Source organism: Neopelma chrysocephalum, unplaced genomic scaffold, assembly GCF_003984885.1.
Source record: "Neopelma chrysocephalum unplaced genomic scaffold, ASM398488v2 Primary Assembly neopelma1_45, whole genome shotgun sequence".
NCBI lineage: Eukaryota > Metazoa > Chordata > Aves > Passeriformes > Pipridae > Neopelma > Neopelma chrysocephalum.
Window position 1 is genome coordinate 13,714,127 of NW_020897704.1, and position 144,179 is coordinate 13,858,305.

General features: G+C 37.7%; 1 protein-coding gene across 4 annotated transcripts; it reads right to left on the reverse strand.

Moving 5' to 3' along the window:
* Positions 1–1,619: 1,619 nt before the first annotated feature.
* SEMA3C (semaphorin 3C) lies at positions 1,620–116,056 on the reverse strand. Of its 4 annotated transcripts, XM_027679452.1 has the most exons (19): positions 115,941–116,052; positions 115,672–115,765; positions 112,468–112,608; positions 49,666–49,826; positions 47,460–47,522; positions 45,981–46,100; positions 42,181–42,271; positions 38,279–38,398; positions 36,229–36,371; positions 34,168–34,282; positions 31,948–32,017; positions 29,128–29,272; positions 24,178–24,400; positions 15,615–15,703; positions 13,437–13,478; positions 12,009–12,166; positions 8,644–8,711; positions 5,902–6,032; positions 1,620–4,185 (listed from the first exon to the last, which is right to left on the reverse strand). In XM_027679452.1, the coding sequence occupies exons 3-19, from the start codon at positions 112,568–112,570 to the stop codon at positions 3,772–3,774; spliced, it is 2,256 nt and encodes a 751-aa protein (XP_027535253.1). In that variant the 5' UTR covers positions 112,571–112,608; positions 115,672–115,765; positions 115,941–116,052; the 3' UTR covers positions 1,620–3,771. The 4 variants fall into 4 exon arrangements, with proteins under 4 accessions (XP_027535253.1, XP_027535254.1, XP_027535252.1 ...); XM_027679453.1 differs by lacking the exon at positions 115,672–115,765 and having other exon boundaries at positions 115,941–116,056; XM_027679451.1 differs by having other exon boundaries at positions 115,672–116,056.
* Positions 116,057–144,179: the final 28,123 nt, after the last annotated feature.

The window sequence follows — 144,179 nt, forward strand, 5'->3', positions numbered from 1 at the left end:
GCTGAAAGCAGGAGGATTTCATAGAATGTGCTTGGGTTTTGTTGGGTTTTTTGGGGGGTTGTTTTTTTTTGGGGGGGGGGGGGGGCTGGTGTTTTGCTTTTTGGTTTTTTTGGGATTTTTTTTGTGTGTGCTTTTTTCTTTCTTTTTCTTTTTTTTAGTGTAATAAAAGTAGAAAGCATTTACACTTAACTCCCCTTTTTTTGTCAGACATTTCTGACTGACTTTATACCAATTTTTTCTTCTCTTTTTTTTTTCAATGAATAAAAGTTAATCTGCTTATACGCAAGGTGTTTATAAGGATAATTTCGGAAAGAATTAACTTCTGACTCCTCATGAGTTCCTTGATATCTCTGTGACTGAGTATTCAGCCCACAACAGGGCTCAAAACTGATCAATACCTGATGCTACAAGTATTTTCTTGTTTAGAAAGTCTAAGGGATTGCTTTTCAGTTGTTTTTTTCCTAAGCTTCCTTATTTTTAACACACATCCATAAGGGGGAAGACAAAAAATTTTTAAGATGTTGCAACACACTTTATTTTGTCAGGCAAATAGCACTTTAGATATTCAATTAAATAGCACTATGTTAAACTACATTTTGTTCTTTCTTACACACTATATGATGCATATTCACTGTAATGACAGTTTCATCATGCTAGGAACTTATACACATACCTACACTTTTAAAAACCAGATTTTCTTAATAAAACACACATATCTACAGTAACAACAATTGCAAAGAACACACTGTTAGGTCAAGATTTCAGCAAACTTTACAAACTACACCAAATAAAAATAGCAAAAAAATATCAGTACACGGTGAAGTTCTTAGCAGAGAACATATCTTTACATTTGGTGAAGTTATGCCTAGAAGTCATTTTTGCTTTCGTATTTTTTTAAGGAATAAAATTATATACATTATTTAGTAATTCTCAAAATAGGAAGTATTAAATAGCACAAATAATATTACAGTCTTAAGTTTTGGTGTTACCTACAGTAGAGGGGCTACTTTAAACAAATAAAAATTGCAGGTTGTCTATTCTGTACATTTAAGGGCAAACCCTCAGCTGGTATCAACCACAGTAGCTAAATGGACAGCAAGGAAGTTACATTAGTTTATACCAGCTGAGCATCTGGCTCCTGACTACTCTATACATGGGGAAGGTTCCTAAAGCATGGGAGCTTGGACCAGTTATGCACTGACAGAAGCTTATTATATATATATACTGACGTTCTCATGCAGCAGGAAAAAATGTTAGCTTAAGTATAATCCCTTAAACAGTCATACCAAAATAATGGTATATGAAGCAGCTTTAAAAATATTATTTTATAATAATATGAAACTCTGAGCTATGCTGATTGTTTTAATGGAATCCCTTATTGCCAATATTCTATTAGAAAACAGTGTAACTGTAATTTCTGAGGCCTAATGGGGGCCTATTAAACTATCACTGTACCTAACCACTTACAGGGCAAATTGTACCCTTAAATACCTATTAATCACTGTATTCCATCTGGAAGCAATTATGAGCCTCACAATAGACATTAGTATCACACTAACTCTGCAGTGAATCTGCTGGGAAAATAGGAAGGGCATGGCAGCACACGGAGAATATGCACTAGTGTCATTCCAGGAGGTAGTTCTATTTCATGGCACTCGATTTTTGGTTTGTCACTTACACACTTCAGAAGTCAGTCATCCTCAGGAAAAAAAAAAAGAAAGCAGTGTGCTGCACTGAAAGTCAGCTGGCAAAAAAACCCAAACCCAACCGAACCCTTATTTTTCCTTACCCATTTCAGGTTTTTTTATTTTTGTTTTTGTTGATTTTTTTTCTCCAGAGTCTGCTTTGCCAGGTCTTGGAGCCAAATCCAAGCTCGCTGAAGTCAAAGTTTCCTGACAATTTCCATAAGAAGGTCCTTAAGTTACCAGCAGCTAAATATTGCTGAAATATGCATTTAGGCCTTGATTAAGGAAAGCACTTAACTAGACAGCAATATATGAGCAGGCTGGCACTGCCATGCTTTTTGATGCAAGCAATAATAACAAATTAAATTCAAAGGGCTCCCACCAGCATCAAAGGGATTTAGAGACAATGTTTAAGTGGTTAGATCAGGGCCCATTTCCCAGCTATTCTGCATCAGGTGGTGATAAAGTGACACATCTAAGTGATACCAGGTAAATACCAGTGTTACTTCCATTACCAGATCTTTGTCACAAATCCCAGGCCTTGTAGAGTTACTCCTAGAGTATTCTAATAGAATTAGAATTTTAACTTAACATAGCTCAGTCTTGAGCCAAACATCAGTTTGTATTTTTGAATAGTATCATAAATAATCATAATTTTTCTAAGGTACTCACACATTTTTAATGCTTCAAATAGACACAGTGGCTTCCAGAACACTCTTACATAGTAAAATGATTGATGATTTGTCCCTGTTTTTTGGCATTAGTGTTGCTCAAAAAAAAAAGTGATTGTTTTTCTTAGGATGGCTTGATGCACATTCACCCATGTTTTAACAAAACTTACTTCATTAGACCTGACAGCTGCTTCTTAAGCAAAAGATTTCTTTTGGTTTTTGACCCAAACCCATTTTTCAGTTTTATTTTTCCCTCATTCTTTTTTTTTCTTTTCTTTTCCTGATCTGTTTTTCAGCAGAGAACTGAAAGCAGGGAGAAATTGGGAAAATCAAATGGAAAAGAAATAGGGTACAAAGACTGGAAAATGGGAATGGTTTAATTAAAAAATTCTAGTTAAAATATTTGCAACTTTGAGAAAACAGTTGAAAAAAATAATGTTTTAAATTTTTCTAAGATACTTATGACTTGTTTCCACATTGCAGAACCAGCTCCAATTTAATCATGGAACAGAATAATCTATGATTTTTATTTCTGAGTAAACACTAGACAGTATACCTACATTCTGTCCTTTGCAAAAAAATTGGAGTGTAATCTGTTTGAAAAATAGCTAAAATACCTAAGTCACTTAGGTGTTTTTCAAAATTCTGTGTATAATGAACATTCTCTTGGTACCTTTGTGCTGCTTATAAAGCTATGTAGTGTTATAGGACACCCTATAAATCAATAAAAATCAATATGAGCAGAGATATTTTAAGTTACATTCCAGAACTCACTAATTTATTACAACTCATACTATGCACAATAATCAGTGCTTCCTTTGATAAAGTATAAATTCTTTGTTTTTCTTCTATTTGCTCCTTCATTTGACCTCTGAATGAATGAAACATTTCTACTATACTTTAGTTGCTTCCTATCAGCATGCATTCACATGATTTGGACAATGAGTGAAAGCTGTAAACCCAATATTGAGCAGTAAACAAGAAGAAACTCATGTTCTTAAATGCAGTGCAAGAAATCCTAGTACCATCCTACTTTGAGCATACATCTTACCCCAGATTCTTTCACCACCATTCTAGTTGGTACAGTTCCAGAGGTGCAAGTTAATTTTGTAAAAATTTCTACTCAGCTGTAATTAAATACTGAGATGTTAAAGATGAATCTGGTTTAAGATGAATACCCATTTCTGCGTCTAGGACAGAGCCCAGCCTAGTGTCAATAAGCATCTTGGAAAGAAAATGCTCTAAGTTATTTTCTTTAGATAAGTTACACTGCATTTCATTGGGAGAGAGATCTTTTCCAAGGCTTGTTGGCTTTTCATTTAATTTTTTTATCATATTTGCTCAAATTTGTTCTCAACAGACAAATATAAGCCCCCTACAGTGAGGAGAAAGATACCTATTACTACAAAATAAAATTAAGATCCAGGTAATTGATTCCTTCTATTTCTACTTTTCCTGCTGTTGATGAGGGCCTTCAGTTTGCTGTAGTCACCTCTCATCTTCTGGGATTCTTCCCTCTGCTGACTTGGCTGTCTGCTGTCTTTGCAGTACTGGTTAATCATCTGCATCTCGGAGTGGCTGAAAGCTCCCACAAAGTCCTTTGGGTGGAACTGCAACGCTCGCACTGAGCTGGCCCAGGTCCAAGGGGACCACTTGTCAGTCATGACGGCCACCATCTCTGAATCCAACACCTTGAAGTTGATCTTCGCCAAGGTCTGCTTGAAGCTGTTCTCCGTCGCGATGCAGTGGTAAAGCCCCCGGTCACTGTCCTGCACAGAGCGAATGAGGAGTCCTTGCTCAGTAGCTATGATCCTCTCATTCAGCTTGACCTGAAGAGCAGAAAGGCAGAAGGAATTTTTAGGAAATGTTATGGAACAACATAATATTGGACCTTTTCGTAAGTTGCACTTCAAACATGACTTCCTTTCTTAAAGTTGCTATATTTTTATATATATATGTTTTCATAATGTTCAAATAGCAGAGTTGAAGAAATGAACTTTTATTTGCCAGAATTACACCCTTGAGAATGTCTCTTCCAGCATCAGAGATTGCTGCTGAGACTCAGCTGAAGAAAGGTGCATAACTGGAGGGGTTCATTTGGCATTGAGCACAAAGTGGCTTCTCATTAAATATTTTGACTTTGAGCAGGTTCCTGGGGCTAACTCCTGAAGAACTCTTATTTGCTCTTCAGAGGCTACAGCCTGGTATAAAAATTATCATCGCAGTGGCCCCAGCTTGGACTTGGCTCATTGGAAACCCAAAGCAATTCTACTCTCCTGTTTTCTTTCTGGACAGTCCCAGGAGACGGTCACATCAGCTGAAAGAAGCAAGTTACCATAGCTTGTTGAGTTATCATCCAAAATAAATGACTGTGCAGATGTCCTTTTGCATATCAGCTGTGAAGTAAAAATGTCTAGTTCAACCCATTATGAAAGAAAACCGGTGCTGGTATTTTTGTGAATGATTTTTCTATTTAGCTACTGCACTTTGCGTTATACATAATACTCTTGCTTCACTTATTATAGTATTCTTCTATTGTAAAATTTTGTAGGCATTGCGGAGGATTTCCAGAAATCTGAGGGCTTGAAATGTAATTAACCCTTTGACTGCTTTAGTTTACCTGTTGCTATTTGAAACTGCATTGATTCTAAGTCAGTTATTGAACATAAGAACAAAAAAGGGAGATGTTCTGTTGAAGCAAAGGGTTAAAGAACTGCACCTATTGCCAGCACATGGCTTGAGTCTTCAAAGAGTAAGTGAGAAAACTCACTGAGAGGCTTCTAAGTCTCCTCTGTTTTTGCAAAATGGCCTGATAGCAGAATAATGCTTTTCACTATTTATAACCTATCAACAGACACAACATTACTTAATGGTTCCTTTTGAAAGATGTTTCTTTTTATTCATATAGTAACTGCCTTGGATTTGAAATGGATTTTTTCCCCTTTAAATTACTTAAGGAAGGTACATTCCCCATAAACAATAATACTGTATATTGCAGTGCTGAAACTCGAGAGCCTTAGAGACTGCGGTAATGGAAAATGTGATTGCACCATGGTGAGGAAATGCTTTTGTCAATACGTGTTCTTACCCTGGACTAGTTTCTTGCTAAAGAAACCTTTCACATTTCTCCCACTTTTGCCTTTTATCTCTTCAATAGCACAGAGGGGCTGCTACATGCTGACTTCTTCCTGAACTTTATGCCAGTTATTGCTTTTGTGCCTATTTCCTTAGATCAAGAAGAAGTTCTGAGTGCTGCAAACCTTCAGTTTGCAATTAGTAAGGTGTGAGGGAAAAATTCTTTAATTTTCTGATAGCTGTTTTGATCTGATAGAAACCACTGGGGCTGAGGATGAAGTCCCAGCTATACTGAAGAGTCTGCTCTTATACGAGTCAATGCTGGTCACTGTCCTGCATCCACACAAGTTCTCCAGCTTCACTGTAGCCACACTGCCTGGTGAAAACACAAACTGTCCCCTGCCTTTGTCTGGGGAGGGAATGTGATGCTGACTGAGGATCCTCCCAGAGCTACTGCTCACATTACTCACCTCTTTCCTCCTGTCATTGTCTTTCTGTAGCAGCCACTTAATAGAAGCCTGAGGAGATTTAGGTGTGCATTCCAGAAAGGTGGTGTTGTTTTTCACTCCATACTGAACTATTTCTGCAGCATTTCTGTATGCTAGAAAAAAAAAATAAAATGGGTCAGGATATTGTGAATGGTGATTTAATGTAGAAAACAGGTAGCTGTTTGCAATACAGACAAAACAAAGTATGTCTGATTCCGATATTGGCCAATAATAAGTAATTTAAGAGAAAAAAATTTCAAAGAAAATAAATGAAATGTGAAGAAGCACATTCAGTTCCAAGTACCAATGTTTTCAGAGTGACATGGTCTGTTCCGAGAAATTAGGATACCTATATCCTGGTAAGTCTTGCTGATGGGGTAGCTGAGCTCAGGGATATTTTTCTCTGACATTATTTCATTCTCCACTATTCCGAAGGAGAATGAAGCATTTAATATATTTCTTCACACTTCACCATTCACAATGAGTTGAGGGAATATGGTTGTATGACCAAAATAGAGCAGCATGCCCTAAAGAAACCTCCAGCTACTCCAGCTGCGAGCAGCATCACAGGGAAGAGAGAGACAGCAGGCTGGGCTCTTGCTCCTCTGCTTCTCTTCCAACACAAGGAAGGGACTTGGCTCTCAATCTTACATGTGATGAATATGTAGACAGGCCAGCAACAGAGAGAAAGACAGATTTATAGCACTCCAGTAACACCTGGGCAAGTGCTGAGCATATGTCATCGCTTAGACTTGTTGTGTCCCTTTATAGTCTCAATGGATGAACAATTGGCAGTCACTGACAGAAACTTTTAGGTGCTTATTGCTTGGCCCAAACCATAATATTTGTCCTGAAAACAAAACACCTCCAGATTTAAAAGCTTGCTTCATAAATGAAATACATTTTTTTTTTTGAGAAAGGAGCAATGGACACCAAATAATATGAGAAGTGCAAATACCTAGAGGTTACATGTCTAAAATCAAACTCTGTTTTTGAACAGTCCTAAGACTGGTTTTCCTCAGACTCGACTTTATCTCCCATTCTTTTCAGCTACTTTCATCAGCTGATATGTGAAATTGGAATCTATTCTACCTAAAGGAAGGAGACTGCCTGGTTCTAGTCCTTCAAACTTTTTAGCACATTTATGATATTGTACCAAAACCAATTCTAACTTTAGGAGAATAATGCAGAAATATTTTGCATTCAAAGGCCATAAGCCACAAAATAACTTATCTGTGGGCTGACCTGTCTGTAGCTGTGGAGAATCACAGGTGTACCACAACATTACTTTTATGTATACTGGAACTAGGTGTACCACAGACAGACAATTTTGTCTGTTTAATTATTCAATATATATCTAATGTTCTGCTTACTCTATACTACTACAACTTATACATGCTAAGAAAAAGATTGAGAGAGCACAAATGCATTTCTTTAATGGCCATAAGGGCTAACACAAGCATAACAATATTAAACAGACATTTGAAAAGCAATCATACAATACCCTTAGTTCTTGATGATGTATTTAAAAATTACAATATGCCAAAAATACTGAGTTTATACATGCTTAGAGGTCTAAGGCACACAACCTACTGTGTTTAAAGGCTTCGATTCAACATTATGGTTCTCTATGAACTTGGAAGATTTCTCGCTATTGCCTGTCTCTCTGCTCTTTTGTCCTGTAGATAGATTTCATTTTTTCCCCCAAACATAGTAGTTTTGCTATAAATGGCCCTAATTATATTTTGAAATAGTCTAAATTGCTGTTTCTTTTTATCTTGTTTTCCACCAGGGAAACAACTGCCATCTACCTATGCTATATCCCACTTCTGCCACCGAGACATCCTTTATAAAGTTGCTAAAACACATAAATCTATAAATACATCCACATCAAAAAAGTGATTGGAAAACAAGAAACCTGTTTCACAAGACTGTCAAGGTTGTAACATTGTTTCCCCTCAGCCCAGAAGGCAGAGAGTTGACATTCTCACATTTTCCATATGGAATGAGAAGACACCCACCCTGGGACAGACAATGGTGGGAGGTCATGGCACATGCCTGCAAGGGAGGACTCACAGCTCAAGTTGCTTCAATACAGATCTCTCAGAGCTCAGGTGCATATTCTAATGCTGGGGTCATCTTTTGTAGTTACCTGTTCAAGTTACTCAGTTTCATATAAATGACCTAATACTGAGTTGTGGGGAAAGACTCATTTGAGCTGAGGAGTCTACACCCAACCGACTGTTGTGGTCTTTTTTGATCCAGGACATTCTTCTGAGACCCCGTGGAGACCATTTCAGTAGAATTATTATTAATGGAACCTTTCACAGGTAATTCTTAAAACACTGCTTTTCTATTAAAAAAAAATCAGGAAAAAATTTACAGTCAGGTCTATTAATTGGTCTCCAGATGGTACTTCGAGATTCAGGATCATAAGCAGAAGTGAAAGGAGCATAATTCTCTGATGTGTGCCCCTGGTCTGATGGCATATATGGCCAACTTCTCATTTTGAGTATGATGAACTATGTATTTCATGGTTCATCATTTTATCATATATATGCAAGTTTCATGCAACTGGAAGAAAAGATGTTGAAACCAAACCAAACCAAAACTTGGACTTGGAAAATAATTATGCTTTACCAGTAAACCATACAGATAATGTGAGTTATGATGAATCACACAAAGGTTCTTTATATAGCATGAGGGATCTCTAAATTATAGTACCTTTCAGGTTGAAACCTCGGCACTGAGTCAGAGGGTTTCCATGTCTCACATCTTGCCTGCGACTCCTCCTGCAGTATTTTGTAAAAAAAAATGTTATTCCAAGATAGCTACACTGTAAATAAACACTCTTTTCATTTTGGATTTTTTTTTTTACCAGATCAACTGTTAGGGCTAGTTCATGACCTACTATGAGTGTGCTTTACTCTTGGCAGGCTTGCTGCAGTGAAGATACTGTTTAAGTGAAGAATCAGTTTGTTGAAGTTTACCAGTAGTAGTTTTGTTAGGTAAAGTAGTTTTCCAATGGAGGAATAGAGTTGGAAGGATTAGAAGTGATACATGAAAGAGACATCTGTTCACTCATGAAGACCTAACATTCAAAGCCAGAAGCCCCAGCTGGAGCCCTTCATAAAGGCAAGCACCTAAAATGAGACGCAGGAGAGTCATAGTGCTCATACCTAATGCACCAGCAGAAAATTATGATATAGTGCATGCTCCCTCCCCAGTTTTAGCAGGCACCATAATTTTGGAGCCTGTAGCCACCTTGGCAGCAGAGTGACTGAAGTGTTCATCCAGAATGGTGGAGAGCTAAGATTCCATTCCGATATTTACTTGAGGGATGCGACTATTTCCAAAATGTAATAGAACTCAGTAAGCATCAGAATACTTCTAAATGGAGACTTTATCATATTATCTGGATGACTGATGCAAAATCATAATTCTGTACCAAATTGTCTAGGGAGCTTACTGGGACTGGGAATACTGGCATTTCAGTCCTCTTCAGCTAGGAGGTCACAGCTCACAGAATTCAGTGCATGAAAAGCTGGTACACAAATTTTTTAATCTTAAGATATATTATTTTCTTTGCTAAGTATTCCGTAAGGTAGTTCAGTATTTATCAAGTTCAACTAGAAAAATATATTGGTGATAGGTTGTTGCAGCTGGATGCTGCTGGGATATGTAACAGCTGTATTCCGAACCATTGCACTAAGGACTCACGGGATCCAAAACCATAAAAAGCCCCAGGAGCCGCAGTACCACCGAGTGAAGGGTGATGCCTCTATGGCCACATTATTCCAGGTAGTGCACAAACACCCAGAGATAGTGCTTATAATCCTCTGTCATCTGATCCTTCACTGCGTTGTTTTAAAAGGAAACATTTGAAAGGTAATGTTTCAAAGGAGTAATTTCTGACATTCCAAGTATAGTTTTGATGCTTACCATCAAAAATATTTCATGCTATGCCTTGGGTTTTTAACCCTTGTAAAGTATTTATGTGAGTCAAAAGAGGCAATGGAGAATTTCTGAGTAAATGTCAGGATTCCTGTGCTACTGTGAGCTGCTCCACAGTGTCAGAAATGGCATGTCATTTGCATTAAGCACTTCTGAGAATGTAAACTTACAGTTTGATATTTATAAAAAAAAAGAAAGTGGTGGTTAGAAAATTAAGCTAATACTGTCAGGAGTTTGGGGATAAATCAATGTTGGATGAGGAACTACAGTAATTCACAGGAGACAGAAGTGTCAAAAGAAGGAAATAAGCAAATGCATGCAGCAGAAACTACTGTCTAGACTATAGGATTTGGCTCTAATCACCAACGTTTTCTCCTTCATACTCTGTCTTGTTAGATAAAGGGACTACTCACTTTCTTCACATATGAAAAACAGACTTTCTTCCAGACAGTTTTAGGTGTTTATTTTGGTTTGATATAAAAATTGCAAACAAAATGTCAGCATGAAAGCAAGCCCCAGTGGAAATAACCCCTGGGTGGGTGTATATAATGGGGATGGCAAGGCATCCACTGGAAACTGCAGAGGCTGGGTACATCCGACTGCTCCTTGTACCTTTCAGCAGCTATTTTAGTGTGGTCTGAGACTTGGGGATTTTTCTTTTCTCTCCTCCCCCCCCATCTTCTGACCTTTGTTCTATGGAAGAAAACAATCAGTTTGCACACTTGTGGCTGAACGAAAGCAGTAAAAACTGCATGTACTTTACCAATTGCTACATGGCCAGTTTGGGCTTTACTTTGTACTCTCAAATAAGGAATGAGTCAAGAAAACTCTGCAATGACAAAAAACAATTGTCTTTAATCCCAGGGGATGACATTGTTATCAGCTGTTTGGATCACTGGAGCAGATCCAAGCTTTGCCTGTCTCCCGCCATGAGGATACAGGAGTAAAACCCAGTAACTGTATTTGTGGCCTTCTGCATATGCAGCTCAGGTGCAGACAGTGAGCACTGTGACACACAGTAGGTAAATCTCTGGCATGGAACCATAGAATAGAATCATGGAATCATCTGGGTTGGAAAAGACCTCTAAGATCATGGAGTCCAACCATTAACTCAGCACTGCCAAGTCCACCATTAAACCATGTCCCTAAGCACCACATCTATGTGTTTTTTGAATGCTTCCAGGGACAGCGAATCCACCACTTCCCTGGGCAGCCTGTTCCAATGCTTCACCCTCTCAGTGAATAAAGTTTTCCTAATATCCAATCTAAACCTCCTCCAGCACAACTTGAGGCTGTTTCCTCTTGTCCTCTCACTTGTTACCTGGGAGGAGAGTCTGACCCCCACCTGGCTACACCTTCCTTTCATGTAGCTGTAGAGTGCATGAATCTGAAAGGTTTGTCTCCTCTGCAGTAAGACTTCATTGTGTATTCTGTAACTTTATTTGTATGTGAACTGAAATCTTAGTAAGACAAGAACTCACTACAGCCTTCTGCTCTCAAAAGGTTCCCCTGGGAGCAGGAAAGTGGCTCCTGTTTTGCATAAGAATTATGAGATGGACTATTAGCTCTGTTGTAAATTAAAGAGAAATCACTTTCCCTGTCTGCTTTAATAAATCTCATGTCAAAAACCCCAAATCTGTAGGCATTACATGGAAATCACATTTGCCTAGAAGTTCTCTGGCAATAATTCTTCTCACTTAGGAGCAAATGAGGAACAAAAAAATATTAATGGATTTATTCCTCAGACAGCCCAAGAGATATTTAGCTGTATTCAGGGCTACCATAATTACATCCAACTGAATTTAAACAAAGGGAACAAATGTTTCACTGATTTTTGTGCGCATGAGACAGAGGGATTAATATTTATGATTAGGAACCATTTATTTCCCTTTCTTTTTTTTTTCTGTCCATTACTTTAAATATGAAAAGCCAAGCTCTTTATCATACACTCTTACAGCATGCAATCCTAGGTGATGAATAATTCCAAGCACAATCAGTATGAAGGTATTGTTTGTACATGCTCATGAAAGGAATGACATCCCACTTCTCCATCACACTACAACACTCCAGGCCACACAGCAGAACAAAAGCCTTCCCTCCTTGCAGATTTCACAGGGCTGCTTAATACTGCTCACCTTTTTCCTGTGGGATAAAACCTGGAGCAGGAGTTGCCATCCCAGGCGCAGTAGGGATCTCGGGCCAGGCAGCAGTCGGCACAGGCGGTCCCGTAGATGTGGCAGCGATGGAGGGACACCTGGGTGACCCCTTCATCTGAGCTCACGTACAACTGTTGCTGCAGGAGGAAATGGAAAGGTTTCTTTCAGATGTGGAGGAGTTTCACCCGAGACTTGGCTAACACACCTAAAAAACCTTTCGATTAATTTTGGAATTAATTCAAGAACCAAGAGGGGAGCCACTAATACACATAAAGTCAATATCAACAGAAATCTCCCAGCTGAACAGGCCTATAATATTTCTACCTTCCTGCTAGAAAACACCTAGTAACACTCGGTAATGTAATGGATTTTTGGACATTGAGTGTCATTGTTCTGTTCTTGGGCAGACAGGCTGAGTTAATATTGCTCAGATTTGAGAACTTGGTTCTTATTCAGTGAGGATTACTGGCTCAGCCTTTGAACTAAGTATTTTCACTACACATAGTCACTTCAATAAATATTATGCAGAGTTCCTGGTTGGATTCTGCAGTGCACAGATTTCCAAGATGTAAAACCAAGAGATTATGTTGAGGCTTAGGGCCAGATTCTGACAGCCTTATATACCTGGAAAAATAAGCCAAATGAACTTTCATAATAAATCAGAGCTTTTGCAAAAGAAGTTCAAAGTGAATAGGTTAATACCAAAATCTGGGCCAAAATTACTGTTTTTCTCCAAAAAAATTAATTTTTCTTAAAATATAAACTAATTTTGAACAAAACCCTTGAAACTACTTTGATCTTTTTGTCATACAAGTCGAACATTACACTGAATTCAATTTAGTGAATAATGTTTACTTAGTAGTAGCTTCGTGAAATATTGAGCAACATCTTGCTTGCAAAATCATAGAATACATCTTTTTAGTTTGCATGGTTAACATTTCAGCAAAAATCCTCTCAGCTGTTTTTGTTATTCTTATTGCCATCCTTTATTATTAATAAACAAACGTGCACAATTGCACCATGGACCCAACAGCCCCAACAATGCCTTTTTACATTGATCAGACAGACTTCCAAAGGGAAAATCTGTATTTAGGACTTTCAGAAAACAAGGGGAGGGCAAATTTCCTCTTTTAGTACTTTTTTTGGTTCCTTAACTGCCAAACAAAAAAAACAACAAAAAGTCGACACTTTCAATGATTTAGAAATTATACATAATGAATAGAAATTTTATCTTAGTGGCTCTGGGGCATATAAACAGCTCCTGCAAATGTCAGTCAAGTTTTCTGTATTCGTTATGGAAAATATGCCTATATTTAGTATGCTCCACAAGAATTGATATCCTAACATCTTTAAGTCAATTTGCTTCTCAGTTAATAAGCACTAATTAGCCATTCCACTTTTCTTTACCTTTTTAGATGAAATCTTCATTGTTGTTATAGGAGAATTACTCTGAAAGACAAAGTTATAAACCAGATTGTCAAGAGCTCTCTTTTTAATACTGTCCCAACATTAAAGTTTAAAAAGCACTAAAACGTAAGTCCTATCTAAGAAAAGCATACATTTTCATATCCTGGAAAGGCATCACTCATTCCTACTAATTTTTTGCTATTTTCAGAACTAAACAAATGACATATATACAATTAATGTCTTGCTAATTGTTTTACAAGACATTAAACTCAACCACGTTATTATTACTAATGTGCACCAACAAGTTTTTTGTACACTTATGAATAACCTGCATCTGTGCTATCTCAGCAATATAGGAACAATGTGTTTTGAAGCCATTACTCTAACTGTGTAATAAGAAACCATTTTTTTTCTTAGATGATGATGATAAAGAAAAATTATACAGTAACTCAAGATGCAGATAAGTATACGACATATTTTTCCTGTAAATTACCTATAGTACATACAGTTTGGTTATCATCCTATATACAAATTCAGATTATCAATGACTAGAATATTTAAAGTGGCATGTGTGTTCTTGAATGTTTCTTTCCCAGAGACAGTACTGTATACTACTGTGTGTCATCACAGCAGTCAGTTAGTGTCTGTGTCCAAATCAAATGCTAAAGAGCTGGAAAAGAAATTATTACATTCCTTGCCTTAAGCAAGTGATACAAGTCATTATTCTCATCCAAACAAGTGATAAAATTAATGGTAACAAAAATGTTCAGCATTTCTTTAAGATTTAGCATTTGCTCAGTCACAAATGAAAGCCATAACACTGGGCTAGGATTAATTGCAGTTGACTACAGCACAGCAGGGAGGTCAGGACTAGAAAATCTGGCTGGGAATCCTGTGAATTGGCATAAGTTTGAAGGAGTTTAGAGCTGCAGTAGTACTTCATGAACCGTCTGGAGACTCAAGGTCAAATGCAACATTGGATTCAATGTCACATTCTCCTTTCCTTGCTTATACTCTGGAAGAGAATCACTGCTTTGCTGCTCTCAATATTTATTAGCACACAACCAGTGATCTCATCCCTGCTCTCTTGGCGAGACTCATCTAAATACCACCACGCTGCCACACAGATCGCAATGGCAGGGGCTTTGATATCATGATTTTTAGGGTTCAGGATAAAAAGATCTGTGCATAGAGGCCCAGAAACTAGGTTTAGGGTGAAGATTCCTCTCAGCCCACCTATCTTCCTGCTATATTAATTTCTGTTTCAGTATGTGGAATTAGCAATACTTTAGTGAAGGGTATGATTTTAGGTAATCTAGGGAAATCTTCAACAAAAGCCTAGAAAGACTAATTGTGCCTTTATGAGGGTTAACACAGAGTGTATTCTCTTTCTTAAAGAATCTGTAAATTCTGCCTAGATAAAAAATCTTAAATTTTCCTTTCTGTATTCCCTAAAGGAAATAGACCATCACAAACCCCTTAACTAAGTTTATAGATGCATACTACTATTTGCCCTGAGACTACTGTTTAATGAATAGCCCATTCAAATGTTTGAAAGGGATTTTTCAACATGAGGGTGAACATTTTCTTTAGGTTATTACAAGCTGTTACATGCCAGAGTGATTGACAGAGGCTATTCCCCTATTCCTCCCTGTAGTTCTTGTGTTTCTTTTCAGCTTATGTTGTGTTCACAGCTCATAGCTTTCTTGACTCCAGAGGCATGTGGCTTTGAAGAACTGAAGTTAAGCAAAAACAACACTAATTTGATTCCATTCTGCAGCTCAGAACCAGGAAGATTATCAGATAATCAAAGTACAGAAGTCTTAGATTCCATCTGTAAATAGTGACAGTCTCAATACGTGATGCCAATGATAAAAGTTGCCTTCTGGCAGCTACTATAACATGACCTTGTAAAAATGTGATTATCAAAATCCTTCTAGCCAGTACAACAACATAAAAAATAAGCAACTGAAATATAGGAGAAGAAAAGGACTTTAGCTAGCTACAGCCTTCATAACAGTGGACATTTTGTATTCCTCTTTGTGTATTTATCAAGCTGGCAGTATGCACATTTACTTGATCTTTTATCAAATCACAGTTGCCCTTGCCAAAGTCTGTTAGAACAAGTGTTTGTGTGAACATACACATTGGAAGAGTAAAAGTAGGACCAAGCCAAACCTGAAAAACTTCCAACTCTTCTAAAATGAGTTCTCCACTTGCAGAGAAGTTCGTGGGTAGGACAACAACTTTCTGTACGGTTCCTTGATCTGGAAAGCATGAGAACAAGTGAAACCATGTGAAGAGAGACCAAGGAGTGAGAGAAAGAAAAAAGGAGATCAACCTTTATTAATTATAAAAAGAAACCATCAAAGCAATTACTATGACATGGAGAAAGATATGAAATGTTCTGTAATTTAGAGGGTTTGGGGTCAGAAAGAAAAAGAAGATGATTCCTTACATAGGAATACTATATATCGTATTATTCTCATATATGAACATGAAGAAGTCATGGTAAGATTGGAGTTACGGTACTACCATTAATGTTACCATTCTACACTAAAAGATCAATCAAAATCAGTATCTTCTGTAGTAGTTGCTGTAGACACACAGACAGAGGCAGAATCTATCCTAATGATCTTACAGTAAAACACAGCAATATAAACAGGTAAAAAGGAGCTACCGCAGAATTTAATATATATTCATATTCAATAATAAAATGCTGTGATAACTGATGACATGACAGGTAAGCCTGCCAAAGAAAAACTCTTTCTACACCTAAACACAGTAAGATAAAAACCTTTTCTTAGGAAATTCAAACAATAATCAATCATTACATACTGCTAGGAGTTAATATTTTGTCCATATGGTAAAAAGGAAAAGCAAGGTGAAGTTATAGTAGCTATTATATCATAGCTGCCCTCTCAAAATACAGTTCCAAGCCTCCCAAATCCACTAAGATCAAAGCAGTAAGAAGTAGAAAGGATGTGGCACTGACAGTGTTTTTGCAGGGTAGATGTGATGAGTGAGACCAAAGGGAAATTTGTGATTAGTTTTCCGAATTTGTTATGTGGAAAAAATATATGAGATGAAGGAGTCCATCTGTGAAGGCTCTTAAAGGCTGAGACAGCCTCTGAAGTATTTCTGGTGTGGCAGAAAAGGCAGACTGTGGGATAATCACAAGGACAAGTATTTTTACTTGGAAGAAGCACAGCACATAGAATTCCTCTTGCCTGAAAGGCCTAGAAATTAGCCTGAGTAGATTAAATATATTTGCTCAGTATTGATTCTGAGGGATGAGAACACATGGTATAGATTCTGTTTGGCCATCAAAAGTTTTATAAGAGCTGTGCAGTTAGTTAAACATTAGTACAGCACAATATAGGCAAGACATGTATTTTTACAAATTTGATACCAAGGAAAGGAAATTTCAGCTTCCTGTTTCATGATTCATAATGCAGACAACGTAAGCTGAAAAAGTGCAATTTTGATTTTGCTTTAAGGTCAGTGACTAATTTCCATAGCTAGAGCTGCAGGGCAAGTTGATTACTGTAAATAAGTTACATATTCTTATTTCCCCTGAGGAAACATTATTATCATCATCATCATCATCATCATCATCATCATCTAATGATAATAATAATGTTAATGATAATAATGATAATGATAATAATAGTAACATAATCGACAACTATTAATTTTTTTATTTAAAAAAAAAAGGTTTAAAGCCAGAATATTGATATTTACTGACTTGACCACACACAGAGAGCACATTGCAGTATTTTGTCTTTAAAGAAAAGAAGGAAAAGAGAAACCGAAAGCTGACAGGACTTAAAAATATGTAGCTATCAATTGTACATGCTCAGGGCATGTTAGGCATGAATTTTTCACGAGAATTTTCTATGGAGACATTTATTCTCATTATACAATGGCATGATAAACCAGTTCCTTCTGAAGAAACCTTACTGAAACTAAATCTTGTGGTAGCACAGCTGTGGTCTAGCCTGGGTGCCAGTATTAGCAAAGCTGTGAGAACCTGAGAGAGATTTACTAACTGCCAGGACCCACCAAAGATTTAAACTGCTGCAGATGTATCCCTCATTGAGGTAAGGAGAAGCCAGTGTGTGTATTTCTGCTCCTGCTAAATGGACAAACCTACTCATAAACATACACAGCTCCAGTCCAGTCCACCTCTGCCTCTTTGCACACTTTTATCAATTCCCTCTCTCTCACGTTAGACTCTACCTTACAAAACACTTAATAAGAAGTGCAGGAAGGAGCTGCAGCCTTTTGTGGGTTTTTTGCAACTGCCTTTTGTGGTTTTTTTGCAACTGACATACAGGGCACTAACCATGTTGACAGTGACCTTACCTGCAAAGGAATGTGAGGCTGCTGAGCCTCTGAAGAACCGGTTTATGTCAATGATCCATTAGCACATGCCACACATTTAAAATTCCTAAATTGTCTTGAGTCCTCAAACATTGCCCTGAACTGAAGTCAGAACCTCAGGGGAGATTTTATCCTGGGCATTGGCACAGAAAATACTGATAATGCCTGACGCCAAGTCCTTGTGTCCTAATAACCTTTCCTATTTGTAAAGTAGGGTCCTATCTACATTTTTGTCACACCCCAGCAAAACACACAGAGTGAAGTATTCATTCAATATTTTACCATTTGCTTTGATTCAGTATTATACCATGAGGGACAGATCCTTGCAGAAAGGAATGTTCTATTGTTTTAAAGAAGACTTAATAAAACAATTAAAATAAATATTCAAGTAGGCAGTAGAAAGCTATTCATTAAATGAAATTATCTAAAGCAAGGGATTCCAATAGTCTGTACATTTATAAAAATAAAATACTTCCAACAATATATAGCTTATAGGCTGTAGTCTTCCCATTGCTTCTAAAAATAGTTTTTCTCCTGTTGCTCAACCTCTTTCTTAATAAACAAAAAGCAAATATTTATGCCCAATCCCCCGTTCTTATTTCTTTCTCAATAGTACTGCTGTCTCCAGCGTAAAGACAAATTGGTAGCTAACAAATCAAGTCACTTACACGTGTTCATGTCAGAAAACTTATGGTATATTTGAGTTTTGTTGGAAATATTATTTGCTTATTTCCGCTAATGGTGAGGTAGTGAACTAAATTCCCTGGGTCAGGGGGAAAGTTGGAAGGGTTGCAGCAATGTGCACTGCAAGAGATTTATGCAAAGTAGCAGTGCCTGAGCTGTTTCCCAGTGTAGATAATCTTTTGCACTGTAAATCAGGCAGAAGAGATCATCAAAGAAGTACAAGTCAAATTTTTTCAAGTTTGGATCAATGTATGAAATTATAAGCTAATTCTGTAAAAATCATAAAAATTAACAGGATGGTTTCCTTCACCATTTACTTGCTCCTTCCAGAAATCCACTTGAAAACAGGCCTGCATTGCTATGATTTCACACCGTCATGAAAAAGCTACTGGGTCTCCAGAATATCAATCCACCACTAGAAGTGAAGAGGCAGAGTTATGCTCACCACTTCCCTGACTTTTCACTGGGAGCTGTTTGCAGCCTCACATCATCTCAGCAGTCTGTGAGTTAAGGGCAGACAGACAAACAAAAAGGAATCTCCCTCAAGCTGACAGCAAGAGGACAAGGGCAACTCAAAATGATTTTCCATTTCAAACCTGCCTAATGACTGCAGATGTCCCAGCCTGACATGAAGGGCAATGATAATGAGATCACGTTCCCTCTGAGAGGACTAAGAAACTGGGAACAGTAAGGGAGGAAAGTGAAGATGAAAAAATGGTGTAGAAAGTACGCGGAGTGGGAAATAAATGGAGAAGGAAGGTAGTCCAATAAATTGTTTAAGGAAAGAAGCAGAAGAGACAAATAATAATAAAAATAATCAGAATTATAATAATATTCCTTGAAATGCAAGGTGTGATGTTAATCAGCTAAGCTTCATCAATACCAGTTAGCCTGTGCCTGATTACACTAACTCCCAACAGGGTTGACCACGGGCAATAGGGGAAAGCAAAGCTCAATGAACAGAAATTACAAATACAGAGGTGTTTGGCTGAATCTGAAGGTCTGAGTTTAAACATCATTCTCTGAATTTTGACTAGCTTTTGTTTCCCCAGTCCTAAGTGAACACTGCAGCTGTCAGTAATGTGAGCCTCAAAGAGAGTCAGGACCCATCTACCCTTGAGCCACATCACACGCACAAACTGAACAATCAACAAATAAAGAAACCTGAATTTTCCACATCATAAAAAAAATGACTGCAATGGGCAGCAATGTCTACTTTGACATGAGGTTTGAGACGCTTCTTGCAGTAATCCCCACCCTTGATGTGTCTGACACTGCTGGAGACCTTCTAAAAACTTTTCTCCGTGTTGTACCTGTCAGCCTAATGGCAGCTTAATTATTTTTGGTCTCTAATCTGAGTTGAACCTGATGCACACAAATAACATTACAAAGAAAAAAAGAAAGCAAAAAGTTTACCAAATGTTTAATATCTGTCTGTTTGAGAAAATGCTGAGGCTCAACAGAGCACCTGAGATGGTGGCAGGTTAGCAGTCAGGGCTGACAGCCACGTTCCCACGGCCTCGGCTGTCCTTGGGTGTCTGCTGTAACTCAGAGCTCCCACCACAGACACTAATCTCTCTGTGCTTAGTTCACTCATCTGTCAAATGGGTGTAATTTTTTTCCAGCTCATAGTACCACTGTGAAGCTTCATAAAATTCAAGTTGCATCAAAGGACAAAAAGACAGATACAAATGCTCACACTTGAGGGCAAAATTTTCGTACAGCCCCAGCTCGGTTAAACTTTTGGGACACAGTGTGAGCTTGTTTGAATAAAAACTGAACAGGGGAAATGAAGCAGGTGGAGGTACACCCTCTTAACTTACATATCCTCTTAAAAGGCTGTGAAAAAGCTTTGGATGAGTGGGTCAACAAAAGGTTTCGAATGACTCAGGGACAACGACCAAGAGGAAGAAGGAAACTCTATCTGATGCCTGTTGTGCCACTGTTGTGCAACATCATCTTCCAAGCTCACAGTCACGAATTTGCAGCCAGGAAAACTATGGGAGGCAAGCTCACTCTTCTGACCAGATTATCTCCCTCCATTAGACTCTGTAGATCATTACATGATTTTGGCTTTTGCCTTACTGGAGGCTACCGCTGTCAGCAAGGGTTAGTTTTCCAAAAAGACAGCCATCATATGACACCATGAAAATGAGTATTACAACCTTATGCTCTGGAGGCACATGCTGCATCAAGACTTTGAAAACAAATGTTGCATCAGAAAAGATAATAAGAAGCATTGATCAACCTCACACCACATCAGATGCATGTAGCCGACATTAATCATCTGAATAAGTCACATCGAAGTCTGAAGTGCCTTTTTACAACAGTAACTTAGATGTCTTTCCACAAAAACATATCCTGATATCAAGGAGCTGAAAAAAAATCCCATTGGTGCCCACAGCTGTTTAATGTACCCAAGTTTGACCCAGACATTTAAATATTTTCATAACACAAGAGCAATAAAAAACCCCATGCATAATCTTTTAGTTGTGCAATCTGTGTGTACTTTGACCGAAGGTTTTCGTACTGCAAGCAGTAGGTGGCATGCTTAATAAATAAATATTAATCTCATGAAAATGTTCTCATGGTGTTTTACTGCTGTTTTAAAATTCAGATGGAAAACAATCTACCAATGGATAAACAGAGAATATTGAAAGCTCAGGTTGTTTAGATAAAACTGAAATGAGTAAAGAAATCACAGTACAACTCTAGGGTGAATCCAAAAATTCAGGACTGAGTCCTGGCCTATCATGGAAACAGGATAAAAGAAACATAACTCTAATCCCAAATTCCTGAATTGAATATGTAATTATTCATTTCATAGGGAAAAAATATCATCAGCGTTGCCCTTGTCAAATATGCAAATGAGTGACTACATTCTTTCCAAGTAAACTATGTCTTGCATTTCTGTTTGGGAAGACAAGGTAGACAGCACTCTTCTCTTGTAGCACTGCTGTCTACCAGTCAAGACTTGCTCCTTACTCGAAGTCAGCTCACGCCAGAGGGGAGTGAAGAGATCCCTTTGGCTGGACCTAACAAAATCAGCAAGTTTTGTTAAGTGTTTTGGTAGTCTTCATTTTGAAAAGCAATGGCAAAATAGGAGTGCCACGAGAGCAATGTCTGTCCCTGGGATTTTTGTTTGTTACATAGGCAAGCAAGGGAGAAAAGCAATGTATTAACTGTGGGCTCAGCCCCTGTGAGCTCAGCACTTCTGTCTGGGAGAGCAAAGGAAACACTACAATTAGTTCACATTAATGTGAAAAAATTACAGAGCTGCCTATACCCTCCTGTGCCACAGCTACACGATGAAAGCCACTGGGGTTCTCGGAGCTTTATATTTCTGTTATTCTTCACTTACATTCAGGAACTGATTTATTACTAAGGCTATCGAGGAGGAAGAGAGGAAAAGCTAAACATTTTGTGTGCTCTGCATCTGGCAAGACATAAAACACTCCGATTTCAAGCATGAGACAGGTCACTGACAGTGACAGACATGGCTGGCAACATCGCAGTTCAGCAGCAGTAACTCATCATCTGAGCTGAGTGTAATTGTCACCAGGTGTCAAGTCCCATTGTCTCTGTTTGTGAGGCTCCACGCTCCCAAGAAAATTATCACATGAAATTCTCCTATACAATGTGGTTTTTGCATTTGCTGGGATGAACCGACACCAAAGCAAATCCCCTCTGCATTCCTTTTGACACTTAATATCTCTATCAAATCCTCCTGAGTCCCACAGAAAGCAGAGAATAAAGAAAACAAGTTTCTCCTCTCAGTGGCTGAAACCTGATCACTTTTATTTGAAAGGGCTGAGAAATGCAGTAACTTACATTGCATCAATTTCTTTTGAGGAAGACCTTGGAAGCTATTCATGTCCTGTGCCCTACTCAGGAAGAAGAATGTGTCCCCTCCAACTAACTAGCAAGCAGAAAATGATCCTTGTCTCCAGTGTAATGAAGAAGATAAAGCAATGAATATAAAGTATCAAGAGCTTCAATTTACTTATCTGATCCATAATGGGTCCTGTGCTGATACACAGAAGAGGATTAACATAATGTAAGAACAAGCTGAAGTATGTTGGGTTTTTTTAACGTCTCACAAGTGTCTGTATGAGACCACACTGATCACCTAAAAACAGTCAGATGGTCATCAAAGTATAAAATGAAATTACCTATATTTATCTCTTGCAGAATTATTAAAATGCTAACAATTAATATTGTGATTTCATGCACATTTCAACTTTTGAATACATTTCCAGTTTTAACTATCACTGCTGTATTAACAACCCTATGCAAGTTGGAAACTTATGTCTTGATCTTTTCCACTAATGTTTAGTAGAATGTTTCCCCAAATAACATTAGATGTTTATAGAGCATTTTAAAACAATGTCACCACTATATATTTAAAAAAATAATAAAATGTGAAGGGAAAGAATCCCTTCCATCAACCTGCTGGCTGGATATACCTCTACTCATACAGCACAGTATGCAGTTGGCTCCCTTGGCACACAGGGACCATGCTGATTTTGATAGCTGGGGAGGTTTTTCTAAGAAGACTGTAGAAACTTCCTGTTAGTCCTGTCCCTTGAGGGGACATTCTTGAGAGATTTTTTAGCACCCACTTCCTAAATCTATTATAACAAGATGGTTATTCCCAGCCCCATGCGAATTTGTAGGCAGGCATGGTTATTCTACAAACAGAAAACAACCAGGACTCCAATAATATGTGAACCATAAAAGCAATACAAGCCACCTCTGTAATCATTTTCTGATGTTCAGACATGGATTTGTTCTCCCGGAATTCTTTTCCTTTGTTCTACTTGAAACCATCTGTAGTAAAAAAGATTAGCCTTTGTGCCTATCAACCTACAATGCCCTGTTAAGCCACTGGGAGTTTCAGATGTGAATGAGTCCTAGGATCTAGCAAGAGTACCACTCTGCTTGTCTGCTCCAATCAAAACAGTGTGATTCATATCTAAATATTTAAAAAAATCAAAATTGATCAGTACGAGAATCACTTGACCTGTTCCCTGCAGACTTCAGAAGCATAACACCAGCTTCAAATTTGATGTAACTAGAAACAAAATGTAGGTTATATTAGACAGAAATTATTTTAGAATACTTGGATCAAATTCACTGTGTCCACTTCAGCTAGGACTGTGACCATTTGTTTCCTTTTCTCTGCTAAGTACTTCCATATTACTACTCTTTTTTTGGCTGAGTTGCTCTTTCTGCCTTTGCAATATCCTGATCAGATCATGCTTTTCTTCAGAAGTAGCTTACATAGCATATATTAAATAATAATGATGAGAGTATACAAAAATTAGAAAGCTAGATTTGGGTATCAAATTCTTATGTGGAATCATGTTGCAGACAAACCATATTCAAGAGAACTATTATTAGTTAGGACCAATAAAACATACACTAGTGTTGATTTCTGTCTCAAATAAAATTAACATCAAGACGTATTTCTTGCACACAACTGATGTCTATAGTAAATATAAAAATGCACAGAAAGTAAAATGAACTTAATTTATGGATTTCTATAGACATTTTTGTAGACAGCAAATGTTTCAACAAGTATTTCTGAAAGCTCTAAGTTGTACAAATCAGAGTTGATTACAAATTTTATTGCAGTGGAGGAAAACGAATGCTGCTAATTTTGTCTTACCTGTTCCAAGAAACAAGACATGGTATCTTCCATCAGCAGCATTCACTCGATCCACAGCAATCTTTGTATACTTGTAGTCGGCTCCTATCCGGATGATTAACGGCCTCTTGTGTATTGGGTAAATGGGATTAAACATCAAGGGGTGATTCCTAATGAAGGTCACAACATCGTCTGGAAACTCTTTGGTTGTCCGCATGTTAGGTGTGAAGGCTCCTCCTGGACACTGTAAGAAACATGTAATGATTAACAATACTAACCATCTTTCATAGAGTATTCATCTCCAAGTCATTTCCAAATATTGACAGATAAGTTGACAAAGGAAGTCCCTGAAAGAGCACTGCAGACTGACCAAAACTTGTTATGTTCCAGTAATGGGAATGAAGTGTTGAATAGCTACGCTTTGAACTCCCATCAATGCTGATAAAACAAACACAAATGTATTTTTGCACTTTCAGGACACAGCTTGATGACTAAGGTCTTTAATTCTGAACATATTTTTACATACTTTATGCTTCCAAACTGCCTGTTGAAAAAAAAAATTGAAAAAATCCAAGAGATCGGTATGGGAAGATATCAAACTTTTGCATCTGGTTTGTTACAGAATTAGTACAAAGACAAAAGACAAAATCTGATACTCAGTTGTAATTTGGAGACGATGAAAGGGCCTGTGACTCATCTTCATTTGAAAAAGCAATAATATGGAGTTGATGAGGGGGTCCTGTAACAAGTCATTTATCTCTCAGAAGATTGTTTATACTTTCCCCTCTGCCTGAGAGATAACTGAGGTCCATGAATACTCTGGATGCTTCTTTAAGTATAATGAAGAAGCATCAAAATAATTAGCCCCAAGGCATTCTGGACCTCTAAGGAAAATAAAAAGCATCTTAGAAAACTCAACTATTTACTGAGAGTGAAACTAAAAGAAGACTGGGAAGAAAACAGGGCTATGCCAGTAACTGCTACAATGTTCTGGATATACTTATTTTAATTTACATTATTCTTTTTCAGCTACCATTACCTCACTTCTTATTGCTATCCCTGGGTTTTCATTTTCCCCCTTACCATATTTCTGAGCCGTGAAATTCTCCTCAGAGTATTGGAGCTATTCAGAAGTGTTTCAATGCAATATTTTTCCAATTGGAAAATGCTGATTTGTTCAATAAAAAGCACTTGATGGAAACTTCTTTATTTTGACGAGGGCCATTCTTACATCTAGGATGGAATTTCTGGTCAAAACCACAGACACAAAACAGCCAGTAGCTTAGGGAGAGATTTACCTCACCTGACTTCTACTGCCTTAAGTCAGACATTTATTCTTAGGTTTCCTCTGAAGTCAGTAATTCAGACTAAATGCCCTGCTTTTAGATGGCTAAAATTACATAAAATGGATCATATTCTGAGAGACTTGGAAACTCTCTGGGGATATATGAATCATGTGTCCAACCTACCTGATGAGATGAAATGTTGGAATTTGGGTCTTCACCTCCCAGGGGATTCCTCTAACCACCAGGCAGGAGTGCCTGTTCTACCCTTGCTGCTAAAAGCTAATAAACTATTCATTGGGCATACCAGGAACCAAGTAGAGAGGAGACTTCAGCCTAAACCCCGGCTTCAAAATCATCTTCTGGCTCAATTAGGATTTAATTATTCATATGAAGTAGAATAGCTCTGGTAGGAGTTCTTTAAAAGAAATTGCTCTGGCATCAGTTACCTCCAGGAAGAAGAACCAGAACTCAGCTCAGATATTGGTTGCTTTTCTCATTTGACATCCTTGACAACTGATTTTTCTGGGCCCTTATTTATCCTAAGGGCTTTTTTTTGGCTTTCATTAGAACTGATACTACATGCTAGCCCTCTAAGATTGTTCACAAAGTTGAATTCTTATTATCTTGCTTGCTCTACTCTTCCCCTTCCTGGCATATCCATCCACAGTCTTCCAGAAAATTTATGGGACTATCTGATAAGATTAGCAACAAATGCCGAAAAAAGAACTGTGTTCATCATTAGCAAGATTATTCTATTTGGTAGTGCTCTGCCAGACCCCAGACCCCAGTTCCTCTCAAGAGGGATTCTGTTTCATAAGCAGTTCAAATTAAACTTTCCTGTCTCACATAGCTCAGTTAAAAGACTTTCTATGATACTTTCAATCCTTCCATTCTTGACTTGGTGATCATAAGACCTTTGTCTGTGACTTCCTGCAAAAATGTCTGTGTTATGGTTCACCCCAGTATGACCCTAAAAATTTACATTATATTAGTGTTCTGAGCAAAGCCTTAACAAACATCTTTAATCAATTAATTCTTTTGCTATCCCCTGTATAAAACAATGACAAACAAAAAATGTTACTATACAACCCTATAAGCTCTCCCTTTCCTGGAGGGATTGAACGTGTGTCCTTCACACCTCATTCAAGGACTTGGCTACACAATCTTTCGTTCACAGTTGATCACCGTGCAGTTAGATTGCAGAGAAAACCAGAATTCTTTAATTTACAGAATATTCCCCCAACATGCTGTAGGTACAAAAACTATTTCTGTGAACTCTGAAAAATGGAAACTATCCTCAAACATCACTGAATTTAGTAGCAAGCTGCCAATTATGTTATTTTTTTTTTCCATAAGTAAGTTTTGCTTGTGGAGAAACAAGAAACCATTGGTATTTAGTGAAGGCCAGCCAAACACTGCAGAGCTGATCATGGCCAAAAGAACCTATTACTTTATTTAATCCTACTGAAACTACACAAAAGCCTTTCCACTGTTGATCCAAGGTACTGCAATATGATGAACATTCATTTCTGTCCAGAAGTTTAGTATGAATATCTCTTCAGGCAACTGTAAAGGAGGATTTTCCATGTCATATAAAAAGGCATCCGGGTCTAGTCCAGCATCCCAGAAGTTGAGAGAAAAGTACATTCCAGAGGAAAGAGGATCATACCCCTTAGTCTGCTAATCAAAGTTAACTCTTTGAGCTCAAATTCTGGGCAGCAAAAAATCCCCATATCCTAATTTTCACAGATGCTTTGACATAAGTGAAAAATGGAACTTTTGGGCAGTGAAATAAAATCAAAGCCAAACAAATTCCATCTTATAAAGTATGCCTTTAAGATATATGTTGTGGCTGAATTGGAGGGTAGCACAGAAACGCCAGTGATCAGTAAACTAGCACTGACCATCTAAAGGAATCTCTTTTGACTTTGTTTTTTTGTGTGAGCTATGATCTAAGAATTCATCTTCAAATTCAGAGCTCTTCAGCACATCTCAAAAATTTAGACAATTTCTGTCACCATATTAAATCCAAATCTAATTTTTTTATCCCTTTCCATTGTGCTGCCCAATTTCTTCAGGCCCATCTGGAATACCACATAAGCCTCCATGAGGTGAACCAAGAATAACACGGCAGTGGTTAAGGAAATGCATACAAACACAATACTCTGAAGCAGCAAGAAACCTTGAAATGTGACTAATGACAAGAGAATGAAACTTCTGGTTTAAATGGATCAATTTTTTTTTTTTGGTAAAGTTTAAGTATAAAGCTGCAGTGGACTCATGAGATTAGAGCCGTATGTATTAATTGCAAAGAAAGACTAATGCTAGCATTAGACCTTAGTGGAATGTCAAGTATTGATTAGGTAATTCTAGAGATCTGGGAACCTAACTCTTATAGCCCATAATAATCACACTAAAATGTCATGAAGAACTATGTGAATAGGGAGAGCTCTTCCATGTATCTGAGCTATTCTTTGTACAAGAGAGAAAGAGAGAAAAAAATAAGATCTTGCAGCAGAAAGACAAATCAGAATAAAACAGCGGTATGGTTAAAGGTTCTTACAGGGACTGGCAAAATTAAAACAAAATTTCATTTCCTGTGATAAATGGAAAAGCAACAAAATTTTAATCTAAAAAAAATATAACTACATTGTTGAGAAACAATTTATTATTCTCTTCATACTTATTTCCTTCTGATACTTAAGAAATTTTAAGACTTCATAGGAGTCAACACACATCCACACTACTATACTTCATTTAGCAAATACGGGTTTAGGGAAGATTCTAGAGGAAGTTCATACATTCTTCATTAAGGCTGGAAATATTAGATATCATATTTCTGCTAAATCTAAATTAAGAATAGTGGAAAAAGTAAGTAAACAAATAAATAAAGAAGTGCATTAACAGCTATTTTTATGCACCATGAAGTTGAAAAGTAAGAAAAAACAATAGTTTTGTTTCAAATATTTAATGAGATATTTTTGCACAACTTGGAAACAGAGCTAGTTCTAATAGTGTACAGAATTTACTGGAAGATTATTACTACCCCTAACACAGTGAAAGAAAGTCCTGAAAAATTTTCAAGGCCTACAAAAAGCATTCTTAACAAGGAAGGCTACTGTGAACTGATTGGCATGAAAACACATCTATTTCTAGGACCCTCTTCTAAGATTCAGTACCTGATAGGGTACTAGACCTAACCAAATGACAACTCCCAGAAACCTTATTCTCCTCTAAATCTCCTACTATATCTCCTAAGCATCTGAGTAGAGCTGCAAATCTTTAGAGAACTATGGAAAATTCATACAGACTGAAGACAGACTTACAGACATTTGGATCCAGATTGTAGAACACACTCAAAATGCTGGCTTTGTACGCTTATTTATTTAGCTACATTTTGCTCAAATATACCCATAAAATGGAAGTGGATATGTAAACAAGATGATTGTCACGTAATGAAATAATTCTTTCAACAGAAAGACTGATTAACATTTTACACGACTTTTAATTCTTTCTAGAGGATTTCCAGATACTACATGATTTGTATGACAACCGAGAAGCAAATAAAAGAGTTTTGAACTGTCACAGTCACATACAGTCCTTCCTCCTGGAATAAATAGTATTTATTTATGTATTAAACAAAGACAAGCAATTGGCAAGCCTGCATAAACATCTCTGTACTTACGGTGCCAGGTCGTGGGTACGGAATTCTGCCCTGATATGGAATCAGCTGGTGGTTTGGGCCCTCCTTGTGTGCAAATGGCCCATTGAACACAGTCTGGATGTCAGACAGATGATACACACACACGGCTGAGCCTTTAAATATGGAGCTGGAAGACAGCAGGAAAAAGTTAGCACTGCAATCTACCAACTTTTTTATAGCTTTTCCATCATTTTGCATGGTCCAGTGATGAAAGATACCTCTAAAATAATATATTTGATACAATTTAATCCTTCTATAGCATGGATTTAATACATTTAAAATCAACTAATCTAGCTGCTCAATATGCACCACTACTTCTTAAGACTTAGCACCTTTTTGAACAGTGAACTGAAAAAAGAGGGAGGAAGGCACTAACTTACTGGTGCAATAAGAACACTTCTTAATGCTGAATATAAAAAAAAAAATAATCTGGCTCTAGTTAAATCAATGGCAAAAATATTGCTGACTTTAGTGAGACAAGAGTTTTATAAACTTTGTACTGCCAAGCTCAGCACAGGTTGCCAGAACTCCCTACCAGTATATTAACCACAAGACCTCCACGAGCCTCCTAAAATACAAGGCTAAAATATTAATCAAAATATCCAGAGAAATTACAATTGGTTGGATAATTACAATCAGTTGCCAGCTTTTCTAAGCAAAATGGGGTCATACTGTGGCTGTAAAGGAATTACTCTTATACAGTCCACAAGTCCACCCCCAAAACTAGTCTTACAAAGACCCAAGTTTGATGCTTCCCGAGGAGAACCCAGGGAGTCCCTGCTCTGGGCTTAGCCATGGGTTCAGTTAGCACAAGCCCTGAATGGTCTCCATCACCCCGTGATGATGGAGGGCATTAGGGGAATAATTTCCAGACTGATGCTAGGACTGACTACAGTAAATTAACTCCCTCGTTTTTTCTCTCACTGCATGCAAGGTTTGTGATATTTATCTTTAAAAAGTGGAAACTCCAGGCAGTCCAAAATCTGTCTGATGTTAACTGTAGGATGAAGAAAATCCAAGTAATTATTTTCAACTGAAGAAGAAAAAAACGCTCCAGAAAAAAAACCTGAACACATTACACATAGTGTCTAAACGAGGAAAGTGAAATCCATATTGCTCTCAGTTGGATTAGTAGAAGGAGCCTTTTAGATGGATTATGGTATTTGTGGAAATTTTACTATGTATTAATAGATTTTGAGAAATTTATTTAGTCTTTCCAGATGTTTTATGTTAGCTTTACAGTATATTTTGACAGTAAAATAATTTGCTTTAATATTACTTGGTTTCCTTCTGTATGACCTAGACAAAAATACTACTAGTTATTAGGTATCTGTGATGTTTCTATCTTGCTACTGTTATGAGCTGGAAGTCTACAGAGGTGAAGATACAGGAACTGTTAAGGAGTAAAAATCCTTATGGCTGCTGCGTTTAACTAGGTAATACTTTCAATAATTGAACAAAAAGAAAGAAGGCAGAAACCATGTGGTTCACGGAAACAGAAATGCATGTGTGTAAAAACTTCAACAGAGAGAGAAAATAGCTTGAGAGCCAGGAAAAAATGAAGTTTTCTCTTTGTTGTCACCTTATATGGTCCTGTGATTCAAACCTCATTTCCACTGCAGAAATACCAGAAGATTTGGGTAGAAGTGTTTCCAGTTCAGTCATGTTGCATCCACAACCTAATCATAAGTGTGGTTTTACTGCTAAACATAACCTCATAATTTTCTCTTTTTGTGAAGTAGGAATCATAAATAGTAGATAGAACCAAATGTTTACTAGTTACGTGATGGGGTTTTTTTCCAATTAAATATCATAAAATCATATTCTCCTGTGTCATTTACATATTTAAGAAAGCAGATCCCTGGATGCTCATGAAAAAAATTCTATTGGGGGAAAAAAATTATGAAAGGATTTTTTTTTACTAGAAATTGCCATTAAAGGAATTATTGATACCAAGTTACGTAATTTGCTAATTTGATCAAATAAATTAAATAAAAATAAAAAAGCAGAAAACCTCTTTGAAAGTAAGAAGTAACAGGATAGTAATAGGAAGTATAGGATAACATATCAGAAATCAGTAAGCAGTAACTATTTCTACTCTATACTAACACTATATGGTGAGGGCAAGAAGGAAAATGAAAAAAATGGAAGAATCTGTGGGTGCACCTGTCAGTCTATCTTTGTGGAGAGTTTCAGCACAGTAAGCCATATCTAGCGCTTCCACCACCCTTGGGAGCTCACTAAATGCTTTTTAAACTGGACAGTAAGTGAATACTGACTGGTAACAGGGAGCTTAGGGCTACAAGGAGGTGATCAAATGCCATAGCTTGTCCTTTTGTAGCCAGCTGAAGCCGATATGGATTATTTGCCATCTGTATGATCATCTGCCAGCTGAGAGACTGGAAATGATTTGTATGAATTCATGTAAGAATTCTTGGTTTGATCTTTCCCGGTGCTGGATGTTCTTCAGGAGGTGTTAAGTGCTCTCAGATGCCACATAAGTTCACTGTGCTGAAGTCATTTAGCTTTCTGCTGCTGAGCAGTAACAAGTGGCCCTCCATGGAAATGTTTTCCCCGTGCCAGCTGACAGTATGTCAGGAAGCAGTTTGCTCCAAGAAGCATAGCTCTAACATGGATACCAACAGTAATGGTACTGAGACTCTTACTCCTGCATGCAAACAATAGCTGCAGCAGACATACAAAATTGCACAGTACAGCCTGGTCCACAAAGATCAACTTGGGTTTTCATACAGAAAATCAGGCAGTTCAGAAAGGTAATTTTTTTCAAACCTCCCCATTTACCTTGATGTTGTAAAAATTCCATACACAAGCGTTGTTCTGGGGTTATCTGTCTCTAAAAGAAACACATCCTCTGAAAGAAAGAAAAGGAAAAAGAAAAATGTTTTGAATACTAATAAAACTCTTTACTTTCTAGTTTAACTTATTATTTCATTCCTGCTAAAGTCAATGGCAATTTTGTCTCAGACTTGAACAGCAAAAAGCAGACTTATACCATATCAACAGACCATATATGCATAAATCTAGCATTTGAACATTCAGAAACAGATTTGGAAATTAACTCCACACCATCTAGCCTTATGGAGACAGAAGGCAAAGAATTTTCAAATATGTTCAGGATCCATGTCACACATTTCTCTCAGCTGGATCTTGTTTCAGCAGGTTGTTTAACAGTAGGCAAACATTAAAGTTGCAGTAAGTTAAAGACAAAGAGTTCCCATAGATGGATGTAATCAAAACCAGGGAAATTAGGTGTTTTATCATCCAGAACGTACTCTAGTGCCCTCACAAGCTCATTCTCAACATGATATGAATGACACACAGCTTAGCAGTGAAGATATTGAGAGATGTAAACCTCCCAGCTCCTTTGTGTTGGGATTTATTGACTGCACTGTGCAAAACTGTACCTACTCACTGAACTGAATTTGCCCACTGTTACCTCTGATCTATTGATTCTTTTTTTACGCTTCAATGAAAACTACTTTAATTCCTGACAGTTTCTCCTTTCAAATGTTTTTAATAACTATAATCATGCTACCTCTTAATTTACAACACAAAAACTACTGAACTGTTTGAGCTTTTTATCACAGAATATGTTCCATAAATTTATGTGGCTCCTTCACTTTACCCTCTGAATTTTTTAAATATTCTTTTCAATATGTCAAAAGCAAAAGACTTCACCATGCAGAACTGGAAGTGTTATGCTCTCCTGCATTATACATGAATACAGAAGCATGTGTTTGCTCTCTCCCATTTTTCCGTATTTCCAGCTGTGATTGTATTCTTCCTCTTTGCTAGGGAATTGTGCTAGGAGCCCACGCTGAGAACATTGTATCCTATTCACTATGGTCCTACATTTTGTCACACAAAAACCCCTAAAAGCAGTTATCCTACTGCATTGTGGAGAGGAGGGGGTTGGTAAATCACAGTTCTGAAAGGCAAGTTGCTGTGGCAGTGCTGAGGCACTGTGCACTTCAGAAAATCAGTCCTCCAAGCACCTTGCACATTCTGAGTCAGAGCAAGTTAGGATCTGCTCTTAGGCCCAGGTTCCATTGAAACCTTGAACAAGTACACCAAAGAGTTGTAAATATATAAACTCAAAAAGACTCTGAACCCAATTTACTATTATGAGAATCAGGAATAACAATCGAGAAAACAGTGGGAGGATACAGTGGAGAGAAGATCAGAACCAGATGCAGACCCAGTGCAGGGCCCATTAGCCATTTACATTATTTATATTTCTACTAATGCACATAACAAATCTTCCAATACCTGAATTTATAACTATGGTACTGCACACTTCAGCTGCACACTTCAGTGGGCAACACAGAATTTGAAACCTTCTGATAATGTAATTTGGTAATTAGGTATCAAGATATGCATCTATTAATTCCTTAATGAAAGGAACCCTCTTGTGATTGCTGTATAGATTATGCACTGAATATTTACAGTGTTTCACATGTTGAAACAAAAATCTATGTGACTGAATGATTCCTGAGAAATTATATCTATTCATTGTATTACTGCTGATGCCAGTAAGGGGAATTATTATTATTATCTTGAACTACCAAATTGAGGCCTCTACCCTGTGATCAAAAAATAGAAAAACTGTATTGTGGAAAAGCTGTGTGTTAAACAGTGGTATAAGAAACAGTTTCAAACAGATTTTAAAAAATCTCTATAGTAATCCTAACTAATAGTAAAATAGTAACAGATTAACTTAAATGTTCCCTTCCAAATATTAATTCTTTATATATATAATTCCTTTACAAATTCAAGATTAATTACCTTTATTTCAAAGGTAATGACACTTACGCAGAGAGACTTATGAAGAATTTTTTAATTTCCTGTCATAAAACTGCAAGGGAACTTGCACCATGGATTTCTAGAGCCAAGATTTCACTGTAAACAACTGGACTAAGAAACTGTATGAACATCAATAATTAAATATGCACAGAGTGTAACATTTAGATAAAACTTTTAAGGGATTTTTTTTTGCGATACCTAATTCATCAAAGTACGTTTCTGTTCCATCTTCATCCATCACTGAGCACACAAGTCTTGCTTTCAAGAATGTTGTCCACTTGTTCACGAGACTGCGCTGACCACCTGTGTCATTCTGGAAAGGAATATTATTTTCAGAAAAAAAAAGTACAACGCAACTAACATTTTACCAATCTTTTCCATTTTTTTCTCAAGTTAAATCATCATCCAGATAATTATCTGGTAAATTTAATATAAAAGTAGATAGACCTAAACCAAATCCCCTTATCTAAACAGTCCATATGCAGGAAAAAAACAAGAACTAGTTTCCTGAGCAGGCTTTCTCTGCTGGGCTAGCAGGCTTGGAGAGTCAGGCAGTAGATTTAGTGCATGTAGTAGAATGTGTTTGTATGTTTGCAAGCAACTGTGGAGGTTTGTATCACTCATCGACACCCAGTGTAAAGTCCATGCTATCTCCAAAAGTCTCATAGTACTATAGAGGGATGGTTTTTGTAGTCTTGACAGCAGCATGACCTAGTAACCCATGCTGGCATGAAGTGGATGCTCTAAAGTCAGAAATGATGGCTAGTGTGGGTCAAGGTAGTTTTGCACTGTTGCAAGTCCTGCTAGCCTAGTCCAGAGCTGGCTTGGTCACAGCTCACTCAAGGATCTTCCCACTTCTCTCTGCTGCAAGGTGGAAACTGTAACTGCCAAACCAGATGGTGCAGCACCAAGGTGATAGAGCTGCCTCATCTTGCTGGTGAATGCCTTAGGTAAGAGCAGTGTCTTATAAACTGCACAGCATGATATCACCCAAGGAAAGGGAAAAACAAAAGGCAGAAGCTATTGAAATGTGATTTTCATAAAGTGCTGTGCATGTTTTACTGGTGCTCCTAGAGTTGGTATCCAGGTTTTCAGGTGACTTATAAGGAGTCTTTCTGTAGGGTCTTTCTTAGTATCATTTTATTAATATATTTGGCCAGTGTCAAAGGTGTTGATGTATGAATATGGTGGTATACAAGTATACAAATATGACTGGCTCAGATTTATTTTCATTGGCTTTGGGATTCTGTCACTGACTTCAGTTTAAGTCTAAACAGGATTAGGCCTTTCAAAAATCATCTGGGCTTCATTATAACAGTAAAAAACCAAATACAGCTGTAATTGTGTAAAATGTCTTCTTGCAAAATACCCAAAAAGGCCTTCAGACATCCTCACAAAAATACAGAGAAATGAGATTATAAAAGAGATCACATGCCTCATAATATTGCCAGAGAAGGAGCTTAGCACAATCCCAAACATGCCCTCACACCCAGGCATAATAACATCACAAAGCATCAAATTCTAAAGAAGACCTAAATTAAAGTAAACACACAATTATCTTCCTGAACCTTTCCAAAAGAAGGAATGAATAGGTTAGCAATAATCGCGCATTTTTAATTTTTCTCTCATTAAAAAATATCAATTTCACCAGATATTAATAGCTGCTTCAATCATTTTTCATCTACAGTTGATTACAGATACGAAAAACGAATCAGAGACAATGAGGAGTGCTGTGAAAATAAATTGATTTTTGCTCAGGAATAGCCATAACTCCTCAATTTAATTTTCCTGCGCACCTTTTTAAAGTTAGGCTCACATATGCATCAATGCAAGAACTCAGAAAGAACAGATATTGTAAAAATGAAAACACCATTTGAAAGTTAAATCAACCCATTTAAAAGCTTGATATTTCCCATGTGCTTTAGAGATTTCGAGTGTGAGAATTTTTTGAGACTTCACTGTTTTTTAGTTCAGTTTTTCTAAGAAAATAATGTACCCTATTTGTGCCAAGGACAGCAAGTTTGAAAATTCAACACTGGTAAGTATTCTGACTCAGTCAGAGAAATACACAAATCCCTGAATCTCTAAATTTCCATATCCTTACAGGTACAGCCTGATATACATAACAGGTTGAGACCCTAACTGTGAGTTCAATAACAGCTCTTCTTAATTATGAATGTGGACACAGAAACAGGAAATTTGTTTCGAATATAAATCAAAGGCTTATCCCAACAACCTGGCAAACAAAATAGTCCTTACTGGGCATATTCTTGCAATCATTGAATGAATTTGCTTTGTGCTGCCGCTGTTGTCTGTGAGTCTCTCTTTGAAGAAGAAGTAGATTTTGGCATCATTGGGGTCAGTGCCATCTGGGATAACATGAGCATCCACAAAAATTGGCTCTGTAATGAAAAAATTTACCAAAAAGATGAAACCAAAAGATGTATAAGAATAAGCAATTAATGACTTCACAGTTACCGGCTGCTTCAAGGAAGCGCAGTGTAATGCATACAGAGGTACTGCCGTGGAAGGCTAAGCTATACGCTCTAGCTTCATGTCTGTATATAACAAGTATCAGCAGGTAAACGGCTCTTTGCTGGCAGCCATATGTTTTTGCATCTTAGCATTTTATTCCACAGCAGATTTTTAGAGGAGTGATCCAGAAGCAGTAGTATTAGGTTACTGCAGAGACTCAAAGATTTTGAGGAAGAAGAGGGAAGAATTTGTGTGCTATCTGGGGCCCCTAAGGAAAGTCTCATTGAGACAAAACATAAAATAAGATGCAACAGCTTAGGAAAATAACAGATAAGGTTCATAAACAAGAGAGGAAAACAACTCGTGGAACACAGAAAAGGTAAGAAGGGTACACAAATGCTTGAGCAGCATTTGAGTTCATATCAGAGGCTGTTAAACATAACCCAATGTGCATGCAAAACACTGCAAAGGAGCACTAGTCAGAGAGCAAAAAAATTTATAACCTTAACAGCAAGCATATAATGGACAGTGGAGGAATCCTCAGAAGACCTTCTCCTTTGCCTGAAGGAAGAAGTGGACCCTCTCCCTGCACGAAGGCTTTGTCTTTTCAATGATCATGCAAGATTGCTTGTTCAGTTGAAATGCAGTACAAATTTTGAAACAGTCTGATACAAAGGTTGACTGACTGACAGAAAATTCCCTTTACACTGCAGCACTTTTCTATTCACATAAGCCTATTCTCAATTAATATAACAAGTGTCATGACTACAGCTCTAACAGGACATGAAAATAAATTGTACTTTCAAGTACCTGTTCTGAACATAGGCAACAGGCAGATTTTCCAGAAATCAGGCATTTTTAATTGTTCTTTTTCTCTAATTCACTTTAGGATGCACATGTCAGGGTGTGCAGGTAAGTGTAAGAATGTATAACAAACAGAAGAAAAACTTAGAAAACAGACATAGTTTCCCTTCCATAGTGAACTGAATTTATTCTGATTGCAATCCTATGATTTCACTGTAGTCACAGCCACACAGGAATAACTAAAGAGAGTCACGTTAAAAAATACCAAGAGAAAACCACAGTAACTTTACTTCAACATACCTGAAGGCTTTCTAATATTGTAACTGCTATGTTAGTCGCTCTATAACTTCTGACGTCTACCTTTGTTCAGAGGCATAAGCACCATTTTAATTCAGAACAGTTTATTTGGAAGGAGTTTTCTTACCAGTAAAGACAGGGAGAATTTTCACAATGATGTCAGTCATGCAAAGAGTTAAGTGCTCCCACTCAGAAATGAGTTTTCCTACTGTGTTTAGATAACCAATTCCTTATCACTGAAATAAGTAGCAATAATCCTCACTGACTTCTCTGATAATGAGACTCTCTTCTGCACACATTTTGAATGCAAGTGGTGATGAGTCTTCTGCATAGATGTGGATCAGCTTGAATTAACTGAAGCTGGTACCTTAGAATCAAATACTCTAATTTAAGTCAATATGTGATGCATTAGAGGTGAAGGCACTTTTCTAGAATTCAGACTGACCACTCGCCATTTGAAAGGTTTTCACATACTGTCCCTTGAACAGTTTGTTTCAGTCTTAATGCAAAAAAGGTCCTCAGGTGGGGTGGCCTAAGAGGTTGGTACACGCAGTGAATTCTTTACATCTGTGCATTGTCTACAGCACGTATTTACATACATTTCTTCATGGTTAACTTCATACATTAAATTCAGAGACAAGCTCTTTAAAAGATAAGCGCTTTATTTTAAGCAAAGCAAAGCAGAATCTCTGTGACATCCATTAAAAGATCTGGTAAAACAAAGGCATCTCACCACTCAGCCACTTGGAGTTGTGCTGGTCAGTTCTCACTGCATTCCTCCTGGTCAGACTCCGAAAAATGGCCGCATCCGTCCCCATGAAATCAATATACATTCCTGAAAAAAGCTCTTCATCTGAAAAGAATTGAAATGGAGGGGAAAAACTCAATGCATTGTTACGGCTTTTGGGAAACTCAAAAGTTTATTTTAAATTCATCAGCTCTTTATTTACACAAGAGTCTATACAGATAAATAGTGGGTCATGGGAATGGGGTTTCCTCTGATTTACAGAGACACAAACTAGAATCAGATTTTTCTTAAAGACTTTTAGGAAACTACATCATTAAATGCCACAGCAGAACCATTTACATGGTGAACCTCTTGATAGGAAGTTTAGTAGCTCAACTTCCACTGCTAAGGATCACTGGAAAATCAGACTAGTGTCATCAAAAAAGTATCACATCCAATTTTTTAAGGACTCACTTCAGATAACTTTTTTTGCTATGGAAGTAGATAAAGTGACTGGGTTGAATTTATTGCTGTTGTAAACTGGCACAACATTTATTGCAGTCAGTGGATCAGCGCCAATTTACACCAGCAGTATTGTCACAGCTGCCCCAGGCAGCCTCAAGCTGACTTCAGTATTGCAGAGGCCAGACAATCATATTATTGAACTTTACTCAAAGTAATAGGGAGCAACAATTATCCCCTTTTGAGTACTTGATTCTAAGTATAGGGTCATTATGCTTGAACAGAATTAGACACGCAACTCCTACATTAACAGAACTATGAACTTCTGCTCTCTGTGCAGGGCTGAACACACAGTCCATCAGTCAGGATGTGTATCTGCGTTTGTTTGAGTCCATGTGTGTGCATAAACATATGTATATATAATTATAATTACACATACTATCATTTTCCACTCCGTGAATAACCAAGCAATTTCCACTGACTAATGACAATGAAACCCCAGAGCAGAAAACAGTAGCTAAAATAAACTCTAACTCGGAGGGTGGGAGTGGTGGCTGAATACATTCCAGTACAGCTGGGTCCTTTGACTGATGTTTTTGTCTGAATTCCTGGACTACCCAGAGCGTGTGGTCAAGCTGGCAAGAGTCACAGGTTCAGAAGTGCTTGAGGTTATTTTCATGCTCCCTTTGTGTGTGTGTGTGTGCGTGTGTGTGTTCACACATCAATATGGAAGATTACTGGCTCACGAGAGAATTACGACTGCAGATTTTGCTTTTCTGGTGCTAACTGGAGCCTGAACTGAACCCCTGTAGAGCATCCAGCAGCCACTCTTCTGCTTTCACCTCTCCCAGTGATGACAAGGTTCATACACAGGGGATTTAAACAACGCATTCGCTGCATGTTGGTAAAGCGTTTACTTCCTAAGAGGTATTGACAGAATGATGTTGGATCTATACATATTTATAAATGATTTTGTATATTTGCCTCCTTGTTTCAGTCGAACAGTACTGCATGCTTAGTATGAAATGAATTAGCTGAAAGAGATCAGGCTTATGCTTATCACTAAATGTTATGTACAGTTCTGTGCACACACACATATGTACACACTTCAACAATAGTGCTGTACTATGTAATATTAATCCTATTACGTATCAGTGCTATTAGTTATGTCTTAAGCATTCCTAGTGTCTGCTTGCTAATCGTGTATCAGATGAAATCTGTCAGTTCCACTTCATTCTAGTAAAACCCTTACATTCCACACAGCACTTGGTCTGCACAGCACAATGAGTTCACACCACTTTGTTACTGAGTTGATGAGGTCTGCTTTTATAAATATCTGAGTCTTGGTGGGGAGAGAGACATACATCCCGCACATTAGTTATGCCAAGCTGCTTCAAAGCACATTTTTTATTGCTTTGATGCAAATGTGTCTTTGTACAATGGCAAATTGTATGAAGTTCAAATTTGTTTTTATTTCACCGCTTTCCTCTGAAAGGTGAATCATCTTTCCTGCTGTATTCTAGGCTGGCGATGCCCAAAATGGTCAAGAAACTGCATCTATATTTAAAAATGGTTCTTTTATTTTGGAAGAACTAGCCTGTCTGGCGGTATTTCCTGTCTTCTGAAAAAAGGGGAGGGAATCCCTCCTGCAGGATGCCCAAAGAAAAGTCCAGTACATGGGCTCAGTCCCCTAATTATAACACAAGCTGTGAGTTACAAAATGATCCCTTTTCTGGTCTGGATACTGAGGCTAAATTCATTAGAGCTTAATGTTTTTGAACTGACTGGACTTTGTAGTAACAGAGAGAAAGTATAAAACCCAATCTGCGGGACTCTTTTTAAAAGGAATATGACCTTTGTGGAATAATTTAAACTTTGTAGATGTCATGAAAGATAAGTCAAACATTAGGGAAGGTCTCTTCAGTCCCATAACTGAGAGATCAAGGAAGGTAACAAAAAGTCCATTAAGATGAACAAAGCTGCCACAGATCTATTGTAGAAAAAAATCAGCTTACTCTATAGACAGTAATTTAGAAACAATGTACTTCAATGGTGCTACAGAAAATCCAGAAGGAACAAGGAAAGAAAACTTTAATTTTTTAATGACAGTTGATTCACTTCATAATGCCAGAATAGCAATGAGTAGCAGAGGACTCATCAATCACTGACTTTGAACAAACATTTTCTTTACGCAGCAAGTATCTGTAAACACTGTCCCTAGATCAATGATGAGATAAAGGTGTAAGTACTGCCAAGGTTCAGAGAAACATCTAGGTAGCATTTACCTGTTCTCTAAAGGTGCTTTAGTTCATATATCTGTGAATAAATATATTTGTCCTTTGTACTAAATATATTTCCAATTTAAAAAAAAGGCAATTTACATTTTGAACAGACCACGTAGGATAAACTATATGACACTTCACTTAAGATCCATGAGACTCAAACTTTAAAGGAAATACCTGGCACAATATTTAATTGCCATTGATTTCAGTGGAAGCCAAATGGCAGAAACACGGCACATTGTTCCCTTGTAAACCTTGGGTGAAATAAAGTCTGAAAAATCTGTGCAACTGCTGTTCCTCTCAAAGCCAAAAATACAGCAAGGAGAAGGCACATGTTGAATAATCAAGGCTTTGGCACTGTAAGTCTGTGAACATGATGCAAATGTGAAAGGTCAGGTTACACAGAGTATATATAACACGCTTCCTGGTTGAAAAAAAAAAAAGGATCTTTTACAGATGACTTAGGTTGCACAAAGCATATTCCCCCTTTGAGTTTTCCCTTTGAGTTTTCTCTTAGGTGTTTAATAAGCACAGCAGAAATCCTTCGTCTGGGCTATATCTCACAGTCAATGAGTACAGTTGCCACCAGTTCACACGAATATTTGAGGAGTAGCAGTTGTATCACTTTCTGGCCTTTCAAATGAAAGAAAATTGCAACATTGGTTGGGTATAAAGCCAATTGAAGAATGAAGAGCCTTGCAATAACTGGTGGGCTCTACAGCAGAGATGACAACAAAAATGAAATTCATAGCATCTAAAGTCTTCAGGCTTTCTTTCCCTGGCTACTCTGAGATTTTACAAATAATTAAATGAGACACAAGTTCTGTCTAGGATGAACAAGGTCAGAAACCATTCAAACATAAATGCTAGACAGGGTAATGTAAAGTTGAAACTAATCCTGGGAAAAAATGTGTAAGCTGGAAAAGGGACAACCTTTTGTTTTCTCTCTCTCTCCCTTTCAAAGACGTCTTTCTGCATTTCATTTGTCCACCCACCGCTAGTTTCATATTAGCCTTGAGACAAGAAAGGACCCAACCCTTGCGCTCATCAGCCATTCAGGAGGCTGAATTCTGTGTCCAGCTCCTTTTGGGCACTCCGTTAATCCTCATGACCACACATGACCATATGGGTTTAGACTCAGCAACTTGGAGTATCTTTACTTACTGATCATAACAGACACCGTGTTCACGTTGGGGTTGAAAGAACAGCGTCCTTTTCCTGATTCACACTTGGAGTCGATCTTGAAGATTTGTTCCTGCAAAGTAGATTTATGTGTCACTTCTCATTTCAGAAACCATCGGATGTAAAACCATTTTATGCCTGCCTGTTTCCAGCATTAACAATGCTCTATTAACACTGCACTATTGGGTACTTTTACTGTACTACCAGCAGTTTAACTGTCCTATTCAGAATTCCATCATCTTGTTAGATAAGATTTTCACTGATATCCAGTTAGTTTCAAGACCCGTTCTAAATTCAAGACACTGAAACAAAGAATTTTTCCCTCTATCTCAATTAAGCTATGGAGATGTTGACTGATCTCTGCAATATCATCTGTGGAGATTGCTTCTGCGTTTTTGAAGTTATTTATCATTTATTTGCTGAATACATGGTTATACTTACACTAGTCTAGGACATTATAATAAAGCTACTAGAACAATAATAACAATAATGCATATTAAATACAAATTTCTTATGAAAATTGTCATTTGATGATAGTATAAAACATTTGGTCTTTACTGATCTATCAGACACCCAAAAATCCCCTAAATCATACTTATTTTCTTCAATACCATCTCTTTGATAATGTGTAGAGCTCCAATTCCATAGTGATAGATGATTATAGCCTGAAATCTCTTGAATTTTTTTTTTCTGTTTAGAAATCATGGTATGGGGATTTGTTTATATTTTAACGTGATTTATGAACAGGGAACACATTTAGCAAAGTAGACAAAACCTGGACTACAGCTTGAAATACAAATAACCTGAGTATATTTAGAATATTTGCCCATTTTGGTGTAACTCTTCACTTCTTGGTTCCCAGCAATACTAGCACAGTGTGCTGAGCAAGAAGTGACTCATGTCCAAGCCCGTTCCTTAAAAACTGCAGTCACTAATGACAGAGACACTGATCCATTGCACATCAACTCACACACCACTGTACTCCAAACAGCTTGTTCCTAGGCTCCTGTAACAAACTTCTAATCTTTAATAAAAAGCTAAAAGACACAGTTGCAAGAAAAACCAACCAACTAAACTTAAAAAATTTCAAAATAAAAAGGTAGCTGACAAAAATTCCACAGAAAGGCTTCTGTGATCTAGATGCCAATGTATTAGTTATTTGACAAAGGACAGCAACTCCTTATATTCTCTTTAACAGTTAGTGTAAATCACAGAGGAAGGGGGATGCCACACAAATCCCTGAGCAGCCATTTGGCACCAGCAAATTGGAGATTTCATCAAGCTCAAATGCACAGCTGCAGCAGAAGTTTTCATATCCATTATCCCCTCTCTTTTTGCCCTCTTCTGTTTTGCCTAATTTAATCACAGAGATCTTATCTATTGTTTCAGTAATAAGCTCTCTAAACAATGTTAAAACATAGGTTTAAAGTTTATAACATGATCTTGGGTGGCTTTTTGTTGTTGTTCCACTTCTAGATTAATATGCAGCTTGATTTTAATCCATATTTACTATATTATACCACTATTTACCAATTCAAAATGCCCATTACTGCTCTATTAAACTAGCTCCAGGCTTACACTTGATTTTCATATATATTAAACTACTTTTTAGTCTATAATTATGTCACACAGGATTACATTTCCTTCTGTTTGCATTTACTTTGACATTTGGGTGACTGAGTAATTACCAAAGAGCAAAGTATCAAGTGTGCCAAGGAAGAAAATTAATTGTTGTATAACCTCTGTTTCAGGGAAAAGGTAAAAATTCTGCCTCATCAATGAATCCCCCTTTTTTGTGAGCTTATGTAGAATCCTGGAGACAAAAGAGCAAAACAGGCCCAGTTCTTATGATTGTTGGATATGACTGTCAGAATTTGTAGCTTCTAGAGAAAAACAGATGTGCTTTGTAAAATATTCATTTTGCACGTGCAAAAACAGCCTTCTTTGCGTGGAAAACTGTACTAAATTAAAGGTGAAATGATAAAAGCAGAGAAAAAAATGAGTTCTCACTAGTCCCATCAAAACTACACAGTTCTTCATTCTGCTCTATTAATTAGTCATGCACAGATATATGCAATGAGTTCAGAAGGAAATTCTTGGTTCTAAACTGTTATGCTATTGTTGGCCTGTACAATAATGGCTTTGAGCATGCAATGCCTACAGTCAAGTGTCTCACAGACTCCAGACATCTCAAACAGCAGTTTATTTAATCAATTGATATAGGCATGTAGCTATACAGACAGGCTAAGTGAAGTCAGTTCTTTTCCAAATCACGTATCTTTACTTTTCATTTAAACAATTTAACATATTGCATCATCTGGAGATGTCGTTTCCTGCATTCCCCTCTGTTCCAATCTCATTTAAAAAAACTCTGAAATAATGCGATTCAAAGTTCTCTGGGCTGCAGGTTATGATAATAAAGGAATATTACATTCATTAGAGACAAATGATATCACTTCTTATATTTTAAATACTTTCTCAAGAAATAAGATGATGCTGAGGAAACGTGACCCCTGTTTCAAAATACATCAAAAAAAGTTAATGCCAAATTCATTAACCTAAGGGATGGATTTACTTAGTCAGTTCTGTTTACTCGCACTTTTAAATCCAGGCCTACAAATCTCTAGTTTTGGATAATTTTTTAGGACTGAAGGTGCAGTGATTCAGTCTGCATACTCTGCTAAGGAGGCTGGAGCCAGGCAGGGATCTACCAAAAGTCACTGAGATCATCCTGTGCAAACCGATCTGGAGAGACACTGACTTATCACCTCCCTGGCAACCTATGCAGTACCTTGGGTCTTGGCCAGAATTCCCGTCCCACTCCCAATTAAATCAGTGATGAATTTCCCAGTGTCTTCCCAAGAAGCCAGCCCAGCTTTTAAAGCTGCCCTCACATGGCAACACTCCAGGTAGGACGCTCTGATCTTCCTTCCCAGCACATCTGCTTCCACATTGTTCAGGAAAATATACTGCACACCCCTGTGCCTCCAGACATGAACATGACCTGAAAGCTACTAAGGTGCTGCCTCTTGATAAGTGCCTTTCTTTTCCCTTCTGGTTACTAAATTTATTACCTATTACATTTGCACATAAACAAACATTTCACATTCAAATCAGGAAAACTGGACCATATACTTCTGAAACATCTGGTACTTTATATATTGAAAATGAACAGTGAAACTGAATACAGAAAAACTGGAGACTCGTCTAGAAAAAGTAAGATCTCACAGTGAAGTGAAACTTTCCAACTTCATCTGGGCAGAATCTTGTGGGTCAAAATTTGTGCAGTAGATAAAGTTCCGGTACTGGGATTGCATCTAGTGGGTGTTAAGCTGAAGTCCAGCAAACTTTTGCATCCCTGAATAGTTATCCAAACTAAGGGCTTCTCCCAGGAACCAGTAACACATGGGAGCTATAAAAAGTGGACTGTATATTTTACTGGCTAGTTCCTTTCAAGTATTTCTTGGGCATTTCCCCACCAAATGGTAGGAATGAATTCACCAGAAAATGTCAAATAAAAAGTAGTATCAAATGTTGCCCAGCATTTGGTATGACTGTGGAATTTTGGACAACCATCATATTTCAGGCACGGCTTTTGATCATGGCTTTGCTTCTAGCTGGTAACACATCAGTAAACTCTGGACCTTTGCTCTTTTGCTATTTAACATGGGTGAATGACCCTATTCGGATCACTGATTCTTTTTGCATTTTCAGTATTTTGACTTTTCACATCGCACCAGTAGGATGTGAAAAGGGAGTGGATAAAATGAGAAGAGACTCACCTCAGACCTGCGTCCCCTGTTGACGTACACGCACACGGGGCTGAAGGCGCCGCTGCCGCAGACGTACAGGTGTGTGCGGTTGTACGACTGTATGACACGCACAAAGTTTCCACAGCCATGCTGCAGGAAGTACAGAGAGCAATAATTTCACACTGGCAAATGTTACTAGATGTTGGGAACTCCAGGGAAAAGACATGATTTATAATTTTCATAGTATCATGAAAACAGCTACTGAGTTTGTTAGTCTCTGGATTTGAACAGCTGCAGATTCTCTTTCTTTTCATGCCATTTTGCCTAGTCTGGGAACTGGGCACTGATAAGGCACTACAGTGGTTATAGAGGAGCTCGTGTAACTTTCCCACTTCCACAAAGCAAACCAATTTTCATTCACAGATTTCTCTGTACCTGGCATGAGAAGAAGCAGGACTTCTGCAGGAAAACAAGAAGTAACCTTAGGAAGTTTCCTTAAGGACACCTCTGAAACAATCTCTTTTTGCCTCCAATTTGTTCATCATAGATGGAGATTATTGAAAAGCAAAGCAAGCAAGCCCAAATCTCAGATCCTGTTATTTGTATAAATGTTTTCTCTCCAAAACTTTAAAAAAAAGTTTGCAGTGAATTGTTGCTTTGTATTAAAGACCTACAGTAACATCTTCAAATCAGCATGAAAATCAGAATAGAACGTTAAGGGCCACACAGTTTCACACCATCAGATTTACAGTTTTCTCCTTCCAGCATACCCCTTTCTTCTCTTCCTCTTTTATTTTGAACTGTGATCAACTGTTAACACATTATAGGTTGAAAATAAATTTTTTTTTCTGGATATCTTTTTCTTACCAAGATCCTGGAATGACTTTCATATTCAATCATCCAAACCTCACCAAAGACAGTGAGAATTGCGTGAGTTCTATGAGCACAGGATTAGAAACTGTGTCATCAGTCAGCTTCATGAAAATCAGTAGAGTTAATCCTTGTTTAGCAGACTGCACTGGTTTATTTACATTTAGAGGCATTCACATTTTTGGTACAGCAGGAGCCAATACCACACTACAGCATCTGAAAGCTGGTGCTCAACTGGGGTCTTCAGACTGCAGATAGTGGGTACCATCCACCTTCAAAGTCTGTTCCTGGGGCAAGCAGCCAGCCAGAGCACTTCCCCACTCCAAAGAAAAGCTCACCAGGCTGTTGAGCATCACCCAGGACATATCTGGAAAAGTACTATTACCTGATTTGATTAGTGACAACAAAAAAAATGAGAAAGCGGACACTGCATATCTTTTCCCATCTGTCAAAGTCTGAAGGTGCAGTCTGTTTACATTGACTGCTTCTCCAGAATTTCACTTTATAGATAGGCTTGCAAAGCATTCCGAAAGCTAAACAAACACTTCTTTCATTTTGCTTTGGCTGCACTCAAGGTGCTCTTACTTTATTGCCAAGTACGTAATTTGTGTATATGTGTGCATGTGGATTATAACTTACTGTAGGATCTTTGCCAGCCATTTTGCACTCTTCAACCTTGTTTGCTGATGCTGGCCAGGAAATCTGCAAAGAAAGAAGTGTCATTCAAGTAGTATATTTTTCACATAATTTAAACAAAACATTTCACTGTATAACTTACACTAATACTTTAATATTTGGATATCTTACACTTTCATTATAAGGAAAAAAAGAATTTTCATTGATACATGAAAATATTTTTGTCTTAGCATGCAGGAAACAAAATAAAGGTTCAGGTCTTTGGCTCTAAGTTTATTACATATTTTTAAGGCAAGTTAATAATTTTATTTAGATTTTTTTCTTCTAAATAAGAGAGATTTTTCACCTTTATTACCTAAATTACTATCTTTACTTTTTTGCTTTTACTGAACTTTTAGAAATTATGCACACTAGAAACCAGAAGGCTAAAACAGTGCAACGAGGGTTCTTGTAACAATTTTTTGATTTTATCATCAAAAGTTTGGATAGATTATGATATAACCTGCTTGAAATCTCAGGATTTCAGACTGATTTTGTTCACACAGTTTTCCAACAAACATCGCAATGTCTGAATGTTTATCTGTTTTATAATAAAACTCTAAATATTTTGAGCTTCTTCCATTATTTATTTTGATTTTGAAATAGAAAAGACATCCATTAGAAATTTATCCCTAGAAATCTAGTAAGTGACAGAGCCTGATAACATTTAGCCTCAAGGTAACATAAACAACAGCATTAAAAGATCTCTGTTTATGTACATATATACATACATATGTAGAATTGTGGATTTGAATGCATATATGTACAGGATTTCTACAGAGGTATAAGATCAGCAAAGTGAATCTGCCGTAAAAATAAATAAACAACCAGAAGACTGTGTGGAATTGCAGAGATTCATTCTGAGCCTAATACTGGGTGAACACATTCACTGCCAGAAAACTTTGTGTGTTTTTCCTTTCTGTTGACTTTTTTTATTTTTGTTTTTCCAGGCTGTTGAAATGCCTCACAGCTTTATACTGCAGAAAATATTTCATGCAACAGAGGCCTTCCTATCAGAATTGAACTGGACCTGCCATAGGCAGGAGAGAGTGTGTCATGCGGGGGCACAGCTCCTCCCAAACAGGGGTGGCTGGATCACTGGGGAGATGAGACTTAGCAAAAAAGGTCACAGAAGCTATTTCAGATCAGAGAAGGCAGCCCTGTTTCAGAAGGAGATTTTGGTACCATCAGAAGCAGGGAAGGATGCATTCACACCATTGAACGAGAGGCATTTAATTTAAATGTGTAAGTTAGAGTGAGCCTCCCCGGGCTCCCTGCACAATCAATTCAGGTAGACAGGCACGTCCAGAGGGTGATTCAGAGCAAAGCCTAATTTAACTGTGCTCCATCATTCTCTGGCAGGGACCTTCTCTCTCCCCTGACACATTAAAAGCCTTGTCTCTCAAGGAAAGCATTTATCTTCCCTGCTGCAAGCTGGGTATTGCTGCTCCTCAATCCTTCTGAGGTATAGTAATAAAGCCCATAGATTAAAGGATTGGATGGATTTGGTGGAACAAGGCCTTTATGGTACTTTTTAAGGCAGTGTAGTAGCTCTGGTAGTCTAAAGATAGGCAAGACAAAGTCTGTAGAGAGGTAAGAGCTTAACAGTCAAGCTTCTGGGCACACAAGTACTTCTACAGGTCACCTATTTCAAAAGCATAAAAAAACCCAAATGAGGTGTCTCAGTTACCCAACTGAAAGGCAAGGGCTGACAACAGACATAACAAGAGACTGGAAAATAGTTCAGCGATTAGGTTCCAGAGTACAAAACAAAAATAAATGTATTTGAAGATTAAAGGCAACTCTGTCCTTGTCTTTTTCCCTATGGCCTGAGAACGACAGCGTGTATCTTATTCTTACTTACAGGCTCCTTTTAACAGTGCATCTCTGAACTATCTTATCTTATCTTGGAGAGGAGTGGAAAGCATCAAACCATACAAATTTTCCTTATGAGAAGCTGAATGTTGCTTCAAAATTAGTAAACAGGTCAGTTTTAAACAGTGTTCAAGGAACAGCTTCATCTGTGTTACACGTGAAACCAGGACTAACAGTCTAATAAGGTGTGGGCCTGGACTTTCATGCAAAATAATGAAATACATGTTTTTTTGACTTAAAAACAAAGGCATGTAATAAAGCAACCTCGGATTCTCAAAATAAAACTCAAACTTACACTGAGAGGGTCCTGGCTTATATTGTTAATATTCAAAGACAGAATATGATCTTTACTGCCCACGTAGATCCGATCCTGATCTTCATCCATTAATAATATCCGGTAATCCAGGGGACTGTGGGATATTCTGTGATATTCAGAGGTCTTAGTTTCTTGCAGCTCTGAAATAGTAAAGACAGTTACTTAACAAAGAGATTCAGTCACCTTTCTTGCTTCTCAACTGCATTTCTTTCTAAATAAACACATCTTTGGACATAAATGGTGTCAGTAAGAGAAGAAAAACCCTCATTAGACACTACCTAGTAATATAATGGTTGAATTAAAACAAATTTTCTTTTCCCAATTTGAATACAATTCTTTTGTACATTAAGTAGATAGACATAGCTCATAAAAATCGGGCAATGCTATTATTCATTCGTCTAATTAATTCTTATTTTAATGGATATAATTATTTACAGCTTTGGCTTTTAAGGAAGATAACTTATTGAATTAGTCAATGTGTTCAATACATTTTGAAGTTTATGACTGCAAGATCAACGAAAACTATGCAAGAACAGTTTACTTTCTTTTCCTTACAGGGGGTTTCATTAAGAATAGGTTTTTATCATTTTCAAGGTCAAAGTTTATTTGGTTCATCATCATACATGTCTTACTTAAAAATAAAACAAAACTATTTAGTCAAGCCTAAATGTGTCCATTTATTCAGTTGTTTGTTTATGGGCTTTGGACCAAACTACCAGAACTATAGAACTAGTTCTACTTTTCAACATAAAACTTTCTTCAATAAAGTGAAGTGAAAACATCCTTTGATCTCAGTAGTGCAGGATCAGGCCTGTTACAGGAATAGTATAAGCATCTGCAATATAAGTATTACTTGCTGCCTTCAAGAAAGCTCAGCCTTCCTGTCTTTGCTTGGCCAATATATTTTGGCCCGACTCAGACTGTTTTACTTTTCAGTAATAACAGAAGGGATATTTCTCAAGAGCTGAGAATGGAAAAATAAAACCTTAATAATCGATTTATCTTTATTAAAATATTTAACATATAATTATGCTTTCTTACTTCATTAACATTAGCATTGAATTGTGTTCCCCGTGACACTAAAAGGGTGGCAAATACACAGTACATATGAAAATGAAGCTCTGGTATAATGTTTATTCATAAACCTAAGAATTGAGTCCACAGTTGTTAGTTGCAAACTTTGTCTGGGACAATATGGCTTGTCACTGTTGCTAAAGCTTAGGATTTTTAAAAGCAACATTTTTGCTCATTTGTTACCTACAGAAAACAGTAGATGTCTTATATAAAATTAGTAATCTAAAACTATTGTTATTTTGGAAAACAAAACTCTCAAAACAAATATTTCTGGATATGTGCTCTGTTTAAAAAAAAAAAAGGTGTGCTAAAAAATGTGTTCCTAAGTATGCAGCTTCTGTAAAATCATATTTAGCTGAAAGTATAATTTTTTTCTTTGAAAATTATTTGGAGAGCAATTTTTAAAAGGAAAGCCTGAAGTCCTGGGATTCTATCAGATATCTAAAGATTGAAAAATATTTATCAGAATATAATTTGCATTGATAAATATGATATATAGCTCCATTTAATTTTTATCATGATTGCTAAATAGTTTCATAGGAAGATGAAAAATATCCTCAGTTACTGAAAGATGTGCAACAGCTTTCTCGAGCTGAATTGCCTACATGCATTTACTTATGGTAATATTAAAAAAAATACAAATAATATTTCTATTTCATATGTCCCTCAACAAAAGATAAACATACAACCAAGATTTACAATCTGTGCCTAAAAGCTTAAACTGAAACACTACTTGTTAAATATACATGAAAATTGTCTACAGTAGTTTCAGAAGTCTTTCTTCAGTGCTTGAAAAATCAATTGTTTTATTTAATTTAAAAAAATCCTCCTTGTAAGCTTTTAGCTAGGATTTTCAAAGGCACCTGGAAGACTCACCAGCATAGTGCCATTAACACACAGTACCTTTGCCCACTCTGAAATTCTCAGACTGACCTTTTACAACCAGCCTGAGAAGTCAGTGTTCATCCCTTTTCCTGGAGGCATTATTAACCTTACCACAATATTTGGCAGCTGTAAGGTGAAACTGAAGCTTCTCATAACTGCCCATTTGATATTCTAGGAAAGCACAGATAAACTGGGAGAGTTTCCTGCCCAGCATAGGGTAGATGTGAGCACAATGATTGCACAAAATAATGTCCCTCCTTATCGCTTCAGTGACTGACAGGGGTGGACAGTGAAAACACTGTGACTGACATAAAAGATAATCATAATCATGAGGACTGTTTTTAAGCAAGAGACAAAATCAGTGACAGATACTTGATTTCCATGACTTTAACTTATTAAAATCCATTATTTTCTTTAAATTGTAACCTCTTTGCAATGATATGATTCTTTTTAAGGTTCCTGAAGGGTAATCTATCTCCATCAAGCTGCTGATAAGCAGAACACCTTACACATTACTAGACTATGGAAACTCAATGCCATTCATAAGAGGAAGGAAAGCCATGAAAAAATACTTTCATACAGATTTATTAGTTTTATTTCTTTTAGTGCTGAAGCTTACAGTTTATTAGACTCTTCGGGCTACTCAAGCAAGTGGTGAGGGAATTTATAACTAATCAAATTTTCATGTAACAAAATTTGCCACACAATCCCCCAAGAAAATTTGATTTTGTAAAGATTTACTATCTGTGTGTTATTACTTGGAAGAAGTAGTGGGTGGAAAGAAGCTGTATAGTCTTCCACGTTCCATTCATCTCCAAGTTTTTGCTAAAAAATCGAGTAAACATTTACTGACATTCAGAGCAAATTCTGTTCCATACTTTAGGAATTAAACCAAACACTGAAAGCAGTAAACCCTATATGGAGAATGATGATGTAGACACCTCTCTGAATATTAACAATTTTGTCTGACAATAAAACAATATGCAAGTAACTTTCATCCTTAATGACAGAAGAATAATCTTTGCTCATCATTTTTTTCATCAGTCACTGAATTTAGTTTTGCCTTTCCTCAGGGATAAAACCAAAACCAACTTGATCCCTAGTGTAAGAAATCTGATCTTAGAGGACAGGTTATTTTAATGAAAAGATAAAAGCCTCAGTGAATTCTCTTTACAGAACCATGTGCATTATTGAACTGCACATTTTGGAGATCCTATTGACTGGGAGTTTTCTCTGTACACAGTGGACAGCTTACTGAAAATTAGACAGTTTAACACCTTCTTTAATTATCTTACTAATTCACCACAAAAAAAGCTAATGCAAGTATTATTTTTAAAAAGTTATGTTCTCCCAGAAGAAATAACAAAATATTTCTGCAATATCTATTATTGACATCACAAAAGCCTTTGTAAAACAAAACTCAATATGTTGGCCAGAACAAAACAAATTACACTTATTAGAGACTGGGAACCCAGGAAGGTGTAGTTATATCACACAGTCTATTATACCCAAATTGTCCAACCTGCATAAGGATATTTGAGCTAGATGCACTCATCAGGTAGTCCTCCAAATGTCTTATTTAATCACTCAACATCAATCTTTCATCACTCCTTAATTCAAATTCACTGGTATCACAATGTTGAAAACAGCAAGACTCTCCTATATCCCTAAGGAATATAATAATACCTGAGATGTAAGATAAAATCCTAATATAAGTGACTTCCCTGGTAGACATCTTATACTAATAAGGATGTTTGATGCACATGTTACTGAAATTTATGCATTTTTAGCAGAAGCTTCTCAAAATATGATTAATTCCTATTTGCAGACTCACATAACCACTTATTACTGAAAGGTTCAACACAACCAAGAATTATCTTTACCTTGCAGGGTTTCATAAGCTACAGCCTTGGTATGCAAGCATCCCCAGCCCAAGTTCAAAACAATGAGTTTATCCACTGATAAACTGTGGATAAACTGTGACACTGCACGCAGTCATGCCTGCACTATGCCATCTCTGCATTTCCAGCCTAGCAAGGCTGCTTTGAGAAAATCTAGGATCCTCTGTGCAAAAGTACAAGAAATAATATGCTTTCCTCCTCTGTCCTGCTGGCATAAGGATTCAGTCTCAGAGGGTTGTTTATGGGGAAGTTCAGAGAAGAAGCAGAGATTTGGTGCATGTGCCTCAAAACCAAGCAGGGAGTAAAGCACAGCAATCCCTTCACACGCAGCACCACAGTGAAGGGCATTAACAGATCTTTCTAGGAAGATGGGCTACTTCTCCCCAGGGAACCTCTGCTGCCCAAACTGGCATGGATTTTATGGAGCCTTTGTGATTTGGAAGTCAGCAATACAACAAATGCTCTTTTATTTTATGTTCTCGTGGGGCCTGGGGTGCACAAATGACACACCTTACGTACATCCAGCAGTAGGCTCAACAACATTAGCATCCAGTTATGGAGGCTGTAAGATTCTCTCAAGCCTCATTAAGCCTTGAGTTTGTGCCAACAAATATGCCAGCCTGAGCCAAATGTGCAACTGCAATGTAAAATCTCACCTTCTAGGAACTGGAATGAAAACCCAATTTTATTTTTCTTTCTTTTGCTCTTTTTTTTCTCCTAGAAATAAATACTTAGGTAGGATAACATTTCTGCTTCTAGCATTAGAGGGAAATGGCCCTCTTTTACTCACAGGTCACGTTTAAACAGGCAAAAAAGTAATTTGGTCATATAAACTTAGACAGTGTACATAACATTGCTAGTGTTGAATGAAAAATGTCAGTGGAATTTGAGGTATCTGCAAAGTTATCAAAAATAATTAAAAAAAATACTTCAGCCGAAAGAAAAGGTCTGTTTTTTTTTTTAGTTTAAATATTTTCTTTTCTGCTTTGTATTGATTAACTTCCCTGTTTTGTAACTTATTAGTAGAAATGATTGGAAAAGATCTAGTTAAAAGGCATCAGATTTCATAAGAACCTGATTTTAATTACTGTTTTCTTGCCCTTACTTCTAATTTTTCAGTATAAAGACAATGAAAAAATAAATGTATTATTTTTTTTAGTTTACATAGTGCTTGTGGAAATAATATACTGTTTATAACATTGCTTTCAAGTCTGAGGATACAATAGGCATATTTTTGAATTTTATGTATGTAAAGAAAACAAGTAAAGTCTGAGTATTTCTTTTCAAAACTTCAGAATGAGTCACCTTTGCACTGTCAATATTTCTTTGAAGAAATATATATTGATTCCTTCCTTAAGGGGGTGAGACAAGAGAGCTGCTAAAGCATTTTGCCACTGCTCATGCAGTGTTCAAACCAAAACCCTTCCCTCAGCCACTCTCAAGCGAAGCCGATTATAAATGGGTACACAGTCATTTGGCCAAAGAGCCATAAGCAGCCAGATGTGCTACTAGTCAGTCCCTTGTGTGCCTTAACCACACAGGACCCGAAAAAGCTCAGGTGGACCTTTGACCTTTTCTTTATCTCTTTATCTCTTCTTCATGCATGAGGGTCTTTGCTCTTTTCTTCAATGCTATTACAATGAAATCTGGCTTTTTGTATAGGAGGTAATAGGTTTATAAGGACTGGAAATCACAGATGTGCACACTTGCTTGCTTCTGAATCTGACTGAAAGGGGTTTAATTGCATTTTTATTAAAAAAAAAAAGCAAGTGAGAGAGGAGAAAATAGATTTACAAGTGCTCATAAAATCACAAGCTAACTAATTAACAAGATCTTTTGGAGGATAGAGAGGAAGAGAGTTCAGATAGTACAGGTTGAAACAGGAATGCTTTTTGCCCATAGCTAAAATGTATAATCTGCTAGAAGGAAACTTAATTGCTGTATTTGGAATGAGAGTAAATAACAAGGAAATGTCAATGATATCTAAATATGATCTGTTTTAAATATACACCTTGAATACTTGTGGCTGTATTCGCTTAATGAGTTGAAAGTGGAATTTAAACATTACTGGACTGAGGTAGTGCAGTCTGTTATAAAGAGAAATCAGAGCATCAAGGTGAAGTCCTTGGAGAATCAGGCCCAGAGGTGACTTTAGCATGTCTGAAGAACAATCTGTCACCTTGAGCAGCTCAACATAAACGTTAGGACCAGCAAAACACTCAATAGCTCTTTGTGAAGGGGACCATGTGTTGGTAGAAAAAGACATCCCAGTTAACAGCTGACCTTAGGCAGAGCGTTCACATATGTCAGTAAATGAGTCTTTCTTTTACAATTTGCAAGACACACAGAGGTCCTAAAATCCTGGTTACTCACAGACTTAAAATCACAATGGAGTTTTAACTGCTTTTAATGTTGGGCCATTTTAAAAGTTGTACTGAAAGGGGAATCACTCATAACAGACTGCTGGTTTATTAAAATTTACCAAAAACTACGAGGGAATTTTTCATCTTTGATTTAGTACTTTGAAGAATGAAGGAGGGGCAGATCCTCTGAGGTGTGGGCAGCTGCCAGTTTTGTGCAGAAGGAATGTGCTTTCTAAGCAAAGGCAAACACACTAGAAGAGAAAGTCACTTACTTGTGTGTGGCAAAATGTATTAACATGGCTCTGTGGCACACTTAGGAACCCAACACACCCGACAAAGTTACATGCATTTTTACTGAAGCTTTACATTGTGAAGAACAGATATAATTTTTTTTTTTACTTATGTAGATAATGTTGTGATGAAACACCACATTTCCACAATAGAAGAACCACTCCGAAACGAAGAGGAAAAATATGTCAACGTTTTTCAAACTGCAGTTGCACAGCTATCCTAAGTCTTGCCAAATATTCCACTATTGAGATTCCTTCATTGAGCATTATGCAAGACCACCCACACCCTGCAGCCATCCAGTCTCACTAGGCTGTAGACTCATCTAAACATAATTTTCAGATTATTCCTCCATTTACCTTGCTGTAAACCTGGAATAACTCCTCTGAAGTCTGTATAGGTATTTCAATAAAAACATTGAAAAGTGGGCTTTTTATTTTTTAATAAATACTGTGCAGTTATAATTTTATATAAATGCAATTTGTATGTTTTATATGAGAAGATGTTACAAATACTGCCATTCCACAGAACTTTCCAGAAGGTATCTGATTTTTCAAGTATTATCTTGTTCTTTTCTGCCCATTATTATCCTGTCCAGGCTTTGTTCTCATTTCTGGTCCCAAAATGAAAGGGACAACTTTGGCAAGCATAAGGACAGGCCAACTGGGTTTAAGATTACTGCAGCTGAGTTAGCCATTCAGATGGGAGCCAGTCTTCTCCGAGCTTTGTGTACGAAAAGCTTGTGTATAACAGCTCTGCAGAACACAAAGTGCTCTCCAAGAGCTGTAAGCTACATACTTCCATGTCTGCACAGTTACACAGTTTACCCTTTTGTTTCTGTCCGAAAGCTATGGAGAGAGGGTCCTTGCCACACTGTCATAGGCTGCAGAAGCTCAGCTTGGGCGCACTCAGTGGCTTTGCCATTGGCACTAGGGATGTTTTTGTTTTCCAGGTGCAGGAGTGAGAAGCTTTCAATTGCCAAGTATGACATTATTTTTGAGAGAGAGTAAGAAATAAAAGCCACACCCATGGAGGAGTCAGACAAATTCCACATAATTTTACTTCTTTTGGGAGAAGTATATCTTTTCATAGTAATCTCTTGTGTTTTTTCTCTTCCTCTTTTTTTCCAGTGGACCACCAATCACATCACTGGAGGAACGGCTGTGATTCCTCCTGCAATGCTCAGGCACACAGAAAAATGTTCCAAGTAGCTATCAGATCAACTGGCCAGCTGAAGCCCTGACTGTATGCAGACACCAAAACTCTTTGATCCAAATTTACATAGAGACACGAGAAATGGAAGAAAGTGAATTATTGTAATTGTCTGCCTGAAAAATGAATTAAGACTGAAGCTCGTGTTATTCTCCAAGTCAGAAGTGGGCAGCAACATGTGACTTGGGAGTTGTTCTCCCAAATCGTTCATCTTTATCCCATTTGTCACCAGTGGGCTGGCCATAGGGAGGAGAACAAGGTCTGAGGGGATTCTTAGTTTTGCATCTCATTCAGGCTATTGTTTTTGTGATAAAAGCAAACCTTTTAAGGCTTAGATTTAAGTGCCTGACTATTTACTCTCCACAAACGGATGGGACAGATGATGTCAGCTGAGACATTTTTGAATATTGGGGAGTGAGAGAGAGGAGCAGGGAGAGCGTAAGTTTGAATGAAAGGTAGGTTGTTTTACTGCTAGAATTGTCTTTCTTCGCAAGTTTACCTTTCTGTTTCGGTGTAAGCACTTACTTTGCAGATTTACTGAGGGAGCCTGTAGACAGTGAAGACATAATTTGCCTTTCGCAAAACTGACAGAGGCAGCTACTCCCTATATGTGCAGTTCATTGATGTACCAGCAACTGTGCCTCTGAATTGTAGTGAACTATTAAATGTTGTGGAATGATCAACACCTTAAATAACAAAAGTATGATAGTAGTCTTTTAATTTCTTTTCAGACTGGAAAAACTCTTTACATCAACTCACATACAGTCTTTTTTTCTCTGAGCATATTGTCACTAAGCTGCCAAATTACTCTTGTTACCAGAGCTAATAAAAACCCATTGAGAAAACACAGCTCAAAAACTGAAATATTTCATTATGGTTTCTTTAATAAAGTAAGAGTCCACTTCACTGTGGAGAGGCAGAGGAACCCTTTTCATTTTATTTCTCTTTCTCCTTCAAGGAGTAACCTCCCTAGAGATACAGATAATCTCTGTATATCTACAATTGGCATTATTGCCCTTGCTGCAGTAATCCTTGCCTTTATTGATGTTACCAACTGTACTGCAACTCTAGCCACGTCACTTTATCCACAGATCTTCTTAAAACATACTGTTCCTATCTTCCACAGTCACTTCTCACCCCTACTCAGTATAAAAAAAGGCAACTTAGTATATGCAGGGTTGGTTACAGTTTCATTATTATTATTATCAATTTAATCAAATTAGGATTAGCTATCAGGCAAACATCAGGCATAAAGAGATCAAGCTAAATCTCAGTGCTTAGCTTTCATTCATTCTTCATTAAAATAATGCAAAATTTACCCAGTTATGAGTTGAAGAATGCTTGGAGGGCAGTATTTCACATTCAAAAGAATTTCAGTAATAATTTCAATGGACTACTGAATTAAAGCGTGGTATTTTTATACACTGACAATTTTGAATACAGAGGGATGCTCATAAAAAAAGCCATGTTGTCCGTAGCAAAACCATGGAAACAATATACGGGATGGTGGGTACCACATACAAATAGGTAAACCACTGCTTCCTTTTTTAGTGTGTTTTCCTGTTTCCTCAGTATGTTGATGGTATGCATATACCTGATGTCTATATACTCATGTCTATATATCAGATAAACATCTCTGTATACCAAGTCTAGATAGTTAGCAAGCTCTGCTTTACATCTGGGAAGGATAAAAGAAACAGCTATTCTCACTCCACTATGTGAGAAAACAAAGCAGCTAGAGGTCAAAAAATGGCATCCCCCCCTCAGTGAACCTTCAATGAACCCCTAGTCCAACATGATGCCAGAAGGTCATTCTATTGGAGATAACAAACTTTACCAAAAGCGACAGCCATGCTTGATTCCATGGTGGCTTCACAACTGGATTTATCCAAACCTTCTATTGTTATTTCTATTTGTAGAAATATTAGAATAATAGAATACTTCTCCACAATATTCTTCACTCCTTTTCCTATATTTCTTTGTTGCTCTGTATGGTTAAATTACCCCTTGTACCCTAATTTGAGCTCTTTTATTAAATTTTATTTTGAATCTGAGAGGCCACCCAGCCTTTTGCACTGACAGGAAGCAAGCTGCTTTCTGTACGTGGGTGTTTGGGATGCTTTCTGAAGCCAAGGAAAGTTTGGTTTGGGAGAAAAGCAAAGGTCAAGCCTATCCTTAAATATTTTCCTGTTGGTTCTTTTTTTTTCCTTGAAATACATTTTTCCGGTATATTAAATACATTCACTCCCATCAGAGGAACAGCCATGCGGTTTCATCAGATTGCACATTAATTTTTATTTATTTTTTTTTCAAATTACTGTTACGACACAACTTGCTTCATTGGATACAGAGTTTGGCCACGTCCCCCAGAGGACTTCAGTGGTTGGACTCAACTGGAAATTATTAATTTCCTCATCAGTGTTCTCTATTTGTGCTGAACACCAAGGACTGTTATGAATACTTTCAATATTAAATTAATTAAGACTTAGGGTTTTTTTGATGTCAGCTTCAAAAATAAAATATTTCCAAGCATGTATGCAGTGAAAAATATTTTATTTAAGCCTATTTATCTGCAGATTAGGAAGCTGGAAGTGGGTCTGTCACTGTTAGGTGTCATTTATGAGATGTGGTTGCCCCTACTGCTGGCTCAATGGGAGCAGGAGTGCTCCAGCCCCACGAGCAGACATGCTCAGTGGGCAGCAGGCTTGCTGTTTAAACACACAGAGCACACCCGTATTTCATTCTTTTTCACACCATGAAGACTGACACAAAGAGTGAATTTAGGAGCACATTCCAGAGCTGCATGCTACCATCAATCTTCAAGTGATCACCAGCTGGTATTTGGGTGCACAATAAAAGTCATGTTCAGAGGGCTGAGCTTAGCCTGGTGGATCAGAGTCCCCTCAACTCTAAATCCTATTCTGCTGGTATTTTGCTGTTTGACTTCAGACACATCACATAAACTCACTGACTTACATATGTGAAGTGAAGGTAACAGTTTGGTATTTATTTGACCGGGTCGTTTTTTGGGTTGCACTTGGTAATGTACAAAAAAGCCTTTGAAATGAAAATGAAATAGCTGGAGGAAGTTATTTCAAATGTATTTCACATACAAAAAGAGATATTTTTGTTTGTTTGTTTGTTTTAAGTCCAGACACTTCAGACTTAATAAGCTCAGTCAAAACTCTGAGATAACTTTTATGCTCTTCTGTTTAGATTTCATTTGAATGGGAAGCCATTAAAGTAAATAAACCTTCTGCAGTCACTCACTCCATGTTTAAACTAGACTTGCCATATTTATTTGGCAGGATGACCATTTAGTATTTGGTCAAAAGAAGGGGAAAAAAGCATAAGAACTCCCTCTTTTGCAATTAGGCAGATAGAAAAAAAATTAGATAAAACTTTTTGTTTATATTCAACTTTCAGTTATGAAACATCTCATGATTACAACACTATCTCTTTTTGATAATGGTAGCTCTAACAGGAGTGAGTTATTAGTTTATTTGGATATGCTGAAAATCAGCAAAGAAAAAAAAAGAAGACAAATCATTGCTTACAGGGAAAAGGTAGAAGAGTCAAGATGAGTAACTACTACTATGTGGACCTCCTACAGGTTCAGTATAGAAATATAAGCTTCAAGGAAGGAAGAACTCAATCAGCAAACCAAACCTGAAGGGTATTTAGATTCCTGACAGATTAAAATTGGCACACTGCAGGTACAGGATAGGAAGTGGCAATAGGATAGAAATCAACCATAGTCAACCACTTATCTCTGTAGCAAACTACTAATTGTAGCAGAGGATGATGCAAATGCTCTCAGTATATAACTCTGTGTCCTCGATCCTTAAACAAAAATTGAAATAATTTAAAGGCAAAAATCATAGAGTGTGTCCTTTGTGTATGCCCTGTACTTATAATCTGGAAGCACAAGCAAAATAATACAGCTATTCATTTAAAGTGCAATGTACAAATATATAGAACAAAGGAGATTTGTTTCATGATCAGAACAGGGAACTATACATCAGAACTCCTGGGCACTTGCTCTCTGACCTTGAACAAATCTCTCACTCTCCATTTATGTCAATTTAACCATCTGCTATATGTTTACAGCAACACTTACCTGTCTTTCAGAATTACTATCGAGTTCAGTTAATGTATGTTTGTTAGAAAAAAAAAACAAATTAAAGGCATTTTTATGTTCAAGGTAGTATTCTAATTCATGTTCCTGCTAACCATGTAGGCTTACTGCATAATACATTTAAATCGTTCAATTTTACAGGTACACATGCTTTAGTGTTTCTGTGTCATATAAAGTAATGCTGCTTAATGCACAATCCATTTCAGCTCCATTAAATAGATAATGTCATGAATTCTATTGTAGTAGAAAGGAAATATCTACCATGTGACTGTCACAAAGCAAACAGAGACAGTTCTGAATAGCTTTTAATCAGAATTTGTTTACTAAAGGCATGTTAACTTCAGCAGATTTACCCATGAGGAAGAATGCCAAACAGTGACCTTTTGAACTCAACTTGAATGAAAAATATTTTCAACAGGTTTAAGTCTTTTAGCTGGTGTTTATTAGATAGGGCTTTCAGTATTATATAAGACATATTTTGACTAGTCTCCTTAAATAGCTTCACCATCATAGCATTTCACAGCATTCTTTTATCTTTATATCTTTACAAACTTTTTATCAGTTATAAAAACTAATAGTTTTTGCAATAACTTCCAACTAGCTGCTCCTCTTGCTTGGCTCTGCTTGCTATTCCATTCTGGGTTACTGGGTAGTTTACTGGTACTGAAAGTTCCTAGAAGAAGGAGTCTCTTGCATCAGATATATATTTAGTGTAGAATAAATAACTTCATCTTATTTTTATGTATTTTGATGGCAATCTATTATAAAGCCTAAATATTATCCAATGAAAATATTACAATCTAGTGATACCTATCTTTCTCATTTGTGCTACGAAAGTTATCAAATCTACTCTTGCTATGTGAGTATCATCACCCTGAGAATGACACGACTTTACACCATGTCAGTTTACACTGCTCAGTTTTACCATCACTGACCAGGCGTCTGGTGACCTGATTTTCCAATGCATTGCTCTGAATGTTCAACTCTCAACACCAATAAAACCAGCAGAGAACCACTGGCATAAAATATAGTATTAAAGCATTAGGAATCAATTCTCAGCTTTTCAAACAACGGTCAGGAATTAAGTCTCCAAATTTATCATATTTACCAGTTGGCTGCTGGTAAAATTTCAAAAATTGTTAAAATATGAGCTCAGAGTGAGAAATTACCTAGAAGTTCAGATGCTTGGGCTCTAGTCCTGGTGCTATAAACTAAGATAGAGCACAGACAATCATTTTCAGAAATGTCATTCTCAGCTTTGCAATACAGGTCAGACTCTCCTTTCTGATACAGCAACACCAAGGTAGAACTAAGGGGAGCACAAGTATGCAGCTACTTGCAAGAATATTTCAGGCATTATTCTGTCTTTTTTTACAACTATCACAGACCATCTGGTGAAGGTTGGTAAGGCCTGACCATGCATATGAGAGTCTAGGCATTTAGGCAGAGAAATGATTTTGTTCTGCCCGCCAATACACCTTAGGCAGCCACCTCCTTTGCCAACCCAAGAGAAACTGTGAGAAAACTGTGCAGGGCATACCCAGTAGTACAGTTTTCATCAGTGCAAATATCTGAATATGAGCTTGGGTGGATTTTCTTGAATTAGTATTCTGAGTTTAGGCTCTTATTTCCCACCTAGAAGTCAGTTTAGGTGCATAACTGGTATATTAAATTCCTGGTTATACTTCCTGGCCATACTGAATTTCCCATACTCTAGCTTTGGTCATGTCACAACTACTGTCATCTCTTCTACTCTGTACAGCAATGACACTTTATGTTCCAAAATAGGTCCTCCAAAAGAATTCACCAACACCTGTTGATTTCATAACAAAGGAAACATGCTGGAGTCTGGGGAAATACATTGTCCATTTTGTGCTTCATTCTGCTTCACATGTGCCACAAGAAAAATGATCATGCAGATACAACAGTGTAGCTCAGAAGTCTAATTCCTGAGCCTAGTCACAGGAGGCAGAGTGGACTTGTCACTGCCTATTGCTGGCCTGTTCCTTTATCATGTCAAATCAGTGCACGGTAGTCCAGCAATAGAACGACGCAGAAAAAATGATTAATGATTTACAACTTGTAAGACAAAGTACACACAAAGAAGTCCATTCGTCAGTGTTCCTCATACTGAATGAAATGGTCACAAATCCTGCACTGCCAGAAAACAGATCACCTTCTTCAGGCTTAAAACATGACTAGATGATAATGACAGTATATTTTAGCCTTGGGCATGAAAAAAAGGAAACCTTAACAATCGATGACTATTCTGGGGAGAAACATTTTGCTGAAGGAGGGAGAAATAAAGTAATTGTTTTCAGTGTTTTCTGCAATAAAGAACAGTAACACAAGAACCTAACTCATCCAAACTGACATAATTTTTTCCTTTGTTACTGATTTTAACCTTATTCTTAAGGTCCCTGTTTTGTTTTCTTTTGTTTTTCTCTAATGATTAGAAAAGAAGCCTGGATGGTTAACTCAGACTAGGTATCTAACATTTACATGATAACACAAGAATTTCTTGAATATTATGAATTTGAATTTCATCAATATGATAAAAATACAACTTTGCCTCACCTCAAGGGACAAGTGTAACAATGGCAATAAAAATCCAATAATCTGAAAACAGTTATTTAATGGTTTTGGGTTTTTGTTTCAATGCCAGACTTTGGGCCACTGAAATAAAAAGGATCTAATTCTTTGTAAATATATTGAACTCAAATTTAATTGTATCAAAAACCTCCAAGCAAGACAAAAATCACACAGACTGGAGTGTGACAAATTAATTTGCTGGAGTTATCATCTTAGAAAGCAAGTGACACATGAGGAGAGGGAGGAAGGGAAGACAATGAAATATCTGCAATGTGAATATATTTGCATTAATTTCCCGATAATATTAAATACCACCTAATATCCCCCTGCCCCTCACACACTAGGCCAAAGCAAATCTGCAGTATTTCTCCTTAAAACACTATTCACAGAAGCAATCAGAAGGTGACTTTTCATAGATGCCAAAAATTGATCATGTGAATAAATGTCTGCAGGTTTTGTCAGGCTGCATGTTCAGATCAGTTGTCCTTCAGTTCTGCTTCCCTTTCTCCAGCTCACTTATAAGGCAAAGGACTATCTTATCAGCTGGTATGAACTTGTGCATATCGATGAGGTGACACATAGCCTAGGCCCAATGTGAACTATAGTAAGCTTTCAAACATTGGTTAAGATTTCTTTTTCAAAATTTTAAATGCTGCTGCTAAAAGATAATTTTTTTTCTGTACCTGGGCTCCCAAATTATTGATACCCTGCAAAAATTCTGCTACATGTAGCTGACACCAAAAATCCATTCAGTTGTTCACATAGAGCATTTTAAATATCTTGCAAGGTTATTTATAACTAGTGTATGATTTTAATTAAAATAAGACCTATCAATTACATTAATTAATAATGTTAGGGTGTGGATGCATGCGTAACAAGTGAGTATAGGGTGCAATTTGTTTGAACTGTTTTCTCTGCTGTAATGAAACTGTTACTCAGGAAATATTAGTACTTGGCTAGATTTAATTGAACAAAGGAAACTATGTCAATAGCCTTGGGAAAAACATTCTAATCTGAAATGAACAAGGATTTAAACAAGCTTGCCTCTGTACTGAAGAAAAAATAAGTATAAAAGGCATAAAATAACTGCTGATGATTAGGATATGAGCACATTAAAAACATGCATTACCAGTCTGGAACAGATAAAATATTAAAATATTCACAGAATCTTGTCTCTTCTGCTGTATGTCAAGGTAAAACGCACTGAATTATTGTGGGTGTGTATGTCAGAATATCCCACTGTGATAAGGGACACGTTATTTCTGATTCCATTTCATGACATGGGAGACGATGCTCTTACATCTTTTGTCTCAGTTTGTGAATTCATTAAATCAACACATTTTTCCTATGTCTTGCCTCTAAAATTATAGTGAATAGTTTCTGAAAGTCAATTAGCCTGTAGCTGGCATCAACCAGGTTCTCTTTACTGAAAAAACACATATTTCTGGTGACAAGGACCTTTTAGATTAACTTCAGCTCTACCACTGGCCAGCTGCAGAACTGTAGGTGCGTTATTTCATTTGTCTATTTCTCCTTCTAGCTTTGGTCTGCCTTGTTTATTTAGATTATAAACTTCTCAAGATTGGGCCACAGACCAGCTTCTGAATGCCTGTGGAGAAGGGCTGGGGTGGCCTATTACATAATTTCAGTTCATTGCAATATCAATGCAAAAAAAAAAAGTTTTATAGCAGCTTAAATGCTTTGGAAGTAGGTATGTACAAACACCTGGGGTTTTTAATTAGTTTTTAAACAGTGCTTTTGGCTGAAAGATTTTAGGTCCCCAATTTGAATTTTGAACAGGGACAGAGCAATATTTTTACTGGAAACTTTCTATCAGGTTGCCTCCCGTCTGCTCCACTCTGTTAAGAGGCCCAGGGTAAATACGTTATCATTCCTATTGAGTCACTCAACCACATTAACAACCCAAACCACAGCTAAACCCTCTGTGGCCATTAGGGTTACAAGTAATCTAAGCATCATCTTCTGGAGCAAATCGACAGGCAAGAAAAACACAGGAAAATGATATGTAACAAGTGGCTTTGAATATTAAACAAGGCAGGTCAGTAGAAAGTCAAAAATATTTTGTATGGCAGCACAAACCACAAGCCCAAAGTCAGGATTGCCGCTAAGTTACAACAGACTTGCAAACGTTCTAGGGGGAGGAAAAGCAAGGGTATTCTTTCAAAAACCAATGGCTCCGTCACCCTTTCTGACTCAGTGAAACATAAGCCATTAAGAGGGGCTCAGGAGGTGCATTTTAAGAATTCCAAGTTATCTGAAGGTTACATGGCTTGCACCAGTCTTTCTTTTCCATTCATAAAGTCAAATCCCAAAGAGGTGTGAGTTTGTACATAAGCTGATCTGGCCAAGATGCACGAAGTCATAGTCTGCTGCAGCCATCTGAAGTAGAGAATTTAGGAGCCCAGTTTGTAGAAGCTTTGTATATTCTCACAGAGAGGGAAAATTCAGTGGGTTAAAGAGAGCAGGGGAGTAGCTTAGATTCTCCAAACCTCCATCTGAAGGAACCAGGTTTGATTTATTGAGGTGAAATGGGACCTAAAGGGATCAGGCTCTAACTCCAATTTACAAATAGTTCTCAGTTTTCTTGATCTGCATAAGGGCCTGCTTGATGCCGAAAATTCCCCATGAAAACTCAGAACGGGTGGAAGATGTAACTCCTTGAATAAAGCATCATGGGCATTTTTCAAAACACCAGGCCCATAGGTCAGTGGTTATGCATTTTTTCTTACAAGTATTTGAAAATGCTGCAAGGTGATGCATGTCTTTTACAGGAATCATTAGCAATACGAAAGTAACTTCAATTAATAAAACTTCCATCTTCCTTTTATGCCCTTCCAAAGAGATGAATCACTTTGAGAGCTAATCCAGCCTCTGCAGATCTTTACCCCTGTGCTCACATCTTTTGCAATCAACCGAATTCACAAGATTCCACGGAAGGACTGTTGGCTGTAATTTTAATAGGATGAGGCTGAAGGACTGAAATAAACCAGGATCTTCTAAAGAATTCAAAAAGTGTACAAGAAGAAAACTAGGGCAGGTTTTAATCTGCTACAGTTGTAACATAATCTACTCTAGAAAAATATTAAGCATTTAGAATTTCACTGAAAACATACAAGAATTTCCACTAGGACTTGTCAAGAATGCAAGTTAAGCATCTTTAATGCTCTGTTGGACCAGTTTTTAATTTCAGATAAAAAAGAAAGTGAAGAAAGATAACCACTTTTGAGGCAAAAGAGAAAAAAGAAGCAAGGAAATTAAAATATTGGGTTAGTTATTACAAATGGCAATAGTTATTTCAGTGTTTTAAAATACACAGCAGTGTCTTACTGAAAGACACTGCAAGCTAAATTTTACCTGGAAGTTGTAAACAAACACTAGGCTGCCACAATAAGGTACTGCTATTCCAGCAGAGGAAATAATCAAGAAATAAGAGAGTTATGGAAAAAAAACCCCACCAAAACAAAAGGAGAGCGAGGAGAGAATACCACCCTAGAAATAAGATTGTCAATGCAGCTGAAAATTGGTTTGCACAGAGTTTTCTTCCTCTTGGTTCAATGCAATCTTGCCTAGATACATTTAAGAAAAGCCATTCTCAGGAGTCCCTCTAGGTTAAGGATACAAAGAGGGATTGTGGAAGGATACTCCTCATAAATCAAAGATGCTAATGTACCTATCTGATAATTTATTTGTCAGCATCAATTTACTTCAGATTCAAAGTAAAACTGCAATTCTGTGCAACTGAAACATACAGAAGAAACAGTGGTACCTTTGTAAACAAGTCAAAAAAGATAAATGAGAAACATAAAGAGTGAAAGTGACCTGACAAAAGGCATCCAGGACCACAACTGCGAGAGGCACTTCCTGCCAAGGCCCACTTTCATGTCCTATAAGATCAAGGGTGGCAACTTGGCCTTTCGTTCTGCAAAGGGAGAAATCATTTGGGAACAGTCATCCCTAAGAAGATTGTATGAGGCAGAGCCAGGATCCCTTCTCAGAGCTCCAGTGCAAGTTGGCTCCTCTGAAGCCTTTCCAATGGCCTTGGAGGACCAAGTGAGCTGGCTGTGTACTTGCATGAGTAGGAGATAAACAGCACATGCTTGAGGAGAAAAATGAGGAACCCCCTAGTTTAAACAGTCATTAATGATTTGTGGCTTAACTAAAAATAACAATGGCTGGAAATGCAATCTGAATTTGTTTTTTCATTTATGGGTTCAAATTATGCTGTGCAGTGACCAAGACATTTCACGAGATTGAGTCCAATGAGGTTCACATTTTCCTGTCCCGGGAGGATAGGTTTGCTGTGTGTCCCTGGAAAACTTGTCAGAAGGAAGTTTCTTTTACAAAGCCATGCTAATACACTTCAGTCCCAGCCTCCCACATTACAGAAAATTGAGTTAAGAGATCATTCAGCCCATATTCCTCTCCTTCCTCCTAAATGTGCCTCCCTTGTGTTTCAATTGTGTATATTTTATTTAGTTAACTGTTACTAATGATAATTTTTGAGGAACAATGAAAAGTTTGATGTAAGTAAAAAGAAGTATCTTTTCTCTTTTAAACTTAGAGAAAATAAATGCCCAAACACAGATATTCTAGAGAGAAATAAGCATGCAATCTAGCAGCGGAATTTTGGGCACACAAGAGCCTCCAAATAGGGCAAATGAAACAGCAAAGGCTTTTTACTTCCACACCTTGACACTGACATCCAAGGCCACTGACAATTCTTAGGTTTTCCAACTTGTCTTATTTGACATGTTACTCTTGCTACATTTCATGTAGCTTTGCACTGAATGTATATGAAGCTATTTGTTATTTCTGTTTCCTATTAGCAAGGGATTTATGTCACTGCATTAGAATGCTATTACAATGAATAAACTCATCACCACCCTCAAAACAAAAACAACAGGGAGAGTAGGAAGAAAAGAAAAAGAAAACCCAGATGCACATCCGGAGAGAAAAAAGTTCTAAAGTTCCCTAAAAAAATATATATTTTGGCCCTGTACATATATCTTGGCGAGTCAATGTCCCAAATGTAAGGGCTTTGGTCCAAAAAGTAGAAGAATTTTTGAAACAGCCACTGACACATCCAATAGCAGAGATGTACTTCAAAGAAAATTCAGTGAGTGAAAAGGAATGTATGTTTCCCGCTGTGTGCTCAGAAGGAAGTAGCAGGATCTGCTGGTCTCCAGTTAACCCTGACATCCTCTTCCATGTCATCAAAGAAAGGTGCAAATTTTCATTACTCTTATAAATAGCACTGCGCCTTGAGGAATATTACACAAGTCAAAGTTCAGAGATTTTTTTTTTTTAACAAACAAACAAATATAGTTGGCAGAAAAGTGTTTGGAGCAATCTAAATAGTGAGACAAATACAAGCATTTTTGCTAAACACGGGCCTACACAGCAGAAGTGTAACTAAACCTAGTTCAAGACCATTTCCACTAAAGGAGTTTAGGAGTTGAAGGTTTAAGAAAATAAAGTCACTGGTACTGCAAAGATCATAAAGCAACCATGAAAACTAGCAAACTATTTCTGTCTTATAATGAGAACATAATAAGATGACTCTATATGAAATAAAACAATAAAACTTTCTCTATTCCTCTGAAGAAAGGCAGGTTTCTAAGATTCAAATAAATATGCATTTCTTCCTTGAAATCTTATGGTGAATGTTGATTCCCACTATTCCTCTATGCCTTAGCTAGAAGAATAAGAGATGAACTCTCACAGGAAATGCGGCAGCACCTCCAGTGTGTTGGGAAGAGGTTTTCCTGAAGAGATGTTTCCTGAAGTTCTGTAATTTTTAAAGTTACTTTTTCAGATTCTTTCTCTGACATGATGTCAGATACAGAGACAGTCAATTATCAACGCTGAGTCTTACACAGGGCTTGGTCCAAGCCCATTAGAGACCTCCCAAGTTTTTGTTCCCAAACACTCCAGGCTCCACACGCGGGGTCATGTGAACATTTGCATCCCCCACATCAGGGCACTCGCAGAGGGTGGGCAGGGGTTGAGGTTGCATCTAAGGACTTCTGCAAGGGAGTGTGCTTTCCAAACTGTACTCCTGAGCATTTCCTAGGGTGAAATACCCTACTCTCTCTGCCCTGAAAGCCCATTTTCCCAGTACAGCAGGCTAGTCAGTGGGTCCTAGCACATATCACTCCAGAAAACTATGAAATGGAAGGAACTGATGTGAAGGTGACCACATAAATTAAATCATCTGTATAAAATGTTTGACTTATCAGGTATAGTATTATTGGCAATAGAAAAACTTCAGAGAAAAATACTGAAATTCAATAGAAAACTTTGTTCTCAATAGGTCGGGGAGACAGCAAACTGATGCACACTTAGTCAAACAAGGTGACATTAAGGCCAGGCAGAAGTAAGTCAGAAAGGGCTGAGTGCAGTGAGAATGAGAGTCAGCCTTCAAACTTCTTGTATTATCAGCAGCGAACAAAATCTTGACTTTATTTAGGCTGTTTTCATCAGTGATACTGACTGAGTTGTGAAAATATGCCACAGAGTAATGAGGTTTTCGGTAAAGGTTCTCAGCACAAATGTTTCACAGAAGCTTCATTTGTTGCCTAACACTGAATTCGGAAATCATAAATCCCAGTTAGAAATATACAGGTCTTTATGGACTCACAATACATTTGTATCTGTTACAACTAGGATTAAGCTGTATAAGCTATACCTGCAGGCTAAACAATAGCAGGTTTAATTAATTTTTTAAAGCCATATAAAGTATTCAGCCTTCTAAGTACAACAATTCTATTCATCCAGGATGACTGGATACCAATAATGCCCTAACAGCAAATCTAGCTATGAGACAATTCAAGCATTCAAACTGCAAAATTTACATATAGCAATTAGTTGATATGGTTAGAATAACAAAGCAAGGGTTCATAGTGAAAAAACAGTGATAGTATATAAAACCAATAAAATGCATGCATTATTGCACTTGATAAAGAAACATTTTTTCTCTCAAAATTATTTCTTTCTCCCTCAAGGGAAGCACACAGCCTCACAGCCGTTGTCCAGGAAGAGCTCTTAATCCTGCATGCTACATACATCCAGGGAAAAAGCAATGGAATTGACTTGCTTAATATTTGGAGGTTTTCATCTTGAGTAGGAATGGCCTACTTGACCAGATGGAAGGACCTTTCTGTGACAAGATCAGCTACTTTGGCATGAAACTTTGTTTCCATTGTTCCAAAACTCAGGAGGAGAATAGGATGTGTAATATTTATATGGATACTATTAATATATTTTTAGTAGTTTTCATGAGGAAATCTGGTGGAAGGTCAGAAACTGGACCATTGTCCCCAAATAAACAGGTTTGTACCCTCAGCATTCTGAGGTGCCATTCTGAGCATTAGATTTACAAATTTAGGTCATTCATAGAAAACAATTTAAAATAGAGTAACCAACAGCAGGTAGTAAAACAATAGCACTCAGTAACACTGCCCGAGGATCCAAAACCACTTTAACTCCTAAAACCTAGCCCAGAGAAGAGTGAACACAGTATAGAGAACACATCTCTCAACAACCAGCTCCAGGTTAAAGGGAACAGCTGTTTCGCACCACGTAGCAAACAACACTCAAGCTTGGGGATAAGAATAAAAGCAAATACTGAAGTCAAACAAAGCCTCAGGTGGAAGGTCAAACACAAAAGTCAGAGGCTTAGAGTTTACACAGCTATATATGGGCTCAAACTTTATGTCTGAGTCTTCAAACTTCAGTAAATTGACCTTTGTTTAACATTTCACCTAAGGGACAGCACTTCCAACAGCACAAAGCACCCAGCTTTATTCTGGCTGTACTGATGGCCAGCCTCTGAACTACCAGCCAAACTGCAGCAGCAGCTGGGTGTGCCTGGGTACCAATCCAGCTCCCATTAACTTCACAGCCTCAAGGGCTGACAGGATCCTTGGGCAAACCAGAGCAGCTGCAAAACCTAGGTGGAGTGATGTCTCAAGCTGCCTGTAATGTACATGAATTTGCTAAGTCTGGAAAAGCAGATCGTGCAATATATACAGTAAAAATTTAACAAAGCTATGTTTTGACTCTGAAGACAAAGTTCCATGGCTTTTCAATATCTACTCAGAAGCCTGTCAGTAATACTGGCTTATAGTCCATGTCACTCTCTAACTATCCAGACCTAAACACAAAAAGACACACAGGTATAAAGATCTTGGCTGTTGCTCTCATCTGTATTTGCTAAGGCTGAAAGCAAGCATTATAAAGATCAGTATTCATGATAAACACTAATTCACTGGTAAAATGCTTAGGAAAACATGTATGCTACAAATACACAAAAGGAGGGGTTCCACTCCCCCCCAAAAACTCAAAACATTAAAAGGAAAATACTTTCTATGTCAGTGGATCAATTTTAGCATGCTAATGCTCTGCACATTCAGATTTTTCCTCCTTTTTTCTCTTCTATTGTTTTGTAAGAGGCACACTGGCCAAAATGTGTATTTATAGGCTGACAGTGCAGCAGATAATCAAACATCACAACTTGGGGCAGAGGGGTTTTTAAATGGTGTAACCTGGGCATGGGGATGCAGACTTCTATTTCATTGGCATGATCTGTAACCATTAAAAAATATCTGCTGCTTCTCATGGTCAAAATAAAAGTTGAATCCTCACCCAGAGACCTGGATGTTTGGAAAAGGGGTTTTTGTTTTTTAAGTTGTAGTTCAGTAAAACAAAGCCCACTCATCAACCTCGAAAAACATCATGTCCTTGAAAACCTTTTTAAACCATCTTTTGGAAAAAATGATGATAGAGAAGTACCATATTTTTTATTATTCATTGCTCTTTTGTAAAGGAGAATTAGACTGAAAATAGCATGTTGAACCTCCACAGCTACTGAGCACAGAGAACCCACAATAATCTTGGGAATATTTTTGTTATTTCTCAGTGTCAGCAAAAAAGACAAACAAGCAAACAAAGAGAAAACTGCACAACGAAGCTAAGAAGTCTATTGTTGTGCACTTGACTGCATTGCAAATATGTGTCTACATTTGTGTCTTGAACTTCTTTAATACTTCATCAACACTGAGGAACCCTGAATGATTTAATGGCCATGTGAGTTTTTTCTGTCATATGCATATAACTGACCAAAGCTGTATTGCCTGGCAGTAAAATCAAGTATAATTGGTTTGGCTTGCAGAAATAGAAAATCTAATTGTCACCTGCCAGTCCTCACTGATCATCACAATACTTGCTAATTAACTGCTCAGAAAAGGTCAAGGGAGGAGGCATCGGAAATGAGATTCCTGTGGTGAGGTCCTACGTCCGACTCAGTTCAACCAAAAGAACTTACATCTGGTCAAAATTAACACTCATACTGCAGATTCTTTGAACTTTGAGATAGTGGCCAAAGTGGCTTGGATGCAAATATATATATCTGTGTGTATATATAAACACAGACGCACACGACTCACAAGGACTGCCAACCAAGTTTTCTGTAGGGACAGCCACAAAGCCTTGTGAGGAGCTGTGTCACATCTGTTAGTGCTACACTCAGGACACTAACCATAGGCAGAGAGAAAGCACATAATGTGATTAAGTGCAAGATGCATACGTGGAAACAAAAAGGAAAAAAAAGGGACTTGTGATCTTTGAGAGCACATTAAACAGTGAAGAGAACTGAGCTTTCAGATGTAAGGTTTGTAATTTACAATACAGGAGTCTAAAAATGTAAAGAATCTCCTTATAGAAGCCAGGTTAAACATTTGAATTCCAACATGGAAAATTATTTCTTCAGAGCTTTGATTCTGTTAACTCCTGTACGCCCATCTTGATTCAGAACTGCCAAGACCACATACATCAAGTGAGAGAAAAGATTTAAGTAACTTCTTAAAGTAGCTTTCCACCAGTTGCAGTAATATTCTCTCACTGATTTTAAAATTTGATGGTTGATAAGGTCTAGAACTTCAATTAAATGCTAAATGTAAAAGACTATGTCTTCAACATCAGTGGAATAAAGCCAGAGCAATGTAACATTACTGCAAAACTGGCACGGTTCATAGTAACTCTATATAGCTTTCCAAATCCAAAATTTAGGTTTGCAACCAGCAAAAGACTTACTGTTAAAATGCTGGAACACATTTGTCGCTTCCCATAAAAGTGTGCAAAGGAAGGACATATGTGACACGCGCTCGGATTTCTTGTTTCCGTACCCTTTCTTCAAAATATTCTTGCAAAATATGCCACCAACAGCACGATGCCAAGTGCCTTAAGGGTCACATTGGGCTTGCTTCAGAGGATACAATGATTATATCATGGTGGCGTTGACATGGAGCCATGTCCAAACAGCTGCTAAAGAGATGACAGGATACCATCTGTCAGTAAAAACCATGCCCAGCTGCTGTCTAAGCTGAAGATTACTTTGCTGACATGATGCAGATGGCATGAAAAGCTTCATTACCAGGTTAGTTAACCAAGTCAAGAAATCCAATGTTACAATAGCAAAAGCCTTTCTACAGCTATGACAATGTGGCCTGAAGTAAATGTTGTCCACACCAGAGCACAGCAGACAGAAGATGAGAGCTAACAAGATACAAAAAAGATCTGACAGCCTCTGCTGTAAAGCTGCTAACACTCTCTGCCAGGACAACTTGTTCCTATAAACAAACCACGTCTGTCCTCCAAGTTTATCCTCCTCTAAGGCTGCCCCATGACACAGAAGTGTTATCATGGACCTCCGAGCAAGGAAACCAGTGGGTTCCTCAGTACAGGCACCTGCCAGCAGGCGCCTCCAGCACTGGCCTATGGAGCAAACTTAATTCTGTCAGAGAACAGATCTCATGCAAAATGCACGAGAGAACATTCCCATAGGCAGCTTCATCACCTAGATTGCAAGGAAAAGGTTTTGTTTTCTGGAACATCACCTTTTTCCTTCTTACTATTGAATTGGAATTAATTTTCTTCATTGTTTTGCACCTCCAAGGACTTCAAAGAGCACAGCTGCTGACATCAACAAGCCCCACTGCTTTTCTTTCTGCTGCTTCCAAGAAAAAAATGTTTGCTGTAAGCAAAAAGATGCTGAAGTTCCCCTTTTAATATGTTGATATCTTTATAATACTATGATCTTGTTTTCTTTGTGATTCACACTGCATGTCTGCTGACTGGAATAATTACACAGATTTCACTCCTGTAATGTGAAAAGCATGAGAGGAATTTTCTATCTAAAAGATTTAGCAATACCAGGTACTTTCAGTAAGATTTGTCCTGTCAGGCCATAATTGCTCCTGAGTGCCCCACCCTCTAGTACTTTTAGAAAAAAGATAATATCATTTCATAATACAAGTATAGAAGAGACTGTGTTTCACAAATATGTATGGTCCTGTAGTCTCTGCCAAAATTCATAAAATGGAAAAAGATAAGAAGCAATGACAAATGCAGAAAAGGAACTTTGTTTTAATCATGTACTTAGCTTACAATTAGCAAATGCAGTAATTCCATTTAAGGTTGCAAACCGAGGATGCAGAACTCATAAAGAGCACAGACAGTAAAGAAGCTGGATGAGTAATGTCATCTTTTCATGCTTTTTCATTTCTTAGGGAAGAGTTTTTAAATTACAAGAAATGCAGGGACAGTATCAAAACAATTGCTTTACAATTAGTAATCTTTTTAGAATTATTTTTCTAGAAATTATGGTAGGTTTATAAGAAATGCTAATTAAATAAACTGTAAACTGTTCCCTCTCTTCCAGTACATGCTGTGTAGCTCTAAAAAAGTTGTGCATGAGTATATAAGAACTCATTTGATTAGTGATCAGCAAAGTGAAGATTCAGAAGCTGAAATTCCCTTTAGATGTTTATATAAAGCATAACTACGTAAGCCTTAAGATGAAAGTAAATAATGGAAATGAAGTCTTGATTAAGAACTCTCTGTGGACTGCACTGACCCAGACTTTGCAAAACTGAATCCCTGTTGAAGGGACTCGAAGTCCAGCCATACACAATAATAAATGCTGTTCTTGTTCTGTCTTACATGCCTGTGGTTACCATAATACCTGTCTGATTTTTAAGTGTCTTTATTCTCATAGTATACCTGGGATGTAGCATCAATATTGATCTACTGATGGGAAATTACAGAAGACGACTAAGGTACTTGCGCAGCTTGTTAAGCAGTAGGGAGGTGAACCTCCATCTGCAGGAGGCACTGCAGCTGCTTGGTCAGCCTTCTGCCAAAACATATCCAGGCAAAATTGGCAGAAAGGTAATTCTGGTTGCTTAAATATAAAAACCTGGATCAGGGTATGTAACACTTTCAGACAAGCAGTGGGGGTGCCGTATTATGCTCATGCCTGTGTCTGAAGGAGTAATGTAGGCTCTCTTGAACTTCATATTACTTCTCTGTCCTTCAGTTTACCTGGAGGTAAACTGTGCCCTGGATCATGTGCCCTGCAAAGCTTTTGATGCTTCTTGAAAAATATTATTAAAATGCTAAATGGTATTATTGTTGCTACCATTCAAGTTTTTGAGTCAGTAGAACAGGTCTGAGTATCTTACAAACAACCACTGCGTTGAAGAAATGCTTTACATATTTTGCAGTGTAGGCTGACTAAACCCCTGTAAATATAATGGTTTGGTTCACCCCTCTTTATAGAAACTGGAAAATTTTCAGCTACTTGGGGGGAAATACATTTTATATTTTTGAAATCAGTGTTTTCCTTTTGAGGGGAAATATTAAATCATAAAACATATAATAAGCTTTCCATTATGTTTTAAATAAAAGCTAGAAGCTTCATTCACATATTAAATGCATGCTGCTTGTGCTGCTAGTCTCAGTGAAAACTCTCCTTTCTTTTCTAACACTGCTGTTCTAACAACAAAATCTATCAAAAGGGAGAAACTGTACTGCCCACCCAGCACTCACTGCATCAAAGTCCAGACAGTGTTGGTTATTGTCTCTGCAATATCCTAAACATAGGAGTGAAAAGCTGCCAGTAGCCATTCCTCTATGCCTTTTTTTTTTTGTTGTTCCCTCTGCGTTTTACTAAGAAGCAGCAGCTCCAAGAACAACTCTCTGGCAGGGTGCATGCTGACTTGGAAACTCATCTCTGACTCTAATCCAAACCAGCAGGCTGTGAACAAAACCATAGTCTCTGAAGTGCAGCAAACATTTCTCCCCACCTCCCCAGTCTACTGAGACATGTGTCATCAAAGATTTTATTGTCTCAGTAGGTGGGGGTAACCTCATAGTTACCTACAATTTCAATTACAAGTCAAACACAAGGCATTGTTATTTAAAGGGACAATTTTTTTTGTTAAATAGTATGAAAAGCATTATGTACAGTTACAAAGCTGTATCAAGTCATTCAGAAAGCAGAGAATCAATGTGACAGACCAGAAATGCAATTGCAGTCACAGGTACCTTTTAGGAAGATTTCACCTTATAGCTATAGAACAGAAGAGTTATGCAAACAGATGTTGAAGAAATATTTGATTCAACTCCCCTGTAATGAAAAAAATTATGAATTCTTAACGCCATTGCTGCCATCCAGTAAATCAGCTTCAAATACTTGCACAACCAGAAGATCAGTTCTGTGTCAGTACATGCCCTGTACCATCTCCTTGCATATTCTGCATTACTGCCAAGTAATTTTCATTTCCAAAATATTATGTTGATATTTTAAATACTATGTTGATCAACCTTTATGTTTAAAGTCAATAAGACAGAAAACATCACTTACCATATCCCTAGTAGTATAGTATGTGGTATATCCCCATATTATGATGTTTATGGTGTTTTTAAAAGCATTAACCCACCTGGAAGTACAAGGGGTTGTACCCTGCTGCATTATTGGAGCAACAATCATCTCTGATATAATCTAGAAATCTTTAATTATTGATGGAAAAACCTTGTGTTTTGCTGGAGCATAGGAGAGGACTGAGATATCAAAAAAATGATACTGCTTTAAATAGCTGAACACTTTCAATATAGAAGCCTACAGATTTTAGGCTCTCTCTTTTCCTCCACTTCAGTCTAGCACCTACATTCAGAATTGTAAAGCTAGTTCAGAGCTGCCCTATATTTTAGTGCTTTTTAGAGGTCCCCTCAATTCTCAGTTCCAGGGATGCAACATGGAATCAAACTGTACATAAGACTCATCATGTTAACAAGAACTAAGGGTTTTAGGGTAGCTATAACAGTTTCAGATAGTCAAATAAAAGCATTCCCCCTCGGTCCTAATATTTAATCATGAAAACATTAAGTAATTTTACAGATGGAATTCCACCAGAAAATAGATACTGTATACATTCAGCACATTAAGTATTCATCATTCCTTGTGGGAATAGTTGATAAGAAATGCTAACAGGCAAGTGGATTTGTCATACATGTGAGGTAAGGCTGACCTTCACAAAAATGTGATTGATCAAAAAACATGCATTTAGAGCTTACATCGGGGATACCTCCCCTTTCTGCAGATCCAGCACTGTTTTTAACCCAATAATGTTATAACAAGATGCAGCATTGACTTTACACTTCTACTAGCCAAACCCACATAATTATTATTAGTTCCCTGTAGCCTTTCTTATTCTTTATCAGCATAATGAATCACATCAATCCAACATGACAAACGCATCTAGCTTCCAGTCTGTTGTGCCTACTTCAGGTGTGGCAGCTTGGACAAGTCAGTCCAAGCAAAACATTCATGCTGAAACTCAAATAAAAAGAAAACCCTAACTACAAACCACCAAAAGATCCTTCCTGATCTCAGCCAGAAGCTCTCAGATCCTTCCTGTCCTTCCTTGAAAAAAAGTACTACTGCTCAATGAGGGTGGCTCACCTTGACTCATTCAAAATCAGCTTCATCAGTTGTTTATTCACTCCTCTGCATTTCTGTGTGGATATCACTAATTCAAAACCAATGTTGCCCTAAAAAGCTGTAATTTTTTAGTTTAACATATGGCTGCAGTAACACTTCTTTCCACACAAATATATTCTGTATATATATTTGTTAGGTTGGCTAAATGCCTCTTGTAGTAATTTAGTATTTCTCTTCAAATCCTGGCAAATCTAGGCTAGGCTAGCTCAGTTCTTGGTGGGGTAGGTCACTTAGGCACTCCTTGCAGGTGTTAAGAAGTCACATGCAAGCAGTTGGTAAATACCAGCCCCACTTCTATGGCTTTTCAAGACAACTTTACTGAATCATGTAATTAATTTTTTGTTTCACATCCATATGCTTGATGCAAATGTGTAGGCTAATTTCACAAATTGTTTTATAGAAGAACTATTTATAATTAATACTGACTTTTTTGGTAGAACTGAAGTCTTTTGGGATGCTACCAAAATGCCACTACAGCTAGTAGAGTAAGAAACAATTCTTTTCCTGGATTTCATTGCTCATGCTTTGTTTGTTTGTTTGAGGACCTAGTACATCATGGAGAAAAATTCTTTTGTATATATCAACTACACCAACAGTATTAAAGTCTTCTGGTTGTAGTTCTAGCTAAATAGCTGTTGCAAGAACCCATATTAGGGTGAAAGGGATGAATAACACAAAATTAAGCTATTTCTCTCTGCACTTCCCAGATTGAAAACGTGATCAATCCACTTAATTTATTGTACACTTGACAGAAGAGCATATTCACTATGAGCAAAATGAGGCAGCTTATTTACTCATTTACAGAATACTGAAAATACATTGGATAGGATCCAAAATCATTTTAGGAAGGATTGTAGAATCCTGTGGAAGCCAGGGTGTAAAATCTCTATTTCTCCCCTTAGTACATTGCTTTTTAACCTTTTAGCAGCAGGTCTTTTAATATGCTGCACTCTCTTCCTCTCCTGCCCTGTGTTACTGCATTTTTATTCACCCTCGAAGCCCTGTGGCTGCATCCTCACTGGCCTCCTTTCTTCCTTTTCCCTCAGGGTGCTGGTGTCTGCTGCTGTGCTCAAAGCCTTTGCTGAATGTGCCCAGAGAGCTCACAGGTCATTTTACCCTGCTTCCAATATCGAAGGTGGGCTGGAGCACTTCCACAAACCCATGTACAGGAGTTCAATATTCACGTTCATTTATTATTGATGACCAAAGGCACTCAAGAAGCAGCGAGGAGCAACTCAAGGTGAGCTTGAGATCACAAAGAACGCCCTATGCACATAATCAAGGTACAAAACCATGAAATCAATAGAATTGCCAGCACAAAACCTACTGGCAGTAACAATGGAGTTATATATTTTGATTTACATTTTTCCTTTCTTTTCTTTCCTTTGAGGTCATCTCAATAGCTCAAGTTGTATTTTCTTTGAGTATATCATAACATTTCATATAAATTTATGACTCAGTCAAAGCTGGGGTAACAACATGAGACTTTCCTAGAAGGATTCCAGAAATGTTAATAGACATCTTCAGTACAGGAAATTCAGCAAAGTATGATATGGAAAAAAAAAAGGGTGAAAAAAGGATGAAAGGTGAAAGATGAATGAAAATTGTGGGAAATGCCAGGCTTATAACACTATGCACCACATCCATCATTCACTATGAATGATGGCATCACTCATAGATGGCAGTCATCCCAGAGCTGTATCAGGAAACGTGATTTTGCAAAAGCAACTGAAAAGTGAATTTTGAAGCCACCTTTAGCCTAATAAAAATATCTGTCTTCTTTCCACTGAAGCTGGTGGCAAAATATTGCCTGATTTTATGGGTTTGCTCATTTTCATTTTAAAAAATGATCCATACTAGAGCCAAAAAATTATGAACACTAGTACATTTCTGGAGAAAAGGTTAATTTGTAAGTTTGTGTAGTGCTCACTTCTAGACATTTCAGTTTTTAATAAGCAGTCCCTAACCCCTAGTATACTGTGGTGGAGAGATCATGAAAATTAGATAACTTTAATATGGAAATACATGGAATAAACAAAATAGACAGAAATGTGTGAAAGATATCTGTACTATTAATTTCTGATATATGGAAAACTTATAATTCATTAGCATCAAACACTGACACCTTGTCCTCCTACAAAACTACCAGAGAAGTAACAGTTTTCATTAAAAAAAATGTTAAAAACATTATGGATTACTGCCAATTCCTTGACTAATTTATATTTCAGCAAAGGCAATAAATGTATGTTTTATTTATTGTACCACTCACAGGGAAGCTAATGTAATGGACCAAATCAAAATGGAGAAGCATAGTTGGTAAGGATCACCCTGCTAAGCTAAAGAAGAACCAATATATGTAGATAGGCTCACAATGTTTTTTTCTGATAAATGTGTAATTCTCTGTGGACCACCTCTCACATTCTTACAACACAACCTGTTTAAGTTTGCACAGGTCAAGTTTGTCTTATGAATCCATACTAAAAATTAAGTCAGTAGCTCACTGCCTTGTCCTCCATGGATCTGGGGAACCACTGATAAACCCCCATGGCTGTAACAGTTTTGAAGACTGTTATCAAGTTCCTTTCTCCCACATGATGAGTCTTCTCCTTTCCAGACTAAACAAACCCAGCTATTTCAAGCTTTCCTTGTAGGTCATATCTTTATACCTCTTATCAGCCCTGCTGCTGTCCTCCAGACTCCCTTCACTTCGTCTACATCTTTGCTAACTGCAGTGACTAAAACTGCATTCATCACTGTGAAGAAGAGTAATTGCCTCCTGTGCCTGAAATGGACATTTCCATGAAATTTATGTGACACAATTACGTTATTCCTTTCTTAGCCTGCAAGGTAGTACACCTAACTCCAGTTCTGTGATGTTGCAGCACAATTTTCTCCTTTTTTTCATTTGACCATTTAATTTCTTCTCCCTAATTGCACATATAGACTTTTCAGTTCTCCTAATTGAATTTCAGTTTATTGATTTCAGACCATTTTTCAATTCAGGGAGATTATTCTGAGCTCTGACCTTATCCCCCAAAAATCTTGAAATTCCTCTCAGCTTAGTGTCATGTTCAAATGTGGAAATTCTACTCCATCATCCAAACTGCTGCTGAAAATGTGTAATAGAAACAGATTCCAGACACTTTGCAATCACACTAGAGAAGTCTTTCCAGTTTGACAACAAAACAGTATTCTTAAATTATTTTCCACCCACTAAGCATACATTAAATTAACCTAGACCTTAAATGAATTTGAAATGGGCAATGCTAAGTCAAGCTGTAACAGATGCACTTCCTCACATCCATAAAAGCAGACACTCCATCAAAGAAGGAATTTGGATCAGACTACAATCTACTTTAGACCTTATAAATCTACTTTGCTTGATTCTATTCACCTTACTAGCCTTCAAATGTATTTAAACTGACTTTTACAGCATTTTGGTTAATTTGGAAGCTTTTTGGTTCCTGTATTATTGACATGTCCATACTTTTTTAAACCCTCTGTTTACTTCTTTGCAAAGAGCAGCCACATCTTTGCTGATCCACCATGCTCTGATCCACTTGGACACCACCATCCTTTAAGGGCTCTTGAAAAGACTCACTAATGCTGAACTTAGCAAGTAAGAAAAAATCACTATTATGTGAGTAACATTGAAGACACAAGATTACAGTGTTGAACTGTGATAATAGGAGCCTGGCACTGTTTGGTAGCACTTTCCCAACCAAATATGAGTTAGGGTTAAGTATGGAAATTTCCAGGATAGATGATTACCAGCAAATGCTTTGGATGCAGATTCCCTGTTTTAGAGATAAAGGTAATTTTTAGGGTAGACCTGGGCTGTTTCATGCCCCATGGCATCAGTACCCAGGAAAGTTCCTAGAAAGTTGTACTTGTTAGTACAACCATAGACTTGGAACTGGGGACCTTACACTTTCCCTAAATTTGTCTAGGATAAACTTAATCAGCCTCTCACATTTGAAAATATCTAGCTTGGATAAATATCCTTTAACTTGTTCTTTTTGAATTATGATCACTGTTTTCTTCCTTCCTCCACACTAAACCGTTATAAGCACAATATTTTTTTTTGCTCTCTTTTCAGTCAGCTACAGAGTTGTACTTTTCTTTTGCACTTCTTACTCATATCAAGACCTGCAGGATAAAAAAAATTTGCATAACTCTGAACCAGGCTTACAGTAAATCATCAACCTGTTCTAAAGTAACTCTTTCGAAAAACAGCAGTTCGTCTGTTCTTCACTGATTCGTCAAGTAAGAAGCAGTGTTCCTAGAACAAAGTTAGGGTTTAGTGAATTTATTGTTAGAACATGTATTTCAAAATAATTTTATATAATTATGGAAGCTTTTATTCCAGTTTGCTTAAAAGCACTGTAACACAAAAAGAATGTGAAGGTCTCTGATACACATGTTCATTTGCACTCTTGGTCAATTAATGCATAGACCTTTCCTAAACTACTTAGGTAATCAGATTTTTCTATTAATTTAGTAGCCAGAAACCACCACTTTATCAGAGTCTTATATATATTTTTAGGTTATACAAAGGTTGCTCAACACATTTGTTTTCAGTTGCTCAACCAAAATTGTTGGGACTAAATTTTTCCATTTTGGCTCTTTGGCTTGGGCTGGAACCCTGGAATTTTTCAGCTACACATTTCCGCTCTCCTAAAAAAGAAGGCTGAGTATAATATATACTTTTACCATAGTCATGTAAATAACATAATATAAAAGGTTTGAGAATCCCTACAATAACTGTTCTGAAATTTTACAAGGAAGTGTCCTCTACTGTCTTCTGGAAAAAGCAGCCACGTGTGACCAAAATGGGCACTTCTGAGAAATTATTCTTTGCCTGTGCCCAGCAGGGACATGTTTCAGCCTGGACCAAATGCCTCATATCAGGCCACAATACCAGACCACAGAGAAAGGAACTTGTCTCAGATGTTGCCTTTTTTCCATAAACTCAAGACTTACATCCTTTTACCTCACCTTCCAACATGAGGTCAGGCACAATGTGGACATAATCCCTTCTACCAAATACAACGAGTAACACCAGGAGGGAGGCTGCACTATGGTTAAAAGTGACTTCTCTAGGTTTCATCAACAAGGGTCATCTCATTGTCATTGCCACTTAAGTGGCAGAGGATTGAACAACCTCAAAAATCATATATGGTTTATGATTTTTATGAGCATGAGCATGACAGGAGAATTTTAGCAGAAGAGGAAGGAAGTACTCAATGCTTTTAAAACACTGTTGTTAAGTTTTTTATGAATTCATTCAGCTTTACTTTGAAAGAAAACTAATGCTGCAAATTCAAGCACTCAGGAGATTAAAAGTGCCTCAATAAAACCTAATTTGACCTCTATGTTATTGTGAATTATAATACTATGAATTATAACATGTTTCTTAATTACATCAGCACATTTACCTTAGTACTCCAATTAACTCATTCAGTGCATGGAATATTGAACAACCTTGAAGTAATTCATTTTTTTTCCATCTTCATTCCTCAGTGATAAGGATCATTTGACCTCTCTTGAAAACAATATTCTCAATTACTCTGGGCTTTTCAACACTGCTCAGAGAAGCACCTGAATGTCTTTAGAAATGTTAACTAAATTACTACTATAACATGTCTATTAACTTATAGATGGAAAACTGAAAGTCTTAATATTTGTCACTTTTGCAATCAAACAGAAATTTCACCCCTGCTAAAAGCACTTTGTGACCATCTGAAAACTACTTAATTGTCTGGTCTAGAATTGTCAATGAAAACTGTGGAACAGACAAGAGGACTCAATTTCCTCAGAAACACTGAGCCGAAATGTTTTTCTTCCACTTTGTACCTTCCACAAATAACAGCAGAGATCCACAGCTGGGAATCATATCTCAGGCCCTGATTAATTCCAAAGATGCAGGTAGACTACAAATAACTGGAATGATAATTTCACAATACATGATCACAAAACAGCTGAGTTAAATTTAGGCTGGCTATTTTCTAGTCTTTTAGTGATTGACTTGATCCTTCAGTAATGCTCTCTTCACACGGATGGGTTTTTTGAAGACATTTGTAATGCATCTAATTCTCACCCATGCTCACTTATCAGTTCTATTTCCAGGCTGATGTGAAGGGGGAGCTCTGTGAATAGCTGACCTAATATACTGAAAGGCTTCACATTTCACAAGCTCTTATGCTTTCCGATATTTGATAATATAGTTTGTCAGTTTTTCACTTTTCATCCAACCTGGGATCCTATCAGAGATTTCCGACAGGCTCCCTCTGAGGGAAGAGACTCCACAGCAACATTTAGGTCATGGGAATCTTTCAACTGACCTTAAGGGACAGTGGATCAGATTTTTAAAAGATGCCAAAAGGGTGTTTTCCTCTTTATTTTACAGAGCTTCAGACCACTGTTCAGACAAAAGGCAACACGCTGGTGTGCTGAGACATCGAGCTCAGTCTGCCAGGCTGATGTGTGGATGTAGGAGTTCTTGACCTCCTCATCAATTGCAAGAGAGATTCCACAGCTCAGAGCTAAGGTAACCAAAACCTTTGAAGTAGGTTATAAACATGCACAGTGCACAAATAACCTGGTGGTTTTGTTCCTTGCTAGAGGAAATTTTCGGTGTATTTATCATGTCCTTTGATGCTCCCTGCAAATTCACAAACAAGAGGCCACATGTCCTTTCGACGAAACTTCACTTATAAATGTATGTAAAACAAGCTGATGGAAGAGTTTGGAAGAGCTTGAAATAAACAAACAGAAAGAGTTACCCGTACATCACCAAAATACAGTTTAGTTACAATTTAAAAGCTCAACAAGGCAAGCTCTGGCTTCTGCAAGTTACAAAGGGTAGTTAAATAGCTATTTTTAACTAGTTATTTAAACTAAGTATACCATGTCCAAACATGAGATTAAGATATACACTGGCTATGTGTTTCAGCTCTTTTTAAATAAACCCCCACAAGCTATGCACATTAGAATTAAGCAGACACAGTTAGGAATGACATCGCTTTTTCCTGCACAAAATTTCACTCATTTCTAGAGCTGAACTCAAGCAAAATCTAATGAGCGGATCTGAATTATTCAGACAAGTCATTTTATCCTAAATAATAGAAAAGGAGTGGAAAGGACTGCCTCAAGACCTCCTATATTAGATGGAAGCAAATTTAGAGAGGCAACTTATCTGGAATAGGTAGTGATGGAAATGAGAAGTAGGGTTCATAACTGGGCTACGTACTACACGCTAAGTGAGAATCTAAACAGAAGCCAGCTTAACCTGGAAGTCTGGATTTGTTGTTGGTCACCATTCATAATGAGAGGAGAGAAATCCTGAACTAAAGGCACTGAGAATGGCTTTGCAATGGCACACAACATAAAATATAGTTGTTCCCACAAACTTTGATCCACAGACCTGTCAACATTGTTCTCCACAACAAACCACAAAAAATATGAAAGCAGAATTCTTTAAAAAAAACCCCTTTATTTTAGGCCTTTGACTTAGGCTTTCTCTTTTCAAAGTATACATTAAATCCAGGCCTTGATGATTTCTATGTAGTTTTGTAAAAAATCTATCCAAATTTCACAAACATATTTACAATTTTTGTTTTCTGCAGATTTCTTTCAGCTCTATCCAAGTCTAGAGGGTTTGATGCATATGCATGAAAAAAAAAATTTAAACTATGCTGTTTCATGAAAAGGTAGTGTCAGTCTTTACAAATATGAAAACATCTTGCAGAAAAAAAACTATGGACTACTGTACACTGTATTCCTTGGTAGGATCTCCAGAGTAGCAACTATAGACAGGCTGCTCATCAGTGAACAAATTACCATTTTGATCAGCTTTTACAAACATTCATCTTTTGCTGCCCCAAACATTTGAATGAGACTAGTCAACCCTTTCATCTAAATGAGCTGCTGTTGCACAGCGTACCATTAGCTTATATAAACCTGCTGCTGTAAGCATCCATTACCACAGCCTGGTAGTGACATATTGATTTTCAAGCTGGAACTACTTCCCTTGAGACTAAAGAGCATATGGCTGTTTGTTAGACCTGCTGGATAAAACATGTTGATGGCTAGAAGGAAAAAGATGGGAAAAGTAGGTGTCAGTCTTCGTGATTTTTAAAAAATTATTAATTTTAAATCTTATTTTCACTCTTAAAATAAGAACAATAACTCAGTCTTAATAACTGCCTTTTTTTTTTTAGACTGAATGAGCTTCAGAATTGGGTCTTCCACTGTGTTTATTACAGGCAGGAATTCATAAGCATTGGGCTTACAGTCAATAGTGATATCAAGTTGAAACTATTAGATTTTGAGCTAAAACAGAGTATTGAAAGGCAGCACCAGAGACTATTGGTATATATGTAACTGAGATCATAATTAAACACCTGTTGTACACAGTCTGTCCAGACAGCTGGACAGCCGTGCAAGCTTGGAGAGTCTTCCTGTGAAATGCTTAATGGGCTTTATGTTAGAACATAAAGAAAGCTGGTTTAACTCACACTAAAAGTCTCTGCTGTGTCTACCCCAAAATAGCTACAGGGGTGGAATATAATGGAAATAATTTTTCAAATGAGATTCCATCTTTTCCCCAAAAGAATGCCTCCACACATGAATTAAATCAGTATTTGGAGTGCTAAATTTCTATGTTTAGCAGTATAAAAGTCATAGTTATTGAGACTTTTTAGTCTGGACATGTAAATTATATTAAGTGGCAAAATTATGCATTGCAAATATATTCTGAGGAACTCAGAAAACCTGTGCAGAGCAGGAACAGGTACAGTGGAAGAGCAGCACACACAAAAACTTTTGCAGGTGCTAACGTGCATAGGAGGAGGGTGGCTTGTCACAGAGGGAAGGCAAAAACCTTTTGTGAGAAGACAGCAGGCACTGTGTTGTTCTTCAAACTCTCCCCTCCCAATAAATCTCTTCAAAATATGCTGTAATACCAAAGCATGAGATAATTATGTTTCTGGACTGTTACATGAATGTTAAATCCCCTGGGAAGCCAATGAGCCCCTCGTGGCAAATACTTAGGAGCATTATAGAAAGAAAAGGTGAAACACTTGAAGCAACAGGAAAGTTTTATTCATCTTTAACATGATTTAATGAATACACATTTCTTCCTTCCATGGAAGCCAGCAAGTGGCCCACTGAGTTTAACCAAATTAGACTCTGTGACAAACCAACCAAAGATTTTCTTTACTTCTTTTCTAGTGGGGAAAAAAAAATTCCTTCCCACTTTAATTCAGCTCAGTACTTTCCTGGCTGGTCCGCTCATTCTGAAGCAGAGTCCACTTCTGCTTTCCTCCTGCCATCATTCCTCACTCTTCCTCTCACTCCTCCACTGCTGATCAGAGCCTGCTGCTGTGGCATACTCACTAGTGGTGCTAATGCTCGTTCAGCCCCCATTACACCAGGACCAATTCCTGGAAAGACTATATTCTTAAAAAGCTTTTCTTTATTAGAAACTTGAAAACATATTTTAATAATTTTTAAAAAAATGTTACTTCTAACGAGCAGAAGTAATTGCTGCCCATGAGGCAACTGAAACAAACTAACCTGCAGCTGCAAGCTCAATCCACTTAAACTGCATTAAGGACTGTCAAACTAGGTTTTACTAACACTGTCAGACCAGCGGGTTAAAAAGCAAGCACTCAAGTGCTCAGTGTCTCTTGAACTTTTCCTAACTACTTCTGGCACATCTTTAACTGTAAAGTTCAGAGACTTCCAAAAATACACGGCGTGAGACACAGCTGCCCGCTGGCAGTGGCATCTCCGTCCGGGAAGGCTGCTCTGCCTGGGGGGATGGCCATGACCCCAGACTGGATCGCAGGGCAGCTCTGTCATCTCGGCAAAAAGTCAAGAGAGCTCAACCATGGCATGGGCAGCAGCACTGCAGAGCCTGGAGTCCTGTCTGGCTGTGGCGGTCACTGGAAAGCCATGCTGCTCTCATGGAGACATGGAGGTTGGACAGGGACAGTCAGATTTGCCCACGATCACCTCAGTAAAATCCAAGTCTCTGTTCAGACATGGGGAATAAAGTGTGAGAAGCACAGGATCAAATCAGGCTCAGGAAGAACAATCACTAGAGTTGCTGCAGCATAACTTCAGGGAACTCTGTATTTAAAGGTGGAAAGTAATAATGATAATGAAGATAAGCAGCAGAAAAAATGATGTAAAATGTACCTGAAGATTAGAAGCACTGATTTCTCTTATTTTCAGTTCTGATGTCTCATACATATTGAAAAGTGATAGTAGCGTCTTATTTTCCCACCAGTTGTACAGATTTCAATGCCATTTCTGTAGTTTACTCAGTGGCTCTCCCACATAGAGCCTCCTGATATGGTTAATATTGCACAATGTTGTCATCCAGGCTTCTTGGCTTTTATGCAAAACCTCTTCACAGCAGGCAATAAAACACTGCTTTAAAATCCAAGGATAAATTCTAATGATCCCAGTCAAAACATAAGCATTTTCTATTTTATTTCATACTTGTTCAAATGCTGCTTTCAAATTTTTTCATACTTTCAAGGAAGTGATAAAACTAATGGGCTCAAAGGTACAGCCTACATTCATTTACCCTACTTAAAGAACAGTAGCATCAAATTAATTAAACACCATTAATTGAACACCATTCCCTATTGCATACCTAAACACTTCTGCACTTTAAACCTGTCTGCTGCATGGCACGCAGGCATTTATCCATAAAGAAAGCAGAAGAACAAACCAGAAATTCTTCTCATTTTGCATATATCATATATTACAAACCTTTGAAGCCTATGCAAGTTAAAACTGCTTTCAGGCACATTTATGCACCTAAAAGGAAAAAAAATCAACCAAACAAAGAAAACCCCCAACAAAACGAAAGCATCCAACACATATAGGTCTAATTTAATTTGTTTGTTATATTTACCTGGGTCCTATTTTGTAAGGATACAATTGCTAGACAAATAATATCTTACGCATTAGACAAAACAAAAAAAGCTTTTCCTGAACATCATGGTGAGTGTTTTGTTTTCTATCGTTCTTTAAGAAAAGCCCATTCACACCCCTGCAAGCACTTGCTTCTCTAAACCCCTTTTATCCTCCAGCCCAAGAAACTGTGGATCTGCTGAACTCTTTCTTAAGACTGAAAATTCCTCAACAATTCAACTTATTTTCTGTTACACAGTAAACAACAGGCATAAGGAGATGATTTTACATGCAAATTGCACAACAGCAGTAAAGACTCCACTGATGAGCTACATTTCATTCTCCTTTCCATCACTAACTTCTTTCAGGGCATGCAGAGGCTGCTTTCTGCAGAGTATGTCCTGATGCTGAGAGGCCAAGGAGGCAGCAGACTGCTAAATTGTGTAATATGGAGTGTTGGCACCAGTGACAATTGTCTGAGTAAACAATGTTACACCAAGCCTGAGGCACACATAACACCTCAGACCTAAGCATCCTTGTTGGTTAAGTATGAGGCTGTTCAGAGCACAAGTCTATATGCAAGTCAAAATCCTGCTTTCAAATGAAGTTCTCAGCAGAAATGTACCCAGAAGAATGTACCAAAAAAGGATTCAGCATTGGCAGCAGGACCCTGATGAAATCTGCTTACAATGGAATATTCCAACATCAGTAACAATACTGACAGTAGCAGTCACATAGTTAAAAACATGTTCCTACATCCTACAGTACTACAACATTGTCTGGATCTCTCTGCAACCAGCAGACTGCGCTGACACCTAAGTGCTACAGGGGAAAGCAGGGTGACAAAAATCCTGAGATAAGGCAGCCTAATTCAGCATTGCTGCCTGCTATTACCAGCAACCCAACTCCACATGGGTCTCCCCCATTACACCTGACAAGGGTGTAATGTCTCAGGCACCACTAAGGAAATTACCTGAGTGACCTTCAAGTGTGTGACTTCAGGTATCATTTCCTTTCATAGGTAAAACCTGAGATTTCCATCTCCAGTCAAGCTGAATGGCAAAATCTAGGATAAATTAGTCTGAAAGCCTCTGAAACAACATACTCTCTACACCCTTCTGTTCTACTGCACATGTGGTCTTTAGAGGGCAAGAATAGACTTGTGCCTGATATATGAAAGAGTTGAGAGTACAGGCCTATGCATTTGTACAGTTGGTGAGTCAATGGCAAAATGACAAGCTTCAGGAAACAGAAGCACATCAACATGTAGAGTTGTCCAAAGTCTTGGCTCTATTAGTTCACTAGTTCTGTGTCACTGCTGATATGGGAATGTGCCTATGGACTTGGATCACTGTAATTTTACCATTTCAAATCTAATCCCTTAATACACAATTAGGAAGGTGATGCATATTCACCAACTTCAAGGGAGTTAGTCTCGATTTGCACACATTAAATTACCATTAGAACAATGGAAGCGTATGCACCTGCAAGAAATTAATTAAAAATGCACTGAATTGTATTTAGCATCACTTTGAAGCCTACCTGGAAGAATCCCACCATAGAACAGCCCTTTACCACCCTGAGTTTATCCATGAAACAATGAACTTTCCTGCTAAGTTCTTCAGTGTTAGTAATGTGAAGGACAACTCGCACAAGTTTGGAACACTAAGTATTCAAGAGACTTAAGAAACAGAATTCTGAAGGAACACCAAGAAAACATGAACAAACAAACAAACAAATCGAAGCATGCCCAGCAAGGTCAAAAAAATGATTGTAAAGCAACACAGCAACAGTTTCTGTGTGAGAACACTGTGCTCAAACAGGACAGGATTAGGAGGGTGCACAAAAGTATAATTGACTGTTACAAAGAGTTACAAAATAGAAAACAAAGGCTCATAGTTAGAAAATAATTCTTCTTCCTGAAATAACAGAAAAAATTTTCTGTGCTTAAGGCGTTCATTACTGAGCAAGAGAAAGCACTACAAAAATGTGCTGGAGCAAACACTTTTTCAATAAAATTAGGTGGATTAGAAGAGTTAAGATTTCTAATATTTCTGTTTTTCACAGTTCCTATATTTATAATACAAGTCTTAAGACAGAGGTCTCACAGTGACCTTTTGTGCCTGTGTGTATACGTGTGCACACATACACAAAGGAACAGAATTGTGTGTGTACATGTGTAAATCAGGAAAAGAGAGATTTAGACACCTTCCTTACCTGGGGCAAAAAACATAAAGTGTTCTGAATTCACAAGTATCTTGAATAGATATCTATTCTGTTGCTTGAGGGAATGAGACATAAAAGCTCTGAGAAACAAGGAAAGTTAATGAAACAGAGCCAAATTCTCTAATTTCATTAGAGGTAAATGCAGCTGCCCCCACATACACAGCTGAGAAGGCTACTTGAATGACGAAGAGAGAAAAGGGAGTCAGTCTAAATGTGTGGTTTCAAATTGTATTTTTCACTGTCAGCACAAATTCTAATTGCAACATAAGGCAATTTTTATTCATTACACACTTCAGAATTAGCTCATAAGTTACCCTGCATTTCATGGTTTTTAAATGAGTATCATCAGGGTTGTTCTGACACATGCATTGACTACAATGCATGCCTTATTTTGAAGAAATGTACTATTTTCACCCTCACTAATTTTATCACTTTTTTTCCCCTTTACTTCTGCGAAAATAATTTAGAAAACTAAATTCACTTTCTTCATCATTTTATATTTGCTTTCAGTGCAGTAGTTTCCTTCAAGTCATAAAGTAAATTGTTTTTACAAAGTACCAAATGACAATTTAACTAACCTTGTAAAGTTTTAAAGGAGTTATTCACCAGGGCTTAAATCCATTCCAGAACACAGGCATCTCTGTATGTCTATATGCAGCATTTGGGGATCACTATCATATAAAACTGACAGATTTGTTCACTCACAACAGTAAGAACTTAAAACCTCCAAGCACAGGAGTACCTTCTGGCAACATGTACAAAATTAACTCAGTTTTGGCATCTGTGAGCCAGTTTAAAGCCAGGCCAGAGTGTTACCAGCCTTCCAAAATTAGATGTTTCCCAACATTCAGCCTTGGAGATGCAGCACAACAACTGATGTATGAGGCCTAATCCATGCAGAAGACAGTCAAAGAGAAGATTTTGGGGCCACAGGAATCATCTGGTGGATGTGGAGAAAGGAATCGCAGTTGGCCACAGCTCTGGTCTTCCACCATCCCAAAGGCTGCACTAAAAGGACAATTTGTCTGTTTTACAGAGTTACCAGCCACTATAAAATAAAGTTGTAAGTATGAAAACAAGACATTGAACTTAGGACTTGGATCTAACCTGAGCTACTTATGCTTCTCAGTCGAGTTCAACTCCTTCTGAATTATTTTTTGTATATCACAGCAGAGCCTACAGAAAAGAGTGAAAAGTGCACTTTGATTACCTTACCTTATGTCTCCTACTTACAACAGTTACTTAAGAAACATGGTCTGGAATTGGAACTTCTGACTCCTTCCTTCAAATTAATATGGAAATTAAAACATTTTCTCTCTCTCTCTTTGTTATATACAATGCAGAAAAGAAAGTAATCTCTGCTCAGCTCTTTGAATGTAAACTATGCAAACATTTCTCTTCAGGCAACGATCCTGTGTGCAGATTCCAGGCTAATAGCAGTACCTCCCTGCAGACCTGAACAAGACAACTAAATACTAAGATTTGTGTTCTATTCCTGTCCTCCAAGATTATCCCCTTCATACTTCCAGGTAAAGTTTAAAGAAGCATGACAATTTTTGGAGTATTTGTTTATTTGACAGGGTTGCCTAATTCTCCCCATGGGCACAAGAGCAAGCACAGACACAAAGACATAGTGGCTTTTAATTCCACTGCAGGAGCCAGTCACATGTTTTTGCCAGGTATTTCAGCACATCATTTTTCTGCTGTATTAGCCCTCACTCTGTAATATTGTTTGCATGCAGTCACTATCTTTTTTACATTCCAGCATATAACATATAGCAAGTAGATTGTTAAAGCTCATCCAATATATATTAATAAAAAGTTTTCAGATATTAATGTCAGACACCTTTGTATGTGATTGTGCCACTGCATGTTAGCCATTATACAGTTTGCTAGTGGAGTGAGAAGAACTTAAATTCTCAAATCACAGCCCATCAGTTACCACAGGTATCTGTCACTCACCTGTAATGATCCATCCTTTATTCTAGAACAGCAAGGCCTGGGAACGTGTAAATATGAGGATGCTTGGGTGAGAATTTATTGTTGTTGCAGAAACCTAATGCAATCTATCCAGACATAAAATGCATTCATTTTTGTTGATTTTAAGCTGAGCTACTAGTGGAGCTACTAAGAATACTCTGAACACATATTTTAGTTTCTGTTCTTATTTCTAGCTCTAAGGTAAATACTTTTAGGCATATTTTTTTTATTTAATGAGACATATGCGTGTTTCCACTGAGTGCTTAAATGCATTAAAAAATCCATGGTATTTGTCTACTAGGCTTATACAGTATGTAAACCAAACTATGAAAAGGGATGGTATTCGTACCCAGTGGTTAAAGGCACAAAAGAGCCATGGGAACCTTGCTCTGGCTTTTATTTTTGCCTTAGTAAAACAAACCCTAATTCTTTATTTGTCAAATTACTATCTGTTACAGTTTGAACTTTCCTCAAGCTTTACTCCACTAATGAAGTTTAATCTCCCTCTGGCTTGGAGCAAAAGAGCATTGTGAGTTCGTGTGTAGGCAGCGTGAATGTGGTTTTGCAGAAAAGGAAGTCTTCTGAATGTTGGGGGCTAAAATCAATGGAAAATGGAAGTCAGCCTATTGCCCTTGTTTTTCCAGCTGTCAAATTTTACTCTTATAAAGCAGACGGTATTTCTTTACAACCTCATTAGTTTTTCCTAAGCAAACTGACAATACCATTCACTGTTCTGTGAACAGAATCTCCATAATTTATGCTATTCTTCTGTGAGAAATACTCTGAACACTTGTGTGTAGAAAAATGAACCTTTCAGCAATGTGTTCAGAGGCCCAAACATCTCTTCTACTTTATTTTAAATTTTAACTTGGACAGGGAACTAGATACAGAAGGGAGAAAATGTGAATCAAATTGGAGGAGACAGTAAGTGTGAAGAATTTTAAGGGCAATGCATATTTTAGCCTGGCAGAATAGTATATAGTCTCTTAAGGACCTTAGAAATAAGTAACAATAGGTTTTATAGAAAGAGAAAGGCATTACAAAGATTGGTTCTCTGAATTCCTTCTGTAATTATACTATTTTAAAAGCAGCCAAATTGGGGATGGGGAAAGGTCCTTTACTCTGCGAGACAATCTATGATTTCACATGAGATCTTCATGTTAGACTTGTGCGTACACAGCAGATCATCACCTTTCTGACCCATGGTTTTGTCATGAGTGAAAATTTCTCACATATGTTGTACTGGTTAAGATTCAGCAGGTCTAGCTACGACAGGAGTCAACAACTGAGCAGGAAGAAAAACTTTGCATCTATTGCAAGCTACAGCTATCGACTTTGTATAATCAAACTCAAACTAGCAAGGCTGGCATTTGGGTTTTACTTTTTCCCTTCCTCTAAAGATTTGAAATGCTGGGAGAAATGGTCCTACTCTCAGTCTGTTTCCAATGAATCTTATTACTATAATGGAAAAAAAGGCAGCTTTAATCAGTTAGGTATGAGACATATTTAATTGACTGCAGGAGAGACAGTAATGAATTATTGCTTCCCATACACCCCCATGTTTTTCTCACCAACTAACATAAGCATTAGCACTGCTCTGATGAAAATGAGAGTATTTTGCTTTTGATTTTGCCTTCTCTTCTGAACTGTAGTGTAACATTCCCTCAATTAGGAAAATTAAATACTCTCAAATGTGGAAATATTAACAAACTGTACAAGACAGCACAATTACAGAGAAGGCTTGTTTCTTCAACCTTTCTCTGAACTTGTAAATTACTGATTTCTTTTTGTGGTAGTTGCTTGACATGCCTCATTTCAATTGCTGCCAGTTGTCATAAGATGGCAAAGTACACAAAAATCTTTAATTCTGCTTCCACCAGACAAACCTCAACAAAAAGCTTGGGTACAGTCATGTTGGATAGTGGCTAAAGAGAAAAGCAGGAAAAAACAAAACTGCAAACCAACTCAGTCTCTATAAATAATGCAAAGCCACAATTACTGGCATGGGCAGTGAAGAAGGGACAACAGCAAACATGTGCCCTGTTCATCATTGGCAAGAGCAGTAGCAAGGCCTGTCTTGACACGTGTAAGTGCCACCTTTTAACGCATACCCTCTTCCATGGGCTCTGAAACCTCTGAACTGAACAAATGCTTCATGCTGAAGTTTGGACACAAGAAAAAAGTTGTAAAAACATATAAGCTGATTTTAATCTATTCTGTTTTCATTCTAACTTTCATTAGAAAGTTGAATACTCTCTTACAGTGAAAGAAAACATTGAACTTTCATGTATCACTGTGTTCATAACTGCACACCCTCTTTTAGGGTGGAGAGGGATTAAATGTAGATTTCTAATTGAAATACGACACCCACTGGAAAATACTATCATAATCCAAAGTTCAGTAACATCATTGGACTTCAGAAGGGGTTTTTTGTCCCCACAGAATGGAATGTCTTTTCAGTTGTTGTTTCCTTTTGTTTTGCCAAAACCAAATGGAAACATGTAAGACAGAGAAAGACTGCTGCTATATAAGCAATATGCTGGGCATAAACCTCTGTGGACCATTTTGAAATTAAAACACATCTGTTCGAAGTGTATGGAGACACAGACATGAATACAGATTTTTTTTTCTTTAAATTTTGTGCCATAAGGTTTTGTAACACAGAGTTCTGTAACATAATCTTACTTTAATTTGTGTGTAACATCCATAAAATTGAACTCAGAATGAAAGCTGAAATAAACATCCTTCCCATATCCTTTTTCTCCTTAAGAGTTTCCTTTGGTTTTGACATTTTGGCCTGCTTCTGTTTGAGGGCCCATTCTATCTAGAATGCCCAGGTTATGCTGGAGGAGCAGTTTCCAGTTGTTGCAAAGTTGACTTAAAAAAAAAAAACCAACAAAAACAAACAAACAAAAGGGAAAAAAAACACACCAGAAAAAAATCAAAATAAAAAAACTTGCAAGACTTATTCCTGCATTCTGGATCAACATTACATGTCACTACGTAGCCAAAACCACACTGGAAGACTATGCTCTCTTCCCTGTGCTTAAATACCTCTCAGGTACCATTCCTCTCAGGTACCATTCCTCTCAGGTGGGATATGCACATGGAAGCAAAAAGTCTTAATCCTGTTAACATCATTTACATTAATTATCATCTACAACTAGAGCAGCACTAAATCTGTTATTCCCTTTACCTCGCTTTCAGCCTCTTCACATATAGGAGGAGTGAAGGCAGAGGAGGTGTGGCAGCTGGGCAAACAGAGGTGGTGTATTTTGCTATGAACTGTGACCCCCAAATCCTAAGCAGTATTTGTGGAAAAGAACAATCTTGTTAGTACTTCATTCTATCAATAAAGAAATCATCAAAGGATTTTTTTCCTAACTTAATTAAGAAAATACTTTTATTTGTTCTTAAAATAAATCCTCAGCTTGTCTAGTCTTTTTTATCATTGTCATTTATTATAGCAGATAACAGCTGCTGAGAGCCTTCAGTCACAGAGCTTTTCAAGCTTGATGGAAACATCGAGCTAATATTTTCAATGGCTCTGGGATCTAAACCCATATCTTCAGGATTAAGGCAGATCAAATGAAAATGAATATCCCATTACAGACAAAACCCATCTATCCTTTACCACATGGAAATGAATTTGTTTGCAGAGAATCTAAAGGAGTGAATTGAGATCTATTCTATTTTATTCTTCATATACAAGAGATTTTGCTCCTATTTTGGTATTACCAAATGATGCAATGCTTTGGCTTGCCCCAGTGACAAGGATTAATGCCCAAAATGTAAATTAATAGGGAACTGGTAAACGTGCTTTCCCTTTTAAACTGCATGTAGGAGTTGCAAAGGAATCAAACGGTATCCTCAGAAAGTTATAGAGAAACTTCTCTAAAAGTGGCTGGCAGGTGAGTTCCTCATGATATCATGAAATCCAACTTCAAAATACACTAAACAACTGCCATGACTACTCAAAACACATTTGTTGACATTCTCTGGAAAAAAAAAAAGCTCAATATTTGACTCTAATTGCATTGGGGCAAAAAAAATCTCCTTTTTCTTCCCCAAATGGACACTAAACCAACTTAATAGTCAGTGAGTACACACACAGAAAGATATATTGTTCTGATTCTGATTTTACTCAGTTTTAAAGTGGCTCAATGACGAACTCTTGTAATAGACACAGAGCCAGACTCTGTTCCTATTATATGCAGAGATGAACCTGGAGAGGAGTGAAGAGATGGTGAGCAATTACTGAAGCAAGCAGCTCAGCATTAGAATGGAAGATTAAAAATAAGCCAAGGAACAAATAATGTTTCTGGACCACAAGGCGCACATGTAGAAATGAGTGAACAAAGTCTGTTCAATTTTAAGAAATGAATGAAAAGGGGAACTTTTAGAATCAATCGTAGAATGGTTTGGGTTGTAAGGGATGTTAAACTTCATCTCATTTCATTTCCCCATAGGCAGGGACACCTTTCACTAAACCAGGTTGTTCAAAGCCTGATCTTGGCTGGGAACACTTCCAGGGATGAGGAATTACTCATCTTACTTATGCATAAAATGACCTGCTAGGAGGCTACTGGAACACTGATACTAAAGGGTGGGGTTTCCGCTATTGTAGTCATTCAGGCAGACCTGACTCAGAGCAACCTGATATAATCAGATCTACTTTGATAGTGTTGGCTGGGGGTCCCTTCCAAACCACATGATTCTGTGACTACAAAGACAGGAAAAATAAAGTGATTCCGATGAATAATGCCAATCAGAGACCATCACAGCCTTGTAGAGAGGTTAAACAAACCTTCCCTAAGTCTGTACAGCCTAACAACTGATACAGTCCTAAGGAATTTTTCAAATATTCAAAATATTTCAGTATAGGTCACATGACAGCTAAAGATTCAACTCAGAAGTATGCATCAGATTACTAATTTTTTCTGTGCTGGTTGTGCATGTATATGTGTGCACACACATCACTAAAGAGCAGAGCTTGAGTGTACAAACAGCCACTGAAAGGAAAGAAAATGAAATATCTTGGACAAATTTATGCATTCAAAACAGGATATGGCCATGTACTTTAGAATCTTTTACTCTGGATTTGCCATTTTAGTATCATTTTTGCAAACATTTTTTGCTGGACAACTGTCATACATCAGATAACATAAAACTTGCCCAGAAGTAGACACACACACCTCCACAAACACAGTATGTACTGTAGAAGTCTGCTTTATCTGCTCTGTGTAACATTATACATATGTACAGATACAAACTCCAAAAATAAACCAGAACCAGAACAAGTTCTAATATCTGTTGTGAGACCAAATGTATACTGTGAAATTTGGTCAATGTTATTTATATAATTTAACCTTTTTTCTGACCTGGTAATAAAGGAGTTCAGTAGAATTTCAAAACTAAATATACAAATTATGCACCTGTAAATTTAGTTACACGCTGCACACTCCATCATAACATGTACTGATTTAGTCACTGTATTATAAATGAGCTCAGTTTAACAAGAGGGCAATCCCTTTTTCTTAAACAAGAGAACAAAGGAGATTATGTACGGAAAACACAGGCAGAATCATCTGACATTGCTTTCATATAATTTCATTTAATGCTGCATATCTAGGATTTCTGCCATTCTTTAGAAGAGGAATTGTTATATTTTACTGTGCAAATACAGACAGACTCACGTCTTTCTCTTCCACACCAGGGAAATCTATCGTACTAAACTGTAAGAAAACAATTTACACAACATGCAAGGTTTCAATCTTGGAAACCTGCACTTCAGGCACAATAATTTGTGGTAAGCATCTAAATAAAAATTCCTGATGTTGAGTGTTTATAGCCTTCATTGTGGACACAGGCTGCCAGGTCATTTCTGACCTTTTTGAGAACAGCTAACTTTCTTCTTCAGAACTGCTTTAATAGATAAGCTGTGCTGAAAACACTGCCAACACAGATACCAACGCCTTAAGACTCACACCTGCTGATCACTGATAAAATCACAGAACCACAAAACATGCAGGTTGGAAAGGACATCTGAAGGTTGTGTCAGCCAAAATCCTGCTCAAAACAGGACTACCTACTGAAGTGAGCACAGCACCTCATCCAGCTGAGTTTCATATACCAGTGGACAGTCTGCTGCCTCCTTACACAACTGTTCCAATGTCTCACTACGCTTATAATTAAAAAACAAAACAAACCAACCAACCAACCAACCAAAGAAAAAAAAAAGAAGAAGAAGAAAGAAAGAAAAAAAGTTCTAGCATCTAAACAGCTGTCACTGTGCACTGCTGAGAAGAGTCTGACTCTCCCTATCAGACAGCCACAAGAAGAAACTCGGTTGTCATCATTTCCTTGTTTACCACGTGCTCCAACACCCATAACCGCCTGGTGGCCCTTCACTGGGGTTCCTCTATTTTGCCAGAACCTGTTATGCTGGCAGGGTCCAAAACTGGTCACAGCAATCTCTTTGCCTGATCTTTCATCTTCACAAATCAAAACAAATGAATTGGCACAGTTGCAGAAAACTTTAACATATAAATGACAGTAGGCCAGAACTATGCTCCATTCTTGTATAAAGCAAGCAGTATTTTGCCTCCTAAATGACCCTAAAGAGAATACATGTGGACTTTCTTCAACATGAGAAGATCTGATATCAGATTTGAAATCAGCTTCAAAGGAACTGGAGATTACCTCTGGAGCAGACATTAAGGCTGAATATTCTCACACTGCATGAGCTGGGGTGCAGTATCTTGTGCCTGTGAATAATCTCTACAAGACCCTTTTGCCTCTTGGTGCCTCCTATGTCACCCCCTCGCTCTCCACTGATAAACAGTTGCTTTCCTGAAAGAACCTTTTAGAGAAAAAATGTCCCACAAGCTGCTAATTCTCTCTGACACATCTCCACATACAACTTATACCTATCAACTAAAAGTCAGACCTATTTTGAAAAAAAGTCATCTCAGCAAACAGGTTGGGGCTATCACAGACACAGAGCTGGAAAAATAAGCAAAAGGAACAGTAAACAGTGAGTGGCCACCTTATTTATTCAGAGTGCTGTGGTTTATTGATGTTACAATCTCAAGTTTAGTTGATCTTAGATGTTACATGTTTTCTCTCACATCCAACCCAATCTGAAAGGGATTTCCAGCTGCCTAGGGATGCTTTCAACAGCCAAAAGCAAGCAATAAACCCCTTCCAATGCCATTGTACCCTTGTGTAAAAGAGAATAACCTTAAAGCAAAGGTCCTTCACAGTCACCACACAGACTGAAAAGAATAAACTCAGCTGCTTGCCTCTTGGACAAGACCAGGCAGAATTCTTTCACCTCTTTAAGGACAAGATAAGAGAGGAACTAAGGATACAAGGAGAAGCACAGGCTGCCTCATAACCAGCATTCCATGCTTGCCCTGAGTACCAATACTAATACCAACACCATACCAATAAAAATGCACTGAATTGAAGCACAAATATAATACTAATAGTGATGGAGAGGGATTTCATCACTGTACTGCAGTGTTGCATGTATATGGAGTGTTTTTATGAAGGAAATTTCTTTGGCAATGGCACCCTGAGAATCTGGAATAAATTTTTTTTTTTTTAAATAGCAAATGGAAATTAAGTCATCATTTGAGGCAGATTCCTGTATCTGCAAAAAAAAAATCAACTCAAGAAAGATTTGCTGGTTTGTTTGTTTGTTTTAACAATTCTATTTGATTGCCCCCCTCCCCCCAACACATCTATGTAAATTACCACAGTAGGTATGAAAACTGCCCCAGTATTGATTCAGCTGGCACAACCTTCCTCTACAAAACCCTCTTCAGAGCCCCTGCATCAGGGTGGTCTGTTCTTCCCAGATGCTGGGGAGATGTTGAATTCCTGTGCTCGCCTCTCTCCCCCAGCGCCTGCTCTAACCCGTCCAGGGGCAAATACACACAAAAATGAAGAAAGACTCATGTTCTTTTTCTTCTGTAAATGCCATGCCAGCGCTCCATGAACCCACTGCTTGTCTTCTGGGTGCTGGGGAGGAAGAATTCATCAGCTAAGGAAGCACATACTGTGCAAGCAGATTCTCCCATATCTCAAAGCAAAAAATGGGACCAGATACAAGTCTGTGGTTTGCTGGACAGACCTGGCTGGTGGGCCAAACTATGCTGGCCATGTTTGTAAGTCTTTTCCTAGCTTCACTTTCTGAGAACTACTAGTGCAGATAGTAGCATATCTGACTACATCTGAAAGTTTCAAATTATTTTTTTGCAATTTTATGCAGTTTAGTTTTTAAGGACACACTTTTTCAGCTGTTGGTGTGAACTTAGGAACATGTTTACTTGAGATCAGGAAATAACAGAGAGGGAGCTTGAAGGAACATTCAATGAAATAAAAATCACGGGCAAATGACTCTTTTCCTACTACACTTTTGAAAATTTTATTTGAAAAAGTCTTACATTTCCAAGTATCCATAAATAAATAAATAAATAAAACAGTGCTTCTACTGGAGAAATGAATGGCTGACAACCTTCTCATTTTAAAAGGACTTACCAAAGCTAGAGAGATGATAAGTTATTAAATCAGAGGTAATAGCATTACAGGCATTTTCATTTTCATATTTAGTAGCTATGTATGCACAGTTTTAATTCCCTAATGCAAAGCACAATAAAACACCTCATGTGGGCTTTAAACTCTTTTGTCTTTGCTGTAGGTTTGTCTGCTTTAGGAAAAAAAAATACAATAAAATTATAGTGCATTATTTTCAACAGTGGCAGGAAGTGGGTTTTTACTCAAATCAGCTTAAAAAATTCCAGCTGCGTTCACGTTGAAGCCATCGAAAAGTCTAAACCTGGGATCATTTCTACATGCCAACTAAATCCTTTTCAGGCCTCAAGAAGTAAATTTTTGAAAAAATGCCAAGCCTCTGCTTGAAAATAACATCTTAATTGGTTGATATTAAAAAAACAGAGAGTGCCATTCTGACAATGCAAGTGCTCACACTTTTGTGTACTAATTTGATATTGTGCCTTGTAAGAGTACTCAACATACTAACACAGAGACTGTCTCAGAGAACTGCAATGAGAGGTATGCAGGTTGGTTATTCCAGACAAGGAAGAATTTCTAAGAACTATAAAAACTAGATGTGTTACGATGTGTATCCTGTGCCATTGTAACACCAGAAAGGCCAAAGAAGTGTGTGATAGGGTTGGCCCCCAGGAAAACACAGTGTTTTGTTCCCTGGCTGGTTATGACAGTAGATATCTCAGAGGATAAGGAAAATCCACTTTCAATGGATCAGTAGCTGTTTTCAAGGAGTTTCTGTATCAGTGTTAGGTTCACACCTAGTAAAATGCTCAGTGTCAACGAACAGAAAACACACATTTACATACTGATGTACCTCTGACACAGTGTTTTGGATACACACACCTTTTTGCATTAAAAATAAATTATTGCAGCATTATAAATACATCTACTGTTACCATCTTTCCCTCCCTGTTTCCTATTACACTATCAATTGTGGGTCCATATATACCATGATGCTTATCTTCTCCTTCTGCTGTCCAAAACTGCATTCACAAGAAGGAAAGAAAACAAACCTCGCCATTCCGAGCCACTGAAATGAATTATCAGACACTTGCCTTGCATATTTCCCTTATCCTCCCTGTAAATTTAACTCTGCAGCTCCTTTAAGTTGGGACACTGAGAGATATAGCCTGATTTACAAAGATGTTAAAAGAAGACAAATGTTTTCCCAATTTAATTGATTCTTAGTTGAGATAAATTGATTTATTCTGCATAACTCACAGTTTTTAAAAGTAAACATATTTTTCATTAAGAATGGTAAAGAGAAATGGTATTAAGCAAGAGAAAAAAAATTCTAAGAAAAACCAACAAATGATCATGAGAACAGGTGACTGAGAAAGCCTGTTACTCTCAGGGAAGGATTTACTAGACGCTGTGTTTTTCAGTTGCATTTCAAAGCAATATAGGAACTGTGAAATTGCAAAGGAAATTCTAAAAGGAGACCATAGTTGAGATGATAGATAGTTGAAAGTGAATTTTAATCCATTACACATTCGCCACGTAATTCTAAAAAAATTTTTTTTCTTTAATTTTGGAATGCCAGTCTGACCTGTTTAATGGCTGAAAGCAGTGCCTGTAACTAAAAGAATTTGGGTTCAGCTGACTTTCGGGTTAGGGGTTTTTTTTAAATAAAAGTAACTGCCAATACACATTTTTTTTCCATTAAGCAACTTGGCAGTCCTAGCTGATTGTGATGTCTCCTCATCCATATTCTAGAAGATAATTTTGGTGAGGCAATAATTTATTCCAGAGCAATGAGTAAAATTAAGCAGAACTGTTCAAAAGTCTGGGTGCTCATTCCCAGACTTTTGAATTTTACTAAATGTTGCATTTCACAAAATCATATTTGCATTTGAAATTTTTACTGGAAGTAAAATCTTCTCATAAAAAGAGGGTGTATTTTATATGAAGTGTTTACTTACAGCCCCCAAATAAAAATTAAAAAACACCCACCAAAAGAACGAAAAACCCAAGCCATTCTTCCTTCCCCAGAATTATCAATCTCATTAAAAATGTCATATAACACTTGGGAGATGGTGGCCAAATTAAAAATTAAGAGCTCAGCCTGAAAGGTGCTCACAGACCAGCCTCTAAGCTCATGGTGATTTGCAGGCATTCATACACCAGATCTGAAATTCACTTTCTCTCCCTAACAACACAGAGTTCCTAATAGAGCCTGCATTTCTTGGGACTCCCTGACAGAACTCACTATAGTTGTGTACTAGTGAAATGCTGTTCCAGAGATGTTTTCTATTGAGGTGGTTGGATGGAGAGTTTCAGAAATTTTTTTCTCTTTTTCCTGATAATGATGAAATACCGTGGACTACAGTTTCTTATAGATAAGATATAAGATGGCAGCAGGACGTCTTCAAAATGCAGTCTTGGAATGTAAGATAAGCATTCTAAAATTATTAGTTAAAACTATTTGTACTGTGTTTCTAAAAAAAAAAAAATCTACCTATAATGTGGGGTATTAGTTGTGGTAATCGAGGAGCCTTGGTAGCACCCACTCCTACAAAACTGATTTGCTGTGTGAAAGTAGCAGTTGCAAATATCCCAAATACTGCTGAACAAAGGAACAGGAAACAACACCTCCACTAACCTTACCCAAACAAGAATTGGCACACTTCACAGTAAGAGAGGACATTCAACATCACCCTGATTCACACAGGTAATACCGCACTCAGTTGCATCCCTGAGACCCCAACTCTCTAGTTAAATAAACAAGGGAAAATGTACAGCCTTCTTTTAACCTGCTGTCTGCTGAGCCACTGCTATCTAGACGTAAAATAAGACGAGTGAGAAGGTGCACTGTGAATCAGTAAACTGCATTCCTAAGGCATAGTCCTTTTCCTGAGAAACAATGCCTAGTCTTTTTACAAGGAGTGTTCTTAAGAACACTGAAAAGTCAGCACCAAAAAGAACAAAATATACATGTTGAGGAAACAGTCAGTTCAAATGACAGGATAAGTTCTTGGTCTATGTATTTATTCATGGCAGGATTTCAGTCAACGCACTTCAATAAAATGAGTAATTATTGTGAGTCACGTCACTAATTACATCTGATACACAAAAAGGCTTGTGCAGCACTACATATCAAAGTGCACTGTGAGCTCATCCAGTATGGAAAGGGCTCACAGAGGAGCTCTTGTTACTGGTACCAGAACAATCCTGAAAAAGACGGGATATTAGAAACGTCTGTGCCATTTTTCTCTCATCACGTTTTTTTAAACATAAAAAGAAGATGTGTTGTACAATAATGACAATATAACTGCCTATATAGGGACTTCAGCATTTGCCTTGGACAGGCAACACAGGGAAGAATTGTAACGTCAGAGCAGTGGAATTGGCCAAGATAAGCTGCTTTCTTCTATGACAAGCAGAGAATGCCAAGATGGGTAGAATCTGTCAAAACGTTCTCAGATAAAGTTTGATTTTTCCATACCAAAATAAAAAAAACCCCAACAAACAAACAAACAAACCATGAGCTGGTTCAGATACAGGACAAATTGACTGAGTTGAGGAACAAAAAGACATTAAAAGAAGTAAGTCATCTGTTAGATAAGAGATCTACGTATTATCATGCAAGAAACAAACAATTCTTCTCAAATTTTATCAAACATGGATGAGTTCTTCATCCAAGAGAAGGATTAAATTTGTAGGGTTTTCCCATAAATTTGTTGCCTGATAATTAACTACTTATTTGTGCTTTCCCATGAGGATACCTCTTATACTAACGGTGGAGAACAAACACAGAACTGGACCCTGTGACTTCAGCTTTATTGCATGATCATTTTCATAACTGAAGTAAAATCACATGGCACAATTTAACTAAATACAGAAAGAATACATTAAATTCTCCTTTCCTGTACACTTATGTCAACAATAATGACAGTGAAGCTAACTCAGTGACACTGCCACTGAACAAGAGTGTGAAAATAAGTAGATTCAATGTCATTTGGCACATGGGATGTCTACTCATGGAACTGTAGAAAGAATACTGACATTTCTACATAATGCTTCCTTTAAAATGCTTGATTTTTTTGTTGTTGTTTTGTTTTTACATTTAACTCACAGCCTATTCAAGCAATTCAATTTCTGTAGAAGTAAGATTTATTGCACTAAGCCTCTGTTTATTTCAACAACAGAGAAAAAAAAGAAGAAGAAACAATAAAGCAATGAAAGAAATATACGGAGAAGATAAAAGTCTAAAAATTGCCCCCAAATACTACAATTTGTAAAAGGCTATAATTTGTAAATTAAGCATTTGTCTTTAGGAACAACCACAGTTGGCAATTAGAGGCCCTGTCTGGGCTTCTATATTTCTGGTGTCCCCAACATAAGGACATGGAACTGTTGGAACAAGCCCAGAGGAGGACCAAAAAGCTAAAAAGAGGACTGGAGCACCTCCCTTACGGAGACAGGCTGAGAAATTTGGGGCTGTTCAGCCTGGAGAAGAGAAGGTTGTGTGGAGACCTCATAGCAACCTCCCAGTATCTGAAGGGGGCCTACAGGGAAACTGGAAAGAAGCTGGAAAGAATTGTAGTGACAGCACAAGGAATAATCGATAAACATTGACAGGGGAAATTTATGTTAGATATTAGGAAGAAATTGTTTACTGTGAAGGTGGTGAGACACTAGAACAGGTTGCCCACAGAGGTTGTGGATGCCCCAACCCTAGTAGTGTTCAAAGTCACGTTGGATGGGGCTCTGAGCAACCTGGTCTAGTGGGAGATCTCCCCACTCATGGCAAGGCTGAGGAATTGCAACTATATGACCCTTAAGGTCCATTGCAGCCCCTTAATATTCTCTGATTTTATGACCAAGTGTAAAAATACCATCTTCACTACTAAAGATAAAAAGAATTTTATTTTTAGTTGAAAGTATTAAGTTTTTAGATCTCCAGTGAGAGACAATTAAATTGGAAATGTTAACACATGGTTGATGTTCAATGCTTTATAAATTAGCATTATTTAAACCCACGAAGCTGTGAAAGCCAGAAATCAGTTAAATTTGAGAAAATATGACCCAATTTGCTGAAAATTAGGCAACTGTATGAACATTCAATATGAGTTTTGCATTTAAACAAAAATAAACCCATGGATCTCTTCTTCCTCTTTCTCTATTTTTTTTGCTTTTAATGCTTTGCTTCTACTTCATTTTGCAAGCAGCTTTCATTCTATGGACACCAAAAAAGATCCAATCAACTATTTGAGCATAAACCTTTGCCTACTAGACTGTCATCAGCACAAAGTCCCCCAAATAATAAATGAACTTTTTATTAACTGTGGTAACATTAACATTACAATGAGGGATTGTTTAAAAACAAGTTGTACTGCTGTTGCTCAAGAGCTCAAAGAAAATGGTTCTCAGCTCCTTTATTTTTCCTTGAGGGTAACCACAGGGGTTGCATTAAATCTTTTAAAATATGTTGACAGTTGAATAAGTGCTGCTGTTGCTCTGGTGACATTTTATGCTTTTTAATTGTCATTAATGAAGCTGACTGATACTTTCTTAAAAGTCTTTACGTGTTCTAGTAATTTTATGACAAAGAGAGGAACAAAACCGTCTGCAAATTAGCCTTGATCCACTTCTCATATGGAATTTTCACTGGAGACAATGGAAGAGTCTGCATGGGAAATATCTGCCAGACCAGATATTTGAGGTAGGAATGCATTAAATGTTCCCAGTAGATTGTGAAATTATCATTTGGTTGTGCATCATCATTCAAATTTAAATCTCAAAGAAGGTTTGTTTGAGTGTATTTTAAAAAAATAAGTACTAGGTCTGCTTTTATTAATTCAGAATTTTATGTTAAAATGGTACAGCCTGACATTTTAGGGTTGCAATAAAATCCAAAAATAAATTTGAGATGGTATGAAACAAATTCAAACACTAACCTGGGGTCTAATAACTCCTTCCTGATTCTGATAATACTCCCACTGATTTGAGAAAGCTTTTTCCCCTGTAAAGACTGAACGATACAGCTCCCAATTATCTGCTCGGGAACATGCAGTAAGAAAGAGGAATGCACATAGTTTGAGAAACTGCAGGCACCATACTTGATAGTTCATAAACAGATAAGGTAAGTCTTTTGCTATGGAGAGAAAATAAACTATGGTGCTTTAATTATGATCAGTGATTTATGTAGATTAAGAAATATCTATTCCAAGGACAAGGAGCCAGAACAGCTGGGAGGAGGGGGAATAGTACACCAGTGCTGTAGAGTGACATGCTGAGTCCTTTACTTCCCCCATCCCAGGTTCCCTCACACCTGCATCCTCCACGGCAACACAGCAGATGATTCCCCAACCCTGCTGCAGCTGCTACACCACAGGCTTCACACCTTTGCAATTTCAGAATCAGAAAAAGCTGGAGCCATCTTTCTTCTCCAACTGCAGTGGCTCTGCAAGTGCAGATGTTGTACAAATATTGATGGTTTGAACCATCGCCGTTGAACAGGACAGCTGGGTCATGTCAAATTATTCCAGGCAAACTGAGAGCCCCTTTGCCTGACTCTCTGTAGGCCCAGTGCTGTCTATAACCATGTATACCTGTGCATGGCAAGCACTTCAGCTCCAGCCTGACCTTTTCTTTCAGCTGAGTAAATGGCTATACAAGGTGCAAAGCAATCAGGCCTCAGGGTTCTGTACAGCACTGCAATTTTCAAGGCACTCAGGGTGCAGACAGCAGTAAGTTCCACACTCACGTCATACGCACAGTTAACAATCTCAGCTAAGTCATGAACTACATTTTAATTAGACAAGGGGCCAGGCTTTTGATTTCAAAAATAGAAGTTAGGGTTGCAGTCCTTCATCCATTGAAGTTAATTGCAAAATCCCCATTATCAGGCTCTTGAGGTATTACCCGGGCGTACTTTTTAATTACATTTGATTCTTAATGAAGTCGATGGCAAAGAGAAAAGCAGCCCATGATTCAAATGATTCGCATTTTTATCTTTCCTGATGAAAAACAGAATAGGTCAAGATACTTGCTGGATTTTCCCATGAGAAATGCTGCAGTGTGAATAAGCTCAATTGACTTGATCCTGAAGGAGCAGGTTAGCTTTGAAAAGCATCACTCATTTTCTCCTCCTGTATGCATTCTACCCCCAAAATTTATGTAATGTGATTGTAGACACCAAGCCAAATCCAATTCAGAACTTGAAAAATATCATGTAAGTATCCTAAACTTGAATGACTTGTCTTTATTGTCTAATGTCATTTAAAACATAAGGAGACCTAATTATAGTTTTATTTTCAAATGATGCACTTTAAAAGAGTGACAATTCTCCATAAAAACTGACAGCTTCTCAGGGCAAGGAGACGGCCAATAACTTGATATTTCTACATGATTTAAAAACAATAAGCTATGAAGCAGCTTATGAAGAAAGTGTGTTATCACACTTTGCTAGAGATTAACATAAAGTTTCACCTTTTTCTCTTTTACCAGTATTCATGTAAATAAACAGATTTATAGAACATAAGTTCATATTACAGGTGGGGCCATTACCTTGTTATACATAACAACCTGCAAACTCTTCTGACATAATGAAAGCTGTTTCTTACCATCTGGAAATCAAGTTTAAAAATAAAACTACTGTTGATATATTATACAAAAATTTTTTATTTCAGACATAGTTCTCATATTATAAAACACATAGTTAATTTCTTTTATTACTTCAAAAGACCCATTAAAAATTTAGGACTTCAAAGTCTTTTGTTTGTTGGAGTTTTTTTGTTTGTTGTTTGTTTGGTTGGTTTGGTTTTTTAAGGTTGTTTGTGGGGTTTTTTAAAGGTTGACTGTTAAGTATCAGGGAAAGTAAAATGCCAGTTTTGAGATCATCAGATAGTATTGCAAGGCTCTGGTGACACTTACTTTACCTTAACTTTCACCAAGGCTAGAGACTCATTTTTATTCATGCAAAGCATCACTTTAAAATCAAGGAAAGGACACAGGACAGCCAACTACTGTACATGATATTTCAGAAACAGGTCTAACCAAGGCAGCCAAGCAGGGTTACAGCAGGAACCAGTGAGGTGAGGCTGCGTCCCCAGGGCCAGCACAGGGCGGCAGGGCTCTTGGCGCCCAAAAGCTCACCACTGCAACATAAAGCTGTCATAGCGCCTTTTAAAGGAAGGAGGGACAACCTCCTTTCAGAGAGGAACAGAGGAACTAAGGTTTTCATTCAGTATTTTTTTTAAAATCCCTAGATTTGGGGTCTTTTGCCCTACGGGTGCTTCAGCGTTTCAGACTTGCAGGGTACCGGTGATGAAAAACAAATCTCTTGAGTCCACGTTAAAACCATTTGCCCCTCATCACGATTCTTTCCCATTCACAAGGCTGAGTAACACAAAACCTGAACACTTCCTACTTCATGGTCATACCAGAGATCAGGGGAAGCCTACATTACTTTTAAGGGCATCAAGCAGATGATGTGGAAATCCAAATCAGCCTAACTGATGACAGCATAACTGTGGCAAACCTGCAGTGCAACACACAACCACAGCCAAACCTGCTTCTGTGCTGAGTTGTCCAGAACAGTTATCACCTATACCAGTCAGTGCTATTTAAGCAAGGAAAAGAAATTCACACCTCTACTTCTTCATTTGGTAGTTCCCTCTTGGAATCAATTCCTACTATTGCTTTTACCGTAACCATGCCATTTTACACCTAGTAAGTATTGCACTCATCAGTTTAGGGCCCTATGCTCTATAACATACAACATCTTGTATTGATCAGTCTCTGGGTGGTATTTGTGGAAGGTCTGACTTGGCAGGTCTCCTTCTGGGTGTCTCTCAGTCTCATGATTACATAGTTATGATCATTGTGTCAAGCAGTAGTCTGAGATACTTACTAGCCATGATTATTTTTAAAGTGATTCTTAAAGACTGTTCAGAGCACACAGAATATTCCCATGGCAGTTGCAGGGCATCCCAACACTAACGAACCACACAAGCCATCCTACTGCAGACAGCACCAGGTGCAGGGAGTAGCAAGCGTCCATAGCTCAAAGACAATCACCAAAAAGGCAGAGTGCTGAAGAAAGTCAACACCTCAATAGTTACTGACAGAAAATTTCAGCTCAAATTTATCAGACACTGTAAGCTGAAGAACACACACAATCTGAAGTGGTGGCTAAAATCAGCATTTAAGAGGAATAAATTACTATTAGAACTAATACTGGGGTAATTGTAGCAATAAGGTACTGCTCAGAACTTCAGAAGTAAAAGCAACTTTCTTTTGAAAATAGTAATTTTGATTGCTTGTTTACAATATGCAGGCATCAGTGATTGCTACAGGCTACATACATCCTACACACTGTACAAAGTGCACAAGGAATGATGCTTTTTCAGAGGACTCTGTGCCTGGTTAACTGTTTTGGTAAACCTTCAGGCAGCCTCATTTTCAGAGTATAAAGTGTCTCAGTTGGGCACTGAATGAAAGCAACTCAAATCATTCATAGCTTCCACTACATGCCATATGCTACCATCTTTCCCAAGCAAAATTAAGGATAAGAAATAAAACCTTTGGTTGTTAGTAAGTCATAATAAGTCAAAACAAAACAAAGTCTTATTAATTAAGCATGTATAGCTATAGGTAGCTTTGTACGTTACCAACACAAACCAAAATAATAATTGTGGATGCAGATCAAAAAGTCAGTTTATACTCAGTTATTGAACTTAAGAGGAAGAAGAAAATGTTCAATCATAACATTTGCTTAAGAATGTTTATCTTCTTTCTTACCATTGAATGTTAGGAACACCCTTGCTTGAGGCTGGGAAGATCCTTTTACACTGCTAAAGTAAATAAATATCCCAATCAACACGTGCACTGCAAGAAAGGCCATCTCTTCAGTTTTGCAACTTAATATCCAAGAAACAAAACCTGAAAGACAGAGATATTACATTACTCTTCTTATACAATTTTGTGGAGCAAAAACAACAGCACAGAAAGATCTGTGTTAGAAAGCTCTTCCAGCTGAAGCCATAAAAACTGATGTAAAGGAGGTACAGCACTTCTGTTTTCTCTGTATGTCTGAAAATGGTTTTCTTCAGCAGTCTTCTATGCTGGCACAGAAGGAGCTCTCTGCCTGTTCATAAGAACCAAGAGAGCCCAAGTTTCAGCTAGGGTAGACTACATCATCAGATTCAGTTTATTTGAAATGAGGACAATTCCACCTGCTGGAAATATAATTATACTAAATGTCAAGGCAGAGCAAAGCAAGGACAGGAGATAAAGTTTCATGAACAAAAAGCTGGCTGATATTTTTAGACATGTCTCCCTCATGTTCAGAGGGGGAGGTTTGGGAAATTGGTTGGTTGGTTGTTTTCTTTTAACATTTGAAATCAAAGGTGCTTGGAAATGAACTTTAAGTTTTTAGTAAGTTGAGCTCTCTAATAGCCTTTAGTCCTTCTTTTAAGTCCTGACTATGTTCATCATGACTTTCAAAACATTGAAACCAAAAGTATTTCAACATGCTTGAAACTGTTAGTCAACATTTGCTTTTTGGGCTAGTTCGTTTCAGGATACTGACCTGCTCTCATAGACTTCTACAGAGCACTAAGAATCCCAGAGTTGGACAGTGCATTACACTTGATACTTCTGCTACTCCTCCTGCACATCTGCTGATTCTACATTCATTTTATAGGGTTTAGCTGCTGAGAAGCCTGAGCTTCTCAGAGAATCAGAAAATGGTCCAAAACTCTGCATCTTTTCTTAGCTCAGGAAGGACTTGAGCTCACTAAAGTCATGGCACTTTCCTAACAATTCTAATGGACTTCGGACCAGATCAATAAAACCCAGTAGACATCAGAAACTGAATATTACATATCTATATCATATCTGCTCCTAAACTGCATCTCTCCAAAAATTGTGAAGTGCAAATTTCATTTCACCTATCCTAACAACTTTGTCAGCTCAGCTCCAAAGGTGAGAATAAAAAACATCCTCATTTTAGGCCCATTCTACTTTGCTGCTTATATATATATATACATATATATATATATTTTCTTTTTGGTGTAAACAGCCCTTCTACTAGACACCACTTATTAGTTCATCAGTCAGGTGATATATTTGATTCTATGGCAACTGGAAGCACTTCGAAAGATACAACCCCTACAGCTAGAAGACAGCACTAAAAGCTATACATCTATTTCATTAAGAGATTTGTTGCCTGTGCAATCATGTTGCATTTTACCTCAGCTCTGCTCCAGCACTACAGTCCCTCCAGTGGAAGCCAGTATTTCTACATGCCTGTTCATTCGGCCCCTCTGAGGTTCACACCTGTCCTTAAAGAACCGGCTGTAAGCACCACAGCACGGCAGGAATGAGCTGTCAGGCAGGGATGACTTTAGGTCACCACTGGTTTGGGTCAGATCCACACCACTGACTTAGCGGTAAAAGCCCCATATCTCATTACTGCCTCTGTCATTCCCGATCCACTCACTGTAAATCTCTTTGAAAGGCTTCTCTCTGCATGAGGACTTCATATAAAGTTGTGGGCGGGATGGAGAGCATACAAGTGACTGCACAGCTCTGCAGCCCACACTGTAGACTCCCCTTCATGATTTGCTCTGGAATACTGAGAAATGCACAGAGATCAAGTAATTCTACAACTCCGCTAATTGACAAAAACACCCGTGTCATAAATTTGCCAGCTACAGATCGGGTCTGTAGGAGAAACATATCCATTCTGGTCCAGTTCCAAATTATCTCTAAAGGTCTGTTAACTAATAAAACGATAGTTGCAGAGTTTTTGCCAAGAATAATTTTTAAACAGGCTGCATGAACTCTAGTACTAATGCTGCTTTGTGGGCTTTAAATTTAAAAGCTTGTGACTAGCCCATGGGATATCCTTTTACTTACCCCTCTTTTAAGAGAGAAGTGGCATTAAATCCTAAAAAAATTTCTTTGTCAGGCCAAAACAAATAGCCAATCATACAGAACATATGATTTAACAGATGCAATGGGATTAGTATTTTACAGTAGTAGCGCTATGCTTTCTTTGCAATAAAGATAAAAAGTCAAAGAGGAACAAGTGTGCAGATTTCCCCCTTCCTTTAAATAATATTGTAGGAAATAATAATAGAAAGAAACCTCTTTCAGCACTCCTTCCCTCCCACTCTCGTGCCTCCTGCCAATTCTAGTGCAATCAGTTACAGGAGTGAAACATTGCTACATTTCATTGCTCAAATTGCAGATCTTCACCGTTAACACAGAAGTGACAGGCACATATACGATTCAAATGCTGAGCAGCATGGTTCCTACCCAGCTGTTAGACACATAAATAATATATGCATACAGTGCCAAAAAGGCACCTCAGGGTGCCTGACATGTGAGTTACCTAATGGAAATAGGTTTAATTTCAGAGATTTACAGAGCTGGTAACTGAATTGCAGGTTTGACTCTTGCTTTGGGCTTATATCCCAGTTCTGAATTTATCTCAGTAAGTCATGATGCTATATTCAGCATGTCCCGTGCACATGATCTCTGCTGACAACTCACAGACCTAAAACCTTGAAAGTACTTTTAAAGAATCTTACAGGACAGACAAAAAGCAGTGTCTAATTACATTTCTGCTCTTACACCCTATTCCAACTGTAAACAAACAGACAAACCGCTACTAAAGTGAAGTGGTGAAGTTTCCCTGCCACGGAGGTCGCTTGCACCATGTGTATTGCTTTTGGAAAGTACAGTATCGCTTTGCTATGAAGTGCTGTGCAGGTGTCATGTGCCACAGGCTGGGTCCTACCCTTAAATCCTGTAAGAAAAATCATTCAGCAGAGGAAAGAAAAGAAATAAAGGAGGAAAAAAAATCCCTACCAAACACAGACTATGCCAATCTGGAAAACATTGCTTAAACTATCTGTGAACAGCAGGGAAAATCAACCCTCGGAGACATTTCACATCTTATTACAGCAAAGAAAGAGAACTTTAAGTTATGCTTACCCGGCTATTAGAGGCACCAGTAATACCGATTTCTATCTGGTTTCTATCAGTTTATAGACTCCATTCCCGCTACCAGAACATTTTAATTCCAAACCTGGCTCATTGTGGAGGGAAAAATAAATTTAAAAAAAAAAGAAAAAAAAAAGGTAAAAAGAAAAGTCTGTCTTCGCGGCGGTTGCAGGGGTACTCCCGTATCCTCCGTACAGTAATCCTGGCAGCTGGACTCCTAAGGCACCGGGCGCGCTTCTCCCCTGCCCGCAATTACGCACCTTAGGAGTGAATGGAGCTGCCGCGCGGTGACGGAGCCTGCGCTGGTTTCCAGTTACAGGCGCTGCCCTGCCCTGCCCGCCGCCGCTCTAGCGAGGCGAGGCTCGGCGGCCGCCGGTGCATCATTAGCTGAGCAAATAGGGGCTGGAGCTCATAAATAATGGCGAGACCACACCCCGCCCTGCGCGCCGGCGGCTGCCGCCCGGCCCGGCCCGTCCGCCCGCGGCAGCGCCGCTGGCAGCGCGCAGGGCGGCGGGGGCACGGGGCAGTCGGGGGCTGTGTAGGGGCGCAGCCCGCCGAGGGCTCGGCGGGGGCAGCCTCCGGCCCCATCCGCGCCCTGTGCGCTGGAGCGGGCAGGGAAACTCGCCGGGAAAGTTTGTGCCCCGCCGGGCGGGTCGTGCCGGGGCTCCCAGCGCGCCCCGACGGCAGCAAAGCCCGGGCGGCCGGAGCGGACTCCGGGCCGGGGCCGCCGGGCAGCGCTGGGAGAGGCGGCGGGGCAGGGGCAGAGCGGGGCAGGGGCAGAACGGCCCCGGGCTGGGAGGGTTTCAGGGAGCGACCAGGAATGCCGGTAGGTGTCACTGTGAAGAGGGAATGAGACTGGGGTGTGGGAAGCGGGGAGCCGGGTGGCAGCCAGACCCCTCGGAAGGGGTTTTCTCTCCCTCCCCCCAAGAATTATTTAATCGATTTAAAACTTGGAAAGAAAATGAGCAAAGAAGAGTAAGCGAGGAGAATTCGAGCGGTGCTTAGATTGAAAGTTCGTTTTCAGAGTTGCTCCAGAAGTTTTACCCCAGCTTTCAGAAGCTTTTTTGCGGTGTAGGAGACTGGGAGCTGTATTTGCTCGAACTCGTTTTTTCCCCAAGATATATTGAGCAATATTACCCATTTGGTGAGATTTGTGCTCTCATGGCATTGAAAACTTTACCCAAGGTGTCTTGAAAATGTGAACTGCAGTGCAGCTCCATTAAAGCCACAAGGATTTTCCAAACAACTTTTTTTGGGTTCTGGGTTAGGTTTTCCAAAGTTGTCTTGCAAGCATATTATGTGCTGCTCTGACATGCTGGGTGCAAACTACTTCTGAATCAAGATTTCCACCTTCGCAGAGAGAGATGGTCTCTGATCCATCCAAGGCAGTGCAGGGTAATGTCACAGCATTACTTCAAGGGAGCACATCTTGTGATACACTTGGAGCCATCTCCGACAGCCAGAAATATGTTAACAAGTAAACAAGTACCCACAATGAATCAGAGCACAAGCTTGAGTTACAGTTTTGTTTCCAACTATTAACACACTCTGGCCATACTAACCAAAGCAGTCAATAATACTGATGCATTATAGCCGGAGAGCACCTGAATGCAGCACCCTGACTAAACAAATTTGTCTACACAAGTGGATATCTTTATGGCCTGTTTCTCCCCAGGTTTCAGTACCGACCTAGCAAAGTTAGTGCTTTATTCAAGCAAGAAAATCCAATGTTATATGATGCTTCTTATCACAGAGAACACAGAAGTATGGGATGCTCCTTCCTCTGAAATGAAAAGCCAATTTGCAGCTGATTCCAGAAAAGAAACGAACCCAGAATTTTTAAAATCTTGCCCACTTCAGATTATGTCTTGAGGATTAATTGACTGAAGTCTTCAGATGAACTGAGCTCTCCAGATCATGAATCCTTAAAAAAGTTGATGCTCTTCCAGTTCTCCTCCTTAACACAAATAAACTACGCAGAAATGTGCGAACATTTGCTGTCCTAGAGAGCGGTTAAACTAAGCCATTAATTAGCTTGTTCTGTCCATGGGCAGGCGGCATGGCTGCGAACATGATGCTGCTCATCCCTGAAATGTGGTGATGTTCGAATGCCTCTGTCTGACAGCGGTGCCCTGGCAAAAGGAAAAGTCACTTGTCTGCTTTGGAAAATCCCCACAACTAAGTGCAATTAGAGATCGTCACACCAAGCAACAGAAGTGAATCAGCTAATTCAGTGTTCTCCCTCTTGCTGTGATCTATGCAGAGTGATTCAGAGAGAAATGCACAGAAAACCACAAAGCAAATACAAAATCTCTTTTAGGAGATTTTGAGGACATGTGAAATGGGTGGCGATACCAGTCAAAGAAAAAGAAGAATGTTACCGTGAAATACCAATGCCAGGAGTTACAATGATTCTCTCCTCCCCAAATATTTTGGCTTTAATTAAAAAAAAAGTCTACATTTTTCTCTAAAATTAATAATAATAATTTTCTAGGTAAGATCACACATGCTTCTAATAATATAGCATTAGAAAAAAGACAACAATAAGAATAAGCTCAAGTATGAATCAGCATTAGCTAAAGTCACTTGTGTTTGTCAGAGCTTTTGTGTGTATGGACACTGGGGAGCCATCTGGCTATCTGCATTTCTTTTTCACATATGCTAGCTACATCACAGATAAAAAGGTAAAATGGAACACTAAGGAAAATTATGGGGCTTTCCGACACTCCCTCAAGGACTTTGGGTTTATAAAATAGCAAATGAACTACAAAGAGACAAATGCAAAACTTTAATATGTGAGATACCATCACACGCGTATATCTGATAGGCAAAGCAAGAGTATGCTAATTTAAAAACAAAAAGCAAATTGAAACAAGAATAAGCTTGCCATATTGATTTATTTGTATTTAACATGTGCATATGTGCAGGTCAGAGCATAATAATTAACTTTAAAAAGCAGTTTGAACTTCACAGCTGGGCTAAGAGAAATGGTTGAAGTTTTACTTTAGGTGTTTTGTAACAGCATACATTAGCTTCAAGCAAAACTCATGGAATGGAAATTACTTCTCCCAATTATGAGGTGGGGTTTCAGCATTTACTGGCATGAATCAACCCTGTGAGTGAAATGAAAAGTATGCAGGACACTTGCTTTCCAGGCTTTCCAGGCCGCGTATTTTACAGCCTAGCATGGAGATGAGGTCAAATAAGTTGGACTCTGCTTTGCAGCTGATTTTTAATCATTCCTTTATTATACCAAGCATACAGTGTGTTGTACAATTTGCTTCTAGTTCTGATTTGTTGCATGTGAGATTTATAACTAAGGGCAGTTATTCCAGGTCACATCACATGTGTGAGGACAGAGTTAGGCCCTCACTCTCAGCTTCAGAGTCAGAGCAGTTCTGACTCTTGCATTGTGATCTAAGCAAGCAAATCCCCCTGGCCAAAACAAACAGAGCTGATTTTGTTGTATCTGTGCATGGTGTTTGCTTCTTACCCAAACAAGTCATCCTAATGGACCCAGGCCTAGCTTTAGACCTAAACACTAACTGAAGCCAGGAAGAAGAAAGACGAGAGTATATTTGGGCGTTTACGTTACATTTGGATTTGGGGTTAGCTGTTTTGGTTTGATTTGATTTGTTTTGTTTCTCCTCGCTTAAATTTCAAGCTCCTGAAAAAGTGAACATGTTAGAGGAGGCAGTAGGACCAGAAGGAACGCAGGTTTGAAAGAAGGAAAACAGAGGCAGGAAAGTAAGAATGATGAAGACAGCAGAGGAAAAAGACACCTCCTGAGAAGCAGTTGGATGGTTAAGGGCAGCACAGTGGAAGAGAATCAAATAATTTAACTGGATTGGCAACAACTAGCCATTATGAAGCTCAACAACCTCGATAATCAGATTCTGCTTTGAACACAAACACAGATCAAGACAAGATCAAATGCCCAGTATTATAAAAAAATGTAGTAAAGGCATGATAAAGTGACCATCAAATGGAATTCATTCCTTCCTTAAAAATCAAAGGGAAGGTGTATACAGTAAGTGTCCAGATTCCAAGTGATGACAGAAAATGCTGTTAACTTCTGTTTCCTCTGTCCTCATTTATGAGTGCCAAATCACCTTAAAGAAATGCCGGGTTGTTGGGTAACCCAATTAATTAATCTTTGTTTATTTTCTTTCTAACAGTTACAAGAACTGGGAAAAGTGTGAAATATATCAACATTTTATTGTAGGAAAGCTATTAGGTGTTTGCTTTGAAGGTGTACTAATATGAATAGCAGTTCATATTCTTCTTCATAACAAATAGTTCAAAGAGATAATAAAGATAAAGCTACTGGTGACACCACTATGTGATCAGAGATGGCCTAAGGTCCTTGGACATACTGTATCCTAACTTGTCAATGGGCTTATTCAGGTGGGTCAGTGTCAGTCTGCTCGTGAAGAGCGAAGCTTCCACCAAGGTCAAAGCCTTATAAAACTACTGGTTTGTAACTAACAATGAACTGTCAAACTGAATTAATCAGTTTACTTTTTACTGTTTAAGGTTCTGTGAAAGTCCATTTGCAGGAGATAATTTGTCTTTTCACAGCTTAAGAAAAATTAGGTGCTTAGGATTGGTGTAACCACATTGATGAAGTACTATTACCTGTATGGGAGCAGAGGAAAACATTGTGCTCTTAGCTTGGTAAAAGTCCAGTTGTCTCATCAAATAGGCCCAGCACTGAGTGGCTTCCCTGTAAGTCAGTGAGCCAGCACTTCTTAGTAACCTCTCTAATGACTGTGATTTTGACAAGGTTGTCATCAAATAAGTCCTTCTGTGTCTGTACATAAGATGTAACCGTATTCCTGGTACGCTACCAGGCCTTTGTGCTTCCCCTTTTCAGTAAGGCAACCACATTATTGCTGTTTCTAGGAGAAATACAGTGTTTTGGTCAGATTTTCCACTTTTTAGCAATTGTGACTAAATGAGGTCAGTGATACAACCAGAGTCACTGTTCTTGCACAAAGCTGGGCTTGAGTTTTTAACAAATCACACAAGTCATCATTATTTTGCAAGTTGATGAGTAAGAATATGTACAATAAAGACATGAATGAAAAGGGATGGGTGGTTGATGCACCAAGGATGGCTTCAGGCCAAGCAAGCTACAAATAGAAGAAAGCACAAATACACGAAGGATTCAACAATGTGTAATCTGTGCATTGGAAGTATTTGGAATGAGGGGCGTATGGTGTAAGGAGTTCTATGAACACATAGGGACGTAAAGCAGAAGCAGTCGGGGAGAAGCTTTTTATCCAAATAGACAAATAGAGGTAGAAGGAGAGAGGAGGGGAGGCAAGAAGATTACTGCAGGATAGAGGGGGCAGTGACATAGCCCTGGGCATCATGGCCTTTTCTAACACAACATACCACTCTCCAACCTGGTGCTTGATCCATTGCTACATCTATGGGGCTCACAACATTCAAGGGAGTCCTCTCATTCTGTTGAAAAGACATTTTGGAAAGGTAACTTTTTGTCATTGATTGAGCTATTTCAGTGTTTATGGAGCATCATGTGAATCACTGGTTGAAAAAATAAATAAAAATAAAGGAAGGTTTATGATTTTTTCCTATTCATCATGGGTTTGAAACACACTCCTAGAAGCTTTAGGAGTAAACTCTATATAAAACTAGACACCTCCAGTCTAATGTCTGATAATATACCAACAGTCCTGTTTCCCACTATCCTTCATCTTCAAATGAAGAGTAATGACTGTATATCTTACAGTGATTGATTTGTTTTGTTCTCTGTAAGTACAGACTAAGCCTTACTGATGGTATTTGCCAGCTAATTGCTCACTACATGTTGTTTGCATTCTGCAGGCTGTTACTTTAGAAGAGGAGCAGAAGAACCATTCTGCATGTGCCTTGTCCTTCCCTAAACATGTCCTGTTGGCCACTGTCCCTTTTACTCTCCCTAAGGAAGAGCAAAACTACCAAAAAAGTTTGTAATTTAAAGCATGCATACCAAACAGAGCATTGACTGAAACAATCTGAATAATGCCCACTGTCCCCTGGAGATGTCAAGGGTCTGTGCATATGGACCAGAGAATGGTGAGAAATGGAATAGGCTCCAGAAGTATCTCTTCTCCCACTAATCAAGCCTGATCCTTTTGCCTTATGTCCTAGCTATCACTGTAGTTGGGAGTTTAAAACAAATCTCTCAAGTACCTCAGTATGACTTTTTTTACCTTTTCTTGAGGAAACTGAATAGCAATGGCAATTTTAATGTAAATCCAAAAGACCCTATGATTCCCCCAAGGTGGGAAACATTGAGATGCTGTATCATTCAAGTCTTAATTCTTTATCACAATACTCATTTCTTGAACAGACTGTGATGTTTTCTGCTATGAAGCATGGTTTGTTTCTGGAGTCGTTGTGGTACAGGTGGTGTTGTACTGATATTTTACCTGTAATACTGATCACTTTATTCCTTTGTTGTATAGATACCACTGCATTCCTGTAAGGTTCTAAAAAAGATTAAATTGAAGCTGTGCTTTGATTGTGCCCTGTGAACTCTCAGGTAGTATGAGCTTTGTCATTGTAGAAGACTTTGTCACAGGTGCCTCCAAATGCTCGTGATTCATGAGGACAGGAGCTCTGTTTTCCTTTTTTTAACTGTCAGTGCTCTAAAAATGCTTTTTTCAGTATATTAATTTATCATATTTCAGTCATCAAAACCCTTCTTGAAAGCTACCCCGCTGTGTTCGTTAGAACTTGTGTGAAAAGCACAAGCAAACACTTGGCCTGGATAGAGAAAGCCTATGAGGGCAGTGTGCGTTCAGTGGGGCTTAAGAGAGTCTGCTGACTTCTTTGTAAGGTTTTTGGGCCTCGGGACAATCAGGATATGGGTTAATTTAAAATAACATTAAGTCATCGGCTTAAAATCAGATTTTATTAGTTAAAAAAGGACTTAGAAGTAGTTGTAGACTCTGACATACATATTTATTGACTATTATGGATTGAAAATACACTTTATGCCTATTATTTTATTAATTGCTCACTCAGATCTAGCACTTTATGCATCCAAAATACAGCATAACATCTGACATTGGGAACCAAGCCTCAGAATTTGCTACCATACTGAAAAGTTTCTGTTACTTTAACTTGGTTCTTGGCTTCTTATTGAAAGAACTGCAATTTAAAGTGAGCCTACATTCAGTTTTTTCTTGAGGACCATAAACATTCCACTAAATATTTATCTTTTTTTATATTACTCTCTCCAGAACATCTGTTAATTGAATCTTTATTTGAATCTATTAGCATTAGTTTGTTTTAAGTCAAGAAGACAAAAAAAAATTAAAAATCTGTAGTTTGGATGGCAGCCAGAACACAGTATCTTCTCCAAAATTACACCTTTCTAACTTAAATTCAATTTATTCTTTGCCCATTATTCAAAGTCAGTTAGGAGGAAGAAAAGTCAAAAGAAAAATACTGAATTGATTCAAAATATTTATTAAAAATTGTAATATTTGCCATTTTGCTATTGCTAATGTTTAAAACACTTAACTTTTACTGCTTCATAAAAATTTATCTTAGTGTACTTGAACATATTGTGAAACTAGAGATAAACATTTTCAGTAATATTTCGATGCAGTCTTCCTGTTTATTCCTTACAGTTTACTTATATTACAAGCAGTTCCAGAAACCAGTTAAATCCTTTGTTGTCAATATCAATAAACATATGTATAATATGTACTTGCTCTTTGCTTTATATGCACTCAATTTAATTAAGCAATTGGCAAAGAACACTCATTAAAATGTTCTAAAAGTTAGTTCCTTATCATAATTGTTAAAAAAATGCTTTCAAGACAGGTTTATCCTCTTAAATATTGGAGAAGTGGAGGAAGTATAAAGAAGAAAAAAGTTAGTATAATGCATTATGACAGTAACATCATGCACAAGCATATTTTTCCTTATAATTACTTTGTCCTCCCAGGATAAGTGTTTTTTTTCCTGAAGGTTAATTTATCATGTAAATAATCTTAGACCAAATAAATTTTGGGGAATCCCTGAATTTTGCCATAAGAGGGCATTATTCATGCACTTAGCATAGAAAATTCATCTTGGTATAAGCACATATGTTTTAAGAAATGGCAATTCTCTACACTCATGCACCAAGTATTAATACTTCTGTAATTAAAAGTACCTTAAATGAGTTACTGGGACAGGGATAGTTCGCTGTCTTGTGTTTTCTTACTGGAGAGTCTGAAGATACAAGGTAAGACAAAGAAGAGGTAAAGTACTGCTTTTGCAGTTTAGAAATTACCACAGGAGATGACAAAGCCAAAAGTGGGTGGTTTGACCTACAGACACAATTCAGAAGGTATGCCTAGGCAGGGTTAGCATTAAACACTTGTTTATGCTCTCCATGCAAATGGAAGTTAAAGAGTTAGAACATGTGTGAGACAAAGGACAGGAATTCTTAAGTTCCTGCTCTGAGTCAAAAAGAAATTTTTAAGAAAAGTACTTAATCCTGAGCCTCTAACATTTTTTATGAGTGATGTAAGCTGTGAGAATGGGACGAATACAGAGATGTGCTGTATCAAAATGTGGACCCAAGAAACCTTTTGGATGGAAAAGAGATTCTCTTCTCCCCTCTGCTCCAGAAAATTCAGAGTAGAAGTTAGTTAGATCCCAAAATATAACATAATGGCTTCTGCTAATGTTGGTGAATGTTGGATTGCTTCCCAGAAAGATAGGAAATCTTCATTCTGGAACAAGAAGCAACACAAAAAAAATAAATAATCACTATGTGGGACTTTCAGAGCCTTGAAAGATGGTTACCATGTAAGTAGCATTTCTGTTTTTCATGAACAGAGGAAGACTCAGGACTGCACGTGCTGGGTGTCTTGGGCAAGGATTGTCCATGTCTCACCCTGTGCCTGTTCTGTCAGGTATTGCAAATGTATCTAGACAAGGATTTTCTTGCATCATCCTTATTCACCCCAATGAGTAATGGACTCTTTCAATCGTGAGTCTCTCAGAACAAAATTTTTCTGAGTTGATATTATTTAGCGTATACCAAGGATATATTTCATTGTCCTGTTTCCTGGAATTATGTAATTTATCACTTGATCTCTACCTTTAAATCCCTCTCACTGACAACTATAAGGAAAAACAATTTGACAAGCAGAATACAAATTGCTTTCAGGTATGTCTTGGGTATTCTCCAGCTTGTCAATTCTTTTTTTTTTCCATTGGCATATACCAGAAATGTGCAGAGATTCTGTTATTTACAGAAACTGGTAGCTGAAATGAAGAGCCAAATTTGGTCATTTTATCATCTGTGTAGTTTTAACTTTTAATTAATATTAAAAGAATCCTGTAAGGGAAAGATTTATGGGCTCTGAATTTCTACCCACTTCATCATTACATGGACATTACGAGTTGAAAAGCCAGAACTGCAGTTGGCACAAAAAATATTATTCCGGTGAAGCCAGTAAGTCCACTGAGTTATGAACTGACAAATAATTTATGTTAGCACCTGCATATCTTTATAACTTGATACACCCCCCAAGGCAATGATACCTCAGTATCTATATTGGAATCCCTGCCATTAGAGATAAAAATTCTACTAATGAAATTCTGCATCTGCATCATCAGATTTTTCATCTTCTTTCTGTTTGAGAAAAAATGACAGGATTTTTGTTAAATTTAGCAGATAACAAGTACTTGGAATGAAGGAATACAGCCCAGCTGAATTCCAACTTACAAGCTGGTGTCATTATTTGGAACAGGTTCAAATAAGACAGTTCCATGAATGGGTGCTTTTGGGAGTGCTGTGCTTGCTCCACTTGTGGAATGACTAGTGAAATCACTTCCATGGATTTACGTACATGCCTGAACAAAACTGTAGGATTTTTGTTTGTCAAACATACCACCTACTGCTCCTCCAAAATTCTTCCTGTATTGTTTTTTATCTTTGTTGATATTTCTGTGATTCTAATTGTTACCTACATACTTGAAGATCTGAAGTAACAGATGGCAAATGGAAGTTTGCAGTTAAATGTAAATAATTGGGAAATTATAGTCACTAGTAAAGAATTATTCTGACTGTTGGGCCTTTTATGGGCAGCAAAGTCTGGTGGCTTCTAGAAAGGCAGACACTTCCATCAAGAATATCCATCCCATCCTTGAGACCCAACTGGAGGTGGACATATAGTCTGCCAGGCAATCTTTGTATTACTAGCAGGCTTACATCATCTTTTAATAGTAATAATTGTAATAAAATGACAAGGTGCCTTTTCTGCTGTTTTAGTTCTCTATTTAGCAGAAACATTATACCTCCTAGGAACGCACACTAGGTACAAGTTTCAGGGGGTTTCAGTATTTTTCAGGTACAGGTTTCAAGGTTTTTCAGTGCTTTTCCAGTACCTTTAAACACCAACTGCTTCATGAAATGTTATTTTAGGCAGTTTATTAGAATTGATTTGAAAACAGTCAGAGTAGTGATATAGGAAAGAGCTATTACTAGTTTCTTAAAAGAAAGTATCTGTTATCACTTCAAGAGTCACTTCTGTAGTCACTTCTGTAGGCCAGCAGATGCACTTTCCTTCAGTCTCTTTTGTGTCATTGCCGTAAAGGAAATCTGCAGCCTTCTATATGCTTTAAACTTTTACTCAGGTATCTCATTCTCCAATTTCTACCTTCTTTCTGTGACTAGTTTTATTCAGTTTGGGCCTGGTAAAAAAACAATTGAGACTATAAAGAAGGATTTTCAATTCACTGCTGCAGGCTCTGGATTAAAAGCAAGCAATCAAACAAACAAACAAACTTTCCCCCAACTCACACCCTATCTTCTGTGATCTTGATGGTTAATTTCTGTGTGTCACAACTTCACCTCCGTTTCTATGCACCTTGACTTTACCTTGCACAGAAAAGGAGACAAGGAGACTCCCTCACCACATTCTTTAGCTTCTCTGTTTGAATAGGAAACTTTTCAGAAAGGATCTGTCTCTCAGTGCCTTCTTCACCGAATGCTATATTGTCTTTAGGTGGATTCTCAAAACTAATCCATTATGACTCAAAGAAAACACTTTAAAACCTTTAAGAAGCTTTCAGCAACATCCAGTAACACCAGAGCATACTGTGTTTTTGATGTCTTACAAATCTACTTTGTTGGAGATGGCATCACACATTTGCTGTTATTTGTATGAGACAGCCTTTCAAATCCAGAGAAAGCATGAAGTTAGCAACCTAGATAAATTTGAAAGGAGTCACTGCAGAAAAAAAAAGGAATATTTACCAAGAGTGTTTTCTATCATCTTTCAATCTCTGTCTGTGAGCATTCAAAGAACAATTCCGATATGCAAAAAACCCCAAATCTTTAAAGTGCAAATGAATATTTGTGAGCCACCTCAAACAGCCTCAGGACTCACTCCGGCTTATCTTCATCTTTGTATAATGACTGGTTGAAATATTTTTGAATAATGAAGGCATTGTCAGAAATCAATTCTATTCACAAAAGGTGCATGAAAAGTAAATTATGCTCAAGTTGTTGAATGCATTTTTCATTCTGTATAGGTTATTTACATCTTAGAGTGGATGTTGATTTCCTAGTTCTAAAATACACATTGACTTTGTAAATGTTTAAAGATGCTAATTTTATTTTTGTATCATAGAAACTAATTTTGGACAATAATCTTTTAAAACATCTTTGTTAATGAGGAGGTATTTTGAAACTCGCTGGTGACTACTTCACACCTTGTTTGGTGGTTTACACAGGTGCAGGGTGATGTAAGTTGCAATCAAAAGAGAATGATTTACTTTTTAATTTTATTTTTACGTTCTCTTTACGCAATTGCAGAAAGGGAAAAACATGATTTCCAAAAATGGGGTTAGTGATTTCTTATGTCACGCGAACAGGGAATTTGTACATAGATCATCTGCTTTCCGTAAGCTGATCCCTCCTGTACAAAGTTTAAAAAAAAGTAGTTTTTATATGGGATGTAGCAGTACAAGGGAAACAAAAAAAAATCATTTTGGGTTTGGTTTTTTTTTTATTTTTAATGTATCACTTAGATTCCTTTTGGAGGTTATATCAGCTTAGTTGTTAATAGTGAAAAATAAACTGCAAATAGCGCCATCAAAGGGAATTCAGAGTAAAAGTTCACTTTCTGAAAAAGCCACAAGCATAACAACTAGTTATCATCATAAGCTCTAGAAAATTATAAATAAAGTATGTTTTACTAGCATTTACAGATCTAAAAGCTTTTATTTTTTAATCTCTAATCAAAAGAATTTAAAATCCTTTGGTATTTAAAATATACAGAAAATCTCAAACAATAAAATGTTCAATTTTTTAATACTGTTTCATATCCCTGTTCTTTAAGGTCAACATTTTCATTAGGAATTTTTCTCTGAGGATGAAGCAAAATCTTTGAAGCTATCAAAGCTGTTGCTCTAAGTCAGTAAACTTCTATTCTATAGCAAATAGCTGAAAGTGTTTTTTCTTTCCTTATGTCTGCTAAATTGTAGATTTTATCAGAACATCACGTAAAAATTAGGCTATCATCTGTTGGGGGTTGCTTAAATGAAAAAATTATCCTATATATTATATCATCATATCATTCCATATTAAAATATGTCATACATAATATAATTCATCATAAAGGAGTGCATGAGTTTCACTGGAAATTATATTCATGTAGCAAAGTGTTACTCACCTGCAGTCACTGGAATTATCTTGTTGACACTTTTGTCACCTGAAAAATGAATTTAGCTGAACTGCAGAATCACAGCATGATTAAGATTTGCAAGGATTTGATCTCATTCAATCCCTTTTCAAAGCAGGACTAGATCTGGAGTTAAATCCAGCCTCAAAGTAAGATCACATTTCTCCTTATCCCATTAGGTCCTGAAAATCTCCAAGGACTGATGTTCAGTCACCTCTATGAGCAACCTGCTTGAAGAGGTGCCCATGGGCACTCTTATAGCAAAGAATTTTTTCCTCCTTTCTAAACTGGAGTTCCCTTAGATCAGTTTTGGCACATCCTTTCCTTGACCACTCCTTGTCCTTTCACTGTGCTCCCAGAAGAATAATCTGCCTTTGCCTTTGCAACTCCCTTTTATGTAGTCAAGCCTGCTGTTTGATCCCCTTTGTCTGTCCTATTTTCTAGTTCTGTTTGCTTTGCCTTTAAGCTAGGATTTGGATGTCAAACTTCAGTTAATTCTGAACATGGGCTAGTGGCCATGAGGTAAAGTGTAGGACAGAGTATGGGGCAGGGGGAAACCAGGTTTTGTCCCCCATATACAAACAGCAGGAGGGGATTTCTGAATCCATGACTAAGTGGGCATAAAGCAAGAGAGAAAGAGCCAACACAGTTGCCCAATCTGTGCACAAAAGGACAGCTGCAGCAGAGAGTTAAACTTTCTGAGATTCATTTTTAAATGGAAAATTTAATAATCAATGTTGGTTTCAAGAGCCGTTTGTACCAGCTGAAACTGCCTCAGCACATCCTTGATCTGAGCAATGATATGTGTTTCAATTTATAATTGAGGGCTGCTGTTTATAGCACAAGAGTATGTATGAGTAGTATATGAATGAATACCTCACTGGCAATCTGGCCAACTTTGTGTAAGGGAAGTGAACTGATGAATATATACCATATGTTTAGATTGTGTAAGTGGAGGCAATCCTCGGTGACTTCAGAGAAGCTGTCCTTGTTTACACCAGCTAGGAGCTAGCCTTGTGCATATAATTTTCAGCTGAATAAATGCAGATGTTAGCATTATACAAAACTTACAGAGTTTCAGGTTACCTTTCTTAAACAAGGCATCTAGCCCACAAGTTTGTATTTGGCAGCAGCGCAATGCACCGCTGTCTGAGAAGAGACATAGGTTTGGAAGTGAATGTGGCATTTTTGAGCCTTTGGAAAAAACAAATGTTCATATATCCTACTGTACCAGAAATGTTCCAAGACAGAAGAAATAAGAAAGTGACAAGGAAGCTGTATGGAACCTGAAGCAGTGAAATATGAGAGGATAGTATGTGTACCTGAAACTTTGCACCTTGCATGCCTGCCTTTGGCCAAAACACACATCGGTAACTGCATCAGCTACAGCACTGGCATCCTAAGGATGCTCAAAGGTTTTGTTCAAGTCTGTGTTCAATGTATTTACCCCCATTGCAGAAAATACAGGGCTTCCTGAAGGTACTGCCATTATCGAATGACAAATGCCATAATAAAATTTTGATTTGTGATTAATAACTCCAGCAATCTTCCTGAAGTCAGTAGGAGGACTCACATAATTTAAGTGCTTCCCAACAAGGAAAAAGTGTTGTAAGGACCAAACCTTCAGTTACTTAACAGCACTAGCTAGATTTTAAATTCCTTGAGCAAATGTCAATTAGGCATGGAAAAAATACTTGTGATGATGATATATTTTATTTCATTATGAGAATATATGGTGTATTAAACTTGGCTGACATTTTCAGCAGTGTTTGCAAACAAATCTTCTGGGATAAACAGCAAATGAACGATACTGCTGACAACAATCTAACCAGGCAAATGTCTTTTGGTACAAACTAACACGTACAAAATTTGCTGTTGCTACATCTGTACTGCACCACCCACGAGTGGTTTCCTATTTCCATGCAAAGGAAAGTTGGGTACTTGGCATAAAAGCAAAACAGTGTGTGTCTGTTTGTGCCAGCTTGAATGACTGATGGGTCAGGATCCCAAGGTTCATTGTAACTTCAGAAAAAAGTTGAAGATGCAACCTGTGTCTTTACTATCATGTATATGCTGATCAGTATAGTATCATTGCTTGAAGATTGTATGACTCATTCTCTGCTGTTTGTGTGCTGTTTCTGATGTTTATTTATCAGGAATATCTGTGTATGCTATCAACTCAATCATAAAGCTTATAAAGAAGCAAAATCTGGTTTTCTTTCAGTATATCAAGAGACTAAAATTGTAGTCCTCCTGTTATGACCCTGCATACAGTGATTAAATAAAAATCCTAAGGCCTGTGCTAGAGTTAGAGTAGCTAAGGTTAGAGTAGCTTGTCAGGGTGAATCCTCCAGGTTTTTTGTTCTATGGCCATACTGATCGAAAAGTTATTGTGGAAAAAAATACTTATTCCACAATGTAAGAGACCTTGCCACAGATATTTTACAAGACCGGGGGAAAAATAATCTCTCTTAAGCAGTCAACAGATTTTTCCACAATATCAAGTGCTTCTCTTCCCACTTTCTCCTTCATTTACTGTAAGGTTTGCTCAATCATTTACGCAGTGGAATATTTACTGAGTTGACAAGATTAGTTAATGAAGATAAAGACATCCAGATCTTCAAAGCACATTTTGGTTTCTCTCTCTACTTTTCCTGCTAATAGGAGTTCACTTCCAGCCTGAGTTACAGGATTACAGACAGCTCTGAATGCCAAGCAGGGACATGCTGTATTCATTTGTGTTTTTAAATAATTGCACTACGTCTTTAACTTTAGTTGCCTTGACTGTAGCTTCCTGTGCTGGTAGCCAGCACAATGTACAATTTCTGTAAGTCCCTCTCTTTGATCTTCTGTTCAAACTACACCTTATTCTGGTTTTCTGTCTAAAGCTAGCTATCCAACTGGCATCCTTGCTCTTTCTTACAGTACTTTAAAAGCATTCACTCTCAATTTAAATGCTGACTTTAATAAGCCAATGTAAATTGCTCTTTGCAGCTATTTTATTTTTACAGTACTCTGAACTTCTTCCTCCATTGGAAAAAAAAATCTACATTTTGCCTTTTCATATTTCATATTTTCAGGACTATATTGTCTGTCCCTGAATAAAAGTCTTTACACTATGAATTATAATAGCTACACTATTAGCTGTAGAAGTAGAAAGTATGTCACTGATCTCCCTTTAAATGATCAGTATCCATCCTGGGTTCCTTTTAAACCAAAGTGAATCAACAGGACCTAATGAGGAGTAATAACATTGCATAGCCTATGCATGGGAAAAGGAATTCCTGCCAAAAGCTCTTGTTGGAGCTTTGGAGGAGTTATATCGAGAAGAACTAAAAGCAGGGTAGTAAAATATTCAGATAATTCAGGTGTTATTGCAATTCTCTCTTACAGCAAAAGCAAGCATTTACCCCTTTTCCTCAATTCTGATTCAAAAGACCAATGTCTCTGATAAACAGCATAAACTTATGCCTTCGTTATCTGAAAAAAAAAAGATATATGAGCATAAAATGGATATTCTGGCACTGTGGGTACAGTTTGGTGCAACAGAGTGTTGAATTGAGGTATGGAAAGTTTCTGGAATAAGTGGATTTTTTAACTAACAAAGAAACTAGTATTTGCAGCACATAGAAACCCAGTGACTACCAGCACAGTCCTGCAACATCCAGAAAATTAGTCACATCAAGACATCCCCGGCCTTGTTAATGTGGCTGCGTGGCTCTTACACGTTTTTTTTAGCACAAAAACAAACACTTGAAACTTTTAGACTGAATTCCTAAACCTCTCTTTCTATTTTTGGCTGAGTTTTTGTTTCAACAGAGAAATTCTTACAATGAGAATTTCAAACTGCTGAGAGTGCTGCTGTTTTCTTCAGATGTCTAAAGGCAAAGAGGTAGAAATCAACTCTTGGGACTTTTTATAAAAAATACAGCCAGGGCAGTTGTAAATGTGGATGGCACATAAGTGTACAAATGTGTCATAGTAGCATGCCATTTATCAGACATCATTTTAGGGAAGTCTAATGCTACCTTATCCTCTTATAGTGCCACACCTGAATGTAGCCAGGCGTGAGTACTCCAGTATCCAGGCTGCTATAGATGATTGCTCCTTTGTCAGATAAATGTCTCTCTCCCATCTCTGAAACATGACAGATAAATTCAACAATAAAAGTTTTACTACATAACAGAACTACTTAGTATATAACAACTTTTAGTAAAATCTCAGAGGTTTAAAATACACTAATATACTTCTATAATTTTTTAACCTCACGGATACAATAGTTTTATGGAAACAAGAGCTCAGAGTGTGTCAGTGGTCAAAAAAGCACATAAAATATGAAGAATTGTTAGGAAAAGAAATAGAAAGAGAAACAAAAAATCATAATTAAGCTAGTATATGATTTTTTTCATAATCGGTGTACCTTGCTATATCAAAATAAAGAAACAAAGGACAGTAAGGTTGAACAAAGATGTAGAGCAACAGGTGAGTAGGTTGGACCTCCTTAGCCTACAAAAGAGAAAGTTTATGAGTATGATAAAGCTTGGCAAAATAATGAGTGCCATGGAGAAGGTAGATAGGGATCTATTCATGCTTTTTCCGGTACAAAATTCATCAGATGGTCCTCCTCTACTATCATCTTGGAGTAGAGAATTTCAAAACAAACAAAAAGAAGTGATTCTTCATTGCAACAGGTTTTATAACTCTGGAATTCTTTGCCAAAAATGCTGTGTTTGCAAGACACTTATATGGGTTAACAGACAGACTGAAGGAACACTAAGAAAATAAATCTGAAAGTAGATGAAGAAGAATGGAATATTATGGGTGAAATATCATACCTGCTCTGATCCTCTCTTTCCCTGTACTTCCACAGGTGGACACTTCTGGAGACATTACTGAGCTAGAAGGACTCTCAAAGCACTGTGGCTGGTTTTATATATGATGAAAACTATCACAAAAGATGTGTCTTAGCAGTACTTACCTGCAGTGATGCTGCCATCAAAGAATGTGTGTTTCCTAGTCATCCAGAATTTAAAGAAAAGGAGGAGGTGTAAAGTGGGGATATTTTGCATCTAAACATGGGTGACCAGGAAATTTTCCACATGGAAAGGGATCGCTTTTCTTACATTTCATTTTATTGTCCTAAGAAGACCAATTTAATGCAGAAGTCTAGCATGACATGCCTGGGGATATTGACTCATACAGCAGGCAGACACATAGGAGCTTTAAAAATGAGGGTTAATAAGTAAGTCTTCTTCAAACTTTGTAATTAGATTGATCTTACTCTCTTCTGGTAGTTTGATGATGATCCATAAAGCTGGATGAGACATAGAGCTGATCATGTGCCATAATTAGATACCCCATAATTTACTTAAGGTCTGATCTTGAAAAGGGAAAACACTCCTGCAACATCTTAAGACTTGCAAAACTGCAGGGCTTAGCACTTATCCAAATAGGTGAATAGCGAGAACAGAGATGTTAGCTGTATGGTCCTTGGCAAATTCCAAATAATTGAAAGTACTGTGTATAGTGCTGCCTACATTTTCCCTCTGGTTTTATATAGATACAATGTTTTTCAAACAGCCTCCAGAAAAATAGTGTGCTAAGTTAGAAAAATTCATGTTTCATGTTCTATATGTGGATGTATTCCAACAAAACAGAAATCCTAACAGTGCAATCCAGATTGCACTACTGCAGAACTGATCTCTTCCAGATAACTATTAAGTGTAATGCACTGACTCTGTATAAGGGATCCAAACACAGTAATTTTTTCTCATTTATCTAATATATAGAGAGATAAATGGGTTCCACTCAATGGCTTAAAATCATAGCCTGTGACAATAGACTTTGTGCATTGTGAGTATGAAAGAATAAGATCAACCCTTTTTTATACAGCTCTTAAAAATGCTTAGTGAGTTTTTAGTGAGGGAATGTTGGAAAAAAGGAGTGGGGGTAAGAATCCTCACATCAAAATGAAGATCACTTATTGAACTTTCCTGTAATTATAGGAAAAAAAGAATTAAATCACTTCTCCTCCCCGCCATGTAGTGGCAGATTTTTTCTATATGCTCATGAAAGGATGTGTAAGATTTGCAGATGATGGGCTATATCTCTCATATTGGCAGCTCTGAGTGTCTTGACTGTAGACAATGCAGTCAGCAGGTTCAATAGTATGATGTCAGTTTACTCCTGATGAAGTCTGGGTAAGATTTTTAGAGCCTTTGAAATCTGTCTGGATCGTGGAACCAGACATATATTTCACATGAAATCTGAATATTTCAAAAAGCTCCTCTGGATAAAACACTGCCATGATATAATAAAATAATAGGAGATGGCTGCAGTTATGAAAAATGTACTGTTTTTTGGAAACCATCTCTGGAATCTTGTGACTACCAAAATAAGATCTAAGATCTTTCAGGCCAAAATTTCTCAGCAAGCCCAGGTACAGGCCTAATCATTGCATCAAAAACAGAGGGATGAATGTGAGTTTCTGCTGGTGCAGGAGAAGAGAACATGTCCCATGTGTCTCTGAGAGCAGCCTGGCAGCTTTCCCCTGCCTGACTCAGCACAGGTTTCCATGGCAGTCTGGGCTCCAATGCTGGGAATGCTGGGGCTGAACAAAAAGGAGAAGTTTTACATTACTCCCTTACTCCACTGCTGTGTCTAACTCTTACATTCCTCACTTTGCTGTATTGGCAGCAAGCATTGATAAAGGTTTGAACTTTCAAGCTTGAATTGCTTTTATAAAAAAGACAGTTCTCTGTACCAGGCAGCTCTAAGGGCTAAAGAAGAATTATAATTCTACGTAATCAATTCCTATCTGTCTGGCAGAGATTCAAAAGATTTCAAGATATTTTATCATACACCTATATGCTTTATCATGTGAATTCTTTGAAATGTTTGGCAGCAAGGTGTCTGTTGATTGCCAAAACCCCGTTTCTGCTTGGTGGTTATGTTTGGCTATGACAAATCACAGCGATAACTTGAAGCATAAAGATTATTGATAGCTCCTGTGTTTTACTTTGCTACAGATTTTATTTTAACTGAATCCCACTTCTATTTCAGAAATAGATTTTTAACTCTACTGAAACACCACCTCCCTGCCCCCCCAGGTACCTTGAGCTTACTTACAGTTGATAGAGAACACAAATGTTTCTCTTTATGTTATACTTCTGCAGCATTTTATGGTTCTGAGCATGGTTAGATCACATTGGATTGATATGAATAAATTATGTAATACTTGACATTCCTAGAATCATAGATTCATAGACTGGTTGGGTTAGAAATACCTTAAAGATCAATTAGTTCCAAACCCCCTGCCATGGGCAGGAACACCTTCCACTAGACCAGTCTGCTCAAAGCCCGATCTAAACTGACCTATGGGGCATCCACAACTTCTCTGGACAACCTGTTGCAGTGTCTCACCACCCTCACAGTAAAGAATTTCTTCCTTATATGCAATCTAAACCTGCTCTTTCATTTTGAAGCCATTCCCCACTTCTTGTCACTACATGCCTGTGCAAAAAGTTCCTCTCCATCTCTCTTGTAGCCCCTATAGGTACTGAAAGTACCTTCAGACTGAATAACCTGACTCTTAGCCTGTCTTCACAGGAGAAGTACTCCAGCCTCCTAATTATCTTTCATTGGGATTAGATTGTTATATTCTTATGTCTTTGGGATAGTAATTTCAGTTTTTTTCAAAGGAGAGTGACTTAGATGTCTGCCTTTCCATAAATAAAATACTTCTTTATTTAAGTTGGTGTGGCATGGCCATTATCCTCAGTAACATTGCACAGGTGTATCTGAGGATGTACTATGAAGGCAGTGGGGTTGTGCAGGTGTAAGCAAAGGAAAAATATAAGGCTAAGAGAGGAAGAGAAATTTGTCTGCTGAATATTTATGAATACTGGTAATGCACAAATGATGAAAAGCACAAATAAAGTATGCAGGGCATTAGCTGAGTCTTGGGGACAGGAGAGTAAGAAATAGCTAGGAAATTTGATTTGGCAACAATTAATACCTTCAGAAGTTAAAATGAAATTGAATTTCAAAGTAAAAGTAGTAATTAAAAATCAGTTTGAATATCTTAAGCATTTGTATCTACTCAGGTTTAAATGAGTACTGAGTGTTACATCTGCAACATATTCTAAATTGGTTGCTCCCCGTGCTTTTGACAGCATCTTTATTTGTAGTCATTAACACAGTTTCCAGCAAAAAGGAGTGAGATTTTTAAACTCTCTTAGCTAACAGACCTATTATTTCTACAAACGTTTCTGGGGTTGTCTCTCCTCCTTTCTAGTACAATAATTGTGTTTGTTTAAAAGCTACACTGAACTTCAAAAACTCACACACTGAGCAAAATGTAAATGCTCCTGTGACCCTGTTAACACTCTTAATCTGACGTCTGTTCTTACCAGCTCCCCTTGCGCTTAAGGGAAATTGCTGCTTTTTTTCCTCTGCAAACAGTTGTCACAACTTGGGTCAAGCCAGTTGTTCAATGTCCAAATAAAGAGGAAGCCTGATTTTATGGCGTGAGTCACTGATCTTATGATTCAAGCGGTGTGTTTTTATTTGGGCTGGGAATTTTGAAGGGTAAAGACTGAGCCCAGCATCAAACTGTGTATCCAGTAAATGCGTGGGGATATTGGCCATGACACAGTTAGAAAAGACCAATGACATCTATGCTGAAGTTTTCCACTGATAATGGAAAAAATGCCATGTTGCTTTTTCTAGTAGTACTGAGAATCACAATAAGTTTCTGTTACTGTGTTGAACTGTCATGTCGGCTAAGTTTAATGAATATTAATCAGACTTGTAAAAATAGTGAAAGTGCTTCAATGTTTTGTTATTCCCATTTTGGATTTTATTTGCTTTTGGGGATATACTGCATCATTTTGTATCTAAAACACAGATGTGAAATTCTTAGTGTCATTACAAATTCTTAAAAGGGTATTTTTTTTTCTTGTTCCTGAATGACATAGAAACTGTGATAAAAACTGTAATCCATTGCTGTCCATTGTCTTCTGTGTTCTGATTGATGATTTAGCTGAGAGTTAAGTTTTCAAATGCTATGTAGACATGCAGAGCTACTACCAGGGCACTTAGTGGGATTTTCAGAAGTTTCTGACATTTCACTGGGATATAGTACCATCCTGCTAGGCATCTGTAAGCCACTAGGAACTGATTTTTTTTCACATTCTCCTGTCAAAAATGTGTTATAAACCTTGGCCTTTGATCCTTACTACTGTAAGTATTTAATCTCATTATATTTATACATTATTGCACAGGGAATCTGGATCAAATCTCTCTCTTGGGAGACTATTCTTTAATTTATTCTTCATATTTCTGTGTTCTTATTCCATGTGCTTTTCTTGGGTTGTTAGTGACTACTAAGCCTGCTAACAGGTCTGGGGCAAATGCCGTAAAAGTATCTTCTTTCTTTCTCTGACTCTAATTGCCATTTTGCCTTACCCTTTCCTGATAATTGGTAAGGTGAGGTGATAAGAGTGATTCCCCTGGCCTTTCCCAGCAGAGGAAGACCAAAAATTAACATGTTAAGTTGCCTGAACCTAATTAAGCAGTAAGCAGAAGAGCCTTATCTGGGGATTTTTCAGAGGACCAAGTAAAGAAATTCTCTGAGGAATTGCACCTGCATCTGGTGGTCATGTACTGTGTACTGAAATATTGAGTCTTCCTGCCTCTCTGCCCCTATACCCCCATTCTCATACTTCATACTGCTGTATCTTCCTCTGAGCAGATTCCCAAAGAGAGAACCTTCTTTAAAAGAGAGATATGGACCTCTCCCCCCTCTCCTCCTCACAGTTCTGCTAGTTAGGGATGTGCTTTTAAACTCAATGCCTCTGCACTTCCAAACACTGTCCAAGGGCTTTGTTTCCCATAGAGGTTTGCTGTGAATCACAATATCTGCAGCTTTTCTGGGGAAGTGCTACCGTAGATGTGTAATGGCATTCTTGTAATAGAGGAATTTTCTTTTTATTTGCCCTTGGAGTTGTGCTCCCACAGACAAACCAATTGCTCCAATCAAGGCTAATCCTTAATCTTTGCAATTTCTAATTCATAATATGCAAATATATGCTAAAGTCTGTAAAGTTTGCTTGAATTACTGTGCTGCCTCCTTCACAGAAGATAATGGTGGGATGATTAAAGGCAAGGAAAGGGTGCTGATATGGAATTTTTTGTCCCATTATAAAGCAGCTAACAAGACAGCAGAGATTATTCTGGCTCTTTTGACATACCCAGCTGTGAGCAGCCAGTTCATACACACTCAGCAGTGATCTGGGCATATTTTCTTTCTCATGACCATATCCCAGAAATCATAAGAACTGGAATGTGTTGCTCCTGTCACACATGCAATGTGTACTAACTGTTGCTAGGCTGCTTTTTGCTACTTAGTGGCACTGATGTGCCATAGAAAGGAAACATAAACAATAAAATAAAAAAAAAGACAAGGAAAAACAAACCCTCTACTACAATTCGCTTTTTGTTGCAAGAAATAATTTCATAATAAAATTTTGAGACCAAATCCTGAACATTTTCCATATCTTTACTGACGTACCCAGACCCCTGATTTTTTCATGGGTATTCAGTATCTAAATTCTTCCCTCAGCTCATATTGATAAACATTAAAAAAGCTGTGTCTGCCTCCCAACATCTTCAGTAGCGAGCTCAGTGTCTCACAGGATTAATCCATAATTCAAATTGTCTTTCTCTGTGTGTTATTACTCAAGTAGGAGGGGCTATAACAAGAATAAAAAAAATAACATTGAGATGTCTGTAAGTTTTAATGCAGACTGGTAGAAAGAAAGAACCCTTATGACTGAATACAAAAACAAATGTTCAGGTCTTTTCTTTTTGACCAGATAGTTCATTTCATTCCTGGCTGTTTTTTTGGGTTGTTTTTACCTTTTAGCAGAGGTGTAAACAGTCTCCAGAAATCTTCTGTTGTCAATGATAACATAAAAGTGATTTATCAATGATATGCTAAATTTCTTTAGCATTAAGACTAAATACGAATTGCCCTAATTTCTAAGAAAAGCCTCAGTCAAAGTCTCTGAACATCAACACGCAGAATTGTTAGAATCTCTTGCAGAGGACAGCTAATGTAAAAGTACATGTATAAGAAGTGTCCAGGCAAGTTTTTCTGATTATGAAGAATACAGGATAGAAAACATAGTAGTTGCTCACTAGCTAGGTTATAAAGGCAGCCCATAATAGTTCAATAGAGTAGCTGGATCTAAATCATTCCAGACTTACTGAATGTCTTGCAATGGTATTGTCTTTTATTTGTGTTGTGTTGTTTAGAAAACTATTGCCAAGTCAGAGGTCTGGAGCTTATTATAATTGTGTGTATACTATATACAATAAAAAAAAAACTTATGGAAACAAGAAGCAAAAACTGCCTTTATGATCACAGACATAGCAAGAAATAACAGGCAGTTCTTTGTGTAACCAGTGTCTTTGAAAATGACTTTTTACATTTGTCATTACCCTTTTTCACAAGGTTGTGAGTCGCTAATTTTTTCTTAAGAACTTGCCTTTAGAAACAGTCAGTGTTCTGACAAAGAAGTCATTTAAGAAGAAGTCATTAATATGTGTATATTTAAGCTTTTTCTTCCAGGATTGGTGAAAGAGAAACAGTGTTGATTCCACTTTTCACAAATGTTCCTTTATACAATGAGTAGTGTACATACAGTTCTAATGATGTGTACTTGCAAACCTGGCAAGACCAGTAAGACAACACACACAACACACTTATAAAACATGGTCCAAAATCTTGTTTATAAAAAAAAAAATAGAAAAATAAATTAAAAAAAAATTCACAGAAACTGAGAGAGAGGGCAATTTAAGAAAGTCTGGGTAAAGAAAGTCAATAAAACATTTTAATACCATTAGGTTAGTTTTGCTTTTACCCTACTCCTGGTAATTCTTGAGGTTATAAACCTCAAGAAATACAAGTACATTTTTTATTTTTTAAGATTTTTCCTCAGTATTTGCAGATCTTTGTGAATAATAAATTATGTCCAGCAGTGGATGGAATTCCATTTTGCTTGGAACTATAAGTGATAAATCTTTATATAATTTCTAGAGAATTTGAAAAGTGTATTTGTAAATTATTGCAACTTCGAACACCTTCAACTTCATGAGAAAATATAACCCTTGTTACATGACATCAAATCACTATATTAAACAAATTTATCATCTTATGAAGCTATCAAATTACTAACTTTTCAACCCATAATAACCTTTTTAATTGATGCAAGGACATAGAGAGTATAGTGACCAATTCTTGCAGTAAATTTTTTGTACTCAGACATTGCATCGAGTTTAATTGCTTGTTCCTGAGAGCAAAACCTTCACTGATGAACAATAACTGTCTTACTGAGTTAGGCCTCTAACTCTAAATCTGCCTTCTTTAGGTTTAAAACCATTTTGCCTTACTCTTCCACTACATACACTGGTAAAAAAGTCTCTCTTCATCTTTCTTATATACCCCCTTATATATTAAGAGCTGCCCTAAGATCTCTCCAGAGCCTTCTCCAGCCTGAACAAGCCCAACTCTTTCAACCTGTTTTCAAAGGGGAGGTGCTCCAGATCTCTGATCATTTTTATGGTTGTCATCTGGACCTGCTCTCTAACAGGTCCATATTTTTCTTGTACTGGGGACCCCAGAACTGAATGCAGTACTCACAAGGACAGGGGTCTCACAAGAACAGACTAGAGGGGCATAATTTTGGACCCTGTATGGACCCTTAAGGAACACCACCAGTTACTGATCTCCATTTGGATATAGAGCCATTGAATGCAGCAGCTGTTTGAACATGGCCCTACAGCCAACTCCTTGTCCATGTAATAGTCCACTCATCAAACCCATATCTCTCCAATTTAGAAGTAAGAATGTTATGGGGGGACCTTATTAAAGGCCTTACAAAAGTCCAGGTAGACAACATCAGTTGCTCTTCCCTTATCCAGTCTCTCGTAGAATCATGTACTCATAGTACCTTTTTGATTGGGAAAGATCTCTAAGATCATCGAGTCCAACTGTTAACCTAACGCTGCCAAGTCCACCACTAAATCATGTCCTTCAGTGCCACATCTACACCTATTTTAAACACTTGCGGGATTGGGTACTCAACTATTTCCCTGCACAGCCTGTTGTAGTGCTTGACAACAGCTTCTTTGAAGAAATCTGTTGTAATATACAAGCTGGACCTCCCCTGGTTCATTCCTCTTGTCCTGCTGCTTGTTGCTTGGGAGAAGAGACTGACACCCACCTGACTACAACCTTCTTTCAGGTAGTTGATAAGATCAATAAGGTCCCCCTTGATCCTCCTTTTCTCATGGCTAAACACCCACAGCTCCTTTGGCTGTTCCTCATTTAGATCTTTCTCAATCAGCCCAGGTAGCATTTTTGTCCAGTGGCAGTTCCAAAAGGTAATGGAAAACCAAACACTTAATTCAGGAGAGTTTCAAGTTCCTATTTTTAGTCAATAATAGATCTTTATCTTGCCTTCACCATTCAGAGCAGAAGGGGAACATCAGTTTTATATTCAGCCTCTCTACCTTGGAAAATAGGTGCTTTCTCTGAGCATCTGCAGGTGACTTCTGACTTTGCCAATCCTGGCATTGTCACACAGCTTTCTTAAGTCCTGAACTAGGAAAAAAGATGAGATGGCTTAAGTTAAACTTTTGTGGACGGTACAACTTTTCCCATAGGATTTTTTTAGACTTTGTGAAACAATGACACATCAGTTTTCAAGAGCATTTTTTTCATAAAATACTTTACTTAGAACCACGTCAAATGAGTTTGACTATGCTCACATTTTTATGTTAAAGGAAAACTCTGAGGAAGCAGGAAATCATGTAATTTTAAATTTGACCAATTTTAATCCATCAGACCAAAGCAAATCTAATCTGTATTACTGAAAAATTGTACATGCACATGCAGGAGAAAAGTCCTTAGTTCTGTTGCTAAATACAATTTTTGTTCTCCAAAGTGATTGTTTTAGTGTTGTAAAATAACTTAGTAAATAAGGCAAGGGGCAACTAATAACATTATGTGTGTTTTAATGCATTTGCCGGGATGATGATCAGTCTGTTTTAATCTTACAAGTCACAAATGTCGTGTAAGATAACCTTGTTTCTCTTCTCCCGAGACTGTACCATATATCTCAGCTGACTTCAGGAGTTACTATGCTATCAGAAAAGTATCCCTAGCATGGGTTTGGTGTTTGTCTCAGTCAAGTGTTGGGGTTACTACTCATGCGTACTAAGGTTATAAGAACATAAGGTAAGAAATGCTAAATATGAAATCAGATTGAAAACATAAAGATTTACTTCATATAGTACCTACTATTCTAATAGTTCTGTCTTTGTGTGTGGTTATTTTCTAAGTGTGAAGATGTATGTCAAACTTTTAGATGCTTCAATAAATATTAGGCTCTTCTAGTCATTTTCTGTCCTTCTGAAGCTGATGTTAATAAAATTTCACTGCATCCACACTTGTTAAAGCAAAGTTAGCTTTTAAACAAGCCAATCAAGAATAAATTAGTATATGTTTCTTCCACAGATGCCATTTTGTTTGTCTTTCTTTTGGTAGTATCAGTAACACTATTTTTCTTTGCATTTAGTTTAAATTGGCTGGAAAATGTAAAGCTGAAACCAAGAAGTTGACCTGAAATTCATTAAAATTATATATAAAATATGTTTATTATAAATTCTACCATTACAGGGAATAAAATTGAATTCACAGAGATGAGACACACAAAGCTAAATTGTTAACAGATTTTTCTTCCTACCTGAAAATAATAAAATTGTAGTGTTCATAAGGGGTAAATAGGGAGCCAAATACATGTACACATGGCCTTGGTTTTCTTTCCCTCTTCCACCAAGAATTTTCTCCTTCTTTTCACAGCTGGCTGACCTAATGGAGGCTCAAAGACTAGTGGAGCAATCATACTCTGAAGGATTAGCTGTGCCATTTAGCACTGGCTCCCTGTGCAGGGAAGTGCAGCTCCATACCTCTCTGAAAGGCAAACTTCTTGCACAACTCTCTGTGTGTTGTGTCATCAAACAAGCCAAGCCAGAGCTCTTTTTTTTTTTTTTTTTATCTCCAGAATATTGAGCTGTCTTTCCTTTTTTAGGCAGCGAATGCGTAGGGAGCAGGGTGAGCCTCTGGCCTGAGCCACTCCCTTCCTCTTTTGGGCTGTGCAGCTGTGCGTTGGCTTTTATGAACACGTGCAGATAGACGTGAACTTGTTTTGTCTGTACTCCAGGGTAGGTGGATGTGAGCCAGCTCCAATCTGTCAGAGAGCTGGCTGTGTTAGCACAGCACTGCACTGAACCTGCTGAGCTCTGCTGAGACTCTGCACTTATCACTGAGGCGCAATGACAGACTCATGCATCTTCATAGTTCCAGAGACTGGAAAAGGGTTAGGTCTGGCCAGATCAAAATCTCCACAGGGCGTGTATGGATATACTTCCAATCTGGGTCTACATCTTTATTCCTCTGTTGTGCAAGGTGGGGGGGCTGGGGAGGGGCAGAAATGAAAATGAAGCTAAGCCTTCTATGCATGCTTTCATTTCCTTGCTATTTAAACTTCAAGCAGTAGTGGGTTAAGCTACTCTAAAATAGCTATAAGAGAAGTTAAGGACCATTTGTGTCTATTTAATCAGTAGAGAAGTTGTCTATGTTTGATTTCATTTCACGTTGGTTTTGTCTTTAACCGATAATAACTTAAAATGGACAAATTTACTCAAGTTCCTTTAGATTATTCA

Coding starts and splice junctions, on each gene's coding strand:
- SEMA3C (XM_027679453.1), bottom strand. CDS start 112,570: ATGGCCTTTCTTGCAGTGCACGTGTTGATTGGGATATTTATTTACTTT. Junction 49,827..112,467: donor GGTGTTCCTAACATTCAATG/GTAAGAAAGAAG, acceptor TTACTATTTCAG/AGCTGCAAGAAACTAAGACC. Junction 15,704..24,177: donor TGTCTTGTTTCTTGGAACAG/GTAAGACAAAAT, acceptor CATGCTTTCCAG/ATCAAGGAACCGTACAGAAA.